At 59.4% G+C, this 137,658-nt stretch overlaps 5 protein-coding genes across 12 annotated transcripts in view; 3 read left to right on the top strand and 2 right to left on the bottom strand.

Moving 5' to 3' along the window:
- Window positions 1–32,812, top strand: part of SLC6A3 (solute carrier family 6 member 3) — a 37,546-nt gene extending 4,734 nt beyond the window's left edge. Inside the window, exons 4-15 of the mRNA XM_072752673.1 lie at window positions 3,309–3,534; window positions 11,818–11,956; window positions 12,680–12,814; window positions 16,619–16,722; window positions 17,945–18,069; window positions 20,778–20,890; window positions 21,906–22,034; window positions 22,803–22,902; window positions 25,744–25,844; window positions 26,825–26,992; window positions 28,114–28,185; window positions 31,499–32,812. Coding sequence (XP_072608774.1) covers window positions 3,309–3,534; window positions 11,818–11,956; window positions 12,680–12,814; window positions 16,619–16,722; window positions 17,945–18,069; window positions 20,778–20,890; window positions 21,906–22,034; window positions 22,803–22,902; window positions 25,744–25,844; window positions 26,825–26,992; window positions 28,114–28,185; window positions 31,499–31,522 — 1,436 coding nt within the window. The 3' untranslated portion in view covers window positions 31,523–32,812. The remainder of the gene's footprint in view (window positions 1–3,308; window positions 3,535–11,817; window positions 11,957–12,679; window positions 12,815–16,618; window positions 16,723–17,944; window positions 18,070–20,777; window positions 20,891–21,905; window positions 22,035–22,802; window positions 22,903–25,743; window positions 25,845–26,824; window positions 26,993–28,113; window positions 28,186–31,498) is intronic.
- Window positions 32,813–49,527: 16,715 nt separating this feature from the next.
- On the top strand, window positions 49,528–63,938 carry CLPTM1L (CLPTM1 like). The gene is made up of 17 exons (XM_026019153.2): window positions 49,528–49,808; window positions 50,033–50,133; window positions 51,213–51,402; window positions 52,738–52,886; window positions 53,890–53,968; window positions 56,086–56,203; window positions 56,438–56,532; window positions 57,295–57,379; window positions 58,492–58,595; window positions 59,492–59,557; window positions 60,435–60,485; window positions 61,045–61,127; window positions 61,633–61,667; window positions 62,107–62,162; window positions 62,246–62,290; window positions 62,973–63,088; window positions 63,460–63,938. Exons 1-17 carry the CDS (start codon window positions 49,647–49,649, stop codon window positions 63,542–63,544), a joined length of 1,620 nt encoding a protein of 539 aa, XP_025874938.1. The 5' UTR covers window positions 49,528–49,646; the 3' UTR covers window positions 63,545–63,938.
- Window positions 63,939–74,718: 10,780 nt separating this feature from the next.
- On the top strand, window positions 74,719–93,937 carry TERT (telomerase reverse transcriptase). 7 transcript variants are annotated; one of them, XM_072752665.1, is made up of 16 exons: window positions 74,719–74,946; window positions 75,029–76,349; window positions 79,018–79,213; window positions 80,092–80,272; window positions 81,228–81,407; window positions 81,831–81,989; window positions 84,498–84,593; window positions 85,188–85,273; window positions 86,110–86,223; window positions 86,513–86,584; window positions 88,045–88,233; window positions 89,198–89,324; window positions 89,711–89,772; window positions 91,740–91,864; window positions 92,410–92,547; window positions 93,282–93,937. In XM_072752665.1, exons 1-16 carry the CDS (start codon window positions 74,728–74,730, stop codon window positions 93,308–93,310), a joined length of 3,294 nt encoding a protein of 1,097 aa, XP_072608766.1. In that variant the 5' UTR covers window positions 74,719–74,727; the 3' UTR covers window positions 93,311–93,937. The 7 variants fall into 7 exon arrangements, with proteins under 7 accessions (XP_072608766.1, XP_025874965.2, XP_072608768.1 ...); XM_026019180.2 differs by having other exon boundaries at window positions 93,031–93,937; XM_072752667.1 differs by lacking the exon at window positions 81,228–81,407 and having other exon boundaries at window positions 93,031–93,937.
- SLC6A18 (solute carrier family 6 member 18) lies at window positions 93,881–113,969 on the bottom strand. 2 transcript variants are annotated; one of them, XM_026019160.2, is made up of 12 exons: window positions 113,694–113,969; window positions 109,105–109,245; window positions 108,220–108,357; window positions 107,495–107,676; window positions 105,826–105,936; window positions 104,973–105,085; window positions 103,853–103,981; window positions 102,199–102,355; window positions 101,494–101,698; window positions 100,980–101,139; window positions 99,482–99,644; window positions 93,881–98,415 (listed from the first exon to the last, which is right to left on the bottom strand). In XM_026019160.2, the coding sequence occupies exons 1-12, from the start codon at window positions 113,851–113,853 to the stop codon at window positions 98,224–98,226; spliced, it is 1,851 nt and encodes a 616-aa protein (XP_025874945.1). In that variant the 5' UTR covers window positions 113,854–113,969; the 3' UTR covers window positions 93,881–98,223. The 2 variants fall into 2 exon arrangements, with proteins under 2 accessions (XP_025874945.1, XP_072608772.1); XM_072752671.1 differs by having other exon boundaries at window positions 105,688–105,936; window positions 113,694–113,926.
- Window positions 113,970–115,583: 1,614 nt separating this feature from the next.
- Window positions 115,584–130,835, bottom strand: SLC6A19 (solute carrier family 6 member 19). Its single transcript, XM_026019165.2, has 12 exons — window positions 130,470–130,835; window positions 125,159–125,299; window positions 124,576–124,713; window positions 123,299–123,480; window positions 123,088–123,198; window positions 122,735–122,847; window positions 121,264–121,392; window positions 121,023–121,179; window positions 119,249–119,453; window positions 118,993–119,152; window positions 117,589–117,751; window positions 115,584–117,412 (listed from the first exon to the last, which is right to left on the bottom strand). Exons 1-12 carry the CDS (start codon window positions 130,669–130,671, stop codon window positions 117,209–117,211), a joined length of 1,905 nt encoding a protein of 634 aa, XP_025874950.1. The 5' UTR covers window positions 130,672–130,835; the 3' UTR covers window positions 115,584–117,208.
- Window positions 130,836–137,658: the final 6,823 nt, after the last annotated feature.

Below are 137,658 nucleotides of genomic sequence, written 5' to 3'. Positions count from 1 at the left end.
TCACCTGTCTATACCTCTCCACTCACCTTTCTGTATACAGATCTACTCTGCTCCCGAGCTAGTGGCCAGCCATCGCTCCAGCTACCCTACTATGCACAGGCCCTCCCACCTGTCACTGCAGAACCACAGTGCCATCATGTTGAGCTGAGGGGCCTGCCAGGGGGCCAGCCCCTCCATGTCACCTTGCTGCACACTCCGTGGGTCCTCCTTCTGGAGATTCAAGCACCCAGAACTAGAAGCCCTGAGGAATGCACCCGGGCCTCATCAGGGACACGGTGGCACTGGTTCTAGACCCACATCCCACCCCACATCCAGCCTCCAGCACACAGCTGACCCCCAGCCCACCTGAGTCTCAGGAGCCCGGGCTCAGGGAGGACTCATGGGGGTCACCTGGGGGTGCCACCTGGTCACACTCTGGTTTCAGTTGGAAAATAGTCCCTAGAAGGTCAGTCCACAGGGTTCTTGCAAGTCCTTGAGAAGTCAGCCTGTTTGGAGGATAGAATCCTCGTCATCTCCAGGGACAAGCAAGGATGGGTCAGTGTTTGTGGTCAGAGGTGGCAGGTGATCCGGCTGAGGAGCAAGGACAGTCACAGCTGCTTCGGCTGGAGCTCTGGTGGAGGGAGGGCAGTGGCATCACAGCAGCAGGTGCTCTGGGGGGCAGAGGTGCCCCAGCAGCCGAAATGCTGAGACTGGCCAGGCGTGAGGCTGCTGCAATGCCAGCGCCATGCGCTTTCCCCTCTAAACGGACTGCCTGCTGAATCCTAGGATGTCAGCAGCTCGTCCCAACGTCCATGATTCATGGCCCACCCAAAATGGAACCACGGAGAGATGGCCCCCCCCCCCATTCAGATGCATCTTCGGAGCAAGGCCCCACTGTGTCCCCGTGCCAGGCCGGGGTATCCCCTTCACGGGGTCACTCGAAGAAGTCAAAGCTTAAGTGAGTTGTCTGACGCTCGCCTCTTTCTCCACAACCCCCCGATGGAGGGATGCAGCGGGGAGCAGCAGGCCTCGGGCACGGAGACACGGGCTGCCTTGGCAGGGGCCCCACCACCACAGGGCTCCACGTGAAGCGTGCTCTGCAGGCCCCGCCATCCCAGGCCGTCCCTGCCCTGAGCTTGCAGGGTGGCCAGTGCCTTCCCCACGGAGGCGAGACTGCGCCACACTGAAGATGGAGTGTGGAGTCCCCAGGTGACCCCTGAGGGGAGCTTCCGTGCTGCTGGGAGTGAACTGGCTCTCACAGGTGGGGGAGCCCTTCCTCCCTGGATGACCTGTTTCAGGGGTTCCAGCCACAGGCAAATGCAGACCGTGCTCACCTGTATGCGGAAATGCTGGTTTATTTTGTAGTCAACGATGATTTTAGTGTGATGTATCAAACTCCTCCTCTTCCTAAAACCAATTTAAAGGGGTTTAATAAGACATAATACAGTTTAATGTCAAGGTTAAAAGTTATAAAGTTAGTATGAAGAAATACTAAGGAAAACGGAAACATAAGGAAATGGACATTCAGATGTGGGGCTGGCTGGAGCTGGCACGTGGCTGCGGGCTTCCCGGAGTCCGACAGGAGTGTGCCAAGTTCCCTGTGTTTTTTTGGGGGGGCAGAGTGCAGGACAGGGCTAAGCCTGCAGCCTGCCACCCAGGGATCCGCAGTCAGCCCACTGCCGGGGACAACCTTCCACAATGCTCTCCCAGTCACACAGCTCCCGGGCCACACAGCTCCCCAGGCCAGGTCACCTGCGAATCACAACCCAGTCCCCGTCCTGAGGAGCTTAGCGAGCAGAATTGCAGTATAACATTATTTCACGTTGACCAAGTCCACCCCAGGAAGGCCTTCCGAAGAAAACCGTCATGTTTTTGTCATCGCAGCCCCTGCACATGTTTTCCAAGAAGGTTTGCACGCCAGGGCCTATTTTATTTTCAGTGCTCTCCTGCTACTGGTCTGTTCAGTAGATTTGCACAAATTCTGGTGCCTCTCTGTGCTGTCAGGGCAGGAAGAGAGTTTTAGTGAGGTGCTCTGAGCATGAAAATTGCTTCTCCTCAGGGTTACGTCCATAAAGGACACCACAAGCCACTTCCTGGAAACATCACCTGAAGGCCTGCTCCACCTGCAGCCAGGCCCAGCTGCGAGTGGGCACACGAGATGCAGCACCAACCAGGTTTAACTGAGAGAATCAAAGCTTGAGTCCAAACAAATCCCATTTGCAAAACTCAGAAGGAAAGTTGAAGTGAAGAGTTCTGTGTGGAGCCTGATGGAGGAGCCATGTGGCAGGAACGGGACGCTTACCCGAAGGCCCCTTGGCCAGCGGAAGGAGGCCGGACGCACCTGCCACCATCAGGATGGCACAGCTCCAAAGACTGCTCGCCACTCAGTTTGCTGAGAGCCCCTCAGTGACTGATCCCACATTTTGTGACCCTGGAAAGGTCACCACAAAAGGCCTTGGTTTGCTTTAGGAGACCCTGGACGGTCAGGGATGGCCCTGGCTGACCGTGGATGGTCAGGGATGGTCCCAGGTAACTCTGGACTGTCATGTGTGGCCCCAGGTGATCCTGGACAGTCAGAGATGGCCCCAGATGGCCCTGGACGGTCATGCATGGTTCTAGCTGACCTTGAATGGTCAGGGATGGCCCTGGGGGACCCTGAACAGTCATGCAGAGCCTTGACTGATGCTGAATGGTCCTACGTGGCCCTGTGTGACTTCAAGTGGCTCTAGGAAGCTGTGAGTGACCCAGACGACTCTGTTTACCCTGGGTAGTCTTGAAGGGTACGAGCAGCGCTGAGTGGCCATAAATGGCTCTGAACGGCTCTGGGTAGCTCTGGCCATGGAGGACCCTAGCTTCTAAGCACCATTGGTGTCTCTGGATGTCCCTGAGTGACCCCAGATGACTGCTGCATATCTCTGGGTATCCCTAGATGGCCCTGAGCTGTGACGGGTGCTAGTAGATGATTCTGATAGTTGTGCCTAGTGGCACAATGGCCTGGTGGCCCTTGAGGTTGATGCTGAGTGGCCACAAGTGGTAGTGGATAGCCACAGATAGGCCTCGGTCACCCCGTATGTGTGTGGGTGACCTGGTTCTACCAGGGTGGCCCTAGGTGACCATGCATGTCTCTGAGGGCACACAACCCTGGATGCTTGGGGGGTTGGGTGCAGCCGCCAGTGATCATGGCATGAATTTTGCCACCTGAGCCTTCACTAGTTGGCTCTGGGTGTGCAGCATTGTGGCCAGGTGTCCCATGTCAGTGGTCAGCCAGTTGACGTAAGGGAAGGAGGGCGGGTGCCTTGCAGACGGCGCTCTGTGCTCTCCCGCCCTAGGCGTGGGCTTCACGGTCATCCTCATCTCGCTGTACGTCGGCTTCTTCTACAACGTCATCATCGCCTGGGCACTGCACTACTTCTTCTCCTCCTTCACCGTGGAGCTGCCGTGGGTCCACTGCAACAACACGTGGAACAGCCCCAACTGCTCAGATGCCCACTCCAGCAACTCCAGCTCCAGTCCCAACGACACCTTCAGGACCACACCCGCCACCGAGTACTTTGAGTAAGTGGGGGTGTGGTGGCATGTCATGGGCCGTGTCGGCCACAGGGAGGGAAGGACACAGTGTCCAGTGCCCTGCGGCAGCCCCGGGGGTCGGCTACCCTGCCCATGCTACCCTGCGAGGGTGGGGTGAGGACCCTTGTCTGGTGCCCGCGTGCCATTCCTCTGGGTTCCCCATAGGGTGCGTCTCTGAATCCCGCGTCTACTGGCTCAGCGACGCTCCTGTGGAGTGAGTCCTGGGTGGGAGGCAGAGCAGGCCCACGGCCGTGCTGTCCCACGGCGAGCACGACATGGCCAAGGGCAGCCTGCAGAAGGACGTGTGGGCCCTGGGCAGGGGCTGCAGGGCCACCCCCAGAGCGGACCTGGCTCTGCCTTCTCCGTCCCCCCCCGCCCTTCCCTGCACACAGAATCGATGCCCCTCCGACCTCCTAAGCAGGCCAGACGTGCCAGGTGCAGCCACTGTTGCTTCTCCTGAGATGTTCTCTTCCTCCTACAAACACAATGTTAGTTCTTGCCCAAGTCACTCCTGGGTCCCCACATCTAGGGGGCTGCCCAGTACCCTCCTCTCCCCTGCACCTGCACCACCTGGCATCCACCACATCCCCGAATCAGTTCTTCTCTGGGTCTTCTGGGCCCAGCTCCTGCCCCCTTTGCCCTCATCTACATGGCCTGACTCCACCTAGAAGAGCCACCCATTGAGTCATCAGACCTGTCCTCCTGGGAAGAGCCAGGACTTGGGCAGGTGGACAGAGATGCCCACTGCCTCCCCTAGTATTCCCCAAGAACCCAGGAAAGGAGGGCTTTCCTGGGAGGAGGGGACTGTCCAAGTCCTGGGGCCCCAGAGACCCGTCCTGTGGCCGCAAGCTAGGTGCTGCTAGGAGGGTGGTAGGTGTGGGGCAGGTGTTCCTAGGAGCTGAGACCCATAGTCACACTATGTCTCAGACACCAAGAACCTGAAATGCTATGGTTTGGGGTTCTGTGCCCCGTGTGGGCACCATATCTCCATAGGGGGAAGTAGCATTGAGGGGCAGGTTTGGAATGTCTGGGGGCACAGCCAGGATGATGCGTGGTTTTCTTGAGTCATGGTCAGGAGGAGTGTGGCTGGGGTGCGGAAACAGTCGTACACCATGGGACGTGCTTGTCTTTAGGAGGATGCTGTTGGTGTGGGACTAGAAGAGAGTGAGCATGGTGAGGAGGACGGGGAAGGAAGGACAGGGCTCATGGTCTGCAGCTGGACATGTGGGTGGGAGATGGAGATGCGGGGGGGCTCCAAGCATGTGGATGCGAATCCTAACGTGATGAGAGCAAGCTAGAATCGTCTAGATAAAGAGAAGTCGACTTTGCTGTTCTCAGGGGTGATAATCACCCACACCGCTTGCTGCTGAGCTGTTCCCCCGATGCATTTCCTGAATTAAGTGTCTCAGTGACAGGTTGTGTCCAGGCTGCATGGGCACTCACCCCTGTGGCCCCACGCCCAGCTTGGCCATGAGCAGAGGGAAGGGGTCTGTGGGGATGCTCTGCAGCAGACAGCGGGGATGCAGATGTGCTGGGAGGGGATGCAGATGTGCTGGGGGATGAGCACCTGGGGGCCAAGGTCAGGGCCCTGCACGGAGGGGCGCTCAGAGGTGCTCAGTGCTGCCTTGGGTTGGGTCTGTCAGCACGCCAACCACATGAGTACTCAGATTTCAAGCTGGGGTGGCTCTTACAGTTCCAAGGTGGATTATCTGTACAATGTGGAAAGCCAGCAGAGAGGTTGGAAGGTGCCAGGTCACACTGGGGGTGGGGGGGGGAACTACCTGTCTTGTGCGTGGGGCCACAGAAGGATTCACGGTGGGAAGGACTCCACCAGGCACATGGCTGCACCTGAGACAGCAGAGGGGAACATGATGTGGCTGTAACTTCCGTTAGGTCTTACCGGGGAGCGTGGAGGCTTGGGTGCTTGCCCTAGGAGCGCTGTCCTCGTCAACCCAGGCCCCCACCCAGACTCCCACATTGGGTCCCTGGGGGGTGTGCAAGAGGAGACACTGCGGGCTCAGAGCAGGGACCAGAGGCTCGTGGCTGTCGCTCCCAGGGCTGAGACACGGTGCCGAGAACTCACTTCTGGACATGGAGCTGAGCTGGGGCAGCGCCCGTGGGCTTGGAAACCCCCGCACAGGCTGTGTCACATGTCCCACGGCCCACAGACACCACCACCACCATCACCTGCTTTCCACTATCAACTAGAAAGCTATGCATTTGCCTCTGAGAGAAAGCTTTAGCTGCTTCCATGCAGCTCCACACCTGTGTTTTCACTTTTGTTCAGTTCAATGTGCTCCCTGGTTGGCCTCGTGATTTCCTCTTTGGCTCATGGAGATTCGGGGTGGGGGAGGTTCCCATTTAGTTCTGAAGTATTTGGAGGTCTGCTAGATAGGCTTCTACTGCTGATTTACTTCTGATTTAGTGACGTACTATACTTACAAAGCTTCATTATTTCAGACCATCCTGAGGCCCCTACATCGGTATTCAGCTTGTCCTGGTGGGCACGGCAGGTGTGTTGTACTCGCACCGGGAAAGGAGTTGCATCCATGTCCGTGGGCTCTGGGAGCTCCAGTGCACCTTGCTGTCCTTCACATCCTTACTGTCCACTGTCCTCCTAGCTGTGGAGAATCTCAGCCATGACTGTGCATCTGCCTCTTTGTCATCATGACTCTGTCAGTGTTGGCCTCGCTTGCACATCTGGGGGCCATGTTATAAAGTGTGTGTGCGTTTACAACTATTGGGTCTTTGAATGGACCGCTTCCCAGGACTAAATGTCCCTCTTGGTCGCATTCCCCATCATGAAGTAGCTGCGTCCAGCAGCACGGTGACCAGCCTCACCTTGCGGTGGGCAGTCTTTGCATTGGTACCTTTTCCATCCTGGTATCTATGACCCTTACGTGTCACATTGAGAGTATGTTTCTTGTAGGCAGCATAGATCTGGTCCTCGCTTTTTTATTCAGTGTAACAATCTCCATCTTGTCATTGGGGTTTCCGTTCAATGATTATCCCTGTGGTTGGGCTTAAGTCTTTCTTCTTGATCTTTTCCATGGTCTTGTCTCTTTCTTGTTCCCTCTACTAATCCCGTCTTTTGAGCTGACTGATCTTCAGGCTTCCGTTTTAGCTATGCTGTTGGCTAATAAGCTCTGTTTTCATTTTTGTGGATATTTATAGGGTTTCCATCATTAATTCCTTGTCTACCATCAGATGACATTGTAGACTTCGCACATGGCTTAGGAGCCTGTCAGCCACACGCTCCCATCTCCCCTCCTGTCCCCGTCGTCCTGGGTTTTGCTTCTCCTGTGTGTTATAAACTCCACGGTATGTTGTTCCCATCCTTGCTTGAAACAGGCAATTACATTTTAAATAAATGTGAAATGGAAAAACTAACTTCTGTATTTACCTGCGTATTTGCTGTTTCTGGTGCCCTTCCTTCTGTGGATCCAGATTTCTCTGGATCCAGATTTCCATTTTGGCTTCATTTCCTTCCATCTGGAGAATTTCCTTTAACATGTCTTACAGCGTAGACTTGCTGGCAATGAGTTTTCTCTGCTTTAGCTTTCCTGAAACATATTTTGCCTCCTTTTAGGGGGATTTCTTTAAATGGTGGTAAACTATACATAAAATACATCATTTCGACCATTTTTAAGTCTGTGTTCAGTGGCATTAAGCATATGTGCCACGCTGTGCAGCCATCACCATCCTCCATCTCCAGGACTTTCCTATCCTCCCAAACTGAAACTCTGTCCCCATGAAACACTGACTCCCTCTCTGCCTCCCCCAGCCCCTGGCGCTCACTGTCCTACTCCCATCTCTGTGACTTTGACAACTCTGGGGACCGTATATAAGAGGAACCATCCAGCATGGCTCATCTCACTCTGCACGACATCCTCAAGGTCCAACCGCTCCGGAGAGGGGTCAGTCTCCTTCCTCGTAAGGCTGAACAATATCCCACCATATGCAGGGCCCATATTTGGTTCATCCATCAGTGGACACTTGGGTTGTTTTGGTTTTTAAATTTTTTTTTTATTATTTAATTATGATAGTCACAGAGAGAGAGAGAGAGGCAGAGACATAGGCAGAGGGAGAAGCAGGCTCCGTGCACCGGGAGCCTGATGTGGGATTCGATCCTGGGTCTCCAGGATCGCACCCTGGGCCAAAGGCAGGCGCCAAACCGCTGCGCCACTCAGGGATCCCCTGTTTTGTTTTGTTTTTTTGTTTTTACTTGGGTTGTTTTGATGTCTTGGCTATTGTAAATAATGCTGTGATGAACATAGAGGTGCAGATGTATTTTTGCGTTAGTGTTTTCATTCTCTTCAAATAAATACCTAGAAGTGAGATTGGTGGGTCATAGGGTAGCTCTATTTTTTAATTTTTTAAGGAGCTCCCACACTGTTTCCCATGGAGGCTGCACCAGCTTGAATTCCCCCCAGCAATACATGAGGGCTCTTGTCTCTGCCTTGTTGCCAGCACCTGATATTTCTTGACTTATTTATAACAGCCGTCCTGACCACCATTCATCATGGTTTCAATGGGTGATGGTGAACATCTTCCCGTGTCTGTTGCCATCTGTGTGTCTTCTTTGGAGACATGTCTGTTCAGACCTACCTTTTTTTTTTAACATATGGTTTGTGGTTTGCTCTTCAGTTGTATGTGTTCTGTATACATTTTGGGTATTAACCTCTTGTAAAATATATGATTTGCAAATATTTTGTCCCACTCCAGGTTGACTTTTCATTTTGTGGGTGGCTTCCTTCACCGTGAGAAACTTCCTAGTTTGATCTACCTCCACGTTGACCGTCTTTAAATTGAGTTGTTTGGATTTTTTTTCTTGTGGAGTTTTAAATCTTTATGTATTCTGGATAGTAATCTCGTACCTGATACATGATTTGTGAATGTTTTCTCTCATTCTGTGAGTTACCCGTTTACTCTGTTGTCATGTCCTTTGATGCACGAAAGGTTTTTTATTTTGATGAAGTCAGTTTACCTGTGTGGCTTGTCATATTGGAAAACCCATTACCAAACCCAGGGTCACAAGGCTCAACCCCTACTGTTTCTTCCGTGAATCTATAACTTTGGCTCTTACGGTTAAGTCCTTGACCCACTTTGAGTTAATGTTTGTATGGTGTGGGAGGGATCCATTGGCAGGATCTCTCCTGGTTATGCGCCACGGTTTCTTGTTGTGTCTAGTAATTTTCTTATTACACACGAGGCTTCATGAGTTTCACATTCATGCGTATTAGATTTTGTTGTCTTCCTTTAAGGAACGTGACCTTTGTCCTGGTGGGGAGCTGAAGCGCATTATTAAGCTGTGTTGATGTGATCCCGGGGGGTCTTTGCTTCAGGAACAGTTCACCCCTCTTCCAGACCCCCCGAGCTCCCCGTGTGGCCTGCACGTCCCCTGCTCTGGCCAGCAGGAGCTCAGCGACCCCAGCCCCAGCTGAGCTCTGGGCACCTCTCAGCCACTAACCCCTAGGGCTGCCCTGCACGTCAGTGGGCACCTGGGCAGGTCCTTCCCCATACCCCAGCTGGCCTGAGCACCCCCACGGTACGTTCGCTTGAGCCTGCCCTCGGGGGTGCCGCCGGGCAGGGTGCTGGGGCATTGATGGGCACATCTCACCCCTTCCCTTCTCTCAGGGGGCCAGGCCCGCATCGCCTCCATCCTGTCTGGAAACAGCCGTGTGGGATCCTTTGTCCCCTCTGGCTGTGACGTTGTTCCCTCTGGGCCAGCGCGCAGACCCCTCAGCTCCTTTCTCTAGACACCAGCGCCCCAGACAGAGGATGGGTTGAGCGGGGCTGTCTGGGTCCCACGTGATGGGACCCGGTAAGGGGCTGCCGTGGGGATGGGGGAGGCAGGGTTCATGGAGCCTGCGCGTGCCTGGCACACCTCAGTGCTCTGCTGGTGTCCACATCCGTGACCCACCACAAATTCAACCTGAGGAAGGAATCCAGCTAAATGTGGACACGTTGTACCTTCCCCACAGCTGCTGGCCGCGCAGGCTTTCATGGCCTGGTCCTCCTGGCTGCTTCCGGCTCCAGACCTTTCTGCGTGTCAGCCCCACACGGCCTACCCAGACGCCCTTCATCGGCCCCCCAGGCCGCGCACCCGCCCCTGGGCCATGTCCTTCCCGCCCTGACCCTGAGGCTGCCTGTGCTGCTGGCTCCTGGCCCCAGGCCCATGGCACCCTGCAGGTCCGGTCCCCTAATTGTCTGAGAGATTTCAAATGACTTCAGAACAAGAAGAGTTTTTAATCTCGGGGAAGGGAATTGAACCAGTACCGATGTGCTAATTCCATAAGCGATTTACAAGCGGAAACAGTGTGTGGTGTGGAGGAGCCATGTGCTCTCTTCTAAGCCGCCCCCTCCGTGTGGGAGGCTCCACAGGCCTGTGGGCCCCGGGGCTCCTTCCGGGCAAGGGAGTGAGTGGTTACAGGGCCATCAGCCAGCAGGCCGAGGTGTGCAGCCCTGCACATGTAGGAGGACTTGCAAGGAGGCCAAGGTGTGACTGGGCCTCTGGCTGTGTGGTCGCACTCACGCGTCACCCCACATATCCTGTTAGTGCACAGAAGTTCTGGGTTTAAGACTTAGGGACTAGGACATGGGGGGGTGAGGGGCAGCCAACACAGACCCAGGCTGGGAGGCGCTGGGAAATTGTACTTCCAGAGGAGGTGCAAGGGAGGACAGGCCCAGGAAGCTCAAGCCCTGGGGAGGACAGGCCCCAGGGAGGACAGGCCCCAGGGTGGACAGGCCCAGGGAGGACAGACCCAGTGAGAACATGCTATGGGGGGACAGGCCTGGGGAGGACAGGCCCAGAGAAGACAGGCCTGGGGGAAGACCAGCCCCAGGGAGAACAGATCCAGTGAGAACAGGCCATGGGAGGACAGGCCTGAGGGAAGACCGGGCCCAGGGAGGACAGGTCCAGTGAGAACACACCATGGGAGGACAGGTCCAGGGGTGGACAAGCCCAGGGAGGACAGGCAGGGCACAGCCACTGTCCCAGAAGCACTGTCCCAGAAGTGGCCTCCTCCTCTCCTGCCACAGGGGTTCCATCTCCCATACCTCACACTGTGGGTGCAGCAGACCACGTGTGTGTGTTGAGTGTGGGGGGCTCCCATCACTTTAAGGGGTGGCCTGTGCTCCAGAAAGGAGAAAAGTTGATGTGAGTTTGGACGGTGCTGTGCGAGCTGGGAGTGCTGAGCTGGGCTCTGGTGGTGCCCATCACCACCTCCCCTGCTACGAGACTGTGATTCTGGAGTCTGACAACCTGAATCCCTCCAACATGGTCCTGTGATGCCTGGAGCTGGTGGGAAGCCCCAGCGTCTGCAGCTTTCTGCTGTGGGTGTCAGGATTATTTTCTTGGGACCTCAGCAGATCTGGGCAGTGATGGCTCCTTTCACAATGGGCCCCTCCACCTCGTGAAGCAGCAGCATAACATGGCGTCAGCTGTGATTCCAAATCCCAACCATGAAGGTGAGGCAGCAGGTGTACAGCAAACATGATGGTGCTGCCACCTTTCCTGTAGGAGGTCAGGGGATCTAGGGGGTACCATGCAGGGAGGCACCCGGGACCCCGCAGGAGGTCAGAGGATCTATGGGGTAAGGTGCAGGGAGGTGCCCGAGACCCTGCAGGAGGTCAGGGGATCTAGGGGGTACCGTGCAGGGAGGTGCCCGGGACTCCACAGGAGGTCAGGGGATCTAGGGAATGTGGTGCCCAGGGAGAGCTCCAGGGGCCATAAGTCCCGTCCTCTCTTCACGGCGTCGTGTTCTGCCCTTCTGACGGATTCCCTCCACAAGACTGGGTCTGGCAGGAGCGCAGAGCAGAGTCTTCCTGTGTCTGTTACCTGCAGATCCTCTTCGAGGCTCTGGAGCTGCGTGAGCAGATGCCGTGGGCCGCTCCCCTCGGAGAACAGCGCGGCCGTCTGCCTGTCCTGTTCTAGTGCTCTGAGTCTGCTCAGCCTCACCCCTGCAGAGGGCCCCAGCCCACCCCTTGGGGGCACCATGTCACTAGTGCCTTCCCCCTGGTTTCCAAAGTGCCTGTTCCTCTCCCCGGCTCCAGAAATCAGAGGTGCCAAGGGACAGAGGTCAGGGCCGGGCTGCCCTGCGTTTTAGCTAGGCTGCGGGGCCTGACCCTTCTCACCGGGGCTCTCTGGTCCCACCAGGCCAGGTGCTTTCGGCCAGGCCGAGGTGGGGGACGGAGGGTCTCTTTCTGGTTGCAGTTCTGGGGGGAGGAGGGCAGCACCGCTGAAGGACGCACCTCTCCCGCCCTCTCCAGGCGCGGCGTGCTGCACCTCCATGAGAGCCGCGGCATCGATGACTTGGGTCCCCCCCGGTGGCAGCTCACCTCCTGCCTGGTGCTGGTCATCATCCTGCTCTACTTTAGCTTGTGGAAGGGAGTGAAGACTTCTGGGAAGGTGAGGCTGCAGCCACTGCCAGCTGGAGAGTGGACACATGGTTATGCTTGGGGAGCAGACGGGCACTGCGGTGGGTAGGGGAGCGGACGGAGGGCTGCAGTGGGTAGGGGAGCGGACGGGGGCTGCGGGGGGTGGCGGGGAGCAGATGGGGGGCTGCGGCATGTCAGGGAGCAGACGGGGGTGCTGTGGTTAACAAATAGTGCCAAGGGGAGGACACTCATAGCAGGGTATTTCCAGCATGAACACAAGCACAACATAAATTGTTTTTTCCTTATGAAAATACTGTTATTATCTGGGCGCCCAAAGCAATTTGACCAAAACGTGCCTGTCATATGCTGTGTGTGTAGTGAAGTGCCACCACCCCAGAGCCTCTCAGGAAGGATAGGTTCCCGCCCCCCACCTCCCAGCCCAGAATCCACCTTTTACACACCCCCTAGGTGTGCCTCTGCACAACCAGTGCAAATTCACTGCATCTCATGCATCAGAAACTCAGCCACCCCTGCCCACTGCAGAACACCCCTTCTTTGCCAAGTTGTCTGTCCATTTTAATCCCTGGGGAAGTCACAGGGTAGAGGGCATTAACCGCCCACTGCAGGGAGCCTTGGCTGAGCTGGCATCCCATGAATGTTTGGGATTATGGGCTTCCCAGCCACAGCCACCGACCAGGGTGACCCCGCGGCCACCCTGCCAGTGGTGATGCCTGGTGACGCCGTCCTCTCCCAGGTTGTGTGGATCACAGCCACCATGCCGTACGTGGTCCTCTTTGCCCTGCTTCTGCGAGGAATCACTCTCCCTGGGGCCGTCGATGGCATCAGAGCATACCTGAGTGTAGACTTCCATCGGCTCTGCGAGTCTTCTGTGAGTATGCTCTTCACTCGAGGCCCTGATGCCCACCTGCTCTGGCAGGCTGCGTGCTGTGGGCCTCCTGTGTTCTGGGGCTGGGGACCCCAAAGGCAGCAGCTGGGCTGGAATTTCTTACCTTACTCTGTAAACCCGGCAGGTTTGGGTTGCTCTGCTGCATGCAGGGCTCCGCAAGGCCAGCGGCACACCTGACCACACCCAGCAGCATGCACCCCCTGATTGACCAGGGAGATATATGCACACAGAAGGCAGCTGAGTGGACCAAATAAGAAAGTCAGGGGAGCAGACCACGGGCTCAACCTCTGCAGAAATAGAAGGCTGCTTCCACTTGGCATCTTCCCCCCCGGCCCATCCCACTTCCTGAAGGAATGTTCTCAGGTTCCTCAGATAAGCACCAACGGGCTGCCCAGTCTGTGCCAGGAAGTGTGGCCACTCACTTGGGATGCAGCCCTGGGCTCTGGCTCCGTGTTCATCATGGTTGCATGAACCAAGGCCCGCTCCTCAGGGAGCCGAACCTTGTTGGGAAAACACTCACAGTGCCCACGGCACAAGGGACAAATCTAAATCACATCACATTGAAACGAAGTCTGCAGCTGGGCTGCACATTTCTTCAACAAAGAGAGCAATCATTCTGAAGAGAGGGAGCTCGGTGAGGCCATGGGACAGACAGGCCTCCCAAGAGGGGGAGAGAGAAGGGGCAGCAGCATTTTAGGGAAATGAGCCCAGATATGGGAGTGGCCATTGGCCAGATGAGCCCAGAAATGGGAGTGGCCATTGGCCTGGCCATTGGCCAGGTGGTGAGGATGAAGGAAAAGGGAGCATTCTCAGGAGATCATTGAGAATTCATGTGCACTAGATTTTGGCAGATGGTGGGGACCCCAGTGGCCACACTGTGGCAGAGCCAAGAGGCATAGCGGGAAGGATAGCTGGGGTGTGGGGGCGTGAAGCTGGGGACAGGGGGCTGTTTGGAGGATTGCTACCCAATGCTGCTAGGTATTAGTAGTGAGAGTCAGGTGTGGTGCTCACCAGGGATGCAGAAAGGCACAGCCCTGAGGTGGGAATGGAAAGAACAGGTAGGAGGGGAGGCAGGTGTGCCTCCTAGCCCCCAGGAAGCCCCCAGGAAGTGGAGGAGCAGCAGAGCGAGGGTGTGAAGCTGCAGCAGCAGCGGGAGGCACCGGTCAGAGAGGGCAGGGAGCATGGCGCGGGGCAGGCTGCTGGGGAGCCCACACAAGCACAGGCAGTAAGGCCATGAGAGCAGCAGACGCATGCTCTGCACAAGTGAGGGAAGATGGAGAGTGTCCATGTGGTGGAAAGCCAATAGGGAGCCACGGGTGTGCTTCCAGGAGCAGATGCTGTGGGTATCTGAGGCCAGGAAGCCACGATGAAGAAATCGAAGAAAATAACATGAGGACAACGGAAGGAAGCTAGTGCGTTGGGCAGGAAAACCAGGTAGTGCACAGGAGGAAGCCAGACATGTGTTGTTGTGTGTAGAAAGATGCTCATGTGTGAAGCAGAGAATAAATGACAGAAACGAGAGGTTGTCAGAAATTAGATGATAGAAGGTGGAAGATGATAGGTACATAGATAGATGATAAGTGGATGGGTAGATGCTAGATGGATGGATAGATAGAAAATGGATGGATGATGGATGGGTGGGTGGATGGATAGATGATGGATAGATAGGTGTTTGATGGACACATAGTCAATGGGTGATAGATAGATGATGAATATCTTGGACAAATCAATGTGTTCTGGCCTCTCCAACTACCCTCTCCACTCAGGACTAAGAGGGGACATAGACCAGGACAGAGTAGGCCTATAACCCCCGAGCTCTGGTGTACCTGAGGTCCTAAAGGGACAGGTCCATGTGGTCCCCAGTTCAGAGGGTGAAGCCATTCCTGGTTCTGCTGTGGGGTCCTGGCTGACCTTTGCATCAGCTCCTCCAGGCCTCCTCTGGATAGGGCAGGGACAGAGCCTCCCTGGCTTGGTGATCATCCTGGGATGTCCGCCCAGGGCTCCTCCTGGCCCAAGTGCTGCCCATACTCCTGCCCGCCCCCCCCAAGCTCTTGTGGCCACACTCAGAGATCAAATGACCCTGGGCCTCCTTCTCTGGGGCTTGGCAATCGGAGCCGGTCCCCCAGATCCCCACAGGACCTGGCCCTGATCAAGTCACAGGCTCCCTAGCACTAGCCCAGGCTTGACCCTGACCCATCCCCTGGGGCTTAATCCAGAGCCACCTGGCAGGAGGCCTGGCCAGAATCCTCATGGGTCCAGGGCAGGTCAGGATCAGAGGTTCTACACAGGGGCCTGCTCAGCAAGCAGACTGAAAAAAGGGGATCATCCCTTCCTGTGTCCCTGATACTCTGAACCCAGCATGGCTCAGACACAAAGCCAGCCCTGCATCCTGGAGATCCATTTCCGGATCCCCCTCTGCACAAAGGGCTCCTCCTTAGGGATCAGCATCCTTAGATGGCATCCAGACCCTTGTTCTTTCATCTGCAGCTCTTGGGGTGGCTCAGTGGGGTGGCCAGCTGCAAGCCGGGGCAGACAGAGTCCCATCCTGGGGGAGCCCCCGTTCCAGCAGGAGAGGAGAGGTCAGGTGGTGAAGGAAAGGCAGGCAGTTCCACGTTAGCCCACCTGGGTCCCTGGCCCACCCCTGAGCCACTGCCCCACCCTCTAGGATGGACTGAGCAGGAGGCGAGAACTCTCCCTGTGGCAAGGGCTCCTGCCTGCAGCGGCCTGGCCAAGCACACTAACTGATGACCAGCACTAGGGGACAGGAGACAGCAGAGTGGGGCCCCTTGGCCCACGGGCCTCTCAGCTACTCCAGGCCTCATGCCACACCCTGGCAGCAGCCTGCACACACCACCGCGAACACCAGGGTGATCCCCAGGCTCTGGGCCTGCTGCCCCACCAACAGAGGCCCTGCAGGTCCTAGAGCGCGTCCTGGAGCAGGTCCTGGAGCGTGGGCGGGTGGCTGAGGCTCCAGCCTTCTCTGCTTATGCTGTCCAGCTCCTTTGGGGGCCACCCTGTGTTCCCAGCTGAGCTCTATATCACTGCCTGAGGGTCCTCACCCACAGGCCCACATTAGGGGCCGCCTGGACACTCAGGGACAGCCCCCATACCCCTCAGATAGCAGACGAGGGCCTCCTGGGTGACTCCCCCAGGGTGGGGTCAGCTGCCTTTCACCTGCCCGCACCCAAGGCCGTGGAGGGCAATGTGGTGCCCACATCCCCACGTGGTCTCCACGCCACCCTGACATGAACAGTTGTGTTGGACTTTCAGATACCTTATTGGTCCAATTACCAGCCACAGGCTTTCGCTTGGCCCTTGTGTGTGCCACCCAGCGCCACCTGTGCTGCGTCAGGTGAGCACACTCCATGTCCAGGCTCCACGGCCTGTCCACCGGGGTGGGTGGTGGTGTGTGCACCCTGTGCCCCTGGCTTCAAATGCCACGGGCAAGACGTAAAGCAAACATCAGTGGGCATGTCTGACCGTGGTGTCCACGTCACAGCATCTTAATACATTAACTACATGTCTGGCTGTGTGCAGAGCGGTACGGACATTCCAAGGGAAATTCCAAATAAAGCAGCTCTTCCCAGTGGCGAGCTCTCAGGCCGGTGACATGGTGGGTTTATCCCCCGAGACAGCCTTTGCCACTGATCACATTGTCGATGCCACTGGCTCGTTGATGACGATGTTGATGACTGGTTCCGTGGAGCCCTCCGTGGCCCTGGGCCGCCAGGTCTCCTGGGCTCAGTGCACATCCCACAACCACCTCTCTTCTCTGGCTCCACGCAGGTGTGGATAGATGCTGCCACCCAGGTGTGCTTCTCTCTGGGCGTTGGGTTTGGGGTGCTAATTGCCTTCTCCAGCTACAATAAATTCACCAACAACTGCTACAGGTAAGTCCCGTGCGCCTGTCCCCATCACGGGGCTGCTCAATCACTGACTTCTGAAAATAACGTGTTCCCAGACACCCAGTAGGGGAATACGCTGTGCTCGCAGGGCCTCGGGGCCAGAGAAGCTACAGGCCATGTTGGTTCTTGCTTTAGGGAAAGTACTGGAACACGTGAAGGTGTTTGGTACCCCCCAGAGTCCCCTTGGAGACCTGGCCTCTGCCCCTCCTCCATCCCCTGCCAGGTTCCAACTGGCTCCTCACCCCCGTGCCCAGGGCCTGGCCGCCTCCACCTTCCCCCTACACCAAGGAAGCCAGAGGCCAGGACCTGGTGCAGAGCTGCTCAGGGGACCTGGCTCCAGCGCAGCAGCAAAGTGGCAGCACCATGTGCCTACAGCCCTGAGGGGGGATGCACTACTGCCACCAGCCTGGAGAGGACCTCAGTGACCTGCAGCTCCATGCTAGACCTCAGATCTACCAAATTCACCTGGGACCTGCTTTCCCTGACCCTTCTGGGTTTCTGTTTCCTTTCTTCACATCAGGAAGACAGAAAATGCAGTAAAAATACAAGGACAGTGTGCACAGCAAAGTGGCCGTACCTGAGGGTGTACAGCCCCTGCCCCCTCTGCCCCTGCTGCCCCCGGGGCCCCAGGTCTGGGTGCTCTGCAAACGCCCTCCCACACTGGCACCCGGATGGGCTGACCTGACCCCTGCTCCCCCACTCCCCTTTCCCACGGCCCTCTGAATGCCTAGCTTCTGAGTGGGGTCCCCAGAGCAGGAGTTCTGACTCTCCCATACTGGGAACAAACAGAAGCAGAGCATTGGGGCCCCAGCAGATCTGCCCCTCAGAACTACATTTCAGGCAGCTCCTCCAGAGGCATCTAGAGGCCCCGCCAACACAGGTGCGACCCCGCAGGCTTCCGTTTGCCCCCCCTCCCAGAGCCCCAACATTGCAGGTAGGGACTGTCCCACCTTCTCACTGAGCCGTGAGGGCAGAAGCCTCTCGGTTCCCAGACACACGCGCGCGGTCGGTCAATGTGGACACTCCCAGAGCCACTCAGCTGAGTGGTACCTGCCACCCTGGGTACCAGCCCACCGGAGGGGCTGGCGGTGGCCTTCTGGGAACGTGTCCTCCAAAACGCGCCTGCCCCCAGACACGGTGCCTTACAACAAAGGCAAGAAATTGCTACCGCTCCAGGCATAGCTGGGACGTGTGTCTTGTTCCCCAGAGACGCGGTTATCACCACCTCCGTCAACTCCCTGACAAGCTTCTCCTCCGGCTTTGTGGTCTTCTCCTTCCTGGGGTACATGGCACAGAAGCACAGTGTGCCCATTGGGGACGTGGCCAAGGACGGTGAGTCCCCCTAGGGCAGGCGGCATCCCCACAGCTCCGCCTGCTCCACAGCCCTGGCCGCCCGCTCCTCTAGTGGTTTACCCCAAATGGTGGGAGGGAGATGCTCGGGCCCTGGGTCCAGGTCACCAAGGTTGCAGGTGTTCCAGGGCAGAGAACCCATGGAAGGACAGTCCTCGTGGCAGCAACACGCCCAGCACACTTAGCTCCTGTGCCACTGGCCACCAGCAGAGGCCCCGGGGCTGCAGGACCTAGGTCTGGTCCCTGTCCCTGGGCATGCCTTGTCTTCGATCACACTGGGGTGGGGGCCATGCAGCCCGGGGGTGGGAGCCCTGAGCTGTTCTCAGTGACACAGACGGCAGGGCGGGAGAGCAAGGCTGAGGAGAAGCTCAGGAGTTTGGGACATGAGCAGTTGGTCAGTCCCAAAGCTTCTTCCTCCAAAACGTGGTGGTCAGACATATCAAGGTGGGATTTGGGTACTAATCAGAGAAATCACGAAGTCTTGGGCACACAGGAACCATGGAGATCCTTGTTCCCAACCCACTTGCCCAGGCAGCAGTGAACACCGGGTGTCTGCGCACCAGGATGCAGGTGGTGGGAGTAGGCACCCGTGACCCAGGAGCAGGCTGGGCCCCAGCAGGTGCAGGGGTGAGGGCAGAAGGGGCCCTTTGGGTGGCTTCAGGCCCCTGGCCATTTGCAGGGGTGCTCCGTCCTAGTGACTGGGTGGGAAGCCATGCCTTGGGGTCCCCCCAGGACACCAGGGTCTCCTGAGACCTCTGCAACTCCTCACCTACTGTCAGATTGTTCTGGGCTGAGTAGGGAGGACTCTTCCCCTGCAGGCCAGACACCCCCATTCACTTCTCCTGGGGCTGCCCCTCAGGCCCAGGAAAGCCGGAGTGGGTGTCACTAACATACCTCCTCCTAAGTCTTTTGACTCTTGAGTGGGGCAGGGATAGGCATTCAGGGAGGGGAACAGAGGCCACCCCAACTGTGCCCGCAACCCTGAGCTGCCATCTCATCTGATTCTTGTGGCATTGAGCCCTGGGACCCCACCTTGACAGGAAGCAGAGGTCCAGCCCCCAGGACAGGTGGGGAAAGCAGGGGCTGGGCGGGTGTGCTTCCGAAGTCCAGGAAAAAATCCAATAAAGGCAGAACAGGAGCATAAAGCAAATAAATACAGAACAGTGAAATTTACTCACTGCTGCATTTATGCATTTCTCATGCTTTTGCCCTTTTTTTATGATAAATAGCAATAGCTTACAAAAACCTCTATTAACCCCTGGAAGTAGAGAGGGTGTGTTCTATGCATTTCCGTGACTAGCAAAGTAAATGTCATTTATAGCTCTAATTCTCAAGAAAACAGGGTGAAATGTTAACTCAGGTACGGAACTGAAAGGCAAAGGTACTGACGTCATGTCCAACCAAGCTGACCCCCCTCCTCCTGGGCCTATGTCTCGTGTCATTTAGGCTTTGGAGCACCTCACATGGGGTGCCCCTCACTCCTGATGGGGGACTGAACCCCTTGCATGGGGCAGGAATTGCAGAGAGCCCAGAGCACGGGCCCCGAGAGGACCCTGGGGCACCCTGGCTATGGCCTCCCTGCCACAGCCCCCTGAGGACTGAGAGACTTGGGAAGCTGCATCTGTGGAAGGCTCGGGAAGCCGTGGTTCAGCAGGCCCAGCTTTTTTATAAGTGACCATGAAAATAATTAGTTTCCTGTGGGAATACTTTGACTTTGGGATCATCAAGAGCAAACTGCAGCGAGTCTGCTTGAGTCCTGCACCATTCCCACCGTGCTTCCCTGCCTGTCCGAGCCCGCAGCCCCCACAGTGGTGAGGGAGTAGGACTTTCCCCCAGCATGTGTGTCCCGCATACGGCAGCCCCACCCCTGGGATGTCCCAAAAGGGAATGATCCCCGGGGAGCTCCTGTGTGACAAACCTGCCCCTTTCAAGCATTGGCTGAGCTGTAGTATTTCCATGTTCCTTACGTGGTTTTCAAAGATCGTACACGGGGTAATTCATCGGCACGGGAAAATATTCACATGTTCCTCAATACACCACAGGATGAGAGTGTGTGTGTGTGTGCATGAGCATGCGTGCATGTGTGAGCGTGTGTGAGCATGCATGTGCAAGTGTGAGTGTGCACAAGCATGTGTGTATGAGCATGTATGTGAGTGTGCATGCCCTGTGATGAGTGTGATGTTCTCGAGCATGCATGTGAGCATGTGTGCATGTGAGCATGAATGTGTGCGTGTGCATATGAGCATGTGTGAGCGTGATGCACTGTGAGCATGATGCACTCGAGCATGCATATGTGGGTGTGTGAGCGTGTGTGTGTGTGTGAGCATGTGTGCGTGTGTCTGTGACGTGCACAGGAAAGCTGAGCAGGAGGCCTGACCGAGGTCGTTGGGGCCAGAGGACAGGCTGCAAGAGTCCCTCCCACCTTGCCTAGGTGGCTTCCACCCCCACGTCCCCTCGTAGCCCCCGCAGCCCAGGGGGACCTGGAAGAGTAAGGGGCGGGTCTCTGGATTTCAGGGTTCCCCTTCCTGGAGTCCTGGGCCAGGTGGCCACTGAGTTCCCAGGAGAGAGGCCTCTTTGGGGGTGACGGGGAAGAAGGTGATGGGGTCTTGTCACCTGCCCGCCATGTCAGCCTGCGTGGGCAGGGAGGCAGGAGGCTGCAAGTCTGTGGCGACAGGAGGGTCTGCTTCCAGGGCCCGGGCTGATCTTCATCATCTACCCCGAGGCGCTGGCCACGCTCCCGCTGTCCTCGGCCTGGGCCGTGATTTTCTTCATCATGCTGCTCACCCTGGGGATCGACAGCGCCGTGAGTGACCTCAGTGCCCCGCGCACCGGGAGGGGCCCTGCCCACCACAGGCGGGCTCCCTCACTGCCCTCCTAGGGCGCGCAAGCCCCAAGGCCCCTGCAGGGTCCCCAGACTTCCCGTGCCTGCAGCGAGCCCCATATGGTGGGAGGGAGGGGTCCCATGGCTGCATGAGACCCTGCGTGGGTGGAGTGTGGGGCCAAGTCACCCTTCTCTCACTTTGCCCTCCGCCCGAGTCACCAGAGACCCTGGCGCACACAGGCCAGCAATAGGAGGGCGGTACAGGGAATGGGCCAAGGGCCACCCAGAGCCAGGGCCGGTCCCTTCCTTGACCCCGTCGCCCCCAGGAGGGATGGACACAGCTGCAGGCCAAGCCAGCAAAAGCTCCAGCTGCAGCCCACATCTGGCCTGCTGAATATCTTGTGTGTGGCACTGTGCGTGGGCATGTGGGCATGTGGGTGAGTGCGTACACACGTGTGTGCTGGGGAGGCCGATGGGCCTGCTGACCTTCCCCAGGCTTCTGTGTCCCTACTGTCTTCTCAGGACCAGCAGCTTAGACCTCAGGGCCCCCATGATGGTGGCCACCCTGTCCAGACCTCAGGGCCCCCATGCATGGTGGCCACCCTGTCCAGACCTCAGGGCCCCCATGCATAGTGGCCACCCTGTCCCCTGGAGCTTCCTGGAAAGTGCAGAGAACCACGAATCCCTCATGCTGTGGCTGTGGGTCACAGGCCGTCACCTCCCAGCCAGTGTGGCCAGCGCCCTCTGGGTGACTGCGGCCCTGGCCCGCACATCCAGCGGGCATGAATCTCGTGAACAGCACGTCCCGGGGGAGGTGGTTTCGACAGAGCAGGGCAGGCAGGGTCTCCAAGGAGACCCGGGTGTTTGGATGACAACCCATCATGACGACTGCACCCCAGAGCTGGCGGCCCCCACTCGTGTCCACACCCCAGGGGTAGGCCGGTTGAAGTCACGTAAGAGGCGCCTGCCCCACAGCACCCCTGTCTGTTGGCTGCAGATGGGTGGGATGGAGTCGGTGATCACTGGGCTCATCGACGAGTTCCAGCTGCTGCATAGGCACCGGGAGCTCTTCACCCTCTTCATCGTCCTGGCCACCTTCCTCCTCTCGCTCTTCTGTGTCACCAACGTATGTACCCCTGCTCGCTTTGCCTGCGAGGTCTCGCTAGTGTTTGGTGTCGGGCAGCGTGCTTGATGGCGGCGGGCCAGGCCCATAGCCACGAGCCTGAGAGCCACGTGCCCACATGTAAGCATGACCAGCGGCGCTGCATGGGGAGGTGCAACGGCCGCGGTCACGGGACCGTGTGCTCGCAGGTGCTGCAGCCATGGTCACGCGGGAGCTGTGGTGCGTGCAAGCCGGTCTCAGGTTCCTGTACTCCTGGACGGCCCCTCTGGAAGTGTTCAGGGCTCAGCTCCCGCCTGTTGGGTCTGTGGGGCGGGGGCCCGGGTCAGTTCCCCTCCCGCAGGGCCACTCCCAGGTTTGGCATTTGCTAGCTTTCATGTCTGACTGCACCTGGGAGAATTGAGATGAGGAGAGGAGGGGAGGGGAGAAGAGGGGAGTGAGGAGAGGAGAAGAGAGGCAAGGAGATTGAGGTGAGGTGACAAGAGTAGAGTGAGATGAGGTGAGGAGACTGAGGTGAGGTGAGGAGAGGAGAGGTGAGTGAGGTGGGCAGTTGTAAGGAGAGGAGGGGTGAGGCGAGGCTTCCCATTCCTGCCCAGAAGGCCCGTCCCTGAGAAGCCTGAGAAGCCGTGTGGCTTGGATTTCAGTGACTCAGTGGGACTCCACAGGAGGAAGGTGGCCCCAGGCCCCGAGTGTTTTGGGAAAGTGCCCTGCGGGCTTCTGTGGGCGTGGAGGCCACAGTGGGCACCCCACGCTCAGCGGGCTCTCCTCCTCCAGGGCGGCATCTATGTCTTCACGCTGCTGGACCACTTTGCGGCCGGCACATCCATCCTCTTTGGGGTGCTCATCGAGGCCATTGGGGTGGCCTGGTTCTACGGTAAGGATGGAGTGCTGTCCGCGGCCGGAGAGCCTCAGCAGGTGGAGGACCCGGCCGCGGTGCCCGCATGGTGAGCGGCCGGGCTGGTGGCCTCGCACTTTGTCCCCAGACTGCGTCCTTCCTGACAAAGCCACCATGGGAACAGGCACGTTAGCCCCAGGATGCTTAAACCAACAGCACGAGGGAGGACAGGTGCTTGGCCCCCAGGTGCTCAGCCGGACCTGCCAGGAAGGTGGCCTGGATGGCCCCCCAGCATCCTTGCTGGGGTCACAGGTGTTCTGTGTGGCCCCCTGACTGCCCCGGGCGGACATCCTAGTTGGTTACAGAGAGAAAGGCTTGCAGGGACTTGGGGGCGCTAACCCCGGGTGGAGGTGAGGTCTCTGCCATCACCCAAGGGGAAGCTGAGTCACAGGGACACCAGCCTGTCCCTGTCGGGGACCACGGGCGGACACGCACTGCCCTGAGGTGGGGGGGGCCCGGTCAGCTGCTGGCTGCTGTTGGCTCTGTGAGCCCCTGAGGCCGGGAGCGCCGCCCTGGCTGTGGGCCCCTGAGCTGTGTCCTGGGGCATCATGACCATGACAGACACCCGAGCAGGAGAGGCCCTGTCCTTTCCCAGCGCGCTGGCCTGGGCAAGCCACCCCTCGGCTGCTCCGTAAGGGGGGCTGTGGTGCTGGAGGCCCTATGGGGGGCTTCCCAGAGGCGGGAGCGAGCCAGAGGTCTGCCCGGGCCCAGTGTCACACAGGGGCATGGCCCCTGCCGCAGAGCGGGGGACAGCGTGGCCCGATGGAGCCCGTGGGCTGGGAGAGGCTGCACCCAAGAAGTGGTCCGTGTTCCCGGAGCGGCTCTCTGTCATCATTTCTGTTCTACAGAGAAGGGGACTATCAACCTCCATGATTACATTGGCGCTTAGAATCAAGACTTTATCATTCAGAATGGAGCTCTGTCCCCCAGCCTCAAATGAGACCCTGCAGGGAAAGAGAGGAATGCCCCAAATGTGTCCCTTGGTCGCAGGCTCCATGCCGGCCACCGCATGCTTCCCAGGGCCTCAGGAGACCATGTCCCCGTCACTTCCCCAAACGCAATTCGCTTGCCCTCATCTAAGGGACACGCACCCTGCGTCTCTCATAAGGCGCATCAGAGCGTGCCAGGCTCTCTATGTCCAGGGTCCCTGTCGGTCTGCGAGCCAATAGCCTAGTGCCATTGGGGGACCATGGGTGCCCTGGCTGCTTGTGGGGCCGAGTCCAGAGGGGCCGTGGGGCCAGCCTCGGGCTCAGCCTTCTTCATCCCACTGTCCCTGCACCATCTCCGCATCCAGGGTCCCGGTGACAGGGTTGGCATGTGCAGAGGGGTCTTCCGGCCACGTCCCTAACCTGATGCCCAAGATTTGCCCAAGGCTCAGCAGACCAGCTGAGTCGAACGAGCAGAGGCCAGGCCACACTCAGGGTGGAGAAGTCACTGTTGAGATCTCCTAGGGAAAGTGTCCGTTCTATCAGCTTCTAGAAATAGCTTTCCTTAAAAAAGATTGTAAATATGTACTAGAATGTTGTCAGCCCTGAGAGGAAGGACATGTGACACCTGCCGCAGCGCGGGTGAACCTTGCGAACATCGTGCTGAGAGACAGGACAGATCCCATAGGATCCCCCTGTGTGAGGCCCCTGCTTGAGTCCATGGGGTCAGAGAGTGACAGTGGCCAGGGGTTGGGGGCAGAGCTGCAGTCTGGGGAGATGGGAAGGTGTGGCCCCTGCCGTAGGTGGTGGTGGTGCTGCCCAGTGATGCGAACTCATGTCGAACTCAACACTTAAACAGGGTTAAAGTGGTAAAGTTTATGTTATGGGTATTTTACCACAATTTTTTTAAAGATTTTATGTATTTGTTCATGAGAGAGAGAGGGAGGCAGAGACACAGGCAGAGGGAGAAGCAGGCTCCATGCAGGGAGCCCGACGCAGGACTCGATCCCGGGACTCCAGGATCATGCCCTGGGCTGAAGGCAGCGCTAAACCGCTGAGCCACCCGGGCTGCCCACCACCACAATTTTTTTAAAGGAAAATGTAGTTCTGGCCGAGGTGGGCGGGAGAGCCTAGGACAGGGAGGAAGCCCTGAGGGAGGAAGAGGCCAGGGGGAGGGCAAGGGGAACAGCGGGCGCCCAACACGTGTCCCTCGCTGACCATGATGGTTGAGGAGCAAAAGTCACTTGTGGGCACCACAGTGAATATGCACGGGGACCCAAGGCTGAGGCTGCCGGGAGGTTAGGAGTGGGGGCGCCCCTGCAGGAGGTGGGGGACCCGGGGCCAAGGCTGCCAGGAGACCAGGAGTGGGGACGCTCCCGCAGGACATGGGGGACCCAGGGCCGAGGCTGCTGGGAGGTCAGGAGTGGGGGTGCCCCCACAGGATGTGGAGGACCCAGGGTCGAGACTGCTGGGAGGTCAGGAGTGGGGATGCCCCCGCAGGATGTGGGGGACCCAGGGCCAAGGCTGCTGGGAGGTCAGGAGTAGGGGCAGCCTCACAGGATGTGGGGGACCCAGGGTTGAGACTTCTGGGACGTCAGGAGTGAGGGTGCCTCTGTAAGATGTGGGGGACCCGAGGCTGAGGCTGCCAGGTCAGGACTGAGGGCACCCCTGCAGGACATGGGGGACCCGGGGCCAAGGCTGCTGGGAGGTCAGGAGTGGGGGTGCCCCTGCAGGATGTGGGGGACCCGGGGCCGAGGCTGCTGGGAGGTCAGGAGTGGGGGTGCCCCCGCAGGATGTGGGGGACCCGGGGCCGAGGCTGCTGGGAGGTCAGGAATGGCACAGGCCGAGGCTCGGGGTGCCATCCCGACCGGCCGCTCCACTCCTTGCACCTCAGGCGTGAGGCAGTTCAGCGATGACATCAAGCAGATGACCGGGCAGCGGCCCAGCCTCTACTGGAGGGTGTGCTGGAAGTTCGTCAGCCCCTGCTTCCTCCTGGTATGGGCCCTGCGGCCGCCCACACTGCTAAGGCTGGGGAGGGGGCTCCTGCGATCCCTGAAAATCCTCTGTGGTCTCCTGAAGGCAGCCCCCACCCTCTGGACCCAGGCTCCAGGGCACGGTCACGTGGTGGGTGGCGGCTCCCATGTCAGCATCTGCAGGTGAGGGAGGCCGGAGCCCTGGCACCTCAAGGAAGGTCCTAGAACCTGACTCCAGCGGGGAGGGGACACAGGGACCAAACCCCAGGGCAGGAGTGACTCAGATTCCATAGCAGCCCTGCCCTTGGCCTCTCCCATCACCACACAGTCTGGTGGCCCCAGCTTTTATCACCGGGGTGGGGTCGGGGGCCCCCCTCATCAGGATGGCACCCCAGTTCCCAAGCTCCACGGCCAGTGGAGACCCATGCAGCCTGGCTGGTCTGCTCGTGGCCCTGGGCCCCACAGGGTGTCCAGGTCTGAGCACACACCCTACGGGTGTCACCCCGGCCCTGGCGTGTCTGGACCTGCAGAGTTGAGGCGTACGCCATTCTGGGCCAACGCAAGGCTAGTGAGAGATGGAGACACAGAGGGAGACAGAGAGAGACAGAGACAGAGAGAGACAGAGGCAGAGGCTGGCACAGAGGGAGGAGCAGGGGCCTGGTTCTGACGTGATCAGCAGTTCCTGCCCGGGCTGAGCTGCACCCAGCGGAAGCTGCCGACCGCCCACCAGGCACCTGAGGCCTGCTTCCAGCATGTTCCCCGCTGTGCTCAGGGTGCTGAGGCGGTCAGGTGTGCTTGCTGGACAGCGGGCACCCTGCCCTCCTCCATATGTTGGGGCCTCCCAGACCCGGTAATGTGAGGCTTTCAAAGACCGGCTGTGAGGTCCTGCGCACCCCCGTGTGGGGAGCCTGGGCCCCAGCGCCATGTGGCTGCGGCTGGGAGACCCTCCAGGGGAAACCCCCAGCCTCACCCAGAGCCGCTCACCTCTGCCCTCCATTTCAGTTTGTGGTTGTGGTGAGCATCGTGACCTTCAGGCCCCCTCACTACGGGGCCTACATCTTCCCAGAGTGGGCCAACGCGCTGGGCTGGGCCATCGCCACATCATCCATGTCCATGGTGCCCATCTATGCAGCCTACAAGTTCTGCAGCCTGCCCGGCTCCCTGAGGGAGGTGCGTGCTCACACGGGCCCCTCACCCTGCCCTGGCCCAGCCGTGAGATCCCAGCAAGATCCGGGGGTGGGTGTCCAATCCCAGGCCTGTCGCTGCCCCTTTGTTTCTGACCTCCAGAGAGGGTTGACGCAGTGGCGGCCACGCTGGAGCACTGGCCAGGGCAAATGTGGGGGGAGACGGCTGTGTGTCTGCCTGCGTGCGTGTCCTCACACATGCACGTGTGCTCATGCTTGACAGAGCAGGGTGACGGTGGGAAGGCAGCGGTGGGGGGCTGAGGTGTAAGCGGGGCCAGCAAGCCATTAGGCGGCTAAACGGGTGGTGGAGCCATGTGCAGAACCTTTGTGTGGTGGGGCTTGCCCTGCAGCCCCTCCATCAGGCTCCTGCCACCTGTAAGGAATTGGGTGGGGGAACTGGTCATGGGGGGGCTCCCCTTCACCTCCTGGCACTGGGATTCCCAGAAGAAACAAAGGACCCAGGCCTGCCCAGAAGGAACGCTGCTCACGCTCGCTCAGAGCCGCCCCTGGGAGTTCTCCAGCGCGCCGTGTGCCTGCATACCACAGCGATTCCTGGGAACAGTGGGCAGCCTGGTCCTGCTGCCACACCCGGCCTGGCTCAAGGAGCCCTCCTGGGACCACTTGGCCCCCCCGGCACACAGTGGTCCTCAGCCGTAGGGTTAGGCCTGGGGCAGCCAGGGTCCCAGGGCCTCTTGGGAGAGAAGGACAGAGGCTGGCATCGCACAGTGGGGACCCTCGCCCTCCCGCACACCCCTCACTGCCTGCAGGGCCCAGCTTAGGCCCCTCTGGGAGATGGGGGGAGACAGAGCCTGCAGCCCCAAGGGTCAGACTGAACACAAACCACACAACACCTCAATAGCCGACACAGGTGGACTTTGGCCCTCATTGTAGGGTCTGCTGGCCTCAGGACTCAGGGGGCGCACGCTGTCCACCCTTACTCAGAGCCCACACGCGCAGACACAGAAATGTGTCCTTTCACGTGGGCTGGACTCTGCTCCAGGGCCTGGGAGGCCCGGCTGTCAGCCCCAGCATCTGACGGGATGTCAGGAGGGGCCCAAGCACCTCCCTGAATGCGTGCTGGCACCCACGGCTTCTCCTGTCTTCCAGAAACTGGCCTATGCCATCACACCCGAGCAGGAGCGCGAGCTGGTGGACAGCGGGGAGGTACGCCAGTTCAGGGTGAGTGCCGCTTCCCCGCCTCCCTCGGTGAGAACAGTGAGAATGCAGAAGCCCTATGCCTGCCCCCGGCCCCGGCCCTCTTGGCCCCCTCTGCGCTCTGCTCTGCAAGCCACGAGGCTGCCTTCATTCCCTGAGCAAACGCTGAGGCATGCCTGCATGCCCTCTGAGGACCCCTGTACCGACGGGGGGCGGGCAGTGGGCAGAATGAGAAACCTCTGGAGAAAGAGGAAGCAGAGGGGTACAGGGTGGGGTGGGGCCCTCGAGGTGGACTCTGAGCAGACCCTGCATGAGGGAGGGAGAGAAGAAGGAGGCGTGACACAGCTCAGAGCCTTGCCCTCACGGGTGGGGGGGGGGGTGCAGGAGGTGCTCTGATGGCCCCCGACCTGAGGGAGGCACAGCCTGCTGCAGACAGTTGGGGTGGGGGCTCCCGTGGCAGAGGCGGGGCCACATCAGGCCTGTGGCAGGATTGGGGCCATCCCTCCCTTGCATTTCTGGTTCCATGTGTGCCTACTTCTTAAATGAGACCTGAGGTCCCTAATTCTCCAGCTCCCTTCTTTCCTAATAGAACCCCTCCAGGCTGTGCACAGGGCACATCTGCCACACTTAGCACTGCCACTTTCTTGTCACTGGCATGAAGGGATTTGAATTTTCGTTGTGATCTCGTCGGCCCATGAGTTGTTACAAGTTTGCTTTCAAATCCTCACGTCTATGGGGATGTCCTGTTGGCGTCTTTGTGATCGTGTCTGCATTGATGGCACCGCGCCACCTGCTTTTGGGGGTGTGTGAAGACTTCCGTGTGGCTGAGCCGCCGACCTGCCTTGGCAGACGTGACATGCATCTTTGGGTGCGTGTGTGTCCTCTCATCCTGGCATGTACTTCTCCTTCCATCTGTCACATCACGCTGTGACCAGGCCATTCAGACTTTGTGCCATGTCGCTGACTTCAGCTCTGCTTGAGCAGGGTAACTGGGAACATTTGCAGACCATCCCACCCTGGCAGTGTGTTTGTCCACTTCCAGCCCACTGCCATAGGTCCACCAGTTTTTTGCTTTATACATCCCAAGGCTGCTCTCTGCGGTGAATGCACGTTCAGAATTGCCACGTCTCCCCCGGGACTTCACACGTCCTCCCTCCCTTGTGGTTGTTCTGCTCCCAAAGCACTCCAGGTCCAGGGCATAGGTTTCTCCTGAGTCTGCCAGAAATATCTTCAGCAATCTTTTACCTTTCAGTTTTGCGATGACCTCAAAGCATTGGTGTCTCTTGCAAACCTGGTATATACCTGGAGTCTTTTACTCTGATGGAGAGATTAATCCATTTACATTTGTTGTGATTATTGATAGTCGAGGCTTGATTCTATGATCTTTTTAACTGTTTGCCCCATTCTATTTTTTTATTCTATTTTTCTCTTTTATTACCTTTTTGGGGGATTTGCTTTTTTCCCCCTTTTCTATTGTTTTCTCTCTGTTTGGAACTTACAGATTCATATCCTTTACTTATACACCCTATACTTTTTTCCTTTAGTAGCTGTCTTTGAAATTGTAACGTACACATCTCACTTTAAGTACACAAATTGACACGATATTGCACCCGCCGTCCTGAATATTACAAGGACTTACAACTTCTCCTCCTGAGAATTATGTTCCTAGTGCCCGATACTCCATTTCTGCCTTTTTTTAGCCCACAGATCAGACATTATTATAACTATTGCTATTTTGTATAGAAACACTGTCCTGGGTTAATGTGCATGTTGAGTATTTATTTTCCCACCCTACTTTCTGGCATATGCATCTTTTGTTGGAGGATCATTTTCTTGCTTAAAAAAAGGAAAATCCTCGGCCTGTCTTTTAAGGAGGCCCCTTGACAAACTTCCCCACTCTTGTGTGTCCGTATATGTCTTCCTTTTTCCCTGATTGATGAGCGGGTTTCTGTGTGCACGCAGTTCTTGATGGACAGCCGCCGTCTTCCGGCACCTTGAGGCCATGAGTTCTCGGCACTCCCTTTGCTGCCGCACTGAGACATCGTATGTGTCCAGGGTCTGCAGGTCCGTGGTTTTTGTCTGTTCTGGGAACATTGCAGCCACACCCTCCACCGTAGCCTCTTCCCTGCTCCTCTTGGGGCTCTGGTGTGTGACACTTGCCCCGTCCTCTGGTTCTCACTCTGAGAAGCTCTGTAAACCGTGTGACTTGGGCACAGTTGTACAGCACCTCTTATCAGTCCACACAGCTACTTTGGGTTATCTGTCTAAATAACCAAACTCCATGAACTTCCACACAGGAATTTCACATTGATAGTAACTTACGTGCACCTGCCAGTGCCTCTTGGTACCCAACCCTGAAGCAAACACGATGCTGGTCTAGTTTGGATCTTTCACTGGCCCTCTGCACCATGTAGTTTCCTTGCCTCTTTAGATACTTCTGTATTCCTGAAAAGTAGATCGGTCTGAAGGGGGGCGTGCCTGTGGAGCTCAGGGCTCTGGCCCCCTAGCACCCTCCCACCGTGCGCCCTACACGGCTGTGCGGGGTTGGAGCTACCTGTCCTGCTCCGGCCCAAGGGAACCTGCCTGGCAGCCTGTGTCGTGGCCAGGGCTGGAGACCTGGCAGGGAGCCCTGTCCCTCCAGTGGTCGATGCCGCATCTCCCCACCCCTGGTGTGGCTGTGTCACAAGCAAGCCCTGCATGCACTCATTTTGAAGCGTTTAAAGACATGGTTCCTGCCACTTAGCGTGATCGAATGGCTTGTGCTCAAAAACAGGCTGAAATAACAGCTGCATAATAACAGGCAGTGACATTTGCTGGAGAACTAAATACCCACTCTTGTCGATCTTGGCCTCCCCGAGTGGTGAACGAGGCCTGCCCTGAGCTCCTTGGGGGTCATGCGAGGCAGGATGGGAGTGCAGGGTACAGCATTTCACTGGGACAGGACCCAGAGGCCCCAGGGTGGTGGCACAAGGGCCCCAGGGCATCGCCAGCCCACCTGGCCAGGGTCTGTCTGCCCAGCTACTGATGTGACACGTGCCCCAGCGGCCACTGGGGCTACTGATTCCCATAGCGGCCCTCACTGCAACTGCGCTCCCTGCACTTGGCCAGCAGGTTTATCCATATATATTTACATATGGCTTATCATATATTATTATTCGCAAAGGCTGTTTATTTCTAATATTCTGTATAAGCCTGTATGCACGGGGCGTATTTGTGGAAGGCTAACACGGGCCCTGGTGCCCCAGAGTGGCCAGAACCTGGCGGGTTGGAGCCAAGAGCCGCCTGTAACCAAGTGGCCCCCCCCTTCACTTCTGAATAAACCCTGTTTCCTCTGTAGCTTCGTCACTGGCTCATGGTGTAGAGGGCGGAGGAGGCCCAGGATGGCCGCCCCACCGTGGGAGACACGCCGGCGGGCAAGGGAACCCAAGCTTCAAGGAAAAGGCAAGGGGCTCCGACGGCCTGACTCCTGCTCCCCCAGAACCACGCGGAAGCTCTGCCTCCTGGCTTCTCACGCCCCTCCGCCAGTGGAGAGGACTGGCCGTCTGTGCTGTGTCGCCGTGACCACTTCCCGTAGATCGGTGCCCGTTCCTGTCGGTAGAAACCGTCTGTCTGTGTTCCGTTTGTGCCGAGCCAGCTCCCTCCTGCCCCCGCCTCCCAGCCCCGCTGTCATCCCTGAGTTGAGGACAAGAGCAGTAATTGTCGATGCTGAGCCCAGTGCTCCTGGCTTCCCGGGTATTTTATTTTGCTCGAACTAAAAAAGCCAAGCATCATATTTTGCTTAATCGTACAGAAGGTGCACTGGGGAAGCCACAAAAGGCAATAAAGTGGAGGCCACCATGTGTCCCCACGCCCCACACCCCGTGTGCTCAGAGCCTGCCCGGGTTCCTGGGCTGTGTGAGAGGACGCTCTGTACTTCCTCCTAGCTGACAGAAATACAACCTGGGGACACAGGTGAGCTGCTGCCCACAGTGGTCAGGCATGGCCACCTCACCACGGACGCCCCGCTACGGGAGGAAGGGCCGCGTGCCCACCAGGTGGGCCCTGGTGTGCAGAGCGCCCCAGCACGCAGCCCGGAGACCCGGGACCTGGGGAGGAAGACCCCACCGGGACTAGTTCCCTCGGGCACGCGTCCCGTCTGTATCAGTGCTGTTCATGTAGGAAAGGCTTTCAAAATCATACTTACCTGTGAATCAAAACTAATTCTCAGAACACAGGGTTGGCTCCTGAAGATCTGTTTGCTGATGTTTCCGTTTCTGTTTATGAGAATATTCGCAGGACCAAGTGAGGACGGAGGCCACGCCACTCCCCCCGTGCTGGCGCCACCCTGACGGGAAGGGGCTGCCAGCAGTCGGAAGGCACTCGGGCTCCGGGCCCTGGGCACTGAGCGGTCACAGCGTGAGCACCGCTGTGAGGCCGTCCCCTGCAAGGGCACCGTGGTTCGAGGGGCTGACGACCTTACCACTGGGGACACGAGTTTGTGGGCTGCAGGCTGTTGGCAGCTGTGGCCACAAGGCATCGGGTTTACCCTCTCCTTCCGAGGCGCCTTGAGTACTCTGCGTAGATAACGGTGTCGTCAACGTCTGTCTGTCTTGTCCGTAGTCGGCACCTCATGTGCGTCATCACCAACAATAAATCCGTGTGGGAAAAAGGACCATAGCTGCGTGGCCACCTTCTTTTGCTCAAGCCGTGGCCCAGCCCACCCACTGCCCTGAGGACGGCAGCTCCCTCACTCCTAACCCAGCACCTCTCCCACCCAGGGGAGCACGACTGGGCTCCCGAGGGGGTACTGGGCCTAACCTCGACCCCAGAGCCCATGCCTCCAAGTTCCCCTTGTACCTGCCAGCCCTGCGCCACCTGGCTGGCCTCTCCTGAGCCCTCATCTGCCCATCGGCTCCCCTGCAGGCTCCTCACGTGTCCAGACTCCAGCTCTGCTCTCAGACCAGTGACACCACCCAACCCAGGCCCCTCTTCCAGGGACAGGACACCAGAGTCTGAGTGACTCCCTGCCCTTAGTCCCTGGAGGATCTCTTGTCTGCTCCATGGACAACAGGGTCCTTCTAGACACCAATCAGCTCTGGCTATGACCCACAGGAGACCTCTATGGCATATCATTAAGCTGGAGGTAAACACCAATGCTCCTACAGTAATCCAAGCATTCGGGCAGCGGGTCCCTCTCACCAGGCCATGACCTGCCTCATAGGACACTGGTCACTCCCACCAGACCCCCCGGCCCTGCCCCCAGCCGGAGGATCCTGAAGGCACCCCACATCTGGGCCTCCAGGTCCCCACCCATGTAATCGTTCTTCCTCCGGATCCCCAAGGAACACCTTGCTTCCTTCGGGTGTCCCTTTATCAGGGGCCACAGGGCACACACAAAGTCCTCGTGTCAGCTCACATGCTGGTGAGCCACGCCTCAACCATCCAGAGCTTCCCTGGGGCCATGTCCTCCCAGGTGTCTCCACCTCTGCCAGCCTCTGAATGTGACGGTGAAGATGAGCCATCACAACAGACCCTCAGGTGGGACAAAAAACCTGCCCCACGGGGATGAACCAAGTGGACACAGCATCGTTATGTCCCCCTGCTCCCCAGTCACCAAGGTGCCTCAGGATCAGGCACAGTCCACTGGGACTCACTGCTGGTGGCCTCCTGGAGTGTGGGCAGGACCCTGGCCTGTTCTGTTCCAGCTGTGCCATCACCCTGGGTGCAGTGTGGGCACCTGCAGGTCCCTGGAATCTCAAAGCAAAGATTTGATTGTGGCCACAACTGCAACAGGGAGACCTCCAAGTGTGACATACCTGAGTGAGAAAGACACTCCAGAACTCCTGGGGGCCAGGTTGTCCTACCCCCATATCTCCAGACACACAGGGACACGCATGTGCACACAGCATGCATACTGCCACATATATGAACATGCAGATACATAGGCTGCACTCCCTACACGCCCCTCCCACACACACGGCTTGTGCATGTGGACACATGCACACATACAGCATGTGCACATGGACATGCATCCACGCATGGCATGTGCATGTGAACACACACATAGCACATGCACATGGACACACATGTCATGCACATATGGACACACCATGTGCACGTGGACATACACAGCCCACACATGCACACATACAGCATGTGTACGTGGACACACGTGGCACATGCACATGGGCACACACACCTTGCGTACTGCACACATCACACATGAGCAGCCTGTGCACATGCACACACACTCTCACATTGGGTCTGCAGCATTCAGCAGAGGTCCTCATGGAAAGCCAAGCACAGCCTGCATGTCCAGCACCTCTCTGGACAGTCCCAGGGAGCTGCTTCCATGGAGCCAAGCTACCCCAGAACTGCTGAGGGTTCTTGTCTCCACTGCCCTTGGGTTACGACAGGAGTTTCATTGGTGTCCTGGCCCCAGGGGTCTGGGCTGGGGTCCTGTTAGGCAGTCCATAGACAGATGCCATATGTTGCCATGATGTGGAAGTGACAAAGGGCTTATATGTTGAATATATAAAGAGCGCCTACAAATCAATAAAATCTGAGGGACGTTGTTGGTCCGTGGTCAGTGTTGATCCTGAATCCAGTTCTGACATAAGAGTTTTCCCTACACCAAGCAATTCTGTGCAGCCCCAGCTGGGCGTCCTGCAGTTTGACTCAATCCTGACACCATCTACCTGGACCTGGCGTCAGACCCCACAGGCTGAGGGCTTGGTCCCTTGCGACCACCCTGCTTGCACTTCAGATACCAGTCACGAGTCTGGGCCATCACCCACGCTTTGGGCCGAATGGCCATAAATCAGAGGTTCCCACAACCCCCTCCTTGGGTTCGATTACTTTGCTAGAATGGCTCACAGAACTCAGGGAAACCAGTTAACTCACTAGATTATAGGTTTATTACCAAGAATGTTCAAGGATACAAATCAACCACTGGAGGAACAGATACACAGGGCGAGGTCAGTAGCGAGAGAATTTCTGTCCTCCTGGAGTTGGGGGCCCAGCACACTGGCACATGGAAGCCATCTCTGGTTCACAAACCTGGACGCTCTCTGATCCCTGTCCTCTTCAGTTTTATGAGGTTTCACTACACAGGTGTGGTTGGTTGACTCATGGGCCACTGGTGATTGATTCCACCTCCCTCAGGAACCCCCTGGAAATCAGGGGGCAGGGCTGAATGTCCACCCTCATTCAGGGCCAGCTCCCTTGGCAACCAGCCCTTCTCCTTCTGCCATATATCAGAGTCACCTCATTCACTAAACCCAGTCATGGTGTGAGGGGCTCGTGAGTGAAAAGAGACACATCTGATCCTGGTGGCTGGAGGTGGTTTCAGGAACCCAGGACCAAAGACCAAATATAGTAACAAAAGATGCTCCCATGGCTCTTCTTTCAAGAAATTCCAAGAGTTTTGGAAGATGGGACACAAACAAACATACATGTACAATGAGTTGCAAAACCACAGCAACCCAGGGGGAAAGCGGGAAGGCATCTCGGGCAGGCCCACGGCAAAGGAGGGGAGTCCCAAGGGTTGGTGCACCTGTGAGAAGACAGTGCAACTGAGAATGCGATGCGCAAAGCAGACCAGATGTTGATGCCACCTGCCACCCACCATCGCAGCTGATCTGAGCAGTCCGACGCCCACATCAATGAGCAGATGGGTGCTGGGAACCCAGATATATTTCGGGTAGAAAAGTAAATCAACACAGCCACTTGGGAAAGTGCGTTATCTGTGAAGTTGAACATACAGTAGCAGACCCAGTTCTGGGTGCCCCTGGCACCCCACTCTGTACACACTAGTTCTCCCACCACCAGCTGTAACTATTCTCCACCTGCTTGGGGTGCAGCTCTAACAGCTCGCCCCAGGAGCACCCCAGGGGCTGCCTTACCTGGAGATGCCGGGGATTCAAGCCCAGCCCGGGCAGGGAAGGCGGGGGGGAGGCTGCAGCCAGCTGCTGACTGACTCGAGTGTGCAGATGCTGGGCACCCCTGTGCTCTGGAGCTCCCTGTGGGTCAGGCTGGGCTCGGCTTCACCTGAAGCCAAATCTGCTCTCCGGCCGTCCTCCACCTCCTCCTCACTTTCTCCTGAAAGTGACCCAATGCTGGATCGGGGACACCCCCACTTCAGGCTCTGCTGCTCAGGAGTTCCAGCCCGGGATGCAGTACATCCCCAAACGCCCCAATACCACCCACAGCTCTGTGCCCAATGGTGCATGCGCACAATCTGTCACACACACGTGAGTGTTCACGAACCCCAGATGAGAACCGACAGAAATGCCGGCCGCATCAGATCAGCAAGAAGGACCTGCTGGCAGGTGGCATGGACACCTGGGGACAGCACCTTAGGTAAACTCACGTCCCCCCCAGGAGCTGTTGAAGTCCTTACCCACAGCACCTCAGAACGTGGCCTCACTTGGAGGCGTATAATTGTTACCATGCCGGTGTCATGGTGGAAGATCTCTGAGATATGAGCACCTGTGTGCCCCCCAAACGCCCCAACACCAGCAGCTGTCACTGTGCGATGCTCGCCACGCTGGCACACGGGAAGTGGCGCTCCCACGCAGGAAACACATTTACCAGGATGTAACATGAGGCCGTTCGGAGGTAGGGGGGCTAATCCAGTGTGACTGGCGGGCATATATGGGGAAGAGAGAGACAGACACACAGACTCATGGGGAGCGAGAGTGCAGCAATGTGCCTGGAGGTACGGGCACCACCAGAAGCCAGGAGAGCAGCATGGCACACACTCTCGGGGGCAGGTGGGGGCGCCACAGAAGGCAGCAGCCCTCCCCACGCCTCCACATCAGGCTTGGACTCCAGACGGGCAGAGAATATGCTGCTGTTGTTTTAGGCCACCCGGTCTGGGGTGCATTGTCACAGCACAACAAACAGAGGTGGGTTCCAGTGCGGGAATTCAGGTTCCCTGAGGCTACATACTGGTCCTGCCTGGTCAAACACGTCTCCAGTCTCCTCTGCCTGTCCCCCTGTCTGGAGCAATCTCCTGTCCACTGCCATCCCTTTCTTTACAACTGCTGACTTCTCACACCATCCTGCTTCTCTTGGACATCACCTCTGGAAGCTTGCTGTAACCCCCACTTCTGGGATCAGCCCTGTTCAGTGCTCCTTGAACCCCCACCCTCCCAGCCCTTCCCTGCAGGTGTCCCGTGGAAGTGGATACACCTTGTCCCTCTTTTCAGTAGGCTGGGAGCCCCCTCACGAGCAAGGACTGAGCTGTCATTCATTCCTGCCAGTGTCTTGAATAGGCCTGCTACGTGCTTGACAGTGGCACTTGATATCTATTACAGATAAATGAGTTAATGGCTGGGCATTTACATGAACACTGGTGTGGGGTTGGTGAATGGGTAGATGGGTGAACAGATGGACAGGTGGAGGAAGAAAGGGAAGGAGGGGTACAAGAATGAACGGGAGAGTGTGTGGGTGGATGATGGATGATGATAGATGGTAGAGGGATGGATGGATGGATAGATGAATGTGTGGATGGATGGTTGATGGGCAGGTGCTTGGGTTGATGGATAGTGGATGAATGGATGGGTGGATGATGGATGGATGGATGATGGATGGATGGGTGGAAAGGGATGGATGGATGGATGGGTGGATGATGGATAAATGGATGGACGGGTGGGTGGATGGATGGATGGATGGATGATGGATGGATGGGTGGAAAGGGATGGATGGATGAATATGTGGATGGATGGTTGATGGGCAGGTCCTTGGGTTGACGGATAGTGGATGGATGGATGATGGATGAGTGGGTGGGTGGAGGAGTACGTGGATGGATGAGTATAGACGGTGGATGGGTGCATGAATGAGTGGAAGGTCCTATGTCACATCTAAAGTCTCTCATTCTGGTAAATCCACCCTGTAGGGCTTGACACATGAGTGCTACATTTATTCTCCAAGGAGATGGCAGGCTCTTTGATATAAGTGGAACTAATTTCAAAACACCTGGAGCCTTGTTTTCCCCCCACACCAACCTGCTGCAGAAAGCAGCTCCCTGGGAGGGAGGAGCCTGCCTCTGCCTTTTTTCTGTCAGTGGCACATCTCAGGCTCCCTGTCCACACTGCACTTTACCATTGGATTTACACTCTTCGCCAAATGACCTTTAGACACCAAGTCTGGTTGTTAAAGCCCAGGAAAGCCGTGAGATTTTTCCTTTGAGACAAGCATTTTAATAAAGGCTCTGCATCAGGGAAATAGGTGATTTATAGGGTAAGTGGATTCTCCGTGTTTGGATATTCTTATTTTTCTTACACAATCCCCTTTAATCTCTGCAGACTCATCTGAGTAGCCAAAGTTCATGGCCTTTACCTGCCACCTGATTACTGATGGCAGAGAAACGGATTGTCTCGTTTGAGATTCAGTTCAGGAGTGAAGTCCCATGCTCTGCTATCCCCCCCCCCCCCCCCAAGGAGATCAGAGTCCTCAAACCCTATCCACCTGGCTGGCCAGGGAAGGATCCCCAGAGCTGAAAACAAAACAAAAACCAGCCACATGCAGCCCCCTCCGCCTGTCGGGCGGTCCTGGGGACCCCTTCTGCCGCTGCCCTGTTAGATGTTCTCTCACAGAACAGAAATGTCAGAAGACTTCCATTTAGGGAGGCTGGCTTCATTTTCTTTTTAATTTAACAAAATAGAAAATGTCCAAGTCAGGTGCACCTGAGAAGGACGAGATCCACCTTGAAGAACATGTGCTTCAGGGGTATGCATGTGGGAGTGAGCGAGATGGAGGTCTGGAGACAGAGAGCAAGGACGGGAGGAGAAGACCAGGAAGGAAGTGGGGAGGCAGGGGCTGGAAGTCAGGCTGCGCCAGGTCGTGGACACAGGGCCCAGCCCTTCGTAGGCTGCTCAGGATGGCTGGTCAGCCCCGCCCCACAGCTGCCCCTCTGCCTGAGCTGGCAGGTGGAAGGAGGCAGGTCTGAGAAGGGGCCATATCCCGAGGGGGCTGTCATCTGGGCACACAGCAGAAGGGCAACTGTAGTGGTGTCTCTGGGCAGGACACCTCACCACCTCTAGTGCTTCAACGTGTACCACACGGTACAGCCAAGGCCACAGGTCACAGACACCAGTGCACGCCAGCCAGCTGTGCACAGAACTGTTCAATCACATGGAAATGCAAGTCCAACACTGGACAGGACACCTGCGTTTCAGGGGAGGGAAAGCCAGAAATGCAGACTCATCCTCCAGTGCAGGCTGCTGAGCCAGTCAAGATTCCTAGTCACCTTCACCGAACTCAAGGGCCTGGGGTCGCTTGCAGGGGCCCCTGGGAACAGCAGGAGGCTGTTCAGGGATCACAGGGAGCTGGCCTGGAGGCAGACGTCCCCACCTCCTCTGCCTATTGCTGGAGCCAAGGCCCCAGGGGAGGCTGGTGGCCACAGTGCAAGTCCCAGGCACCCTACAGGAGGCCCTCATGGCCACCCACCCCAAGCTAGCTGCAGCGTAGCCCCGTCTCCGGCATGGTCCCATGTGGGGCCCTTTCTCACACCTTCTCTTGGTCGGCTCGCCCTGGACATGGTCGGTCGGTTACACAGTTGGAGACCCACGGGAGCTGAGACCCTGAGTGCCCCAGCTACAGACACCCACCCATGTCTCAGAGACCAAAGACACTCTTCTCTTTCCCTGTCTGCTCCCCCTCACTGTCCCAGGGGGCTTAGACAAACAGGGGACCCTCATGAACCCCCGGGGTAGCAGCCCCCGTCCTGAGGAGGAAGTTTGCCTAGAGGAGGGTCCTCTGGGCACAGTGTGCAAATAGGAGGCACGGTTGGCTTGGAAATCTTGCTCCTCCAAACTGAATGCAAATACCTCTGGTTTCCGTAACTGAATTACTGAATTTTACTGAATTTACTGAATTTTAAAAATCAAGCCTGTGTTGACTTATGCACCAAATGTATTTATCTGGAATGTAAATACTTTTACTTATTACAGGAGCTAAGCTCCTCTTCCTTAAAGTTATTTGTTGTGTGGATGAAGGGTCCCTCAGACTGGGTAGGAGCCGAGGGCTGCAGGAGCCGCCAGGGGAGCTCAGGCTCAGCCGCAGGAGCAGGAGCAGGAGCCAAGCCGCCTGCAAACCCCGCGGGCCTTGCCCCCGTCTGGACCTAGGGCTAATATTTGTAGTGGCTTCTCAGCAAACACACTCCTAGGAGGGTTATCACCCATCTGCTGTTAGACGTTCGGATATCTGCTAAGCCATACAGAGAAAGTGAATCTAAAATTCTAAAAAGTTCTATTACACCACAAAATGATCATTTAAAAACTGAGAAGGTGCAGGGGACCGTCATCCTGTGAGGCAGCGAGCAGAACGTCCTCCCGTCACGAGCCATCTGGGGGTCTGGGGGCAAGTCCGCACGGCCGGCTCCTTGCGAGGGGGAGCGCCAGGTGGAGGCTGAGCTGGGCTTCCAGAGGCGCCTCCTCCCCTGCTTCACCCCTCAGACCCGGGTCAGGGCTTGCCCGAAGCGTCAGGGGAGCTGAAACCTGGCGAGGGTGCAGAGAGAACCCCACGAGCTGGTTCCACGAGCAGCCATCTGTCCGTCAGCAACGGAGCCCTTGCCGCCACACTTACTGGTTACTGCTGGCACACAGAAAAGCTTTCAATCCAATCCAGTTAGCTTGTTTAGGGCTCTATGGGACTCTCTAACTAGGAATGCAAATTTTCTGAAACACACGGACCCACAGTGCTGACCACAGCCAGTGGGTGCTGCTCCCCCTCGTATCCCAGGGACGGCAGCCACAGTAGGTGAGGAGGGTCTGCAGGAAGCTGCCCCTGGGGCTGGCGGCTGCCTCTGACCAGGCTGCTCCACCGTGCAGTGCCAGGGGAGCCTGAGGTCACCCTGCTCCCACTGCCTTCCCTGTGGGTTCCTCCCGGGGACGATGCTCCACCACTGCCTGTTTGGTGAGGTTGGTTTAGTTAAAACTGGATGACCTGAGCGAGCGGGTGCAGTGCAGGGCACACACGCTTGGCCGGGCCACGGCCTGGGGCCAGTTCCTCTGCGTGCAGCCTGGGGCAGCACCCCACCTCCTGGGCACTGGGGCCCCTCCCAACCCCCCGCCCCTCAGCCCTGCCTCACCCCTCCCATCTCAGCCCCTCCCTGCCCCAGCTGGTCACTCTGAGGCCAGCAGGGATGTCCACAGGGTAGGGGTGGAGGCTGCACAGCCCACGGGAGGCAGAGGGATGCCTGACCCTCCGCCCCCCGCCTGGCCTAGGTCTTTGGGGGTCAGTATTTTGACTGCATACTGCAAGACACGGAGAGCTGGGCATGGACGCTGTGCCCTAGTTAGGAAATCTGTTTTGCTCAGAGATGAGTTTGCAAACCTGAAATTACCTTGTGTATATTCCAGAATTGAGTGAGCAGCAAACATGCTGCAGATAATCAGAACCTGCTGCGTAATTGGCAGGCCTAGCACAACACGAGAATCCAGGGCCCTTCTCGAGACTCATCAACACTCAGGATGGCGGCTGTGGAGGTCCACATGAGCCCCCCACCCCGAGCACGAGGCCCCAGGGGCAGCAGGTGTCACCTCAAGGGAAGCGAGCAGCAGAGACAGGAAGGGGCTGCAGGGGACAGTGGGCCGGGCCCAAGGGGGGTGTGGAGGCCACAGGGGGCCATGACCCAGACGCGTGCTGGCTGGAGGGCCGGTGTAGCCTGACACCGGTGCATGTGCGGCACATGTCCTTCCTCTCCCCGGAGTGTGTGCATGGTGCGCCCCGGCAGCCGGTCCACTTCATCTGTGTCCACGCTGGTGTTTGCCTGCTTCTCTCTCTGGCGTGACCGTGTTATTGTGCTCACGCGCAGACCTGGACACCCTGAAGCCACGCAGCCGCGGATGTCTAGCCACCAGCCCCCCCCACCACCACCACGCCAACACCTGCTGGTTTGCCCCTGACCCCTTCGGCCCCGCGGCTCCGGAACAGGAGGATGCCGCGCACCTGCTCCTTTTCCACACCGCAGGACGTGGCTGCCCGGCCTCGGGTCCCGGTCATCCGGGACTCTCTTGCACTGGGATCCAGCCACCTCGGATCTTCGCTACCACAAAGAATGCCACCGCGAGTCTGCTGGCGCCTACATCTTGCATGTAGCTCCTCAGTGTTGACAGACTGCCAGTGTGGCCGGCCTTGGGTTGGTGTGGACACGGCCTCGTGGCTGCAGCTGAGATCCTGCCCAGGGTGGCAACACGTCCGTGACCTGTTCCTTCACTAGGTGCCTGAGGGCGCGGTGCTGAAGTCTGGACCCTGTCCCCCCGGAGGTGGGCACCTCCTGCTAGAAGTGAGGCCCAGTGTCCAATGGCTGGGACACTGCTAGGATAGGGCCACGTCCACGCATCCACCCCGGGAGGCTTCCCGAGCTGTCCTGCTTGCAGGCGGAGACCCAGGAGCCTCCAAGTCCAGCCCGGCAGCCCAAGGGTGGAACTCGGTGCAGGCGTTACAATTGTTCACCCGGAGAGTGTCCAGCTTGAAAGGAAAACCCTGCAATGCGGGCAGCACATCAGTACAAAGTGCCCACTGCCCGTGGCCGTCAAGGCCAGCCTGAGACCGGTCAGTCCTCAGAGGGGCCAGTGGGGACCTCGCATGGGACTGGCCGGCTATGAGGGAAGCACCCCCCCCACCCGTCCCCGCCCAGCTGCACCCATCAGAGGGTGGCCCCTCCTACCTGTCCTCACCTCGGGGCTCGGACAGTGTCTGGGACTAGCGTCTGATGTCCCACCAGAGAGGGCCACTGAGTTTCCACCCTGTCACAGCCGTGCTGTCACCTTGCCAGCAACCATGGTTTCATCCTCTCTGTGGGGCCCACCCTGTTGTGTGTGCCCGGCCTCCCATGGCTCCCCAAGGGCACAACTGGGACTCGCTTCTAGCTGACCAGACCCTAGGCCCAGATGCTTCTTGCCTCAGTTTCCTTATCTACAAATGGCTCCAACATGGGGTAGGTTGTGGGCACTGAACAGAATTGGTGAGTGTTCTGTTCTCAGGACACATTGATCGCACAGCCTTTGTCCTTTCAGATCTCCGGACAGGACTATCGGGTGCCGTGGGGCTGACCCTGTCAGAGCCGCACCTCCATGGGTCCCACGCCTGCATGCACCTGGCGGGTGCGTGAGGAGCCTGCTGACTGAGCTCTGGGCCCAGGCGTGTCCGGGCTCCCAGAGGGCCTGGCACTCGGCCTCCCACTGGCAGGTGTGGAGCTATCCTGACCACACATGGTCAACGGGGTGATTGCACCAACAGGCAGAGCCAGGGCTGGGCATGCGGGGACAGGTCAGCATGGATGACGAGGAAGCTGGATCCGGCGAGCATTAGCCGTGGCCTCCCTGAGCTGACTTCTTCCTGCCACAAGAGCTGTCTCCACTCGCTTGTTGGCTTTCAGAACTTGCTTGGCTGCCCCTGCGTTCTTCCAGAGAACAGAATCTATTATTTGTACAAAATAGCTTTCCTGAGGTAACTGCGAACCCGCGTCGACACTACGTCCTATGAAAAGCTCTGTGGGAAGGCCAGCCTGGTTTTTTGTAAGATAATAATAGGGCTCATGGGTTCTAAGGCTGAAACCTGTAATCTCATCGATTTTCCTCCTGGGAAACGGGGCTGTCGATGAGGGCATCACCCTGGAGGACCATCAGCACCTACCCGAGGGCCGTGGAATCCAAGGGCCCTGCTCCCAATGCCCGAAAAGGCCAAATGTCCCCATTCATGGGCACACACCTCCTCGGCTCCTCCCGACATGACCCAGCCACGTCTGACACCAGCCCCCTCAGAAAAGGACAGCATGAGGTGCCTGCCTCCTCCCTCCACAGCAGGTGGGAGCATCTCCAGGGACCTGGGTGGCAGCAGGTGTCAGGGACACACAGAGGGGCTGGGTCTGCATCTCTCCCCTTCCCATGGCCTCATGCTCCCCTGGCATTCCCTTGGACCCTCAAAACAGGATCACAGTGACACGTTGGGAGGATTTGCGGTGGAAATGGGGGGGCCATACTGGCATGAATCGTCTTTTGCAAATTCGTCCATTGATGTTCCGACCCCCATAACCTCAGTATGCGACAGGGTTTGGACACGAGGTCTTTACAGACATGAGGTCACTGAGCTAAGGAGGTTGTTCAGGCACACTCTGACCCAATACCACTACTGTCCTCATCAGAAAAGGGGAGCAGGACACAGACACGCAGAGGGACGGCCATGGAAGGACACAGAGAGAGGTTGGCATCTACAGCCCACCAGAGAGGGGTCAGGAGAAGCCAGCCTGCCCAGGCCTGATCTCAGACTTCCAGCCCCCAGAGTGAGAGGACAGAAATGCAGGAGGGCTAAGCCCCCTGCCTGTGGGGCCCCGTTCTACAGCCACGAGGACCCATATGGAGCCCAGCGCCCCGCCCTCCCTCACTCCTTGCCCCCCCAGCCAGCTGACACCTCACACACAGCAGCCTTCTAGCTGCCACGACGACAAGAACAGAGGCTCAGGCTGGTGGCCACTCCTCTGTACCAAGTCGGGCTCCAAGTCCTGACTTCCTGAGCACGCTGCCCGTTGGTATGTTCCCAAGTTCACGAAGGGTAACGCTAGGGAGGGTATGGGCTTCATCTGGTGCCTTCTATCTCCCGGGACACAGCAGGTGCGGCGCCCTTCACTTTCGGAGACAACATCTGGAAACGTGGAGTCAGCTTGCTCCCAGAGAAGATGCAGAGTTGGGTGCTCACCCCAACAACCTCTGGTAACTGTCTTATTTCTAATATTTGTACATAGATGGCAACTCAACTGCATTTTTGAGTTTCCCAAACCCATAAATTCACTTAATGGGATCTTATTTTTCCTGAACGAATCCTGCAGAGCCCGTCCCACATCAGCACTGAGAGGAATGGACCGTGCTGGCGATTATTCGTTGAGCTCATAAAACACTCCAGCCCAGCACTGAATGGGACCCGGGAGGACCACAGCTCCTGCTCTACCCGAGAAGCCAGTTATTTTTCATCATCAGAAAAACAAAAACGACTCTAACTTAACAACATCTCACGGAGCAAACTGGCATAACCCCAGAGGTCTGACACTGCCCTCTGACGGCAGAGCTCAGGAGAAACAGACCTCCTCCTACTTTGGGGCTTCAATGCAAGCAGGACACCACCTGGGGGTAGGCATCTGGCATGGCTGGAAACATATACATACATTTATCATTTCAATCAACCCCACTGCTGAGGATCTGTCCCAAAGATACGATGGCAGGAGGGAAGGAAGGAAGGGAAGGATGATGAATGTTCAAGGTTTAGGCTTTAACAACTAAAGGCTGGAAACAACTCACAGGACTGCCTGGATGAAGGTAGCTGAACACACTGAGGCAGCCACAAAGTGGAGAAATGTGCACCTGTACAAACACCAAAGGAATATCTCTATTTACCATATGATGTTTCCTCCAGGATGTACAAAAATTTCTAAAACTCAGTGGAACTTCTAGAAACAAAAAATATAACATCTGAAGTAAAAAGTCACAGGATGAGCTTAACAGCAGTTTGCAAACTACAGGGAAAAACAAGGAAACCAGTGCCCCTGGATAAGTAACCTTAGAGAGCGTCTGAGCCTAAGCATGGAGGGGGGAAGCTGAAGAAATGCACAGACCCTCAGGTACACCACAACAGCAGCAAGCCATCTCAGGTATGTACTGCCAGGGCCACAGAAGAGGAGGCAAGCATGATATTAAAGACATCTTGGCTACAACATCTTCAAACTTGATGAAATTTTTTAAAAAGTAAAAGAAAAAGAAAATTAAAAAAATTGATGAAATTCACACATTAAAACCAATGGCTTCTTAGGAAAAAAACCAAAAACAGATGGAGGAAATGGACACACTATATACCGAGGAGCAGGAATAGGGATGTGCTTATTTCTCATCAGAAACAACCCAAGCTAGAAGACAAGAGAACCGTGTGCTTTGACATACTGAAGAAAACATGCCCATCCACCTGGGACTCCGTAATTAGTGAAAATATATTTAAAAAAAAAAAAAAAAAAAAAAGGAGGGATCCCTGGGTGGCGCAGCGGTTTAGCACCTGCCTTTGGCCCAGGGCGTGATCCTGGAGACCCGGGATCGAATCCCATGTTGGGCTTCCGGCATGGAACTTGCTTCTCCCTCTGCCTATGTCTCTGCCTCTCTCTCTCTCTCTCTGTGTGTGACTATCATAAATTCAAAAATATATATATATATACATATATATTTAAAAAAAAGGAAAGCAAATTAAAAGCTTTTTCCTACAAATAATGGTTGACAGAACCAAACAGCAATGGGTCTGCATGAGAAGTGCTAACGGAAGCCAAGGAGGCCAAAGGAACAAACGGCAGCTAGAGCCAGGGGATGCACAAAGGAGCCCAGACAGCATAAACACATGTACATCTGCCCTCGCGTCTACTTTATTCAAAATTGGCTCTAGAAATTTCTCTGTAGTTAAGGGAAACAAAAGCAAAAATAAACTATTGGGACTTCATCAAGATAAAAAGCTTCTGCACAGTGAAGGAAACAGTCAACAAAACTAAAAGGCATCCTACAGCATGGGAGAAGGTATTTACAAATGACATATCCAATAAAAGGTTAGTATCCAAAATATATAAAGAACTTAGCAAACTCAACACCCAAGAAACAAATAGCCCAATTAAAAAATGAGAAGACATGAACAGACATGTCTCCAAAGAAGATGTCCAGATGAGTAAGACACATGAGAAGATGTTCCACATCCCTCGGCATCAGGGAAACGCAGACCAGAACCTCGGTGATCACACCTGCCACGAGAGCTGAGACCAAGAACACAAGAAACAAGTGTTGGTGAAGATGTGAGAAAGGGGAGCCCTTGTCCACTGTGGGTGGGAATGCAAACTGGTGCATTTTGTGAAACATTGTGGGGGTCCTCAAAAAGTTAAAAATAGAGCTACCCTAGCACCCAGCAATTGCATTACTGGGTATTTACCTGAAGGGCACAAACATACAAACTCCACTGGGCACATGCACCCAATGTGTACAGCAGCATTATCTACAGCAGCCAAGACATGGAAGCAGCCCAGAAGCCAGGTCAGTTCCAAGTCCCTGCACAGCATGGAGTTTGTATCTGACCTTCCAGAAAGCTTCGCAAGATCTTTTTAGAGCTTTGAGATAGCAAAACTGAAGGACTCCATGCAAATCTGTTTTTCGCTCCTCTTCTGGCTTCTTTTCTTGCTAGGACCTGCCCTGGCACTTTACACAAGCCCCAGGCTGCAAACAGGGCACATCCTCCCTGTAAGGGATAAAGGAAGCAGCAGGAGACAATGACCAGATGAAAACATCATGTGTACCCCAGACCCCCAGCACCAGACATCTCCATGCCAAGACCCCCAGCTCCAGGGACTCATTGACTTGGGAAGGACATCTGGATGCCTGTGAGGACGCACACAGCACACCACCATCCACAATAAAAACCCTGGACCTTAGACAAAGATGGGACTCCCTCCTTTCCTCTCCAAGAGTCCCAGACTCTGCATACCTGCACTCTCTCTATTCCTTCAATAAACTCTGCATTCACCTCCTGCTGGCTTGCGTTCCACTTCTGGCCCAAACGCTGGCCCATAGGCTTGCCCATATGGGGCCAGGGATGGTCCTGGTTGCTCCTTCAGGAAGCCCCGGGGAACCCTGGGCCTGACCTGCCTGCATCAGCTTCTACATACAGGAGCAGCAGAATGCCCAGTTTTGTGGTATCGCATCATCCCTGCTTGCAATGAGTGTGCACCTGGGATAGAGTTCAAGGTGAGGGAGAAGAAAGGGGACAGGAACCTCAGGGCTCTGGGGCTCTGCAGCTCCTTCCTGAGGCCTGGCTGCGTCCTGGCCCCCTGGATTCCAGGAGAACCCTCATCCCGTGGAGCCAGCCATCCCCTCGTGTGTGTGGGGTTGGAATCCACCTGTGTTCCCTGAAGATGAGGAGGCCTGGGGCCTTCCTTCCTGCCCTGCACCGACCAGAGCCCTGACAGCAGCGGGGCAGGAGGAGAGGCAGCCTGGCTCCGCCGGGCCCCGCAGGGGTGGCGGGGGCAGGTGACAGCTCAGGGGTGACACGCAGGCAACTAGCCTGGCCACCGGGCAGAGGGCTGGTAAGGAGGGTGGATCTCACACGGGCTTGCTACACAGAGAGCAGGAGGGAGAGGGAAGGGCGGGGGGGGGGGGCGGGCCGAGCCAACAGGCCCCGACGGGCTCCAGGGGAGAACAACTAGGCGTGGGGGCGTCAGCCCCCTGCACCCAGCCGAGCCCCTGGCTCCCGGGACGCCTGCCCCGCCCCCGCAGCGCCACCTGCCTCAAGTCCCCGTCCCGACCCCACCTGAAGCAATGCGCCCCCTCCCCGAGAACACGAACGCACCCCCGTTCCCATTACAGCCCAACGGGTTCTGGATCGCAGCCGACACAGAAAAGAACAGCGTTGGCAGCGCGGCCACGGTATGGGGGGGTCCGCTGAGCTCAGGGTTCGAGGTCCCCGAGCCTGGAGGGACGCAGGCGGAGCACCGGCGTGTGCCGGCCAACCCGGCTGCTCTCGCTGGGGGACGGGGGCACGACCGGGTCCGCCGGGCAGAGGGCCCCGCCGCGCGGAGGGGGGGGTCTGCGGGGAACCGCCCCCCGCACCCGCTGCTCTGCACCGAGACCCAGGGGTTCCAGGAGCCTCGCGGTTCCTTCGGATGCCCCCGGGGTGCATATGCAAACGGCACGAAATCGGGCCTTCGAGCTTCGCGAGTCTACGGACTCTCCAACTTTTTATTTTGCCGCAACTCCAAAGAGGAAGGGCCTCAAGAGCAGCGCGTCGCCCCGCCCCGCCGCCACCCCGCCCCCGCGTGCTAACACCCCGCCCCCCGCGGGAGCCGGCGGCCTGCGAGCGCGCTCGTCCCGCGCCGACCCTCCAGCCCTCCGCGACCCCCTCGCAGCCCCGCCCCGTCCCCTCCTCGTAGCCCCGCCCCGCCGCCCCCTCGCGCCCCCCCAGCCCCGCCCCGCGCCCCCGTCCCGTCCCGTCCCGTCCCGTCGCGTCCCGTCCCCCTTAGGACTCCCCCGGTCCTCGACAAGCCCAGGGCCCAGCGCCCGCACCCCGCGAGGCACGCCAGGAGGCGTCCAGGAGGACGGCGCGGGCAGGAGACGTCACCAGCGTGCGACGCGTCCCGGACGCGAGCGTGCGTGCGTGCGTGTGCGACGTTTGGAGGACTGCGTTTCCCAGGGGGCCGCGCGGCCCGCCCACTTCCGGCGGGCGGCAGGGGACCCGGAAGCGGCCGGCGGCCGGCGAATCCCGCGGCGACAGGTCTGCCGGAGGGCGGCAGGAGCATGCAGGGCGGCCGGCGGCCCGCGGCGCGCGGCGCGTTCGTTCCCCCGCGGCGGTGGCGGCGGCGCGCGGCGGCTCTCGCGTGAGCGGAGGCCCGAGCGGCCGGCAGCGCGCCGGGCGGGCGGCGGGGCCCGCGGCTGCGAGGCGGGCCGGGCGGGGCCGGGGAGGGCGCCGCGCTCGGCCCGGGGGGCGGCGGCGCCATGTGGAGCGGCCGCAGCTCCTTCACCAGCCTGGTGGTGGGCGTGTTCGTGGTGTACGTGGTGCACACCTGCTGGGTGATGTACGGCATCGTCTACACGCGGCCGTGCGCCCGCGACGGCAACTGCATCCAGCCCTACCTGGCGCGGAGGCCGAAGCTGCAGGTGAGCGCGGGGCGCGGCGGCGGCAGGGCCCGGGGCGGGGGCGGGGGCCCCTGCGCTGTGTCGCTAGGCCACGCGGCTCTGTGAGCCCAGTCGGGGCTTTCTGCTGCCTGGAGCGGAGGTGGGACCTTCCCCTGTTGAGCGGGCAGCCAGGTGGCCCTCCTTTCGGTGGGGAGCCCCTGGGCGGTGTTCCCTACCCGCTGACCCTCCCCCCATGGCCCTTCCAGCTCAGTGTCTACACCACCACGCGGTCCAACCTCGGTGCTGAGAACAACGTGGATCTGGTCCTGAACGTGGAAGACTTTGACGTGGAGTCAAAATTTGAGAAGTAAGAGGCTGGGCCTGGGGCCAGCCACCGGGTGAGGCGGAGGGAAGGGTAGCGCCGCTACCTCACGGGCGTGCCGCGGAGAAGGGCCGTCAGTACTGGGCTGCCAGTGGTGGGACGCTTTCCCCGCGGCCCAGGGGGAACCGCCAGCCGCCGAGGAGGACTCTCCCACTCAGGAGGTAGCTTCACCAGGCGCTGGCCACGGGATGCAGTTTCCAGCGATGAGCCAGGGGTGAGCGTGGCTGCAGAAGGGTTGGCAGTTTCCCACAGCAGACAGCTTGTTTCTTCATAGCTGACGTAGCTCTTAGGTCTCCGTATGAAGAAGAAATAGGGCAGAGGAGAAGGTTTTGTAGGAGACGGTAGTTAAGGGAAATGTAAGTATAGAGGCATAAATGCTAGAATACACAGTGACTTTTAGAAGTTGTGTTTGTTATATGGTTCCAGTTACAAGACTTTGCACGGATATGATTTAAAAAGCAACTTGCGGGGCACCTGGGTGGCTCAGCAGTTGAGCATCTGCCTTTGACTCAGGGCATGATCAAGCCCCACATCAGGGTCCTTGCCGGGAGCCTGCTTCTCCCTCTGCCTGTGTGTCTGCCTTTCCCTCTCTCCTTCTCTCTGTTTCTCATGAATAAATAAAATCTTAAAAAGAAAAAAAAACAATTTGCTTGTCAACAAGGAGTCTGTATTTCCTCTAAGTGGGCAGGGAGGTGTCAGAAGTGACGGGATTGTAGAAGGCAGGTCCTCTGGCCAGCCCGCCCCATGCAAGAGCTGCGGGAGGCAGTGCAGTGCAGTGCTCAGGGACCCGGTGAACTCAGGTCGGCTTCTGCCTGCCTGGCCACCGCAGCCCCGACATCGCTGAGCACCAAGAAACAGAGGCAGCAGTGCAGATGTATGCGGTGCTCGGGTGTGTGAAAGCCTGTGCCAAGGATTTCATAAGTCCTGGCAGGGGGGTTTCAGTGGTAGTCTTTCTAATCTAAATTAGTTAGTTTGAAACCCCATAATTTACGAAGATATTTGAATAGTCTGCCCTGTGTGTACAGGTGCTTGCAGTTAGAAAACGGTCATTTCTTTTGTTTTAGGACAGTTAATGTTTCTGTACCAAAGAAAACTAGAAACAACGGGACGTTGTATGCCTACATCTTCCTCCATCATGCTGGCATTCTCCCGTGGCATGACGGGAAGCAGGTGCACCTGGTGAGCCCACTGACAACCTACATGGTTCCCAAGCCAGAAGAGGTCAATCTGCTCACTGGGGAATCCGCTACGCAGGTGAGTGCATGAGGTCACTGACTGGATGAAGCCTGCGCTCTCCCCCGTGGAATTCACACACACGTGTTTCTCCATGTGCAGTGTGTCTGGAACTGGACCAACCCCTAGGAAGTGAAGCAGTTTGACGTAACAGGCGTGCATCCCTGTTCTTCATCTAAATCACTTCCCCTGGGTTTGCAGATAAGTTTTGTGCCAAGTTAGTCATATACAGTTTAATCCAGTGATAGATTACTTCTCAGGCTTTGGGCCCCCTCCACCTGCAGGGAGCACGTGTGCGCCCCAGTGGGGTATGGGGCGTCCCTTCTGCAAGGCTCAGGCACCGACCTTGGGTGGAGCCGGGAGAGCCCTGCACCATGGAGATAGCAGGCCGACTCTCCAGTGCTGACATTGTCCTTCACGATCATGAAAGAGGGACTTGAGTGGGACACATTTTGTATCTCCATAGAACACTGCGTGTACAGGGAAACTAGAGTTGTCTTGGGTGATTATTAACAAAGCTGTGCATAAAGCAGAGGAATTCTGGTGCTCAGGTCTGTGTGCAACAAGGTGAGGTCCTTTAGAAATGAGGAATGTGGCAGCTCTCCAGGGAGTGTCCGTGAGGCGCTCCATGCCGTGGCTACTTGCAAAGAGTCCCTCAGCTCCTTTTCATGGGGACAGTATGGCCCTGCCTCTCAGTGCCTTCCTGGGGCCTCAGGGTGGTGGACGTTAGGGGTGTGAAGGGCTCTCTGGAACATACAAACGCCAAGTAAACGTTTGCTGTTAGTGTTACTTGGAAAACCGTTTCTAATGTAAGCTACTTTAGCTGAACCGCGGGTGTCTTTTTAGGTGGGACACACAGTAAATGACCCGATAGCACACGATGTGTCCATTAGATCTGGACGATGGCCCTGGCAGTCATAGCTGCCTTGCTGACTAGCTCTGTGGAGGACGGAGGCTCAGCCCTGACCCCTGTCCTCCAGACGGCTTGCCAGACTTGGTCTGGGTGTGATCTCCTGAGTCTCGTTGCCAGCCACAGGGCTTAGTCCCAACTCCCCATGCCTCCTGCAAATGTCCCAGGACGCCCCCTACCTACTCAGGATTCCTGAGACGCAGGTCAGCCCAAAGACCTGAAGCGGGGTCAACGTTGCAACGTAGCAGCCCTGTGGCTCGTGTTGAAGGAAGTGAGGGGTGTCCCTCTAGGGGAGCTGGCAGCTGCGGGTCCCTCCACACTGTGCAAGGCACTGCTTCCTGGTTGTGCCGTGTCAGTATGCGGTGGTGGCTCCCCAGACCGGGCCCAGGGACAGTGCCCCTCCTCCCAGCACCAGGCTCTTCTGCTGAGTCACTCCTTCCATTCAGCATCAGATAGAAGCAGAGAAGAAGCCACCGAGTGCCCTGGATGAGCCTGTTTCTCACTGGAGACCAAGACTAACACTGAATGTGATGGTGGACGACTTCGTCTTTGACGGGGCCTCCCTACCTGCTGACGTCCATCGGTACATGAAGATGTAAGTGCTGCTGGTCCCATCGGGGAGGCAGGGGTGGTGTTGACCTGCCCAGCCTCGAGTGTTGCTCCTTCATTCCTTGAGCTGGCAGCAAAGAGGTGATCCCAGTGGTGTGGAGGGTGGAGGAAGCCTGTGGGAGCCCAGCCTACCAGAATCCAGAAGCATGGGCCATGCCTACATCTCCGAGCCTCCCTGGGATAAGAGGCCCACAGGGCCTGCAGTGCTGCCTGGGGCACCCCCGAACCTTGTCCCTCTTCTTGAAGTAGTGCTGCACCCATTTGAGATTTGTGTTTTTTGCATATTGATTACTTCTGTCAGGATTCTGCATTTTGCTTTAACTTGTTTTGCTTACGTTAACTTAAAAATCAGCATTGAGATCATTTTATGTCATTGGCACTACTTAAACATGAGTATTAAGGTTGCGTGACCAATTTAGACGGTCCTGCATCTCCATTCTTTGGGGAGCCTGCTATTACATTTACATGTGGTAGTGGTTGTGCCGCTCCTAGAAATGGCTGTGGAGACTTGTTTTCCTTTTTCACATGTCAGGGGTGACTGTGGGATTGTCACAAGAGTTTTTTCCTTTTTAAATTTTAAAGATCATTCTTGAATGTGCAACACAGTTTCACGATTAGATGCCTGAAGGGTACAAAAGGGTTAGGAGAAGTCCTCCACTCTTAATCTCTGGCCCTGGACTCCTCCCAAGTACAGAAGGCGGGTGGGTTTTTATTTCCGTTGTCCCTCTGCATCCCTGGACCATCCGTGTCCCGGCCTAGGTGGGCTCGTCCCTCATGGACACCCTGAATGGTATTCTCTTGGCCACTGGGGTTTCACTCCCATGGCTGTGACTTCAGGCAGGAGCGGCTGCTTAGAGCCCTCTGCTTCCCTGGGGAAGGTGTGTCCTGAGACTCTTTGACCTGAGGCACATCCGGCATCTCGGCTACATCTGGTTTCTCTAATGGTGAAAGCATCCGTGGTGACCTTGAGAACTGCTTTGCTCCCCCAGGATCCAGCTAGGGAAGACCGTGCACTACCTCCCCATCCTATTCATTGACCAGCTCAGCAATCGGGTGAAGGACCTCATGGTAAGTGTTGCTCCCTCTTGCCTGCCATGGCCCTGAGCCTGTGGCCACCCCCTTGGCCTGCAAGGCCTCATCCGCGGCGTTTCTGACTTGGCAGGGGTGCGCTCTGGGTTAGCCTCTGACTCCCTCCCCCAGCCCTGGTGCTCACTCTGCTGAAAGGATCTGGAAAGGTTCTGTATGTGGTGTATGGATGGCGGGTATGAAGAGCTCACGGGAGAGCCAAGTGTTGAAAACAGCTCACGAACATTGTTCCGTTGAACCCTGGTTGTTGGGCTTGGAAGTGCAGAGCAGCTCAGAGAGGGCCCTGGGCAAACTGCCCCCTTTAGGGGTGGCCCCACATGGTATCGCCATCCACCTTGGATCCCTTGGGCCTTCCCCCCACCCCCTCGGGGTGGCCCTGGTCAGGGCTGAGCGCAGGAGTAGAAGGGAGCTCGTACCCTGCCCCCCAGGGCGGATCGGAGGGTCAGCGAAATAGCTGACTTCCAGGCCGTAATAAGGTGACTGTTCATGCAGAAGGTGGCTTCTGCACCAGGCCCTGTGCCACACGTTTCACAGACGGTCTGGTGCCCTGTCCCCGGTCCTGTGGCAGGGTCACTATTGTCTGTGTCCTGGGAGTCATTAAGGTTCACAGCTGAGCTCTCTGGCCTCATTGGGCAGAGCTGGACTGGGTGCCCTGCTCTGTGGCTCCTGGTCACGTCAGAGTCGTTTGTGGACATTTGCCAGGATGGGAGCCGTGCGCTCAGCCAGTCTGGAGTAGATGAGACGCTCGAGCCACCCAGTGGTGAGCAGGAAAGGGGGCACCTGACCTGGGCTTGGCTCTTGGGCCCCGCCCCAGCTCTGCTGCCTCCTGCTGGCTGAGGAGCTCAGAAATGACCATCACTCTGCACCTTTGCTGACGGGCCTGTGCAGTCCCTAACTTGTGGGCTCCTGCACTGCCCTGGCCGGCTCCTATACCTACAGGGCCCATAGGCCAGAGTGGGCATTCACTGTCCCCTGCTGTTTTCTGGGGTGTTCTCTGGTGCTCTGTGCAGACCTGGGGCCACGCTGGTTCTCCCGAAGCGCCGGTCAGTGCTCTCTGGTCCCTGCTGCTGAGGCCCTGGTGCTGTCCTTCCAGGGGTGCGGGCAGTCAGGACAGGCTGGAGGCTGCGGGTGGACTCAGTGGTCTCCTGTGATGTGGCGCTGCCACTCAGACACGAAAGCAAGCACACAGGCAGTCAGTGGTCCTGCGTTGTCTTTTGGTGACATTAACACTTTGCGGCAGTGGGAGCTGTTTTCTGGAATGAACACCAGCTCTGGGGGACAGCCAGCTCTGGGGCTTAGGCAGTGGCATCCCTGGGCTTGGGCCTGGGGTGCGCTGCCCCGGGTGGGGTGGCTCTGCACCTGGGCCTGGTGTCTGGTCTGTCCTGCTCCTGCATGCTCGGGTTGCTGGGCTGGTAACATCTGTGTTCACTGCCAGGGGTCTGCTGAGCAAGCAACAGGCAGTGAATCAACACTGGGTTACGTGGTGTTTGGGACGTGGTGCTCCTTGGGGGAGGGGGTCAGTGTGCCGGGGTGCCTCCCCCCACAGCATCTGGGACCCGGCCGCCACAGCCCACATATGCCCCCAGAGCCTGTGATTTCCCTGAGGTGGCCCCCACCCACTCCCAGCAGCTCCTTGTGTCCACATGCACTAGGTCAAGGGTCCCATCTTCCTGAGGCTCTCTGTTGGCCCCATCCCCAGATGGGCTTGCCCAGCCCCACACCCTGCACTCGAGAGTCTCCGGAAGCCCTGGGCCCACGCTGGGTTTCCCCTTGTCTCTGGAGAGGTGTGGAGGCTCTAGTCGGCCCGTGCCTGGCTCATCTGCAAGAGCAGGTTCCTGGTGCGTCCTGGTGCCACTCACGTCAAGGAGACAGGGACAGAGGGACACACAGGCTTGGGGTGACTCAGAGAAGCTTTGAGCGCTTCATGAGGAGGTGGCCCAGGCAGGGCGGAGGGTGAAGGGGAGGCAGGAACCACAGGTCAGGGGGCAGACGGTCGCTGCGAGGGGCCCAGGTGTGAAGTGTGAGGTTCTGTTGGGAAGGGACGGGTGGGCGGCCCCAGCCCTGGAGAGGGTGCCGTGTCACTGCTATCTTCCCTCCAGGTCATAAACCGCTCTACCACGGAGCTGCCGCTCACCGTGTCCTATGACAAGATCTCGCTGGGGAGGCTGCGCTTCTGGATACACATGCAGGATGCCGTGTACTCCCTGCAGCAGTTCGGTGAGGCCGCTGGTCAACCGGGCCCTGGGGGCGGGTGTGACCTTGAGTTCCAAGGGCGGGAAGATTGAGCCTGTGCACTTCCTGCTGTGCTGGTTTAACCTAGGTCTCTTCGGAGTGTGAACTCCAGCCTTCCCTGCTGAGTGTGGAGCTGTCAGCTGCGCGTGAGTGTGTGGTGTCTGTGGCGACAGGTGTGGCTGACCTTACTTCTCTGGTGTGTCTCTCTTCCCTTCTCAGGATTTTCAGAGAAAGACGCTGATGAAGTCAAAGGCATTTTTGTCGACACCAACTTGTATTTCTTAGCGTTGACCTTCTTTGTCGCAGCATTTCACGTGAGTGGTCACTGGGCTGGTGCCTCCATGGGCGCCTGCGGTCATCAGCCAGGGGTCTGCGTGGTACGGCCTGGCCGCCCCACTTGGGGCCTCTCTCCCAGGTCAGGAGAGGGTGTCTGCACCTGGGGCCCTGACCGCCTGAACGACTTGGGGTTTTGTCTACTGGTCTTGGTGGCCATTTTGGAAAGAAATCTAAATTTCATGAGGTCGTTGAAGGACTTTGCATTGTAGGCATTTTATTATATAATCTTATGTGATAATTTTAATATTAGAAATCTAGTCTTTCCTTGGAATTTTTCTTGTAACTAGTGAAAGAAAGCTGCCCCCCCCCGTCATAGCATTGGTGCTGGATTTGGGGTCAGGCTGGGAAAGGGTGGGCGAGGTGGGCCACAGGGCAGGCGTGGAAGCCCTACTGGAGCCCTCCCCAGTGCCTGCTGGGAAATGGTGGTGTTTATTAGAAGGCCAGTGTCTGCGACCGAGGCCGTGTGTTTCTAAGGCAGATGCTCCAGGTAATAGCCAACCAACCGCACCTGGCAAGGGAAGTATCTGGACGTCCCTGTGGGTGTATGGCTGCAACTGCACTCAGAAGCTTTGCAGTTCCTGCATGGTAGACGGGGCGTGAAGCCACGGGTTTCTGGGCACCCGGTGTCCATCTGGAGTGTCCTTGGGATCCGAGTCCAGTGCACACCTGCGGTGTCACTTGATGAAAAACAGCCGTAGGAGCGACATAAGATGCAAATTGCTGTGCGCTTTTTTTTCCAGCTTCTGTTTGATTTCCTGGCCTTTAAAAATGACATCAGTTTCTGGAAAAAGAAGAAGAGCATGATTGGAATGTCCACCAAAGCAGGTAGGTGCTCTCTGGAGTTTTGGCCATTCTCAGGGCATATCTGCTCTAGATAAAGACGCATTTAAGGTTTCTTCTGAAACGTGAAGATTATGGTTATCCTGACAGCCGCCAGCCAGGGGTCCTGCTCTTGTGGGAGGGGCGCCCATGTGTCTTGCACGCTTACAAGCTGGGGAGGGACTGTCTAGGTCACAGAGAACATCGTGTAGGCCCATGACCGCAGACAGAGGATGGGGTGATGGAGGCCGGATGCCATGCCCTCCCTGGCGATGGCACAGATGCTGGATCTTCATGCCCATGTGTGTGTGGCTGGCAAGTATGCGTCTCAACAAAAGAGGCCGTTGTCTTTCTCCCATGGCAACAACGCATACTGGGGTGGTGTAGACTGCTTGGGCAGCCCTTTGTCATCTGTGTCTCAGATTCTGATGTCCTCAGAGTGGACGAGGGCCCCCACTGAGTTCTCCTGGCCCTTCTAGGGAGCAGGGGTAGGGGGATGCAGCAGATGGCTCTGGCTGTGTGTGGGCTGTAGGTCCCAGAAAATGTGCCATGGATGGCTGCTGGCATCCCTGCCCTCTGTAGGCACCCTGGTAGGCTTGGCTCTCTGCTTCTGTGAGAATCCCTGAGGAAGCGGTAGGGCCGGTCAGTGAGCCATAGCATCTCGTAAACTGTGGTCTTAGAAGGAGGTAATTAATTTATCACAGAATTGGTGTGAAAGCAGGAAGAGGTGACATAAGAGTGCTGCGAAGCCAGTCCTAATTCCTGCCAGAACACGTACTATCCAAGTGCTTTCCACGTGCTTGTGTTTGCGAGTGCAGCACATACACATTTCTGTAGCTGAGGGGACTTTGTGTTCAGTGTCGCAGGACATTTGCACAGCCACGCCGGCTCCACTCCAGTTTAGTGGACAGAGGGGCTGAATTACCTGAGGCCTTGTGTATGTGGTTGTGGGGGGTGTGCGTGAGGGGTGGTGTGGGGCATACCTGTGATGGTGGGACATGAGTGTGCTGGGGGTGGTAGGTGGGGTTGGGGGGTGCAGGCAGGGGGTGCATGGGGGTTCCGGGATGTGAATGGGGCACAGCCAGCCCTGCAGCACACACCCTGCTCTCTGTCCCCAGTGCTCTGGCGCTGCTTCAGCACAGTGGTCATCTTCCTGTTCCTGCTGGACGAGCAGACGAGCCTTCTGGTGCTTGTCCCTGCGGGTATTGGCGCCGCCATCGAGGTAAGCTGTTTGGTGTCCCCGGGCCTGTGCTTGGCACTGTGCCCAGCCCTGACACACAGGAGTGATACAGCCCCTGCATGCGCAGGGGCGGGGGCGGAGTGGTTCTTTAGTTTCTTGGGCGCCAGAGCCTGGCAGCTGGTGGTGCTGCCGCTGCTGTTAGAAAAACTCTCCGCCCCCACAGCCATCTGCGGCATGTACCGTAATGTGTTAGATGCAGAGCCGCCAGCTGGCGCTGTGCTGGCTGCTGTAGGAAGTGTGGACATGGTGCCCAGGAGTGTGTCGCCCTGTGACAGCCTGGCTGTGTGGGGCTCAGAAGAGGGGTCCTGTGGGGCAGGCAGCTTGGGGCCAGGCCTGAGGACGGCAGAGGGGGCGGTGGGTCAGGATGTGCTCCTCTGGGCTCTGGCACTGCCCTGTTCCAGCCTGGGCCACAGCTGTGGTCCTGCGACCCTGCCTGTGGGTGCTGGCACACGTGGTGGTCGGGTCAGAGATAGCACTTGGTCTGCCCGTCGAGCACATACCCACTTGTCACGGTGCAGAAAGCCACCTGAGAGGTGGCTGTGCTGTTAGTCCCACCTTGGTGAGGTGATGAGAAGGGGTGGGTCCTCTGGACGTGGGAGACGGCAGGACTTGGGGTGAGGCATGGGCCTCGCAGTGCCCACCAGGAAGAAGATTCTGGTGAACAGGAGGGAGGCAGGTGGGCTGGGAAGGGAGCCTAGGCCTGGGGGAGGACCGCTGGGCTGAGTGCCGGCTCCCATGGTACAGAGAAGAGGCGGGTGGAGGCTGCGAAGAGTGCTGGAGCTGGGCCAGTGGGGCTGTGGCCCGGCTCCTCCTGGTGGTGGGTTCTGGGCACTTCTTGGTCTGAGGCTGAACATCTGTTTCTCATTCTTTGTCATCAGCTCTGGAAGGTGAAAAAGGCCTTGAAGATGACCATTGTCTGGAGGGGCCTGAGACCTGAGTTCCAGGTGGGGGTTTCTGCTGTTAGGACTCTGCCCCCCCTCACAGCCCACCTCCTCCCGCCGCCTAATAGCCGGTGTGCTCATCCCAGAGCATCTGCTTCCATCTCCCTGCTGCGCTACAGTTAGATGCCACACTCAGGACTGGTGACCCTTGGCCACCTGGCTGACCTCTGGCTCACAGCAGCTCCCCAGCAGATGAGTCGGTGGGAGCTCGCAGGTGGAGGCCCCTGGCAGGGCCTGTGTCCACTAGTGCTGCAGCCTGCATAGGCTCCCCCATCAGGCCGGGATGCGGGGGTGCCGGCTCCAGGCACTCCACCCCCCACACGCAGGCCATCTTGATGCTGCCAAGTACACTGTCCAAGCCGTGGTCCCGACCGACAGCCACTGCCTTGGGCTGACCCTTGTACCCCGTAGCAAGCCTTTGCTGTGCCTTCTGGGTAGACAAGGGCTGGGGTTGGCGTGAATTTGAGGTCTGTTCATGTGCTGTGCTTTCGGCTGTGGGGGACCCTATCCAGGAGAAGTTCAGGGATCACGGCACCCCAGTTTTCCAGGTTCTAAATCATCAAGGACAGGACGTTGGTCCTGTTGTAAAGTAGCTTGGTGACTGTACAGTCACTGATGTGAAAACAACACGGTGTGCAGAGGAAGCACGTTTGCTATGGAAGCTAAAGGAATAGAGGTGGGGGGGGCAGCCTGGGGAGGGGACATGCGGAGGAACATGCTTCTGCTCCACACAGCACACGCTGTGGCCCGTGGGTGGTTCTGATGGCGTGGGGAAGGATATGACTGAGGGTCGCCACCTGGGGTGAGCTTCACGCAGTTGGGCTGGGTGCGCCTGCCTGGAGTCCGGTCACTAACAGGATCGTGTTAAATTCTGCGACAGTTTGGCACTTACAGCGAATCTGAGAGGAAGACGGAGGAGTATGACACTCAGGTAGGCGGCAGGGGTGGATTGGGGTAGGTTGGTGGCTGAGGGTGACACGCCCTCAGCAGAGGTTCCCAACATGGGAAAGACTCCAGGGCGTCTCCACATCACAGTTGCTGTGATCTCACATTGTGTCCCTGGGACTCTGGTGACCTCTGGTGACCTGAGGCTTCCCCCACCCACACTGCCGTGGGCATGGCTGCAGCTACCCATTTGCTGGGGTACGCTTCCTGCCTGTTTGCATTCGGGCTCTACTGGATCCCCATGGAGCTCCAGAGAAGCGGGTCCCCAAAGGTGCTGGCACTTGGCCCAGGAGGGCTGTGCAGCTTCGTCCTCCTTGGCCCCTTTGCTGGTCTGCCGTAGGCAGCGGGGCTTTCCCCAGCCAGAGGGATGCTGTTGAGAACGTCCACATGCATCTGGCTGCCCCGCTGGCCCTGTGTGTTCTCTGGGCGTGCGCCGGCCCAGCACCACGCACATCCACTTCCCTGGAGTTGGGCCCGGGTGCCCTTTGGGCTTGTTTCTCCCATTGCAAGTCGGTTCCTCACGGAGATTACCTGTTCCCTGGCAGGCCATGAAGTACTTGTCTTACCTGCTCTACCCCCTGTGCATTGGGGGCGCCGTCTACTCCTTGCTGAACATCAAGTATAAGAGGTAGGACGTCGCCCAGCCTCACGCCATGGCACCTATACCCAGGACGCCTCTCGGCCTCCGTCCTGGGCCTGCCCACCTCTGCCTCCTGTTACTTGGTATGTGGACCGTGGCAGGGCCTCCCCTGGGGGGACCTCAAGACCAAGAACACAGCCTGCAGTGAGGGCACTGAGCCCCCGGGTGGGCCCCTGGTGTCCTGGACAAAGGCAGATGCATCCAACAAGGGGGAGCTGGCTGAGGCCACATGGCCGCTGCATTCGGGGCATGGGGACCCCGTGCAGACGCGACCTCAAGGGCTGGACCCCAGGTCTTTGAGTTGTCAGAGTTCTGACGGAAACCGCCTGGCAGCGCAGGTCTCTGGCCACCACCTGGTGCTTGTGGTCCGGGGGACGGGCTGTCCGTGCAGGTGCTCGGGTGCTTCCACGACCGTGCAACTGGCCAAGGGGACAGGCACCGAAGGACAGGGGCTGCGGGACCTGGCGCGCTGACAGTGCTCTTTCTCTTGCAGCTGGTACTCTTGGCTGATCAACAGCTTCGTCAATGGTGAGTGGTGGGCTTCAGTCTCACCAACAGCATCTCAGCAGGTTCCTTGTGGCTCCTTCACATGACCCCGTGTGGTTTGAGGTTGTGCAGGCAGGACCTCTCCTGCAGCTCATGCTCTGGGGGCCCCCAGACGCCTGGTTTGTCTGCAGGAGCCCCACTCGGGCTGCCTGGGCTACAGAGTCCTGGGCTGTGTGTTTTCTCATTGAAATGGTTCAGGGCCAGGACACGACCCTGTGTACACACACTCCCTGAGGCCATGCCATGGGCTCTGCGCACGGGCGTCTGGCCGCCCTGACCGGCCTGGGTTCTCTGGGTGGCTGAGGGCCTGGTGCAGGCTGCAGAGGAGGGTGTCCTGGAGGTGGGAGTGGCTCTGAGTTGCAGGGCAGCAGCTCTCCTGCCTAGATGCCGCAGTTGCCCCAGCCTGCTGTCTGTCCTCCAGGGGTGTACGCGTTCGGCTTCCTGTTCATGCTGCCTCAGCTCTTCGTGAACTACAAGGTAAGACTGTGGTCTGTCCACGCGCTCGCCTTTGTCTCCTGCGCGGCCATTCTCTGATCTGCTGCGTCTCTCCTGTCCCACAGATGAAGTCGGTGGCTCACCTGCCCTGGAAGGCCTTCACCTACAAGGTCAGTGCCAGCCTGGGGCCCCCTCAGTGCTTACACGGCCATCGAGTGGCACATGGCGGTGGTGGTGGTGGGGTCTCCTCTTGAGTCATGTGCACCGTGGTGACAACTTAAGGACGGTGGTTCTCTGATGTCTCAGCAGTCGAAGACGTTTTCCTGAATTAAAAACCATGTTCTTTTTGGTGATATGTTATCAGTGCGCAGACCAGCCCCTGCCCCCAGGGGCTGTGTCCACACAGATGCCCCAGCTGTCCTGCCCTGGGGGTTGTCCTGGTGCATCCACACACATGGAGCTTGGGCCCATGTGGCCTCTCATGCTCGTTGAGCAGTTTTCATGGGAGGTTGGGTTAAGATGTGTTGTTCCATTTTGTGAAATAAAATGACCGGTTCTGAGGAGCAGGGACGCTTGCGCGTTCCTGGCCCACGTTTGCAGGGCAGCCCTCCCTGGGCATCACAGGCTGAGCAGACCCAGGGCGTGCACTGCGAGGCAGGCGTCTGCATTGCTGCACTTGCGCCTGCCTGTCTGGTGTTGCTGGGACACTCGAGGCCACACGTTGGTGTGTACCGAGCAGCCATTTGCAGTCAGTAACGAGGGTGACTGGGACACAGGTGCCGGGGCAGGTGTCTTCCAAAGAGCCCAACGGCCCGTGATCCCACCTTCCCCCTATCCCATCCCGCCTGGCAGGCATTCAACACCTTCATTGATGACGTCTTTGCCTTCATCATCACCATGCCCACCTCCCACCGGCTGGCATGCTTCAGGGACGACGTGGTGTTCCTCGTATACCTTTACCAGCGATGGTGAGTGTGGCAGGCGCCTGTGCTGCTCATCCCACGGGGAGGGAGTCAGTATGTTGATGGGAGAGACTGCCCCCATCTCCTGGTTGAGAAGAGCTGGTCTCCGTGGCTGCGTGAGCCGGCCCCAGGCGCATCCCCGCATTCCTCACCAGCTCTGTCTGGGCCAGTGCAGAGGGAGACGGTGCAGAGCTGTGTGCCCAGCAGGCAGGGACAGGGGACCTATCTAGACCAGCTTCGAGCACAGAGCTCTGTCCTGATGGTACAAACACACGAAAAACAATAGGTGGGCACGAGGGGACCCCAGAGCCCCTGTCCCATGGCGGCTGGGGTCATTGGGTCCTCATCGCTGAGCCCATGGGCCCCCATCCTTGCAGGCTTTATCCCGTGGATAAGAGCAGGGTGAACGAGTTCGGGGAGTCATATGAGGAGAAGCCCCAGCGGAGGCCCCACGCAGACTAAGGCCCACCTAGGCTATGTGGCGTCAGCCCCTTGGCAGCGGAGCTGGGCTGTCAGCTGAGTGTTTTCGGAGGCCTCTGACGGGGTTCCCTGGACATTACATCTTCTGCGTTGCCAAAACCTGAACGTTTCCCGTTACCTCCTGAGTCCCTTGGCACTGTGTTTGAAAGGGGCCCCCGCGGGCAGACACCCACCCCTGCACCACGCAGGAGGGCCCAGGCCCGGCCAGTGCGCGGTGTCTGCGAGCGCTCCCCACGCACTCAAGAGGCTCTTTAAATCTATTCCTTAGAGACTGGGATCAAATGGCTTTTTCCCTTTTTGTTTAAAATTTGAGTATTTTAAAAGCTTAATGTACGTATGTTTCTATTTTAAAATAAATTTCTCTGGCTGTAACGTTTTCCTGGCCTGGTATCACGCAGAGGGCGTCTCTGCTGCTTCACTTTTCCCATTCTCGAAAATGCATGTGTGAGGCGGGTTCATTCACATGCTTGTGAATGATCCACAGCCCTCAGATCACAAACGTGCTGGTACCTGGTATTGGATTCGTGGCACAGCCACCGGCGGTCAGGCAGGTGGTGTGTTTCCAGAAGTGCCCCGCGTCAGGGCACAGAGGAGCAGAGTGGGCTCCTCCCAGCTAGGAGGTGGGGCCAACCCCGATCTGTGTCTGCAGGAGGCCTGCACTCAGGAGCACGCGTCCCTCCTGCCTGTCCCCACTCATCTGCCACACACGCTGTCGCTGGGTTCCATTCACAGTGGAAATCACACGTGTGTGCCTCTCAGCCTGCAGCCCAGGTTTGTGCGCCACACACAGTGAGCCCAACGGGAAACACTTTGGTCAAAGTTTACCCTCACTTGGTTTCAGAAAGGTGAGCACACGATGTCCTCTGGACCTCTCACCTGCGTGCCGTACCTGCAGATCCAGCCACTGAGGAGGGTGCAGACGTTTCAGCCTGGGGCAGGGGGCACAGCACGGGGGGCGCTGGCTGCATCTTCAGTGAGGACGTCAGGGCGTCCAGCTCCACGTGTGCATTACAGGGGAGGGTCAGAAGGGGGAAAGGGCAGGGGTGGGGGCCCTGCACGTCCCAGACAGCACCTCCGAGTGCGTGACGCCAATACAGATGCGTGTCCTCCTCTGGTCTCCAGCTTAGGTGTGGGCAGGTGGGTCCTGGGCCCCTCCCTGCGCACCTGCCTCTCCAGCCTTCTCCTCCCACCCGCCCCTCACCCTGCACCTGGCCTTCTGCCTCCCACAGAAGGGCCCTGGGGAGGGGGGGCGTCAGGCCCGGGCTCTGTGGTGCCCCCGTCAGCCTGCATTCTTTGTGAGGATCCCAGCAGAGTGACAGTGGAGCGGGCAGCTCTCAGTGACTTGCACAGTCCACACTCAGGACCCACCACCAGGTCAGGTTCCCCTCATCCCTCCTGGCTGGTCGTCTGCAGAAGCCATGTGGTGACCTTCATGCCCGTGGCCCCCAGGCCTGTTCTCACACCACCCAGAGCCCCCTTGGACCGTCGGTCCCTGGCTTCTGGGGCTCAGAATCTCCCTGCCTGCAGCACCCCTGTCCCATGTGGCATTCCAGTGCACGGAGAAGCCACACTTCAGTGACTGGACGGACATCAGGGCTCCATCCACCTTGGTGTTAGGTGTCTGTGTGTGTGTGTGTGTGTGTGTGTGTGTCTTCATGGGAGTCAGCGGTAGGTTCCATGGGGCCACACTCCGATGGAGCACAAGCTACTGGCATTAGTGGAGCTGGCACCCCCGTGCAGGATCCAGCACCGCCCAGGCCCCCCACCCCATGCCACCTCCACCCCCAGGGCTTCCCACCCTGCCCCACCCCCAGCCAGGGTACCCCCACCCCACACCACACCCACCCCCAGGGTTCCCCACACCCCCCCAGCACCACCCCAGGACCCCCCACACTCATGTTCCCATCTGGTGTGCATGCAGGGAGACCCTACAGAGGCCTGGATTTGCATTTCACTGACAACTAATGGTGCTGAGTATCTTCATATTCTTTCTGACCATTTTGACACCGTTTTTGGATGAAGGACCTGTTTTCTTCTATTTCCCTGGTCATGCTGCGTTTCTGATCGCACTCGTGTCGGGCTTGCTGGCCAACGTGACTTAGCCACGTAAGGCAGGAGGACTGCGCACCCCATTTTCTGTTCTTGAAAACATTCCTGATGTGGCCTCTGGAGCAGCTGGGCCTGCAGTTTCTTCGTTTCCTCGCTGGGACTTTTGCTTCTGCTGCTGCTGCTGGAATTTCTGTAGCTTTTATGGTGAAAATACTTGAAGACTTGCAGTTTTGCTTATTTGAAGAATTTGTCCATTTCACATAAAGTTGCTCCTCATAGCTCCTCATAGCCTCAGGCCCTGGAGGTCGGGATGTGAATTTTGCGGGGAGGTGGTTTTAGTTCCTAACTACTCCTTACGTGGTTGTCTTTTCTTCTGAGTCTATCTGCGTTGGTCAGTTTTATCGTTATTGATTGTTTCAGAAAGAGTAAAAGTTTAGCTGTGCTCATTGTTTATATTTTATTTTCTCCACTGATTTCTGCACAGGTCTTTTATTCCTTATTTCTTTTTACATATATTGTATCTGTTTTGAGGTCCTCTTTCCTACTTTTTGGAGATGGTTAATTGGCTCATTAATTTTCAGCCTCTTTGTTTTTCAAACAAGACTTTAACGTTGTGTTTTAGGAGCTTCTACTTCTAGATGAGGAGAAGCATCGGGTGGGGTTTACGCTCCCGTCCAATGTGAAATGACCATCCTGAAGCCTCCAGGCATCAGACGTGGACAGAGGCCAGGACAGGGGCGCCATGCACTGTGCCCTAGCGTGCCCTAGGATGAGGCATGGCTGGGCATCTGGGGGCGCACAGTGACCAGAGTCCTGAGGGCTGGGGCAGGAGGAAGCTTGGAGACCAGCACGGGCCCCTGAGTGTACAGCAGGTTACTAATTGGTGCGTGTGCATCAGGAAATGGTACACATTCAAGTGGGAGCCACCGGGAAGGATGTGAAGGAATGACCCCTGGAGCTCACACACGAACAGGAGGCTCTGGCCACAGCATGCACAGGGGAAAAACTTTACCACAGAACAAGCCCTGCTTTGGTCCCACCAACAAAGCTTAAAGACAAGATCCAAAAGGATTAAGTTCTTTCTAAAGACTTCATGTTTCTGGAAGAAGCTAAAAGATGCTCTTCACCCAACAAGGTGAAATTCATAATGTCTGCACCCAAATTACAGACCTACAGAGAAGCAAGGAGATGCAATCAGTGCTGAGAAACACTAGTCACCTAGAACCTACCCCATTAGAAATGAGGACAGGATATGGAAGCAGGTGTTACACTGCACATCCATGCAGCCAGGGGGACAGGGCGGGGCGGGGGGGAGACTGGAAGATTAGATCCTGCAGAAGAAGAGACTAACAAGCTTAAGACAGCAAGCGTGTGAACAAAACACAGTGAGGAGAAACAAGGAAACTCTAAGCCGCAGGGACTCAGGGGGCATGTGTGTGTTGGGGGGTGCTGGGGAGGCCTTTGAAGAAACGTCTGATGACTGGTCGGGTTTGATTAAAATGTATATAAACCACAGATTCAAGAAGTGTGACAAAAACCACGCCCAAGACACAGAAGGAAAACTAAAAGGTAAGCCCCAAATTACTGATTTGTGGGCATCTGGGGGGCTCAGTGGGTGTACATCTGCCTTCAGCTCAGGTCGTGATCCCAGGGTCCTGGGGTCGAGCCCCGAGTCAGGCTCCCTGCTCAGGGGAAGTCCACTCCTTCCTCTCCTTCTGCCCCACTCCCCCTGTTCTCTGTCTCTCCCTCTCTCAAATAAATAAATAAAATATTTTTTAAAAAATCAAATTCCTGACATAACAAAGAGAAAAGTCTGTAAAGTAGCCAGAGTAAAAACACATATGACATCCAAAAGAACGGCTACAACAAATGATACAGGAGATTTCTCATAAGAAACCATTCTAGTCAAGGATCTCTTCAAAATACTGAAAGGAAAAGAGAACAACCTTACCAAATCCTTAACCCGATGGAAATATATTTCAAAATATGTTTACAAACTAAGGACTTTCGCAGACCTACAAAAGCTGAACGACTCGCAGCACACCTGCTGTACAAGAAGTGTTCAGAGGAATCCTCCAGCAGCAGACGGAAATCCAACCCACACAGGAATGAGACCAGCAATGGTCACTGTGGGTAAGTACGGGGACTGGTTTTCTTATCACTTAAATCACTTAAAAGACAGCACACCACTTAACGCTGGAATAATGACGATGTTTTTGCAAGGTCCCTGACATGTGGACAGTGCAGGAGTGAGGGGGAGCTGCGCAAGGCTGCTGTCGCAGGTTCTCAGGCAGGGGTGGGAACAGGTGGCCAGAGACAGGATCAGGATAGACACATGTGCTGTAAGCCCTGCGGCGACCTCCAAAACAGACTGCCACTGCTCTTAGGCCAACGAAGGAGATACCATTGACTAAAAATACTTGATGCAAGAGAAGGCAGGAAAATGGGAGCAGAGAACAAGGGCGGTGGGATGAGCAGAGAGCCAGCAGTGACTGGATCTACAGCTGTCCCAGCAGTAAGTGTGTTAAATGTAAATGATGCAAACAACCCAACTAAATGGCAGAGACCGCCAGACCGAATGCAGAGCCAGGCTGGCTGTGTGCCGCATGGAAGCAGCCCTGGAAATACGAGGGCAGAGGGGGCATGCACCAGGCTAACACTCACTAAGATGACCGGGACCCATGATATCAGGAAAGTAGATTCTGGAGAAAGGCTATTACCTGAAATAAAACCTCTTCCTCCACATAAAGGTAAAACAAGTCCATGAAAAGGACATAACAACCCTGAACATGTATGCGCTCGGCATCAGAGCTTCAACATACATCGGGCCAGAGTCGTTAGGACTAGTCCTGGAAGGAACCCGTGTCCTTTGGGACTGAGGGGCAAGAACACAGAGCGGTCTGCAGGAGACCCGCGGACCCTGCACCCGGAAGCAGAGCACGTGCCTTCTCAGGAATGAGGAGGGCTTCACAAGGAAGGCCGAATTCAGAGCCACCGACACAGGCCCAAAGGAACGTGGGGGGGTCAGGGCAGACACTGTCTTCAGCCTCCACGGAGCTAAGTTAGAGGCCGAAACACAAAGACCCCGGGAAAGTGTCCAGAACAAGACGGAAATTAGCAAGTATTTTGAACTGAACGAAGATGGAGTTTGTGATATTTTGACAGTGAGATGGAAGCATGGCTGAAGCTGCATGTGTAAGGATGGTCCCGGAGCTAAAACCTAGAACACACGGGTCTCCATGTCCTCAACCTCCACTGCAAGAAACCAAGAGCAAACGAAACCCCAAGAAGGTAGGACAATATGATAAATACCAATGCAGCAAAGGTAATTCAGAGAAGTAACGAACCCAAGCCTTGTCCTTCGAGGGGACGGGTCCCCTGAGGTACCCGGTAGCCAGGTCACGATGGGGTAAGGAGACCGCGCCCGAAGACCCACACACGCTTACAGAATGACCGCAGTCTGCGCGGTGCTGGGCCCATATCATCACCCATCGGGACGAAGGCGCAAACCGCCAGTCCACGCAGGAAGAGCCAGTCCCCCGGAGAGCCTTCCACTTCTGGAAAACACTGAACCATAGTTAAAACCTTCCCCAAGGAAGGAGCAGAGCAGGAGGCCTGCTGGGTGGATTGCAGCTGACCCCGTGGAAAGACGAACAACAGCACCACACGGAGCGTCCAGAAACCCATGGATTCTGGCCTGGCCATGGCCCCTGCCCCCGGCCCCACATGGGCACCCACCATCCTGGGACACCAGCTCCCCTCCCGCACCTGCTGTTCACCCATGGGTCTTTCCTGTGTCACAGACCTTCCCTCCCTGAGTCCTTCAAGGTTTGTCTAGATGACGATGTCCCAGTGCCCCTCATCCTTAGGGGACAGCTGTTTCCCAGGGGCCCAGCCCCAGACGGTCTGGGTGTCCTCACCGGGTTGCAGCCATGCCGCGTGGCTGGTCCCTATGTCCACTCCGCTGGGATGTCTATGTCGTCCCCCAGCAACAGGGAAGGGAAGGCCAGGCGCTCTGTCCCCAAGCATGTCTCCCCGTCTCCCACGCTTGCCCTGTCCCCCCTGCCGGGCCGTGGTCTGTCCGGAGCCCAGAACCTCTGCCTGTCCTCAGGCCCTGCTCTCGGGCCGCTCTGTGCTCTGCTTCCCTCCGTTTGTCCCTCTGCTACTTCCTTCTTGCTGAACCTGTCCTCAAGGCGCCTATGGCTCCACATGTCGTACGTGAGCCCCGTGAGCCCCGCGGGCACCATCCCTCTTGCCACCCCCCCCCCCCCGCCGGTGCAGGAAACAGCGTGCGCTAGGTTACCCAATGCGCAGATGTGCCTGTGCGGTTGGTTGTTGGACAGCTCCCGCGTGCCCTCACTACGGAGTGCCTGGAGGTGTTTGGGGCATGGCGGGAATCCTGAAGCCCAGGATGTTGGTGGCCCCTTCCTGGGGGAACTGGCGGTTGTGCCATTTGCGTCTGCAGGAGCCAGTGTCTCCACGGACATGAGGCGGGTCTTCCCAGGGCCCCATAGTCACACAGACGACCAGATGCAGGGCCCAGAGACACCAGATACGGTAACTGGTGAAAGCCAGAGCGAAGGGTCTGGATTCGAGTCCAGAAGCCGCCAGCAGCCTCAGCAAGTGCTCGCGGGATGTGCCTCGATCGCACCTGTTCTGAAAGTCATTGTGGCTGCTGCCGGGAGAAGGTGGCTGGCAGGACAGGAAGCCACAGCCAGGAGAAGACACAAGGACACCTGGACCCACGCCCCCCGTCTTTCTCCTGCAGAGAGGTGTCCGCACAGGGCGGGAATCCAAGTGCCTCCTTGTAAAGTGCAGACGCCCTGGCTCTGCCCTCCTCACCTCCTGCCCCACCTGTGCCCGGGAACCAGCGGGGCCAGGTCCCTGAGCACCCGTGTCCTCGGAGAGGCCCTCACCACCAGGACCCAGGACATGGCTGGGCACGTGCTGTTCACAAAAGTAGAGATTAAGGACTTAATTCTATAAGTAAATTCCACCTTTCAGCCTCCAAGTGGGTCAATTTATCTTACGATTTTCTTAAATTTCATCAAATAAGTTGCAAGAATGCAGAAATCCAGAGGCGCACAGGCAACCGGAGCTGAGCTGTGTTTGCCGAGATGCGAGGACCAAATACCCTCACTTGGAGGGATTTAAGCCGTAAGCACCTTTTATTGGTTTTCATTAGGTGGTTGAGGGCAAGAGAAAGGACACAGCGAGGCGGATGCAGTCGGGATGGATTAATGTGGTGGCACCACCAAGGGAGGAGGTGAAAGGCCTCGCCCACCAGGGAGGGGGACGCACACCTGTTCTCCCCGGCGCTGCCAGTCTTCCTGACCTGAGGGCCATTTCCTGAGGCCCCTGCCCCAGCCCACTGCCCTCTCTCCTGATCTCACCCAGCACCCACGCCAGCCGTGCACACGGGGGACCCTGGCCTGGCACCAGAGAACCTGGGTTTGTGTCCTGGCTCTGCCCCAGGGGATTGGGCTTTCCAGGAAGCTCCCACCCTGAACCTGACAGGATGATAATACTCGTCCACCTACTTCCTGAGGGGCTCAGAGGTCATGCCCTCAGGTGGGAAATCCCGCCAACCAGGACCGTTCCTCCCACTGCTGTCTGTCCCCAGCATGAGGGCACAGAGCAGCCACTGTTTTCTCTGCTCATAGACACCCACCTGGTAGAATGAGGCTCAGGAAATAAAGAGGGGGCTGCTTTCAGCCCCAGGTTGGGGTGACAGGAGCAGCTGGAACCAGGGGCCAGGAAGATGCAGCCCGGCCTCACAACCCCACAGACGTGGGGCTTCACCCCGCCATGGCCAGTGCATGCCCTCCGCGGGACACTGTGCAGTGTCCAGAGGGGTCGCCTCCCCATGACAGGGCGCCGTCCTTCCCCTGCAGGGGGCTGGGCCGTAGGGCACTGGGGTACGTGTCTGCGCTGAGCTGACCCGTAGACAGGGCTCCCACCTGAGCCACATGCTGTTCCCTCTGCCTCCGTCTGCCTGGAGGGGTGGTCTGGCCCAGACGGCCTCGTTTCACACCACTGGTTTGTGAGGTGCTACAGATTTCAGTTCCCATGGTGACCCTGTGATAAAGTATTGGCAAGGACCTTGTCAATCTCTGAGGATAATTTTCCTCACACACAACAATCCCCCTCCCAGAGGGGATCTGTGGAGGCTTTGGGGTCCCGGGGTGTCACCCATGTTGCTTCCAGAAACCCTGTAAGACCTAGGTCCCTAAACCTGCCCTCCACGCCCCCTCCCTTCAATCGTGCATGGTCTGAAGGACAGGGCTCCTCCCATGACTCGTTGTCTACGCTCCCTGAGCCTGAACCTGCCACAGGATCCTCTCCTGGCCCCGGCGTCACAGCCTCCCGGGCACCCCATCCTGGCCGTATCCCTGGCAGCATGCGGACAGGACTGAAGCCAGTCCCATGCACACCCCACCAGAGGCTACAGTAAGAGCCAGCGAGGCCGGCACTTCTGGGAGGGCCCAGGGCAGCAGGAGCCCTCGCGGTGTCCACGGGAACAGAAGTCAGCGCCACTCTCCTTACAGTGTGACCTGGCCGTGGCACTCTTGCTGGACCTTCATCCAGGAACAGGACAACTGACATAATGAGGCACAGAATCCTGTGTACAAACATCCACAGCAGCTTTACGTGTCACAGCCCCACAGTGCAAACATCCCCAATGTCCCCTGCCGGGCGTGTGGTCCTGTCCACCATGCAGCCGCAGCACCGACTGGGTACAGCTTCCAGATGGGAAGCAGCAGACTGCTGGCCCCACAGGAGGATGCCGAGCAGAAGGCCAGTGTCTGTGGGTCCTATGTGCTGTGACTCCATTTATCTCCCCACAATGACAATTTCCCTAGTCAGGGGCTCAGGTTCTGGGCTGGGGGGGGGGGGGGGCATAAGCATCCTGAGGCCAGGGGCACCACCCACGGCCAGAGCCGTCCTGGTCATGCCGATCCACATAGGCAGGGAGAGGACATGAGTCCCGCACACACACTGGGCCAGGCTTGGTGTGCTGGTTCTGGCCAAGGGTCCCCGTGCTCCAGGAGGTCACCCGCTGGGGACACCAGGAGAGGGTCCTGCAGGCAGAGCCAATTAGCAGCTGTATTCCTATCACACTGAGGTTGAGGGGCGAGGGCCACCCAAGGATGCCACGTCCTAGCCCTGGAACCTGGGGATGTGGCCTCGCCTGGCAAGAGTAACTTTTTGGTTGGGATTTCTTGAGGGTCAAAGTTAGGGGGATGTAGACTGACACAGAGGCTGGCTTCAGAGCAGCTGGGAGGGTGCAGCGCGAAGGCCTTTCCAAGGGGCCAGGGGCCAGTGGGGGACCCCTGTTGGCAAGGCCACGCTGTGCGCCCCACTTCTCTCTCATGCTGTTTGTGAACAGCTGTCACAGACAGTGGCTCGCAGGTCACTGACCGCTCACATTGGGCTGTTCACGTGGGCAGTGGCCTGGCTGCGGACCACTGTTTGGAGTCGACCTGTGTGTTTGCTGGGGGTTGGGGAGGGTGCCCAGCCAGTTCTTGTATTCAAGCTCAAGCCAACAACATCAATTTTTTCCTGGAACACTTTTCACATTCACGACGCCGTGATTTCAGACTATCACCCACTTCCTGAAACAGGTGATGGAAGAGATGAAGGGCTTCGTTCAGGCTGGGGAACCACCCCCTGCCCCCGCCATCAGCACGGTATCAGTCCCACGTGTCCTTCTCTGCCTTGGTTTCTCCTGTTCCTCTTTTTCTAAAAACTGATGTTTTCTGACCAGGTTTCTCCAGGTGAATCTGAGTAACTTTGTTGGAAAAGAACACACTTCCCCAGACAGTCGCAAAACCTCCAGTGGCCGAAGTGAGTGGTTCTCCATCCCGGCCCTGGAGACCACGGTGCGCCTCAGTGGAACTCTGTCTAGAAGGGCGACACATAATCCGAGTGTTACAGGAAGGGGCAGACCGCCAGCGCCATGAATATGGAAGCCCGGCCACCAAGAGGGTGCAAGGGGCCTGTCGAAATGCCAGGGCCATGAATAAAAGCAATTTCCTGACCACGTACGTTGCTAAAGGTTAACATTTGTGCAGCCGTCCAGTGTTTGCTGAGCTCAGGAGCATTGTCCCTGGGAGCCTCCTGAGACCCACAAGAGCCTGTTTCTCAGCAGTTCAAACTTGAACGCATCTGCGTTTGCATGAAGTCTCATTAGGGTGGCTCCTCTGGGTGTCCTATTCAAGTGTCACGACAAACACTGTCACAACTGTCTCCCTGGGGCTGGGGTGGGGGGTCTGCATTGTAGTGCAGAGTCTCTACACTGGGCGGGAAGGGTCTGTGAGGTCCCCTGATCCGTCCAGTCCCACCACCAGCCTGCCCTGGGGCCTGAGCACGAGGGCAGCTGGGAGGGGCTGAGAGGAGCCTGCACAGGGTGCCACCAAGCCCTGTGGCTCCCATTTCTGCCCTCCCTTTGTGGACTGTGGTTAGGAGGGAGCTGAGTGGGGTTTTTTGCCTGTGGTGGGGACAACAGGAGCTTGAGGACCTGAAAGAGAAGCCACAGCCTGGGGTCGAGGAGGTCAGGTCTGGGGGCAGTACTGCCGCTGCCTGCTGGCTGCTCACTGGCCGGGCCTGTCCTCTGGGGCTGCTTGTGCCCGCACCCTCAGTGGCTCAGTGGGGCAGCCCTGCTGGCCCTTCACCCTGTGTATCGTGCACATTTTCCACCCTGCTCCCTGCACCCCCTCCCGGGCTGAGCCCCCCTCCCCCCCTCGCCCAGCCCTCCAGGGAGCAGCCCTCAGTGTCTGGGTCACTCCGCCCCTGTGACAGTGACAAACCCAAGGACCCCCTGCCCAGGGGCGCAGAGCGCAGCAGGTGCCCCATGTCGGGCGGGGGCTGCCCTGGGTACCCCGGAGCCTCGGCCGACGGCATCGCTCCCCGCCCGCGACCCTCGCCGCGACCGCCAGGCCGGAGAGCAGGGGATGCGGCCGCGGCCCACGCGCTCCTGGGGCTCCGCACACCTTGGCGCGCACGCCCCCGGGCGCCCCGCCCCTTCCCGCCCCTTCCTCCAGGAGCCCCGCCCCCGGCGCGGACCCCCTCCCCCGGCCCGCCCCTTCCTCCCGCGGACCCCGCCCTCCCCGGCCATGCCGCGAGCGCCCCGGTGCCGCGCCGTGCGCGCCCTGCTGCGGGGCCGCTACCGGGAGGTGCTGCCCCTGGCCACCTTCCTGCGGCGCCTGGGGCCCCAGGGCCGGCTGCTCGTGCGGCGCGGGGACCCGGCGGCCTTCCGCGCGCTGGTGGCGCAGTGCCTGGTGTGCGTGCCCTGGGGCGCGCGGCCGCCCCCCGCCGCCCCGTCCTTCCGCCAGGTGGGCCGCGGGGGCACCCTGCTGGGGCTGGGGCTGGGGCTGGGGGGGACAGCCGCGCTTCAAGACCCCGCCGCCCCCGCAGGTGTCCTGCCTGAAGGAGCTGGTGGCCAGGGTGGTGCAGCGGCTGTGCGAGCGCGGCGCCAGGAACGTGCTGGCTTTCGGCTTCGGCCTGCTGGACGGAGCGCGCGGCGGGCCCCCCGTGGCCTTCACGACCAGCGTGCGCAGCTACCTGCCCAACACGGTAACCGAGACCCTGCGCGGCAGCCGCGCCTGGGGGCTGCTGCTGCGCCGCGTGGGCGACGACGTGCTCACCCACCTGCTGGCGCGCTGCGCGCTCTACCTGCTGGTGGCCCCGAGCTGCGCCTACCAGGTGTGCGGGCCGCCGCTCTACGACCTCTGCGCCCCCGCCGCCTCTCTGCCGCTCCCGGCGCCCGGGCTCCCCGGGCTCCCCGGGCTCCCCGGGCTCCCCGGGCTCGGGGCCTCGGCGGACCTCAGACCCACACGCCAGGCCCAGAACTCGGGCGCGAGGCGGCGCCGGGACAGCCCCGGGACCAGTGTGCCTCTGGCCAAGCGGCCCAGGCGCAGCGTGGCCTCGGAGCCAGAGCGGGGCGCCCACAGGTCCTTTCCCAGGGCCCAGCAGCCTCGTGTCAGCGAAGCTCCCGCTGTGACACCTGCCGAGGCGGCTTCCCCAGCGGCCTCCTGGGAGGGAGGGCCCCCCGGGACTCGTCCAACCACCCCAGCCTGGCATCCATCTCCGGGGCCCCAGGGAGCACCCCATGACCCAGCACACCCCGAGACCAAACACTTCCTCTACTGCTCGGGTGGCCGGGAGCGGCTGCGCTCCTCCTTCCTGCTCAGTGCCCTGCCGCCTACCCTGAGCGGGGCCCGCAAACTCGTGGAGACCATCTTTCTGAGCTCTGCGCCCCAGAAGCCAGGGGCCGCCCGCAGGATGCGCCGCCTGCCTGCCCGCTACTGGCGAATGAGGCCCCTGTTCCAGGAGCTGCTTGGGAACCACGCCCGGTGCCCCTACCGTGCGCTCCTCAGGACCCACTGCCCGCTTCGGGCCATGGCCGCTAAGGAGGGGTCTGGCAACCAGGCACACAGGGGAGTGGGCATCTGTCCCCTGGAGAGGCCAGTAGCAGCCCCCCAGGAGCAGACGGACTCCAGACGCCTGGTACAGCTCCTCCGACAGCACAGCAGCCCCTGGCAGGTGTATGCCTTCCTGAGGGCCTGCCTGTGCTGGCTGGTGCCCACTGGACTCTGGGGCTCCAGGCACAACCAGCGCCGCTTCTTGAGGAACGTGAAGAAGTTCATCTCCCTGGGAAAGCACGCTAAGCTCTCCCTGCAGGAACTGACGTGGAAGATGAAGGTGCAGGACTGCACCTGGCTGCACGGGAACCCAGGTGAGGAGTGCAGGTGAGCAGGTGCCTGGTTGGCCTACAGGAAGGACCAGGCCCACAGCCCGAGTGTGGTAGGCCCCTCCCTCCCAACCATCCGTCTCTACCTCCTTCCCCCTCCCGTTTACATGAACGTTGGAGATGCTTGTGGGTGCAGGCACGCCCTGGGCCCAAGCAGTGAGCACGTGTGATGTGCATGGGCACACCCACGGCAACAGGTGACGCGTCCAGAAGCTCTCACGAGCACACCTGCACCTTGTTCATCATCCCTTTTTGACTTTAGGGTTTACCACCATGAAATGGTGCTCCACTCATAGACGTGGGTGCCAGGACAGGAACCCACTTTTGTGGAGTGGAAGATAAGCCTCCTGGGCTTCCAGGCACATCTGGTCAGCCAACATACAGATGTGAATGCCGCGGCAGGACATTCAAAGGAGGGGAGATGGTCTCCTGACCAAGCCCCCCCCCCCCCCATCTTTAAGGACAGAAGTATCACCGGGAAACGGAGGAGAGCAGAGGGCTCCGCGATGGGTGTTCTGTGGGATGTTTACTAGGAACCTGCGCTGTGGCGTCCCTCCCACCTTGTTCATCTGGATTTCGTGTGGAGTTTCCTCTGCTCACCGGGTGCCCACCCTGCCCCCCCCGGGACCCCCTGCCCGCAGGGCAGTAACCAGGACAGATCTTGCCAACTTGCCATTTGACCTCCCCTAAACTCCCAAGATGCCTGAGGCTTCTAGATGAAAGGAGGAGGCAGAGGTGTCCGTTAGAGCCACAGTGACCTTCTGGGGCGGGGGTTACCACGTGCCCTGCCCATCCCTACAGATCATGGTCATGATAGCCTCTGATGGGGGCGGGGGGCACACACTTCAGCTCCCCAGGTGATGGCAGACAGCACACCTTCCAGTAACTGGGGCTTGTAAGGTTTTGTGGGTTTTTTTGTGGGAAAACAACACAGCCTGAGCTCTGCTCTCCTAGCAAATAGTTAAGTGTACGGGAAACACGAAAAACTAAGTGCCATGCTGTACAGCATTTTTCCAGAACTTTCAGCTGGCATGCCTGTGCACCCGTCACCCGTGGCCCCCTGCCCTGTGCGACAACGTGGGTGCGCCATGACGGTGTCTGGCAGTGGGGGATGTACTGTCGCAGGCCTTGCGCTCTCAGGCTGCCGCTCACTTTTCGGAAAGAGCTGAGTTCTGTGACCATCCCCAGCTTCACACCGGCTCTGCCCATGGGAAAGAGCTGGTGCATTCCAGGGTGAGGAGGGCCCAGCCCCTGGATCTCTCCGAGTCATTGCACACTCAAGCTGTGCCCTGGCCAGCTGTTCCTTCCTACGACCATAGCCTTGCCCAACGCGTACTGGGCTGAATAAATGGTGCCTCACACCAAAGCTCTGTACGCGTGGCCCTCGGGTCGCCTTCTCTGCCCTCCCTGCTGGAACACCCCTTCCTTTGTTGGGCCGACAGCGACTGTCCTGCCTGCCTCTCAGCCCCCCGACTCCCGTCAAAAACTAGTCCGCATCCCCAGAGGCCAGACTGCCGGGCTGTCCACATCTGCTGCCAGGAGTCATGAGACATCATGAAATGGGCTCTTGGTGGCGGCCCTCATCCCCTTACCCCGGGCACACATAGCTCCTCATAGGCTGTGCGCCGCGCCGGTCATCTGTCCCATCGACATGTGCGCCCCTCCCGCCATGGCCCCTGGTCCTCGGAGTGGAGTCCTCTGTCTCTGTAGGGGCCTCAGTGGGGCTTCCCAGAGCCTCACAGTTTGAATCTGGCCATCGTTGCTGCCAACCTGGAGCATCTGATTTCTTTCCTCTGATGATAGACGCATCCTCTCCGGGTGTGCCTGCCTTTGCCGGGCCCTGTGTCCCTGTTTCTGGGGGACTGTGCGCCTCTCCCCCCTCCACCCTCCTTCCCTGTCCGCCCAGGTGTTAAGACCTGTGAGCTCTGCCATCTAATCAGGGTCTTTGTCTCCTGCCCTTTTCTTGTCTCAACTTCCCGTCCTCTACCCCAGACCGGTCTTTGGGTCCCCTTTCTACTCTTTTATGGTCTCTCCCATGTCACTTATTAATGGGGAAGCCACCAATTCCATGGGCGCCATGGCCTCTGTGGCAGCGTGGTGACACTTTCTCTGAGTGCACAGAATAAAATATAGAGGAACACAGGGAGGACTGTTTGGGCCTTTGGTGCACGTTCCAGCTGCGGGACATGTGGCTGCCTCTCTTGCCTGTGGAACCCCAGGCATTCAGGACGGGATCCAGTGATGCTGCTTAAGGACTGCCTGTGACCATAGGGAGAGCCTGTCTCTGGTCTCCATCCTACTCATAGATAAGAACTGATGACGCAGCCCTGTCATCTCCATCCGGCAGAAACAACGTGACTGCATGTGTAACTTAAACTTTCTGGAAGCCACATTACAAAGTAAAAAACAAAATGGGAAACAAATCTAATAACGTCTTTTGTTGAAGCCCAGCATACGCAGGACATCTTCATTTCACGTAATCAGTAGAAGTGTCGTTAGTGACATGCATCCCTGTAGCTGAGGATCGAGTACACAGTGCCTCAGTCCCGACATGCCCATGCCGAGCGGCCGGTGTGGCCGCGATGGGCAGTGCAGGTGGGGTCGCGCTCACCAGGGGCTGGGCTGAGACTATTCTGTGTCTTTCCCGTTTCAGGAGCTTGCTGTGTCCCGGCTGCTGAGCACCGTCGGAGAGAGGAGATCCTGGCCAGGTTCCTGTGCTGGTTGATGGGCACGTATGTGGTTGAGCTGCTCAGGTCATTTTTTTATGTCACGGAAACCACGTTTCAAAAGAACCGACTCTTCTTCTACCGGAAGAGCGTCTGGAGCCAGTTACAGAGCATAGGAATCAGGTGTGTTAGTCGGTGCCGTGTGTTCTCCTGTGTAGGTGACAGCCCTGAGTCCTGCTCACCTTGCTGGCTCCAGGATCCCTGGGCACCCCTTGCTGGGGGTCCCACGGGGGCGTGGATTCCAGAGACCCCCCCTTTGTTTACCTGGGAAGTCAGAGTTTGGGCTGAGGTCTTGGCTCTTGGAAGTGGGAGAACTTTATACCGAATGGAAACCACCACCTGAGCCATGCTGCGCAGGGGCTGTCTTCCTGCATCTGGGAGAGGGTCTGGAGGCCTTTGTCGTGGGTTTGAGGTGACAGACGGTGCAGGCTGTTTAATAATTTAAATATTTTTAATTAAATATTTATTTAAATATTTCGTGGCACCTGATCCACAGTGGCTCTTGAGATTCCTTGTGGGGACCGTAGGACCTGTGGCCCTGCCTGGGGGGCGTGTGAGTCCCGGGTGGGTTGGGCTTGTGCACTGCCCTTCCCTACTGAGGATGCCAGTCCAGGGAGCATACTCAGCCCCAGCAGCCAGGCGACACCCTGACCCGGGCTGTGGGTGGTTTTGGGGGAAAGGCTGCAGGTCATGGGTCCGTGGAGAGGTGGCTCAGTCTCCTGTGGGGGCTGTAGCGGTCTCCACCTCCCCCCGCCCTTGCCCGAAGTTCCTGTCTGGCTCCAGCCTGTGCTTCCCAGGCTCTGTGCTGGAGGGAACCAGGTGGTTGGGCACCTGCTGGGGAAGGGCACGCCTACAGGTGCCTGGCCACAGCTGCAGCGTCTTAGGTTTCTGGGTGCTTGGCCCTGCCAACTTGAGGAGCACCACTCTCCACTGCCAGGCCCACCCACCCTGGGCTTCCTGCACAGCTGCCGAGCTGCATCCCATGAGGTTCTCTGTTTCAGACAACACTTCAATAGTGTGCATCTCCGAGAACTGTCAGAAGCAGAGGTCAGGAGACACCGGGAAGCCAGACCTGCTCTGCTGACCTCCAGACTCCGCTTCCTCCCCAAGCCTAGTGGGCTGCGGCCGATTGTGAATATGGACTACATCATGGGAGCCAGAACATTCCACAGAGACAAGAAGGTCGACTTGTTTCCTTTCTAAGTAAAGTGCACTTAACCCCCAGACTAGGTGTGGACGTAGATGGGGCCAGATGAGGGCCTGCAGCCCGTCAGGCCCATGGGGCACAGAGCACCGTTGACGGGGCCGGGTGCCCGAGTGCAGAGGAGCTGGTAGGAAGGCTGGTCCTAGGAGATGCTGGGGCTTCCATGAACCCACAGGTTCTCATGGCATAGAGCTATCCACTGCTGCAGGGGATGGTGACCCATCCATGAGCCAAGGACAGAAAGACCAGGTTATTCCCCTGTCACCAGCCTGTTGGGCTTCCAACAACCCACATGGGACCTCACCCCCATGGTCAGCAACCCCTCCTGCAGGCCCTCACCCTCATGGTCACACCCCCTGCCCCCTCCCTGCAGGACCTCACCCCTGTGGTCAGCACCCCCTCCCTGCTTCTGTGGGACCTCACCCCCATGGTCAGCATCCCTGCCTCCTTCTGCAGGACCTCACCTTCGTGGTCAGCACCCCTCCCCACTCCTGTAGGACCTCACCCCCATGGTCAGCACCCCTGTCCCCTCCCTGTAGGGCCCCCCCGCTGTGGTCAGCACCTCCTTCTGCAGGACTTTATTCCCATGGTTAGCGTCCTGTGTGTTTCCTCCCCCCATCACAGCATCTGTCACCAGAGATCTGACTCTTCAGTGGCTCCATTGAGTGTTTGGGGTGATTTCGTCACTGTGATGCTCCCACTTAAGGAAGCAGGGCTGTGGACAGATGCTTGGGGAGACCCTGGGTCTGGGGTGGGTGTGGGGGGAATCCTCCAGCGACCCTTCCGGAGTCTGAGGGGTGCTGAGCAGACTAGGAGGCACAGAGGCAGGGGTTGTTCTGGGGATCCCGCAGGTGGAGGTAGCAAGTCTGACCCAGGCCCCCTTGGGGTGGGCGCCCTCTGACCCAGCTGCCCTGGCCGGGGCTGGCTCTGCAGGTCCAGCATCTCACCTCACAACTGAAGACACTGTTCAGTGTCCTGAACTATGAGCGGGCCCGGCGCCCCAGCCTCCTAGGGGCCTCCATGCTGGGCATGGACGACATCCACAGGGCCTGGCGCACCTTTGTGCTACGCATACGGGCCCAGAATCCGGCACCCCAGCTGTACTTTGTCAAGGTGGGTACCCGGTTCTGGTCCCCGCCCCACACCCAGGCGAGCCAGCTGGGCATGTCAGGCCTATGAGAGCAGCCCCTCCGCCAGCTAGCCTGCAGCCTGGGTCCCGGCAGGGGTAGTGGACGGAGGAGGAGCAGCTGGCTGGCAGCCCTTGGGTTTGCCCGAAGGGGCGTCCCGTGGTGGAGCCACGTCACGTGTCTGTATAGAGGGGGATACGGGCCTGCCCTGGGGTGCTGAGTCTGGGGCCATGGGACAGGTGTGTGCAGCGGAGACAGGGCAGTCACTGGGTGGTCAGGGTGTCCCGGGTCCTCCAGTGTCGGATTCACCCGAGTTTGGTAGTGGCAGGTGAAGACCAGCAGTACCTGGGAGCCTGGGGCCAGGTGAGCACAGGAGCAGCCTGTGAACAGGCACATCGCTCCCACACAGGTGGACGTGACGGGGGCATATGACGCCCTCCCTCAGGACAGGCTGGTAGAGGTGATTGCCAATGTGATCAGGCCTCAGGAAAGCACATACTGCGTGCGCCACTATGCCGTGGTCCAGAGGACTGCCCGGGGACACGTCCGCAAGACCTTCAAAAGACACGTAAGACCCAGAGGGGCGTGCATCCCACGATGAGGGTGTCTGGTCTGGAGGTGTCCATGACAGGGTGCATCTGTGGCACTGGTGTGTGTGCCCCTGGAGGCCCTTGCCCACCTCCGTGGGTGCTGAGCTGCACGTCTTCTGCCCCCAGTCCTGGAAGGTACCCCACACTGTCGTCAGTGTTCTGGTCAATTCTCATCGTCCTGCAGGCTGCTGCCTCCTGTCCCCTGTGCACTGGTGTGTGTGCATGGGAGGTGTGCCGGCAGCAGCAGCCACGTATTCTGGTGATGCCCCCCCCCCGCTGTCCCTTGGGAGCCCGCGCCTGGCCCTTGCCCTTGCAGAGGGTCTGGGTGTGCTGCATGGCCAGGGCTAAGGGAGAAGAGAGTAGAGCAGCCGTAGGGGACAGAGCCCACCCAGGAGCTCCCAGGACAACCTCATGTGAGCGCCTCGGGCAAGGCTCCCGAGTGTGGTTTGTGAATCTTGAGTTTGCCTCGAAATGAGACAGTGTGCCTGTGGACACAGATGGTCGCCAACACCTGGGTTGATGTGGGAAATCACGCGTGCCCCCGAGACCCCTGCCCACTCCCTCAGGGCAACGTCTACTACCTGGACTCACCTGTCTCTAATTCAAGCAGCATGCGCCCTTCCTGTCTGCTTTCTTCTGTTCCGGGTGGGCCTGAGATGTGGCTTTTCCCTCTCCTTGTCACGGTCGGGGTCCTGTGGCACCAGTGCTGCTGGTGGGGCGCACGTCTCGGGGAGTCCTTGTTTGGGCGGGGCAAACAGGCCACCACGGGCATTCCCCTGACTGCCCCCATGCACAAGAGCCTTCGCTTCTGTTGGGAGTGTTGCCCGGGAGGGGGAGTGGGGAGTGGTCAGTGTTGGGGGGTGACCACCCTGGCATCCCGGGGGCAGTGTCCTCTAGGGCCTGAGAGTGCCCAGGGCTCATGGGGCGTCCTCCTGAGGAGCTGCAGGCCGAGAGCCCTTCAGACGTTGGCCACTTGGAGGCCTCCTCCGGTGAGATGTCAGTCGAGTCATCTCCCCACGTGTGATGAGCGGGGTGCCGGGTGCTCCTGATTCCCAGGGTGTCATAGCGCCCAGTGTGGTCCTTGGTCAGGCGGATGCACCACAAGCACACGAACACATTCTAGACTGTCTTTGCCTTTTTGGTCCCCAAAGTGACGTCCTGCACTTCTGTTAGAATGGGCGCTGCTTTCGCCCCCATGTTCAGCTCTCAGCTGCTGGACTTGACTTCTGGGGCGTAGATTCGAGCTTCTTCAGGTCTTGGCCTCCATCCACGTGTTTTCTGCCTCTGACCACCCATTAAGCCTATTTCCTGAATTCTTGGGTCAGCAGTCCCATTCTCCCATCTTGGAAATCCCACGTGGGTTTTCTCACAGGCTCCAGGTCTCTGGTTCGCTTTTTCTTCTGTTTCTTTTGTTTTATTTTGTTATTTGTTGTTTTTTTTTTTATTTACTTCTAATTTTTTTGTTTGTTTTTAAGTCCCGGCAACTCAGGAGCCGCCTCGTCCAGAGGCAGGTTCCTGTCACAGCTGCTCTGCTGTTTCTGTTGTTTTATCTTGTGGTTTGGTCACACAGGCCTGCCTCCTCTCATTTGTTTTTCATGAGATACCGGCCTGTACAAAATTAAAAGCATAGGTTTTGCATAAAACTTTTCTTCTGTAGGGGTTCATCGCTCCCCTGACAGTGGGACTGATGGATCCCATGGGTCTGACAGGGTTTGGTGTAAGACCATGTAGGGCTGGCCCCTGCCCCCCACCCCCAGCCCCTTGCACTCACCTGAGGGCCCCTGACAACCCCTGCGGCCACCAGTGCTCACGAGAGGGCCCCCCCTGCTCACCTGAGAGCTTCCCACCCCCCCTCTGCTCACCTGAGAGCCCCCTGACACCTTGCTGCAGCCCCCTGCACTCACCTGAGGGCCCCCGACACCCCCCCGTGGCCCCTGTGCTCACCTGAGGGCCCCTGATACCACCTCAGCCCCTTCCACTCACCTGGGAGCCCCCACCTCCCCTTTACTCATCTGAGAGTCCCTTTACCCCCCACCCCCACTGCAGCCCCCCCCCACTCACCTGAGGACTCCCCTACCCCTCACCCCCATTGCACACCCCCATGCTTACCCAAGAGCCCCCCCCCCAGGTGACAGCCCCTCTTCCCCCTGGGGTGCCCAGTGCTCAGAGCTGAGAAGTAGTTGCAGGTTTGGACATTTCTCCACCTACTCCTCAGACCAGTCCCTCCTCCTGGCTGCTGGGGTGGCCCTGACTCCTACTGCCTTCTGCTCACACTCCCCCTCCTGAGAGCCCCGCTGAACGGACAGGCCTGAGAGGTCTTGGGAAGGTGGGACTTCTCCCAAGACTGGGACCCCAGTGGCTCTCCTCGGCCTGTCACCAGCTGCCGGGGAGTGACCTGGACAGGACCTGTGGCCTGTGGCACGACCATTGTCCTCTTGGTCCTGGCTGGGTGTCTGCCTGCCTCAGCCCCTTGTCTTTGCCAGCAGGTGTCCACCTTTGCAGACCTGCAGCCTTACATGAGACAGTTTGTGGAGCGTCTGCAAGAGACAAGCTCGTTGAGGGACGCCGTGGTCATCGAGCAGGTGGGGGGGGCGCAGCTCACCGCGGGAGGAACGTGGACATGGGTGGAGGGGCCCCGTGCAGCCTCCGCGGACTGCACCGTGCTGCCTTTGGCCTCGTTTCTGCCTTCCCACCAAGCCGCGTCCTCTGCCGCTGCCCAGCCTTCCTGTGGTTCGCTAGAGATGTCCTCTGCCTCGGGTTGGACCATGAGGCCGGAAGAATCTGTGCCCTGTCCTGTGGGAGGATAAGTTGGCTTTGCTGTGTCACCTCACCTGGGGTTGACCATCTAGCAGGAAACCTGTTCTTCTTGCATGTAAGCAGGGACTGCTCATGAGCGCGGGGCCCTTGGTGATGGCTTAGCCCACATGGCTGTGGAACCACTTACAGGGACAAGCTCGGCCACCCGCTGAGGCTCGGACATGCAGACCCGTCTTCTCTGGCCACCGGAGCCCCGCTGGGGGCCACAGGCCACATGCTTACTGGCACGTGCCATCTGGGCAGCGTCCACAGGCTCGAGCCCAGCTGGAGCCACAGACCACCTGGTGTGGCTTCCAGCGCGGCGCCCCTGCCCGTGTGCTTGCCGCCCTGCCTGCCCACACGTCTGTGCCTTCTTCCAGAGCTCCTCTCTGAACGAAGCTGGCAGCAGCCTTTTCCATCTCTTCCTGCGTCTGGTACACAATCACGTCGTAAGGATCGGGGGCAAGTGAGTTGGGGTCCTCAGCACCTTTCCGTCATCATCCTGAGACCCCCCTGCCTGCGTTGGGGGGCATCACATTCCACATAGGCATGCCGGCCCCTCGGCTCCCAGGGTTTGGGAGGTCCTCTGGCATCTAAATGCCGGCAGATGATTTTTTTTTTTATTCGTGCCAACAAAACCAGACACCCCTGGGTGAGCAAGTGCGTGAGGACCCCAGTGTGGCTGATGAGAGCGGGGCTCCCGATGGTTCAGGTCATGGCTGAGGTCGTTAGGGGTCAGCTTGGATGTGGCGCCTCTCTGGGGTCATTCCCTGGGCTCCGGAAATCAGAAGTTTCATAGTTCAAGGAGGTGCTGTTACTACGGTTAGGAGGAGTGAGAGCATTCACAATAGTGAGGTTATATTCATAATATAGGCTGATACCTGCATTCTGAAAGGCTCCCCCACAGTGCACAGTGGCGGGGGGAGGGGGGGTTTTCACATGGATAGCTTGCCTGGACGCCCATCAGCGGTACCCGCGTCATAAGAGAACTGTTTCAAAAAAAAAAAAAAAAAAAAAAAAACCCACAAGAGAATTGTTTCCATGGGAAAAGCCAAACCCATGGCCCCCAGGCCTCCCTGAGAAGCGCCACTCACTTCGCTGCCACTGTGACCTTGATAAAAACGAGTCGTGCCTTGTGCAGACGGTTGTGTGTGTGAACAGACCCCCAGCAGGACTCTGTAGGAGCCTGTGCCCAACCTAGATTCATACCCCCAGATCTGTGTGTCGGTGGGAGGGGGGTCTGCAAGCATGGGGGTCTGTGACACGAGCGCCAGGCCCGCCGTGGCCTGCTCCTGCCCGCAGGTCCTACATCCAGTGTCAGGGGGTCCCTCAGGGCTCTATCCTGTCCACTCTACTGTGCAGTCTGTGCTACGGGGACATGGAGCGCAGGTTGTTTCCTGGAATCGAGCAGGACGGGTACGGATCCCTCATGGCACCCGTCTTCCTGGCCCTCGAGGTGTGGACGGGGCCATGCGTGTCTTTGTGTGAGGCCACGTGGGAGGTTGTGGGAGGTCAGCCAGGGCTTCTGAGTGGCAGCCACGCCCCTGCCCCTGTGTCCCTGGCCACCACTGCATCCATGAGACCCGTCAGCCATTGTCCAGATCCTTTGGAGAGGATTACATGATTTTGTCTACATGAACGGGGATGCTGGCGTTTGTCCAACGTCGGGCCCCTGGCTGCAGCACTCGGTGCCTCTCTGCTGCAGGGTCCTCCTGCGCCTGGTGGACGACTTCCTGCTGGTCACCCCTCACCTGACGCAAGCGCAAGCCTTTCTCAGGTAAGGGTCCCTGCACGTCTCTGTGGCGCTCCTGCGGCCCATGAGCCCCGACCTGACTCGCCGAGTCACGGTGCCCACCTCGCATCTGTGCTCCCCGAGGTGTCTTGCCTCTGGCGAGCGGTGTGCCATGCCTTCTGGGGGTTCTGAGAGCCAGGGCTGTGGCCGTGGGAGCGGAGCCCGAGCCTGGGGTGGGGGGTGGGTGGGCATGGGTGGTGCCCTGGGGGGCGGGCTGCGTCCCTGGAGGCTGTGCTGCACACACAGGAACAAAGTGTGGCCCGAGTGCTGGTTCAGCTCCCCAGGGGCGCCTCTCTGTAGGCCACGTGGGAGGGAGAGTCTGTCTGTCGACGTGCTCACTGGTGGTGCTCAGGGCCCAGCGACCACTTGGGAGCTTGGTGCATTTTGCCAGAATTCAGTTGGCACAAGGGCTCCTTTCCTTTGCGCCGTGGTCCTCAGTGCCGTCCCTCTCAGGCCCCACCCTCTCAGGCCCCAGGTGGCCAGTGGCTTATTTTCCAGTGGCTTTTCCAAGGAAAGAGAAGGTTGTAAACCAAGGGGTGTTTGTTCTGGACAAACCCATCTAGACAGTGTCTCCAACCCTGAGCCTGCCAACAGGGTCCCACGGGGTTCCCAGGGCTCAGAGTGAGCTAGTGTTCAGCAGGTGTGTCCTAGGGCCACCGTCCACACAGCAGCCCGGTACAGGCCTCCCTACAAATGTGAGTTCATCGCAGTGCAGTCCAATGACAGATTCTGATCCTCGGGCAGGGCCATGTCCTGAGAGCTCCGTACCCACGCATGGCCAGTAGCTGCCAGGGGCACAGCGCCGCTGCTGCTGTGAGAGTCCTGGGGGTCAGGCCGCAGGCAGGTGGCTCAGAGTGTGTGTGGCAGGGTTCCACCTAGGAAGCGAACCACTGGGTGGGGACATCCTACATCCCGTATCCAGCCTGGATTCCGCCCGCATGGGCAGCCCAGCAGGTCTGAGATCCGTGGGGAGACGCTCCCCAACTTGGGACACATGGGTCCTGTGCTTCAGGCCCTTCCCCGGCGGGGCTTCTGCCCCACTGTGGACAGTCCCCTCCTTTACAACTGTCAACTGTGTCAGCAGGACACCCTGGTGACACCCTGACTCATGGTGGCACATGGGACACACAGGCTGCTGTCACGGAGAGGATCTCGTCCCTTGGGCTCTGCCGTCCAGACCCTGCATTCTCCTCGCAGCCGGATCGCGAGCTGATGGCTCACCTGCTGTTCCCATGAGTAGGGTCAGCTCGGTGGGAGCTGGGCTCTCGGGTGCTGGCACTTGGTCTCCAGGAGCCTCTGGGAAGGAGCACTCGGCGCCTGGTCGGGGCTCTGTCCAGCCATCCTTGGGGGCCTCTCTGGGGTTCTCCACGTAGCACAGAATGAGCGCCCCCAGAGCCCCAGGCGGCGTCCCCTCCCCTGGCAGCTGATAGGTCCCTGTGCTGTAGGACCCTGGTCAAAGGTGTTCCTGAGTACGGCTGCAGGGCCAACTTGCAGAAGACGGCGGTGAACTTTCCCGTGGAGGACAGCTCCCTGGGCAGCGCGGCCCCCCTCCAGCTGCCAGCACACTGTCTGTTCCCCTGGTGCGGCCTGCTGCTGGACACCCGGACCCTGGAGGTGTCCTGTGACTACTCCAGGTGAGCACGCCCACTGGGGATGCCACTTAGCACGCTCTCACTCCTGTCTCCACAAGGCTGCGATCCCGAGAGGTCAGGGTTCAGGGTGCCCAGCCCCCCATCCAGACGGGGGCAGAACACATCCTCCTTGGGATCGAGAGCACTGGCCAGGCGAGCGGCCCCCTGGGCTGTCTGTGGTACAAGGAATCTGGGCAAGAGACGGCATCACTGGTGTGCTCTGCAGGGAGGTTTGGGGACGGCTGCACACAAGTCTCAGGACAAGGGCACACTCCTGATGCCCTCTGTGGCCTCACTGGGTGCCTCTCATCCGTCCGGGGAGCAGGGCTTGAGCACATGGGGCATGCTGTGTGCAGGATGGGGGACCCCGTCCTGGCGAGCTCAGGCTGCCGCGAACAATGCCCCCGAACGGGCCGCTGCACCAGACTCTGTGTCCTCACACCGTGGAGGCTGTGAACCCCGGGTCGGAGTCCTCTTCAGGCTGCTCCTTGCCACATAGACGCGGGGTCTATGTCCTCACGTCCCTCTGCGTTCCAGCATCATCTCTGGCGTCTCTCCCTGCAAGGACACGAGTCCTGTGGGGTCAGGGCCCACCTCTGACCCCACACACAGTCACGTGGCTCAGGGCTGTCACGGGGCCTCCCAGCCCAGCCCTGGCTTGGCAGAGACAGCTCACGGTGGACGTGGGTGCTGGAATCTGCTCCCTGATGAGTGAACAGTACAGATTGCACCGCTGTGGTGGGGGCGGGGCTTCCCTGGCTGACCTTGGTCCCTCAGGCCTCCCGGCTTGGGCGCTCCCTGTCTGCACTTGGACCTGTCTCCACGGGGCTCTTTCCACCCTTGCAGCCACTGTGCTGCCCCTGCCCACCCCCACCCCCTCACTGGGGACCCATCTGTGCATTTGGCAGCCTGGGCAGGTGGGCTGCATGGGGACACCATGTCTCAGGGCCCCCACTCTGTACGACAGCTATGCCCACACGTCCATCCGCGCGAGCCTCACCTTCAGCCAGGGTGCCAAGCCAGGGAGGAACATGCGGCGCAAGCTGTTGGCCGTCTTGCGGCTGAAGTGCTGCTCGTTGTTTCTAGATCTGCAGGTGAGCACAGCCCGCAGGCTGAGCCATGCCTGTGAGGCTTGTGTGCCTTACGGCACATGTGTGCCACGTGTATGGGTGTGAGTGCACATGTGTGTGTGCCATGTGTATGGGTGTGCATGCATGTGCAAGTACACACGCGTGTACACGTGGAGGCAAATGCCCTCAACCTCACCTGCACCCATCTTCCTGGACACCGGGGTCCCTCCCCACAGTGGGGGTCCAGAGCCACTTGGCGCTCACATCCTGGTTGCTCCCTGCCTGTCCTTCCCTCCAGCGGGTCAGGGCCCACCTGGAGCTGTCCCCGCCTCCCTGTGACCTGGTGATAAAGCAAGAGATGGAGGACATTCTAGAGGCACTTGAATCATTTGTCTTTCTTTGTGACTCAGGTGAATGGCATCCACACGGTCTATATGAATGTTTACAAGATCTTCTTACTGCAGGCTTACAGGTGGGTTCACGGGCCACACGGCCACAGGCCACAGGGCCGTCTGACCCTGGCTGTCCCTCAGCCCAGGAGAGCATCCTGCGCTCCGGTGTCCTGGGTCATTTGCCAGGTTTCCAGGGGCTGGCACAGCAGCCTTGTGCGTGCACATGTATACCTTGCTTCATTGGAGGTGTCCGTCCTATCACCAGGAGGTGATGGGTGGCCAGCTTGGCCCGGGGTGTCCCCGTTCCTATGTACTGACCGAGGACCTCGCCGGGGCCTGGAGCACAAGGCATGTGCAGACACCACAGGGCTCAGGTCCCAGGCAACGGGGGATCAGGTGGGTCAGGTGTTGGTCCGCGGCCCCCTGATGTCCCCCAGGAAGGGGTGGTGGGATGTGGCCCCCAAACAGCCCAGGGGCCATTCCTGCCCTACTGATGTGAACGTCGGAGGCCCATTCTGCTCCTGGAATATTCTCTGTCCTGGACAGTGTCTGGACAGCTGTGGGGCCCTTTGGCGGTGGAGCCTTCCTAACAGCTCTCGGGATGGGGGGTTGGGGAGACATTTCTTCCTTTGGGCCGTTGACCCCACTGATCACATTGGCCGCCCTAGCCATAGGGACCCAAAGCCGGGCTTTGCTGGTTTCTGAGGGCCACCTGCCCCTTGGCAGCTCTGGGGGCAGCTAACTTCCAGCTGTAGTCAGGACAGAGGGACGTGTGAGCCATGGGGCTGGTCAAGGGGCCAGGCTTCCGTGTGGAGCTGTGGTGAGTCTGTAACCTGGAGCTGTGCATTTGTTGTGCAGTGAGCTTCCTGTCTCATGGGGACGGGGCAGGCTGCATAGGACGCTCCCCTGTGGCCCCAGAGGGCCTGTGCCCCTGAGTCTGCCTGTTGCATGTCCACTGTCGTGTCGAGAGGTGCAGAGCTCACCCGTTCAGCCGGGGCTCCCACGGGGCTCAGGGCTCTGCCTCTGTCCTTGAAACCTGTCGCCTCCAACCACGCACCTCTGCAGCACGAATGTGCCCACACACCACACACGGCGAGATTGGAGGTGGTGGATGCTCACCTGCTTCTCTGGTCCCCAGGGGGTAGGAAAACAGTCTGGTGGTGCTTCCAAGGCCAGGGGCAGGCCAATCCCCCAGCCAGCTGTAGGTCCCACCCTGGTGCCCAGGCCAGCTTCGTCCCTGTCCCTACACCGGGACCTGTCTTCCAGGGCCCAGCTCTGGACACCTGCCCCCACCTGGGGACCCATCCCTCATGGGGCCCAGCTCCAGATACCTGCCCACCAGGAAATGTTTGAGTCCTGGGTTCAGGGAAGTGCCCTCGGGTGGCTCTGTAAGCTTCTCAGTTCAAGCACGTGCAGCCCTATGACGGCAGGTGCTCCATGCTACGGGCTTCTCCACCCACGGGCATGCGTGTCAGTAGTTTCCATGTGGATGTCGAGGCACATGGGAGGCTGTGAGGACCCCATTCCCTCCGGGGCAGGAGTGTGGTATGTGAAGCTGGCCTGTGAGCAGCAGCTAAGGCGGGGAGGCCACGTGTGTCCCACTTTGGGTGGGACACTAGCTCATGCACTTGTGTCTGCCTGGAACCCGCCAGGCTCGGCAAGTCTCGTAGCCCTGGGCACGCTTCAGGCTGGCAGTGTTGTAGGTGAGTCCAGGAGTGGAGGCCTTTCCAGAGAGGGTCCTCCACCCATAGAGCAAGCTCCTCCCCCAGACCACAGCCACAGACTGACCCCGGGACCGCAGACATGACGTCTGTGCATTACCAACCCCGGCTCCAGTCTCCCACAGGTGGGAAAGTACTTCCCTTGGGTTATCACATGAGGTCAGAGTGACACGAGTGCACATGATTCCAGGTGGTCAGCGAGACCAGGAGCATGGGGTACCTGGTGAGAGGCTTGCCGGGCAGTCGTGCACACGTACACAGGGACGTGCACACAGGGACGTGTCCCAGCTGGGGGACATTCCTCCCACGAAGAGTCCTTCCCGCAGGTTCCATGCGTGTGTGCTCCAGCTTCCATTCAACCAGCCAGTGAGGAAGAATCCCTCCTTCTTCCTCCGTATTATCGCGGACACCGCGTCGTGCTGCTACTCCCTTCTCAAAGCCAGGAACGCAGGTGTGCGTGGGTGCTAAGCAGGTGCCGCTGGCGGGTTTGTGAAGTCACATGGGTGCTCACCTCATGTGTCCACGGAGGTGCTGTGCACCCTGGGAGCTCCCCACCAGGCCCTGCCCTGCCAACCCCTGCAACCTCAGCCATGTGTGTGAATCCAAACCAGCAGGGGTGGGGGAGGCTGGGTCCCAGGAACCTGGGGGGCCTGTGTGGCTGCTCGTCCATCTCTGCCCCCCCTCATCCCCCCAAAGACACTCTCAGCCCCCCTCAGCCTCATCACAGGGCATCTGGTTGGCCTGCAGTTCAGGCTATGCTGTGTGTCCCATGGGTCCTTGGTCTTTCCCTTTTGTGGATGGTTCTTCAGAAAAGTGGAGAAAGCGCCCCCACCAGGGCTCCCTGGTGCTGGGGTGGGGACTGCCCTGGAAACGAAATTGCCCATTTGCCCCTGGCCTGTGCACCTTCTTCTGCATCAGGGCGGGCAGGGACCCCAGGTCTCTCCGGGAGGGGACCAGGGCTGGGTGGGGCCTTAGCCTGTTCACGTGTCCCTGCAGGGCTGTCCCTGGGGGCCAAGGGCGCCTCTGGCCTGTTTCCTTCTGAAGCCGCACGGTGGCTCTGCCTCCACGCCTTCCTGCTCAAGCTGGCGCGTCACAGTGGCACCTACAGGTGTCTCCTGGGGGTACTCCAGGCAGGTAAGTAGGGTGGGGAGCCCTTGGCCCCAGAGGTGCCCCTTGTGTGATGACAGGGCCCTATCCCTGTGTGGGGGTGTGTCTGACAGGCAGTGGGGGGTCCAGGAGCCCCAGGTGATGATGGGGTGCAGGCACCCTAGGGTCACAGGCTGTCACCCGAGGGGTGGGCACACCCACCTGGTCACTCCACACCTCACCTCCTGCCTGTGGGGAGAGGCCAGGCCCCGCTTCCCTCCAGCCCTGCTGGTAGGTGTCCTCTATGCCCTGACCCGCATCCCCGAGTCCCTTCCCCGGCTGCCCCGACACCAGCAGAGGGATCCTCAGCAGCAGATCTTTGCAGACCTCTCTCCCACCCATACCAGCTGGCACCTGGAGCCTGGCCTGTACCCGGGGCCCAGACCATGCCCACCTGGCCTTCTACGGGGTCCCGAGGCCATTCTGGAGGCCACTTTCCAGGGCATTCATGTATCACTCGTTCCCCTACAGCCAAGGCACACCTGGGCCGGCAGCTCCCGAGGGGGACACTGGCTGCCCTGGAGGCAGCAGCTGATCCCAGCCTGACCGCAGACTTCAAGACCATTTTGGACTGATACCCCGTGCTGCCCTCAGCCCAGAGGTGCCCTGGCCCATGTGCCTCCACGTGGAGGGAGGGGCCGGCTCACTGTAAGGTCTGAGGCCCTGAGAGTTGAGCTGCTGGCCAGGCTGCCCCAGGAGAGCTTGGCCCACGTGTCTTCCAGGGGGAGAGCAACACAGCACCCTCCTGTGATTGGGGTTTGGACCGCCAGGAGGGGGCAGAAGAGAAGCCTGTGTGGACCTTGTTCACCCCCGCCCCCTATCCCACCTCTGCGGGACTGCCCCAGGCTGTAAGGACTGCAACGTGTCCCCGAGGGCGCATGGGGGCACGTGGGGTGCTCCGTGCTGGGTGTGGGCTCCTTCCCGCCAACCTGCACAGCGCCCAGGCCTGGACCGTCCACACCCACCTGGGAGCCGTGCCTGCCCCCGGTCAGCCCCGAGCTGCGTCCAAAGTCTGTGCCCCATAGAGCTTTCCCCAGAGGCTGAGGGCCCAGTCAGCTGTTCCAGACCCAGCCCCGCCCATCCTGATGACCTCACCCTGCCCCTTACACCCCCCGCCAACCTCCTGGAGCCTTGGTGTCTGGCTCACCCCACCCCATCTCCACCCCCACTTCCAGCTCTTCCCCCCACCCCAGTCCTTGCACAGCACACAGGGTTCCCAGGCCATCCTGGTGGCGCCCCTCCCGGACCACCCCCTGCCCCTGGACTTACTGCCCCGGTGAATCCTGGAAAGCCACGGAAACAATACACCAAGCCTTTGCTCTTAGAGGTTTCCACTTTTCCATGTTTATATTAAAATACATCATGTGTGAGGCATCCATATCATTTCCCATAATTACAGAGATCTAGGCTGCTGTCCGCACATCATGTATAGGGTCCTGGGGCTGATGGGGATTCCACAGGGCTTCCTGGGGCAGGGGTGAGGAGGTTGGGGGGGTGGTAGTAAAGGGCACCCCTGGGGCAGGTGCAGTATGGCATCCACCCGACCTACAGCTGACTCCTACTGTGCTGTGGACCTCGGAAGAGCCTGTGGCCTGGGACACACGGTTCCCTGCTAAGTGCATTTCCCCTCTCCACGTGATCTCCTGGATGGCTCCTTGGAGCGGATGGTGGCGTAATGATACAGGGTGGTAGCCCGCCGCCCCATGTCTAGCCCTGGCCCTCCCCTCTGGGCTGTTAGGCTCCTGCTCCTGTACTCTGGACCTGGGCAGATGGAAGTGCATGTCCATCTGTCCGCTTTGACTCCTGGGGATGGCCCTGTCCCTCTGCCATCCACATCCTGACCGTTGTAGGATTCATTCATTCATTCACGTACTGTCATGTCTGTTTAGCTGAGCTCCGAGGCCCTGCTCACGCAGTGCAGACACGTTGGCCAGCAGCGCCTCAGCCTGGGAGCAGGGGTTGTGGGGATGGACTCTAGGCAGAGCTGTTTGAGCAGGTCCCCAGGGGCGAGCTCTGCGAAGGATCCTGCTTGTGCACCTGGGAGCCTTCCAGGTGGGGGGACAGTAGGAGGGGCCACAGGAAGGACCATGTTGGGGTGTGGTACTCTGCTCAGGATCATGTGTCAGCACCTTGGGGGGGGGCAACGAATGACCCCACAAGTTGTGGCAAGAAGGGGGTCAGCCCACAGCAGCAGGGTAGCTCAGATGGAACTTTTGGGAGAGGTGGGGTTCTCAGGGGCACTGGGGGAGGAGGTGCTGGTTGTCAGCCTGAACTGTCCCTGGGGGCTTGAGCCACGCAGGTGTTCCCCCACATCTCTGGTTTGGCAAATCTGGGGAGGGTCCTGGGTTTGCCCTTGTAGGGAGTTCCAATATGATGCTGGGGGGCAGGGGCACCCATGCTGAGAACCGCCGCAGGGAAGATGGGCAGCTTCAGTGGCGGCTTCACAGTCAGGGTTAGGAGTTTGGAGGTGGGTAGACGACATCATTGTGGGGTCATGTCTGAAGCCACCAGGGAAGTGGCCTGAGCTCATGGAGGGACCTGTTTGAAAGTGAAGGGTCAGGAGCCCCGCCAGGGCCTCACCTAACTGGCCACTTCAGCCACACAGCCCCTGTGAGGTGCCCCGAGACAGAATGTGCTTTCTCAGGACAAGTGAGCTATTCCCTGGCTCCATCTCGGTTGAGGATGAACCCACGTGTGGGAGACGCTCATGTGTCCTTCCAGACCACCGGGGGGAGGGGGGGCTGCAGTGTGCCAGGGAAGGGGTGCTATGCAGGGTGCTGGACTGACGTCCTTGAACAGATGGAAAGAGCTGCAAGGATTGCCCAGAGAGCAGAAGGGAGCAGCCCAAACAGGGTGTATGTAGCCTGTGAAGAAAGGGGCTGCCAGAGAGCCGCCTCTCAGCCCTGTCCCCTGTTACAGCGGGAAGGCCCATAGCCAAGCAGTTGCCAAGGCTTCCTTCCAGGACGTCCCTGATGGGGCCACATGACACATGGTAGGATGCCATCAAGTGTACCTTGGATGGGGTTGGTGCTAACGTAGCCCAAATTTTCCAGGCATAAATGCATCTGCTGTCGGGGTTTATGGATATTGCCCTGTTTACTGCTGCTTCTGTGCAGAGCGTCCCAGTGACTGAACTGACGATCGCTTTATGGCAGACCCAAGTCCACGGTCATAAATGCACCGGAGATGAGCAGTGCAGATTGGGGCCCCACCCAACCCGCACGCTGAGCTGGCCATGCTAGTGGCCACAGCATCATAAACGGAGGGAGGGCTGACCTGCCCTGGTGGGGAAGACAATGCATGGGGACACCACCAGGACCCCACACCAGGCACCTGAGCTGACCCACCGCCGGCCTGCCCCTGCTCACACGCCCCAGGGGCCTGATTCTGGCATTTCTATCACAGACCAGACCCTAGAGCTTCTCCACAAGCTCCAGAGTCCTGATTCTCTGACAGAGGCATTCTGTTGGCATTTTACTCTGGATCACCTGTTCTTACACCTATTAAAGCCTTGAGGAGACCTATTGGTTAGGCTCAACTCACTAACAACTCTTCCTGGTTTATCTCTTTCTAAAACCAGTGTGTGTACTGCCAAACTCCGGGTGAATTTGAAAATAAGATGTTTAAAGCAAAAGATAAAACCTAGTTTCCTGGTCTTCCCTAGATCCAAGCTGCATGTTACAAAGGCTCATATCCTGGACTGTGTAGGCGGCAGAGTTCAAGATTAGTGTTCAAGATGGAGTTCAAGTTCAAGAGGAGGCATAGCTGGTGCCCCCAGGACCTCCCAGAGTGCTGAGCAGTTACTCCCTGCCACCCCCCGCCCCCAGCCCCAGGTCCTCACCTGCCACATCTCCAGGCTGGTGCTTGGCACCTGGACACTGTAAATGGCTTCCCAAACTCGGGTGGGCTCAGAACCACCCAGGCTCTTGGGAAGTGGAATAAGGACCCCCCCCAAAGACACGCACATTCTAATCCCAGAACCTGTATTACCTGACATGGTAGAAGGGAATTATGGGTGCAGGTGGCTCATCAGTTGACCCCAAGATGGGGAGAACATCCTGAGTTATCCAGGTATACCCAGGGTGATCACAGGGTGAAGAGGGGGTGGCAGAGAGGCATGGGGGAGAAAGACTCACTGGTCTTGCTGGTTTTTCGATGGAGGAAGGGGCCACAAGCCGTGGGTCACAGCACAGGGGACAAAGTACAGGACTCACTACCCATGGGGCCCAGGGCACACTTTGGAGGGCACTCGGCTGACTCCGCTTCTCTTAGGGGGACAGCAGTGCAGGTGCATCTGTGTACTTGGCTCAGGGCTGCCTGTGACGAGGGCAGCCCAACATGCTCACCTGGACCGGGATATTTGGTCACTGGGGTCCTTCAGCACCCTGGACAGTGCTCGCCCCGCTCGGGATGGTTCCCTGTCCCGGGTCTTCCTGAGGTTTGATCCACGGTCTCGGGGTGGGTGGGACAAGTCAGAAGCACACCGTGTATCAGGGCCCAGCCAGCGACTCAGCGTTCCTGAGTCACAGTGTTGTCAGATGAGGGAGAGAGGATGGAGGAGAGCTGGGAGGAGAGGAAGGGAGGGAAGTAGGGGGAGAGGAGATGGTTGGGTACATGGACGGATGGATGGATGGATGGACAGATGATGGATGGATAGAGGGGAGAGGGAGGAGGAGATGGATGGATACATGGATGAATGGACATAAGGATGGATGGATGGATGGATGAGGAGGGAGGGAGGGCTGCACAGGAGGGCAGGTGGAGGGGTGAGTGCGCTGGAGCTGGATGAGGAAGCACCTCCCACTGAGGCTGCAGCGGGGCATAGTATGGAGTGAGGTCAATGCTCCTTTGGAGACCTTAGGAGCCTGAATGATAATCAGCCTTTTTGTAACTTCTAGACCCACATTTGAGGCTCTGAGAGAATGTCTGAAGAACAAAGGGCTGTGTTGCTCAGAAATAAGGTCAGGAGAGTGGCCGGCGCCCTGACACGGGCTGCGGCTCCAGCCAGACCTTGTGCTCATGTAGGGAAGACCTGTCCTGGGCTAGGAGTGGCCAGGCCACGGGCTTGGTCAGGACGCCCCACACACTGGGTTGCCTGGGCCTGGGCATGGACGCAGACCCGTGTCCCTGCTACCCGAGAGGTCCTGTCAGTATGGGTCACTACAGACCCTGCCCATGACCTGAGCACTCCAGGCGCAGAAAGGGACTTCCCTTCCAGCTCATCGAGGGGATAGCTTCCACTTTTCCTTGGAGATCGCCCTTCAGATCCCCTCAACCCTTGTGTGCCAGGCCCCCAGCTGCAAAGGGCATAGATGGGAGCCTCCTCGGAGGCCACTCTGCTGGCCTGCTTGACCACTGGGCCTGCTTGCCCTCTGCCCTTAGATGGGTTCACTGAGTGCAGCATCTGGCCACCCAGACAGCATCATGTAGCACCCCAGGCTGCGGGGCACCAGGAGCTGAACACCAGGCTCTCCCGCTCTGGAGAGACCGCGCAAACTGTGGTGATGGAGCTGGGCTGTGCTATGAGCCAGGTCTGGGGGGTGCAGGGATGTGGGGAAGCAGCAACCACGGTCCTTGGGGTCTGGGCAAGTGTGTAATGGGGTCTGGCTGTTGGCGGGCAAGCGGCACACAGGCTGGCCCTCCCTGCCACCCCCAGCCCAGCCCTCAGGAGGCCCCTCCATCCTGCAGCTTTGGGCGCCTGTCCTGCCAGGTGTCCTTCTGCTTCCGTCTGTGCTTGGCGAGCAGCTGGACAAGGGCAACACCTGGAACCCACAGCGCAGGCAAGAAGCACAGGAGGACGCAGGTGGCCTGCACCCAGCCTGGGTAGGACTTCTCCTGCAGCGAGGGGAACCGTGCCTGTAGGGACACGAGGCCTCAGGTGAGCATCTGGGGAAGGACATGGTGAGGCTGAGCCTCGGTCACGGTGACTGAGTGGTGTGGGCCTGCCTCCCCCTGCCTCTGCCTGAAGCAAAGCAGCAGGGCTCGTTCACTGCAGGGCGGGCAGTGGAAGAGGCTTGTCCCGGGGCAGCGAGGACACCTCACCCTGAAGTTTCAGGTTCGGGGCTGAGCCTCTCTAGGATTGGGGCTGTGAGGTTTGGCCCAAGGCCCGGGGTATGGTGTTCTGCCAAGAGCCTCCCAGCAGCTGGAGGGGCTGCTCGAACTTGGGGGTGGCCTTGTCCTGACCTGCTGGATGTGGTTGGGCCCTGTGCCCGGCTCCCTTTTCTCTGAGAGAGGGTCACACCACCTACCCGACTTCAGGTACTTCTTTTAAGACCAATGTGAGGAACTAGCGTGTGAATCGATAGGACAATATTCATGAAAACTCTTGAGAAATATGGCACGTTCATCCTTTGCCTGCCCCTGGCGATGGGAGCCAGTCCCTTTGCTCAGCAGAACTTGGAACAGGATTCCCTCCATGCTCCCGAGGAGGGGTAGTGGCACGTATGAGGTTCTGAGGGGCCAGGTGGGGTGGCAGGTGGGCTGGGCCCACGCAGCTTAGAGCACGGCCAGTGGACAAAGGCTGGCACCATAGAGCGGCCTCTGCTCCCTTTCTTCCAACCAGGCTCAGTGGTGGGTCAGCAACATGCACCCTACACACCTTCCTTCAACTCAGACCAGGAGTGGGCACTTGCAAGTCAGCCCCACAGGCCATGGGAAGTCTGGCTCAAGGCCATGTCCCTGTATGAGCTGCTCCAGGGACCTGAAAACTGCTGTGGTCCTCCTGCCACTGACTGAGGCCTTGCCCCAGGTCCCGGCCAGAGTTGGCTTTGGTGCCCCCAGGGGACACTGGGGGTCTGGCAGCCTTGGGTCTCACAGCAAAGGCAGCCTGCAAGGTCACTTGGGACATCATCTGGACCCTGGGCAGCACAGGAAAGGGCCAGGTCAGGCCCAAGGTGGCCCCCCACTCCCCCAGAGGACCTACGTATTGGGTGTTCCAGGCCCTGTAGCTCAGCGGCGTCCAGACCAGAACAGCAATGTAGGCCACGAAAATGGTCAGCAACAGCAGTGGGCTGACAACCTTCCACGTCACCCGCCAGTAGAGGCTAGGTCGCCTCCCGGTCATGCACACTATGTCGTCACTGAACCTGCCACAGAAACACAGGGCTCAGGCTCTCCCACCTGCCCACTTAGCCAGCGGCCTTCATCCAGTGTCACCAAGAGAGGGCCCCCAGGGCTGGCCCTCACCGCCACTCTGGCCTTTGCTCCCACCCCTTTCTGAGTGGCTGCCGTTGGGGAGAGTGCTCCCGGGTCCCCTGGTTGGTATGTGGGAAAGGCCCCAGCGAGCGGGTCATCCAGCTGGGGAAGAGGGCTGGGCAGGAGGGGCTCCCAGGGGCTCCCAGCCTCTGCAGACCCCAGCAGGGAGGCCAGCCCTATCCTGTACAAGATGCCCCAGGAAGGCCCTATGGGTTTCCCTGAGGGAGGCTCCAGCTGCTGTGTGAGAGTGGGGAAAGGGGAGCCCCCAAGGCCCTACTTGTGGGAGAGAAGGAGATGTCAGGCCCAGCACCAGACAGGGTCCTGGGACAGGGATGAAGATGATCCAGGACATGCAGTGGCCATGGCTGACACCCTGGGAGTGGGCAGGAGGACAGGACCCCCCTCACAGCCCCTCCCTCAGCTCCTCATGTGTCTTCTCCTGATGCCCTGTGGCTGGTTGTGCCCAGGGCTGTTTCTCTGCACGTTGCTGGGCTGGTCCGCACCATCTGGCTGCCCCTGTGCTGCCTCTCCAGGTGAGCAGCGTCCCACCTTGGGACAAGCCCTCTGGCCCCAGGCCCACAGCACAGCAGTTAATGCCTGGCATTCGGAGCCTCCCAGGGCCCCCAGGGAATACGGGCAGAGGTCACAACTTCTAGGACCATCTGAGCAGGGCTGTGGTCAGGAGTAGCAGGTGTTTGACAGGTGAGACTGATAGGTGTGAGTGCAAGGGTGACAAGTAGGGGTGACAGGTGTGAGCACAAGTGTTACAAATATGAGTGTCAGGTGTGAGTGTCAGGTGAAGGCAAGTGTGAGTGACAGGTGAGAGCAGGTGTGACAGGTGTGACTGCAGATGTGAGTGACAGGTGTGACAAGTGGGGTGCAGAGTCCAGGTGTGCAGTGGGTCAGTCAGGCGGGGACGGGCAGGGCCAGTGTTGGGCCTTTTCAGAGGCTGCTGGGACAGGGTCAAGGTGGGTGAGCCCCCCGATGCCCCAGTGTCCACTTCTCCTGGGACTTGGGGAGTCCACCCTGCGAACTGGAGATGGGCCATCGTGCTGCCCATCCCCACAGGCAGGGGGCCCGGGCAGCTGCCCTGAGTCTGGGGAGGGGCTCTGATGGCCACGTGCCATCTCGTGCTGCCAGGAGAGTGGCTGCCTGACACATGTGCACCACAGTCTTGGGGGTGCTGGGAGCAGAGGGCTGGGGACCTGGGGGCGGTGCACACTCACCGTTGCAGCCCGTAAACATAAGCGACCCCGACCACCTCAAGGAAGGCAAAGATGATGAGGTTGAGAGGGGCGGCGTAGTTGTCAAACACCTCGAGCCAGTAGTTTCCCGACTGCAGCGTGAAGCAGATCGCCGAGAGGAAGCATAGCAGGCAGGCCAGCCCTGGAGGAACAGTGCCGCCCCGTTGCCGAGCTGGTCCCCCTGCTTCTCAGGCCCTCCCTGCCTGGTGCACCTGTCTCCCGGTCTGCTCTCCCCACCATGGCCCAGCCCTGTGTCCAGAAGCAGGAAGACGCGCAGGAGGGGACTTGGCGTCAGGGAGCAGTGCTGGCAGTGACCCCTGCTCTGCCCCTGCGTGGCCCCTGGGTCTCCCAGGATGGCCCTCGAGGGATGTTGAGTGGTTGCAGAGCCCCTGGGACCAGCCCCGAGGGGTGGTCAGACCCAGCCCTCCTCAGGGGCTCCCGTGGACAGGGGCGGCCAGGAGGCAGTGGGACAGGGAGTGGCCTGGGGTCCACTCACCCGTCAGGACCTCCTTGGGGATGGATCTGTGCGTAAGCCCCATGTCCAGGAGCGGCGTAATGATGCTCTCCATGTTCCCAAACATTGAGGACAGGCCCAAGGTGAACAGCATCCCGAAGAACAACACGGCCCACCCGGGGGCCCCCGGCATGTGGAGGATGGCCTCCGTGAAGATGATGAAGGCCAGGCCCGTGCCTGAGGCGCTCTGCAACACACATGTGCCAGCGTGCCCCATGCTATGACATAGTGACCGGCTCACCCCAGGGCCGGGTGGCAGCCCTGCCTGTTTTGGCTACACAGCAAGCCACAGCGGCACCTCCAAGCAGGAGGAACCTCTTCCCTTTTGCTGCCACGTGGCCAGCAGGTGACCATATGCCTGGGGGGTGGGGCTCAGGTGCATCAGCCCATATCCTTGGGGCCACCACCTGGTCTGGCCACAGCTCAGCTCCATGACCCATACACTGCCCCCAACCCCAGTCCCGTGCACAGGTGACACCTGGTCTCCCGGGCCAGGCCGCCCCCCAGCCTCCTGGGCAGGGCACTGTGGGATACATTGCATTTGAGGCCACAGGTTTTCTAGAAGCTCAGCCAAGCTGAGGCTAACGGTGGGCCTAGAGGCATCGTTCACGGCTCCCAGGCCAGCCTGGGCCAGGTCCGTGGAGGAGATTCGCAGCTGCCGGGAGCAGGGCCAGGCCCCCCGGGTACCTTATCCAGAAAGTCTTCCAGGTGGCAAGCCTCCAGATGGAGCCTGGCCACCCTCTCGGGCTGGGAGGTATTCAGGTGCGTGAGGACGGCTGCGTAGTCGTCCCTGGAGATGCTCTGGTCGGGGAAATCGAACGCATTGATGAGGTGGAGGATGTTTCTGCAGAGACAGGCCAGTGTCCACTAGGCTGGGCGCCCCGCACCCCAGAGACTCCCAGCAGGACAGCAGGGCCCTCAGGAGGGATGGGCAGCTGCGGGGACAGAAGGGACCCCGCCTGGAGGGGCGGCCCCTGAGGCCCACAGTGGGCAGTGGGCCCCGGCCTCCTCAACTGCGCACCGGCAGTGCCCTGGGAGGGTTTTGGGCAGATCAGCGGCACCAGGTCCCCATCTGCCTGCCACCGCCCTCAGATGCTCACTGGTTCGAGTGCGGCCCAAACACACGCCCAGGGGCGTTCCCGAGCTTGTTACTTTGCCTACTTGCTGAAAGAGATTTGTAACCTCGAAATCAATACTTGTGGTGCTTCTGGCGTGGTCAGCGGCCTGCCCCGGGTTGGTGGGCAACACTCAGCCCTCCGGATTCACCTCCTCCTGTCACAGGGACCCTCACAGTCTGTTCAGGCCACGGTGTTTGCAGATCTGTGCTGTTTGCAGGTGATTTGCTGCTTAAATGTGCCTCGAGTACTGCGCTGACGTGCCCTGGGTCCTGCGCGTGAGGCGGCCGGGCCGAAACTCCCGGGGACGACGCAGCAGAAGCACTTCACGTAGGCCTGGGTTGTTGCTGTCGCCGTGAGCCACACTTGCTCACAAGGCTCAGTGGCCACAGCTGGGCGCTGCCCCTGCTGCTCCCTAGCGGGCATCTCACAGTTCACCATGTGGGTGCTGCAGCCTCTCGGGAACATTCCAGCGGGTGCACTTGCCCCAGGGCCCAAGCTCAGGCTGTTCTGTGCAGCCGCTCCACTGCCCCTCCACCCTCTGCACGACTCAAACATGCTCACAGAAGGTGTCACTGGGGCTGTTAGACACCAACATGACAGGGGGCCGGTCGTTCTACGGGGGCTGCCCTGGGCCCAGGCCCTCCAGCAGCATCATAGGGGGTGAGCCTGTGCATGTCTGTGGGGCCGCCTGGCAAACCACCTCGGACAGGCTATTTGCAGGCCAGAATGGACAGCCTTAGCAGCGCCGCACCACTGACACCATCCCCATGGCCTCCGAGCCCCAGGCTGTCGTGGCAGGTGACTATGGCTGAAAACCTTAGAGCAAACGGACACTCATCCTCCTGGCTCTGGGGCCAGAGGTCCACGGTGCAGTGTGGGCAGGGCCACGCTCCCATGAGCTCAGGGGATGGTGCTTCCCGCCACTGGGCTCCTGGCCGCATCCTTCCAACCTCTGCCTCATCCAGGGCCTCCCTCATGGGTCTCCCGCAAGGACACGAGCCACTGGATTGGGCCACTCATCAATAGGACCTCCTCTTAACCAGCAGCGACCAGAGACATCCCCACCCCCAGCCGACACCAGGTCACATTTGGGCTGCGGGTGGACATGAACTTCTGGACACTCCACCGCATGCCCCTCAGGAAATAAAAGGTGATTTGTGGGCATCATCTGGAGGCCATGCTCTGTGGACAGCTCGCCCTCAGGCCCCAGGCACCGTGCTCACCTGTCCAGGCAACGCCCATGGTCGTTGGCTGCCTTGAATCCCAAGACAGAGAACACGGCGATGGAGGCATAGAGGGAGGTCATGCTGTTGACCAGGGCGATGGTCACTGCGTCCTTCTCACAGTTGTTCCTGGAAAACACATGCATAGCGCCTCTGTGCTTAGGTCTGCCTCCATGCCCCCTTCCGGGACACCCTGCCCCACACACGAGCCCCACACCCAAGACCCCCAGCACCAGCGCTGCTCCCAGTAGTCTCAAGATGGCCTTGGATCCCCTTCCACAGTCCCCTCCCCACTGACCCCTCCCTGACCACCTCTCCCTGACCATCCCTCCCCGTTGATCTCTCCCTGACCATCCCTCCCTGCTGACCTCTCCCTGACCACCCCTCCCCACTGACACCCTCCTTGCCCTGCCCGCTGGAGACTGCGGGTGGTCAGCCTCCACCCCTGCCTGGACACAGGCAGCAAAGGCGTAGGGCATCATGGAGCCTACAGTAAGCTTTGCTGAGATGATCTGCAAGCTACTTGGAGTGGGCTGAGGTGGTCACTTGGTTGCAGTCGTGTGGAGCATCCCGGGCCCACCCCCCACACCCCACCCCTGCATGTCTGAGGGGGATAAGTTCTGACCACTGCATAGGGTCACGTTTGTTCAGATGGTCCCAGAGCTCGCAGCTGCCTGGTTGGTAACAGGTGGTGCTTTATGCCTGAGACTCCTGGGGCTCCCACAGCAGGTGTGAGCTCCATGTCCATCTTAAGTGACCAGGGAGCCTGAAACACCCTGTATTTCTGCTTTTATGACCCCGTGCATGACACACATGGCCTGCTGGTCGGTGTCAGCCTCCGGTGATGGCATTATCTGGGCTCTCCCACTCCAGAACAGGCTGGGAGCTGTCTTGGGGTCCCTCCCCACAGCCTTGGGGAGATGACGGAGTCATTGGTAGGATCCCCACAATCTGTTCCTGTCACAAGTTCACAGCTGGTCACTCTCCTGCACACAGGACATGACGGTGCAAGTGCTTTGGGCTTCTCCCAGGAGCATCTCCCAGGAGTGTCTCCTAGGAGCTTCAGGGCGGGAGGCTCAGCACCTCAGTTGGAAGGAACTACCCCAAGCCTTGTCCCTACCTGGGTGGGTTATAACTTGCAAAAGCAATGTGTCCTCCGAAGGCCAGGGACAGTGAGAAGAAGATCTGCGTGGCTGCGTCCAGCCACACTCGGGGGTTCTGGAGAATCTGCACCTGGAAGGACGCATAATCCTGTTGTGCAGCAGATGACCACATGCACCGTGGAGCCCACAGCTCCAGAACATTCCCAAAGCTTCCTTCGGGACGATGCTCAGGAGGGGGTATGAACAGCTTGGAAGCACCGTCGGAAGAGCAGATCACACGGCAAGTGTGATCTTGCTGTTCTGTGATGCATCAAACCCACGGCTCCCATCCACGCGGGACACTCAGGGTGACTGACCCCTCGGGGCTGAGAAATGGGTCTGAGCAGCTTGACTTGGGTGTGTTTATTCTGCTTCATTCAGATCCACTGGCTCTGAGTGACCTGAAAGGTCTCCTGTGGTGGGACACGGTGCCTGGTGTCTGTGGCTGGGGATGGCCCCAGGCAGACCCTCCTGGACACCCAGTGCTCCCTTCCTCCTGCCGGGTGCCCTGGAAGCTCCCAGGGGGTGGTAGGGTCCTAGAGAGAGTGGTAGGGTCCAGGAAGGGTGTGAGCTCCAGTGGGTGGGCCCTGGGTCTTATGGCTCCTCTCCTGGTGGGCTGCATGTTACAAACCAAGTCCCCCTCTGACCCTGGCCTCCTGCCTGAGACCCATGCCACCTCCTCCCTGCCCTTACCCACACACGGCCTCTGGTGGGGCCTGGCCTCTGTCTCACGGCCATTCCCATGGCTGGGGATGGAGCAAGCTGGCCTGGGCTGTGGCTCTGACTCATGTTTTCCCTGGAGCCTGGAGCCTGGACTTCAAACCAACTTACATCTGGCGTGAACAAGTAGATTAACCCTTCGACCGCCCCGGGCAGGGTGAGTCCTCTGATAAGGAAAATTGTCAGGACCAGGTACGGGAACAGGGCTGTGAAATAAATTGCCTTTAAAAAAGACCAAATTGTTAGACTTTTCACTGGTATATGCTCCGTATAAAACCTTAAAGAGGCAGGTGTGTCTGAACGCCTCAGCGGCCAGCGACCTGTCACCCATGTGGGATTCCAGCTGAGCAGGGGTGCAGGGCACCAAGAACTGAGGGGGCTCCAGTCAGGCTCTGAGGGTCTGGGGCTCGGGGGACGATCGCAAGCAGATTCATGTATGCCTTTGTGTCTGTGTGGTGGGTGCTGACCATCCCAGGCCAGTGGGCTTCCCTCGTACCCACACCCATGCTCCCCCAGCACCACCCTTCCTCCTCCCCACATCTGGCCACTTCATGGGGGCCTTGGGGCCACACACCTGCCCACACCTGTCTCCCCAGCATAGGACCAGTGTCCCCTCAGTCAGATGTGGCCAGGGGTCTGCACACATGGTGTCTGCATAGAATCAATCCGTAGATAATGCTTTTCCCTCATGGCCACCCTGCAAGCCCCCAAGTACAGATTGACTGGGAGTTGCAGATGCCTATTTAGGGACTTCCATCACAGGTCATTTGGAATTTTTGGCTGACCTGTTGGGCCTAATGGTTGCTTTGGTCTAATTCAGTGATTCCGGTCTTCCCAAGTATAAAGACCCTCATGTAACTATAACCTTCACACACCAACTGAGTAAATGTGCAGGCACATGTACACGCCTGGATCTGTGCAAAAGGACTGCAAACGTGTGTCGGAGCCATGGTCTGGAAACGCATGGAGCCATGTCACACACGCTGGAAGGGAGGATGTGTGTGGCACGGGGCCTGTCTTTGCCTGGAGATGAGAGGGTGCAGGGTGAAGGCAGGCTTTCAAGTCAGAAGCCCAGGCCTCCCCTGGTCCTCCCTGCACAGAAGCCACATGAGTAACTGTGGACACATTGCTCCTCATCATTGGAGCCTCTTCAAAAGATAGGGAACTGTTTAAAGCAAACACTCCAGGAGCATGTCTGCCACTTACAGCCCGTTACAGGAAAATGTATGCTGGGGGCAGGAAAACACAGAAAGCCAGTGTTGCATGAGGGACAGTCTCCTGCCTCATCCTGTGGGCAGCATTGCGCCCAGAGGGACCGATGGCCACACCCCTAGCCCAACCCCGAGGACAGGACAGCCATGGCTGACAAGCCAGCAGAGAATGTAGAGCATGGTCACAAGAAACACTCAGGAACTGGGAGAATAGGAACAGAGGGGACCCATATGAAACAGAGACAGGATGGCAGACTGAGCCTGGATTAGTAGTCACACTAAACGTAAATGGTCTAAACAGCTACACAAGAGCAGGGACTGCCAGCATGGATAGAAAAGTTCCTTGTAGAAGGAACACAGTTTACACAAAGAGACCCAAACACGTTAAAAGAAAAAGAACAGAGAAAACCTCCCCATTGGCATCTGAGCAGAGCGTAGTCAGGCAGAGGTACCCATCTCTGCAGAGTGCATGATCTTCATGCCTGTGCCCGCCCAGTAGAGCCTCTGACCCTGGTCACCAACACTGAGCTGGAGGGAGCTGGGCAGTGGGGTCTGCCCAAGGGTCTCACCTTCCCCGTGGATTCAATGCCTCTGATGACACACAGGTACACAACTGCCCAGGATGCGGCTAAGCAGGCCAGCAGCCGCCCCTGGATGAAGCCGCTGTCGCTAATGTCAGCTGTGATGTTCAGTGTCTGCCGGTACCAGAAGTAGCTCACGGTACTGCTGGCCTGGCACTCGGACTCAAACCCTAGAACCAGGAGGGTCCCATCAGGGGCTTCACGGGGCTCAGTCCTGGGTGTGGACTCTGTGGACCTCCACCAGGAGTGCAGCCTGTGGCTGACCTGGCCCAGGGATGCCGCCCGAGTGCCAGGCACAGCAGGTGGGACCCATGCCTGCCGCCGTCCAGGGTGTGCAGCTGGGGCAGGAGGGCCAATGAGGAGAGCGTCCAGGCCCAGACCTGCCCCTGGGTGGTCTCCTTCAGAATGTGCCCAGCTCAACTTAGTTGAGCTGGGAGGTGGGAGGGGAAGGAGGGGAAGGAGGCTTAACACAGTTGTACAAGCCAGTGCCAAATATAGCTATTTCATGTGCTGTGAGGACCTCCTTGGCTGAAGCCTGTGGCAGGGGCACATGTGCACACAGCTGGGCTGGGGGCACACATGGTGTCAGGGCCCATGCCCATCAGTGCTCAGAAATGGTGGGGTAAGGAGGACAGGGTTTCAGGGGTGATGTGTGGGGGAGCCCATCAGGGCCCACAGGGGGCAGGATACCCAGCCTCCCGCCCGAGCACTACCTGTGCGGTTGACATCCAGTGGACAGGAGCTCCAGGGGAGCGGGGACTGGAAAGAGTTGAGGAAATACCACAGCACCCACGTCAGGACAGTGTTGTAGTACAAGCTGACCAGGAAGGACACGGTGACACAGCCCAGCCCTATGGAGAGGCACGGCCGGTGCACAGAGCTCCAGACACTCAGCAGCCTGCCCCCTACTCGCCCTCACCCCCGAGACCTCCTGTTCTCCCTCCCCATCACCCCCAGGCCCCCCGCCCCCCTCCCCCTCACTCCCAGGCCTCCCCCTCCCGCCCCACCACAGGCCTGCATCAGGCCACAATCACCGAAGGAGACGCATTGTTTTCACTGCCACATGGCACTGTCCTCAGCTGGGCTAGGTCTGCCGCTCCACTGGCTTCCTGGACGGCCTTGTACTCACCACCTTGCAGCTCACTGCTCGGACCCCCTCCCTGCAGCACCACCTCACGGCACTGCAGCCATCAGGCCGCCCTGATTCTCAAGCTCCCAGGACATGTGGGCTCAGTGCCCGGGGGACAAACACCCAGGTGACCTGGGACAACTTGCCGCTCCATGGAGTGGGCTTGCTGCCTCCTCCTGCACCCTGAGCCCACCCCACGCAGCACCCGGCACCCAGGTCCCTCCTGGGGCTTTGGGGGAACTGCACAGGGCCTCCTAGGGGATGTGTGCTCAGAGCTCGGCCACAGTTAGCTCCCACAGGGGTGCTGCCACGCGTATCTCCCTGCACTGATACGTCCCGGCCCCGCTTCAGCAGATCCGAAGCCACCACAGGTGCGCTGGTGTAATGAGCTAACAGGCAGCACACACGTGACCTGCAGACCTCTACCCTCCCCACAGCTCTGGGCAGGGGTCAGAGGGAGGCAGCCTACCCACTCCACCCAGGTAGGGCGAGATGGCCGTCCACACCCCGATGCTGCCTCTCCGCAGGCGCTGGCCGATGGCCAGCTCGACGTAGAAGAGCGGGATTCCCTCGAAGACCAGGGCGATGAGGTAGGGAATGAGGAAGGCCCCTGCAGAGACACAGTGGTCAGCAGATGGTCACTGACTGCCTGGTAAGGCCTTGGCTGGGGGAGTGGTGCCCTCGGCTGCCCTGAGAGGGGGACACGAGCCTGCACATCCAGTGTCTGGTTTGCTGCTGTTCAAATCCCACCTTGTGATGCTTCGGTGGCAGGTTTCATGCAACAAAGAACAGCCTTGTTCTGACAGGAGCAGCCAAACCCCGGTTACGGGCCCTCCTGTGACATGGGGCTGGTCTCTGCTCCCAGAGGGATGTTGGAGACAGTGACGTTTGAAGTGGTCTCTCGAGTTGTGTGCCTGAGTGGGGGCCGGGACCCATCTCTGTGCCTTAGCGTGAGTGTCCCCTCTGCACCACCGTCTGGGTGCTGGGAGGAGGGCATCCGTAGCCACAGTGCGGTGGGGGGCTCCATGGTCCCTCAAGGGAGCACACATTGACCAGCCTCATGGGCCTGATGGGAGAGCTCAGCCTTCAGCTCAGTGAGCCAGCGGTGGAGGGAGCAGGAGATGAGGCCACAGGTGTGAAGACTGAGGGGCCCAGCCTCTCTTGGAGCCCACATCCCTGAGGGGTCCCACGTGGATGCCCACGTCCCACGGGACTTGTGGGTGTTTCTCATACTGTGAGGGAAGGGCATCCTGACCGGCCTCACCCTCCCAGGCCCCATACAATCAGGAGCTGCATTTTTGTCTGGGTAACTGCAGTCCATGGGCCCGCTGGCCTTTAGGTGCTCCAGGACTGATCCCTGCAGCTGCACGGCATGGCCGGCCAGGCCAGGGAACCGCACTGACCAACATGGGTGTGGGCCCCTGATGGTGCTCCCAGCGTCTCCCAGTGTCTCCCAGCTTGGCTGGCACAGCACAGGCCCAGCCTCTGGGAGCCAAGCTGCCAGCCTATCTCTGAGTTTTGCATCACCATCTGAGGTTTTGATGCTGAGTTGAGGTAGCCACTCAGCCCACACTAGCTTCTGCAAGGAACTCCAGGGTTTGGGGCAAAACAGTGCCCGTTGGTGTCTTCTAGGCAGTGGCAAAACCACAAAATGAGAGAACAACGTGGAATTTTGGGGGACTCGGCCTCAGTGGGCGCACCTGACACCCCCGGGACAACCAGGGGCCTGTGAACAGGGGCTTGGACCTGGGGGGCGGATATAGCCTGGACCACTTCAGGGCACTCCTGGGAGGGAGATGGGTCATTCACAGGCCAGGGGTCCAGGGCCCAAGTGTAGGAGGCCTCCTAGCCTGCCCTTCCCACACCCTTCCCACACTGTGTCATCGGTCCTCTGCAGGTGCGTGGACTCCCAGCCTCCCTTGGACCTCGGGCACACACCTGTGGCAGGGTGAGGACCGGCCTGGGTGTGGGTGCCTGCCTGTCAGGCAGGGGTTCTGGGTCCTGGGTACTTGACCCACTGTCTGGAACAGGCATGCAGGCTCCAAGTCGGACCCACGGATCCCCTGCACTGTGGGGAGGGTCACAGCCTGCAGGACGGGGCAGGAGCCCAGGCGGGGCCCCAGGGGCTGGCTGAGGTCAGCGTGGCAGGGAGCACCCAGAGGGGCAGTCCAGAGGAGCAGATGGGGGTTTCTCTGTCACTGAGCTGGTGTGGCCGAGCCTGCCACTCCTCGAGGCCAAGAGAAGGGGAAGCAGCCCTGCGGTTTAAACAGAAGCCACATGGTCTAGAGCATCGGCCGCTGCGTGTTAGGTGCATTTTAGCCCTAGCCCCAAAGTGTGTGGACCATGACCTGGGTAAAAACCAAGCCAGTTTGGAGGAGGGCCACTGGTTGCGGGAGGACCCAGGCACGTGATTAGAGAGGTGGAACTGCGAGCCCCACGCGGCCCCTGGGCTGGGGAGAGGCCCGGAGGCTGCATTTCTCCCAGGCTGGTGATGCCACGAGCCGTGCATCCAGGACGGAAGCTCCGCAGGAGCCATGAGCACGCAGGAGGGCAGAGTGGCTCCCACGGCCACCCCTGGCTGCCCTGGAGCTGTATATTCTTTATGACGCCAGGTCCCGGTACCTACGTAGGCTCCTCGCTGTGAGCCGTGCTAAGAAGTGTCTGAGCCTGAGGAGTGGAGTGGGGATCCGGGGAAACATTTCTCGACACTGGATCCTGCCGTGGGGGCAGCAAGAGGGCCAGCCTTCACCTGCAGGGTTGGCAAGGTCAGATGGAACATGCGCTGGGCTTGGGGGGATGGCTCAGGGTGGGCAAAACCCTCCCACATGCAGCGTCAGACGCCGAGAGGTGTTGCTTCTGGCCCTGCCCTCAGCCCGACTATGGAGCAGGGGTGCAGATCGCGGCGCGCATGCCCACGCGGTGGATCTGTGAGTACCCTGCGCTCTGCCGGCCCCAGGCTGTGGGAGGCCGTGTTCGGGGTCCTGACCACTGAGAAGATGCCAAGGACAAGAAGCCCGGTCTGACGGGGTCTGCTGCACACCTGGTGCTGCTGAGAATCAGCGAGATGGTCCCGAAGCCCAAAAGAGGACAGAGAGCAACCAGCCGTCTCTGCGGGTGGGGCGACCCGGAGTTGCCAGGGTGGCTGCGCCTCCCAGATGATCTAGACACCCGACACGAAGCCTGCAAAGCCCCGGGAGTCTCCCGTGGAGATCAACAGCCTGGCTGTGACGTCCGTGTGGCAGCCGCGGCCAATGCAGAACGACACAGCCCACGAGTGAGAGGCCCCACCCCGCCGGACGTCTGGATTTGCGGTCAGACCACAGTAACGGCGTCCACGTGCCTTTCCCTGCACAAATCCGCTGCGTCCGTGGGGCCCACGGACACTGAGGTCAGAACATGGCAGTGCAGGCGTCGGGGGCCACTTACGGGTGCCCCGCCTGCCCTGCCGTGGACGCGGGCAGGAACCTCGACCCCGCAGGTGCTGGAGGCCCTGGGGTCCACGGCCCCGACCGCAGGCGCTGACGGCTCACCCGAAGCCGCAGCAGACCCCCCTGAAGGGCCGCCTGAGTGTTTCCCGGCTCTGACACGGGGGTGCCTTTTAAGTCTCATTCCTTAAGAGTCGAATAATCACTAGGGAGGCAGGAAGTAGTCACCCTCAGGGGTCCCGAGTTGGTGCAGAATAAAGATGCGGTGGGTTATCTGCTTGTTGCTTGCATCCTCTTATCAAAACGGTCGGTCATGGGCAGTGAGACCAAAAGTCATTTTCACGCGTGAGGAGGTGCTTGTCTAGGACAAGTGTGAGTTCTGAAACTTGAGTATTTATGATGTTGCACTAAGGCTCTCACACCCGGAAATAGGGCCTACAAGAAGAGTTTAAACAGCAGGGCCCGCAAAGCCCTGAGCGCAGGCGTGACGGGTTGACCCTGGCCCCCAGGGCCCTCGGGCAGGCAGTGCCCACACACGGCCCACGGCGACGAGGGTTCCGGAATGGTCGGTCCCAGGAAGGTCCCAGCAAGTCGCAGTGCTGAGCAGTGGCCACCCGGTTCTGGTCAATGCGGCATTTACTGACCTGGAGTGACCACTGGCATGGGGGTCACTGCTTCGCCCCCAGACGTGCCTCTCCTGATGCCGGGGGCAGCACGGGGAGTGATCTGGGTCTTCTGTCTGGTGCCTGGGGTGTGGTGTGCCTCGGAGATTCGCATTCTCAGGTGACCACAGCCCATGGTGCCCGCCCAGCCCCTGGCCCCAGAGTGGCTCTGATGCCTCTAGGGCAGCAGTTCCAAGACACATTTCTCCAACTTCTCAAGATCGGGAAAACAACAGTAAACTTTCAAGAAGCAGTGTTGTTGCAAACAGGGAAGCTGCACCTTCCAGTGCTCTCGCCTGGTCTGCTCCACGGTGGTCGGGCTACATGCCCCCGAAGTCCCCAGCCTGTGTTCCCCCAACACAGCCTGACCACTGCCCACATGCCACTACCAGGAGGGCCACTGCATGCCCTGGAAGGGGGAGGATGGCTCCCCTTCAGAGAAGGTGGCGGGCAGCTCACACACGTACAGGCTTCCATTTCTGACCAGTGCCCGGTGGGGCCGCACCACCCCCCCCCCCCAAAGGAAACCGTATGCACATTCCGGCCAGAGGCCTGGTGGATGCAGGAAGACTGCCCCTGGGACTTTCAGGGGGCCCTCAAGTCTCATGGCTACAGAGAGGCTAGAAGGCAAGTTGACCTGACAGGGAGACCCCATGGGACCCACCGATCAACCCCAGAAAAGGACCAATCCAGCCCAGGGGACGTACCGTGGGGCAGCGGGTGTTGGGCGGGCAGGCTTGCTGGCACCACCATGGACTCTTGTGAAGGGACACTGGGGAGCAGGTGGCCCGGCCTGTGTGCCCTGCAAACCTAAAGTGAGCTGAGTCCAAGTGCAGTTTGGAAAGTCCCCTGAGCCCCAGAAGGCCGGGATGCCCCCCGCCTGGACTTCAAGTGGACAGGTGCCTGGGCCACGGAGAATCGGTGTGTCCCCCAGACGCCAACCCGTGCCCCAGCCCGTGGTGACGGCTCACCTCCCCCGTAGGTCTGGCAGAGGTACGGGAACCTCCAGATGTTGCCCAGGCCCACGGCAAACCCAATGCAGCTCAGAAGGTACTGCAGCTTGTTGTCCCACTTGGGCCTCTTGGACCCGCCACCGTCGCCCAGGGGCTCCGGCCCCACAGTGCACGCCATGCCTGTGACTCGCTCCTGCCTGGGCTCCAGGGACCCTCCGGGACCTTCGCTGAGGTTTGGGAGCCCCGAGTGGTCCCCCTTCCGTGTACGTTGTCGTTATTTAAAGGAAAACCAGTGGAGCCAGTTAATTGGTAACCCAGACCAGGCTCTTGCTGGAACGCGGGCGGTCGCTTCCTGACCCCACACCCCCCCGGGCCTGCACCTCCTTTCATGCCCGAGGCAGACGGCCACCCCCTTGAGAGCCGCGTGCAGTGAGGACTTCCTGTTCCCTGTCGGGGATGCACCAGGACACCCCAGACTGGGGCGCATTGAGTTGTTTTATCAAAAGCATTGACTTTCTCATCAACCTTTTGATTCTGAGACAGTTGTAGACTCACTCATGGCCATGAGGAACATCCTGAGCCTGAACCCACGTATCCTCTCCCCATGTCCCCCGGTGGTGGCCTTTCACACACATCTTGTCCATGTCACAGCTGCGGTGTTGATGTGGACAGGTCAGTTTGACACATGTCCATCACGGGGAGGATCCCCCGTCCCCTTATGGCCACACCCACGCCTCCTGCACCTCTGCCCACCTGCCATCAGTTTCTGTTGCTGCCATTTCGTCATGTCTGGAATGTCAGAGAAGCAGAGTCCCCAGTGTGTGACCTTGGGTGGGCCTGCTTCTCTTGGTGTCCTCCAGGGACCTGTCCGGGGTGCCGAGCCCCAGCTGTGCAGGTGCGCTGTGTGTCACCACGCACAGAAGAGCGGCAAGGCCGTGTCCTCGTGCTCACGTGGGATGAGCGTCCAGGGAGGGGTCTGTGTGGTGTGATGCGCTGTGTTCATTTCTAAGCGACATTTGTTTCTCAGACGTTGAGTGTAAACCTTCTGGCTGGTGGCATATGTCCCTCTTCTGGGGATGTCCATGCACACTGCAGGAGCTCCACTCAGTCCTGCATCCCCAGGCTCCTGTGGTGGCCACACCCGGCCCAGGCCCCCGCCAACACCCATTACCTGCAGGGACACAGCTTAGGGGGAAGGGTGGGGGGGCCTGTGTTCCAGAGGGGCTCCTGGTGGGGCAGGAGGCAGGGGCAGGGGCAGGGGTGGGAGAGGCTTCTTCTTTTCCTCCCAGTACCCACTGGCACCCTCTGGCAGCAGGTGGACAGCAAGAGACCCTTGGCCACAGGGAGGGTTGGACTCAGCCAGGCCAGGGGATGTGTGCATGTCCCCTTCGCGTGGGGTCCTCCTTCGGTGGGTTGGAGCATGATGGACTGATGAGTGGACTCAGCCTGGGCCACCCAGGGGGCCTCCTGTACCTGTTGACGCCCAGGGGATGCTTCTAGGACAGCCTGGGGGCCTGGATGTGAAATTCCGACTTCCCAGGATGCTGGTCTTACACAGGCCCAAACACATGGGTCCCAGACGCGGGGGCCCTGGTGGACACAACTCCAGTGATTCTTTCTTGGGTGAGACAGGAATGTGACAAATGGAGGGCAGAGTTGCAGCCCCCAGACCAGACGACCTGACCTCACCAGAGCACACAGCCCAAGCCCAAGGCCCACCCACCGCCTGCTTGTTGTGGGGCCTCAGGCCACACCCAGGGCTCCTTGGACATAGCAACCTCATGTCACGACTTCTGCAGAGGGAACCCCCCTTCCCCCGACCAGAGCAACAGTCCCACACTGCCCTGAGCGACCAGGGCCCTGCTGTTCACGCGTCCCTCTGCATTTAGACAACATTTAGGCCAAGCCTATGAAACAGTGATTTATTTAGACAAGTACACATTACACCCACAAATACAGCAGGCTTGTGAAACAGGTGCTCATGGGGGGACAGAGGGACTGACTGAGCCCCCGGGTCACACACCTCAGGCTCCTCTACACGTGACTGGGAGGGCAACGTGTCCACAGGGTGCCAGTCCTGTTCTGTCTGTGGGGGTGCTTTGGGGAGAGGAGGGCAGAGGCTGTAGTGATGCAGATAGGGGCTCCCGGGCAGGCACACGCCATCATGGCCCTGTGGGGTGCTGGGAGCTCCCTGAGGTCTCTGCAGATCACATCACCACAGGATGGAAGGCAGTGGGATGGGGACAGGGCACTGCGGCATCCAAGTAGGGGGGACATTGCTCCAAGACCCACCCTCCACTCAGGTCCTCACCCTTGCCGAGGGGATTCTCAGAAAGTCCAGCTTAACTTAAACTTCCAGATTTTTCCATGGAGAGTGAAGGTGAGGTCATTAAAAAAACCACCCCATGTGCCAAGTGACTTTGGCCGAGATCAGCTGTCAAATCCCAGAAAACAGGCCTTCCCATGATGGGGAGGGAAGAGCCGGTGCCAGCCTTCACTGAGGGGCGCCGAGCTGATGGGCTTCCCTGGCCCTGCTGCGCTGGGGACACGTGGCCTGTCCTCCGTGGTGGCTGTGGCCGAGTTACCCTATAACCCATCTTTTCCAGCACCTGGCTAAAAATTCATGCAGTGAATGCCCTGGTGAGAAAACCTGGGTCTGAGTGCTCCCCTACGTGCGCAGCTGGGTGCAATGATTAACTGGCCGGCCTCACTGAGCCAGCGTCCTGCCAAGGCCCGGAGCCCTTCCCCGACGGGCAGGCGGGCGGACCCCGGAGGGACCCCGCCAACTGTTCCGGAGCTCACAGCCCTGGGGCTTGAGAAGGGCAGTCCTCATGGTGGGGCGCCCGTGCCCCGCTTTCCCGTGAGCTACCTGGTCAAGGGTCCATAGCAAGGGGGAGGGGAAGCAGCAAAGAGCCTGGTTCTGAGGGGCCAATGGAGCATCAGGCTCCCGTCTCCTATGGGGCGAGCACCTAGGGCGCGGCCTCCCCAGGCACTGCAGCCTCGAGCGCATGCTTGGAGCGTGTGTGGGTGCGCAGGACCCAAGCAGGGTTGGCCCTGGATGGCAGCACCTGCCCCACCACATTCGTGACCAGGGCCAGTGAGCGGGCACCAGGCCCTGTGTGGCAGGCATGTGTGCACATGTACAGGTGTGCACACATGGACGCATGGCTGTGTATGCACATATACACACATGTATGCACGCACATGCCCAGCACATGTATACAACACACACACATATCATAGCCATGCCCACCATGTACTCGTGCACATATATACACATACTGAGACATGACACACACACTTGTGCACATGCACACACACATATATGCTCACATGTTCACACACATACACCCACGCACATATGTATGCACACATGTACACACACGTGCACATAACACATGCATACGCACCCACACATGTATAGACACACATGTATGCATGCACTTACACAATATATACACCCGTGTGCACATGTGCACACACCCTCACAGACCCTCCCCGACACCAACAGCTGCATCTGCTGGGCCTGCTGCTCAGTACTTCAGGTCCCCGTTGATGGAGGCCGTGGACGGCCCGCTGACCAGCCCCTGGTGGTCCCCTGACCCCTGGCAGCGGTTCCTGATGAGCTTGTAGATGGCAAAGCCGGGGATGACCAGGCAGGGCACCCCAGCCACGATGACCACCACGGCGTATACCCAGCCCGGGTACGGGACCTTCTGGGATTTGGGAAATTCCTCCTGGGGAGAGGGCAGTGGTGGGAGGCCGTGTGTCCAGCCAGCAGGGTCTCGCTGGGGCAGACGCCCCTCCCCCATGGGTCACCTCTTGGCCCCCCAGGGCACAGGACCCCCGCTGCCCCTTCTCTGCAGCTCCTCCCCCACAGCCCATCACCCCAGCCCACAGCCCCACAACTCACATAGGAGGGGTCCCAGATGCTGTATATCAGCTCCTCTTTGACCTTGACCACGAAGAAGAACAGGAAGATGACCAGCATGAGCAGCGGGCTGACCACTCTCCACATGACTTGCCAGAAGATGTTGGGCTTGTGGCCAATCATAAACTCGATGTCTCTGTTGAACCTGGACACAGTGGGAAGGAAGCCATCACCGGGGGACAGCGACAGGCCTGTGGTCCCGTCGAGGCAGGGTGTCCGGCCTGTCCAGCCCAGACACACCATCTGCAGTGCCACAGCCTCTACAAGAACCCCGTTGGTGCACCAGCAGCCACCTCTGGGGGTCTGCGGGCCCTCTGCTGCCCCGAGGGGCCACTGCCCAGGGCTCCAGCCCATAAACTTGCCACATGGGGTTCTGGGCGGGCATCACGCAGAGCTGGGGTCAGTGCTCCTGGGGACGGAGGGCCCTGACCCTGGACAGCTCCATCATCTCCTGCCCGTTCGGGCTGGACTGTCTCCTGCACCACAGTCCACTGTCTGTAGAAGTTGGCATGGAGCATGCAGACCATGGCCATGAGCTGCCCAGGACCACAGAGAACCCAGAGGACACTTGTGGGAAGGTACTGACACCCAGGCCTTGTCCGCAGGCTGGACCCAGCAGGGCCAGAGAGGGCCATGTTGTGCCCTATGCCCAGGACTTGTCCTCCTTGTAGCACGTGGCATGATATCCCCACCAGCATCTGGCTTCAAACTGTCCCGGGGTGGTCACAGATGGCCGAGCCCTCACTGGGACAGTCACAAGCCCGTGTCAGAACTGGTGGCTTGGTGCACAGCAACCGTCTTTCTCCATGTTGCTGGCGTGGTGACAGCTGGTCTGCAAGGGCTCCTTGCTCCCACCGCCCCCAGCTTGCAGTGTGCTGCAGAGACCTGCACTCATGCAGGGAGCTCTTGCGGGTCCGGAGGAGGCATCCCAAGTCAGCGCTCCTCCAAGGGCTGGTGCGTGTTTCACGGTGACAGACGCAGGCAGGCGGTGTCTGAGGCCCTGGGAGCCCAGCTCCTAGCAAGAGCCCAGGGGCCAGGTTTCACGCCCACATGGTGCAGCTTTGCTTCTGACACTTGGGTTATGAATGTTCTAAATCACCTGGTCAGACCCAAGGGTCTGTGTTTTCCTTTGTGGTTGCTGTTTCCTCTCCTCCCACCCCCAGATTGCATAGCCTGCAAGTGCTCATCTCTGCAGGGTCTGGAAGCTTCTGGAAGCTGGGGGGAGCACCGTGTGGATTGCTCTGGCATCTGGTGGGCATCTGTCCGTGGCACGTCTGCTCCGCCCTCAGCCACGTTCAGCCCTGCACCACGGACCACGGTGCACCTGCCTCGCCCTGCCCCACTCACCCTGGCGGGAACCTCCTGTCACCATGGCCTCCCTCCTACCTGTCAATGCCGTACACGTAGACGACTGCAAACATCTCGCAGAAGGCGATGATGAGCAGGGGGATGGAGCCGGCGTAGCTGTCCAGCAGGGACAGCCAGTACTGGCCAGAGTTCAGCGTGAAGATGAAGGCGATTAGGTAGGTCCCCAGGCAGATGAGGCCTGCGGGTCAGAGAACACGGCCGCTGCCCAGCCAGGCCCTGCGTCCCCACCGTAGCCACACCCGGAGGCGGTCCTCGCGGCCCTGGCCCCACACACCTGTGAGCAGCTCTTTGGGCCACTTTTTAGGGATGATCTTGAGGTCCTGCAGGGGCACGACCACGCCCTCCATGTTCCCAAACATGGATGACAGGCCGAGGCAGAAGAGCATGATGAAGAAGAGAACGGACCACAGCGGGGACACGGGCATCCTGGTGATGGCCTCTGTGAAGACGATGAAGGCCAGCCCCGTGCCCTCCACACCCTGCAGGGTTGGAGGCAGGTGCGTCACAAGGGCACACGTCCCCGAGGGCCTGCTCCTTCCCCACCCCTCACTGGCGCCACCCCCTCCCCCTGCCGAACCCCCACCCTGCAAGGACAGCGCCGAGCTGAGCCATTTGAGGAAATAACCAGAATTCTCTGTTAGGCTCGACTGTAGTTTTAAAAGCTGAACTGGTTTGACAGCCAGGAAGTGGATCTCACTGTTCGGGGACAGTCGGAGCCCCAAGCTGCCCAGACAGACATGCAACAGACAGGGACATCGTCTGCTCGCTGACGGCTGGGCTCGGAGCTCAGGGTGACCCCAGTGAGACCTGAGCCAGGGCCCAGAGTGGATGCCCTGGTCCTGAGCCCAGTGGGCCCGCCGGAGCGGCCGCGGGGGGATGTGTGCTCCCACGGGCTGGCAGCTACAGAGGCACCAGGTCAGCAGGGTCGGCGAGGCCTCTGCTGTAGCCCCTCCCTTCCACTGTTCCCGCCACTGGGCTGAGGGGCTAAGTCAGGGCCCCCAGGCCCAGCGCTCCCTGTGGGGCATCAACCCCAGTCCCGGGGACCCGCTCAGAAGTCAGGGATCCCAAAGCAACGTCACAGCATTTACAGGAGTTTGCGGGGAGATGGGCTCTGCCTTCTGCACACAAACGCTTCCCGGGGGGGCAGTGAGAGAGCAAGGAACTTAAGAGGAGGCTGTCGTGAACGGCATCAGTGCATCGGCGCATCCACACAGAGGAGCTGCACACGCCCATGTGGACGGAGGAGGAGCGAGAGGGGCACCTTGTGGTGACCAGGCGGGGCCGGCCAACCCAGGGACACAAACTCTCCATTTGCTGGTGCCAGAAGCACCTGCCTGGTGGCCTGGGACATGCCCTGCGTGCCTGACCCTCCGTTAGCTCGCTTCCAGAAGAGCAGGAATTCAGAGTCTGTGTTACCCTGGGGCCACCCTGCCCCTTGTCCTGCGCTGCACCATGGGGGACAGACTGGGCAAGGGGACCCTCTGGTGCCCCTGCTCTGCTGGTGGGGCTCACTCTCTGCACACCTCACTCCTGCGGGGCCAGGTACCACGTGTCCCTGGGCCACCGTGCCAGGCCCTGAAAATGTGCAACTTGTCCTCCCCAAATATTGTATGGCTCCAAATAAGAAAAGTGCAAGATGAACATTAGTAGATGTTGGCCGTAAATCTTAACAGTAGGCAACATCTCTGATCGTGACACTTGGCATTCAGAAATGTTCGTGCATCAGAGGACGATTTGCAGCTACAAGGTGACCTGCGCCATGGCAGCTGAGAAATGTCTGCCAGCCTGACATAATGCGTGCCAGCATGGCGACACGAGGTTGAGGGCATGGCTCTGATGACTTGGGGGAGTCACAGCAAACATGGACGTGGGGGTGTTTGCATGCGTTTGACACGAGGCTCTGCAGCGCCTGGAACCCCCAGTGGGCACAGAGGGGCCAGGCCCATCAGAACTCAGCTTGCAGGGAAGCTTGGCGCCCACCCAGTGGAGTCCTTCACCCCTCCCCCCGCCTACTCCTGAATCACAAGAGCGCCACCCAAAGGACCGACCTCTGAGAGGAACGTGTTAATGTCGCAGGTCTGGAAGCTCAGCTTTGCAAAGGCCTCGGGGTAGGTGTTGTTGTACCAACGCTGCACCTCTGCGAAGTTCTCCTGTGTCACGTTGCCCTCAGGCAGGTCAAACCCATTGATGAGCGTCAGGATGTTCCTGGGGAGACAGGGGGGCTGGCTGCAGGCCTGGTGGACTCGCCGGAGGTGACATGCAAGCTCCCAAGGCAGGCAGGCTACCTACGTGCTGAAACAGTCGTCGAAGCGCTCGGTGGCACGGAAGCCGATGATGGAGTAGACCACGGTGGCCGCGTACACTGACGTGAAGCCGTTGATGATGGACACGATCAACGAGTCCATCTCACAGTTATTGCTGCCGCGAGAGTGGCATCCAGTCACCGCTGGCCAGGGCCGCCCACCGGGCCCAAGTCAGCACCCCGCGAGGCCAGGCACGGGGCACCCCCGCGAGGCCGGGCACGGGGCTCCAGCGGCTCAGCCAGGAGGTCACAGCCATGGGGGATGCAGCAGGCCCAAGGCCCGCCCTGCTCTGCCCTTCCCGTCACTTCCCCAGGCCCCTGCTGTGCTGGCCCTGGAGACCCTGAGTCCAGCCCCTGCTCCCCCTGGCATGAGGCTTCGAGGAGGCAGGCCAAGTCAGGACCCCCCATCTCCACCTGGACCTCCACCTCCACACACCCAGCCACCCTGCCTGCTGAGGCCAATATCCCCTTTCCCGATGCTTCCGGTGGCTGGCATGAGAAAGTGGGAGGACAACAGGTGTTGGCAGGGGTGTGGAGGGAATGGGCCTGCTGCAGGGCTGGGGGGACATGAAATGGGGTGCTTCTGTGGAAAGTGCCTCCTCAAGCCCCTAATCCCATAGCAGCCCCGCCCCGTGCACCCGGGCGCAGGGAAGGCAGGTCCACACCAGAGCTCGGACACTAATGTTCATGGCGGCGTGTGCGCAGAATGTGGAAACAGCTCACATGTCTGTCATGGAAGGACGCAGTGCGGCCCGTCCACACCCAGATATTGCTCGGCCCGACACAAGCTGTGGCAGGGTGGGGGCGAGGGCTCCCGTGGGACGGCCGTGCGGTCTGGGCCCAGAGCTGGCGCCGGTCCCCCGGGCAGGCAGCAGCAGCACCAGCTGGCGTGCACTCAGCAGGCGAGTGGCCACAGGTGGAAGCACCTGCCTCCAGGTCCATCCTCGGCTGCCTCCCGTCCCCCCACCCCCGGCACCACGGCCAGAGGATGAGCCCCCACCTGGCCCTGCACCCTCCATGTCTGCTCACACGGCTCATTTGTCTCTCTGCTGGACCACGGGTCCCAGCAAGACAGTCCTGGTGCATTGGGTGGGAAACGAGGAGGCACCCCCTTAACGCTTGTGGAGATGAAATGCCGCCAACTCTATGCGCGGAGGCCCTGGCCCCTTCCATGTGGGTGTCGGTTGGGGGGTGCCGACAGGGCCGGTACTTCTGGGGTCCTGGGTGCCGGGGTGCCATGGGGGGTGGGTGGGGTGGGGGGTGAGTAGCAGGGCTCACTCTCGCTGGGGTGGAGGTGCCCGGGACAGGCCAGGTTGTAAATGGGTCTCCCTGGGGGTGGGAGGCTCGTGAAAGCCCCCCCGAAGCATCACCCCGCCTCTTTGCGCCCATCAGCAGGGCCACCCATCATCCATCCACCCCTCGCGGTAGGGAGGCTGAGGCACGTGGCCCCACACTCACTGCACGGAGTTGTAGCTGGAGAAGGAGATGAGGCCCCCGAAGGCCAGTGAGAAGGAGTAGAAGACCTGGGCCCCCGCGTCCAGCCAGGTGACCGGGTTGGCCAGCTCTGTGACCTGCAGCCAGACAGAGACCTCAGCAGCGCTCTCTAGGACGGGGGTAGGGTGGGGTGGGGTGGGGACACACAGCCCGGTGACGGCCGCTGACGCATGTCCTGGTGATGGCCACCCTCTGTGCACATGGCCATAGTCCAGCCAGCAGGTCGGGTGCACAGACTCCCAGGGGCCCAGGGTTGGCCGTCCCCTACCTGGCCTCTCCTGTGCCCTCCCACCCCGGGGCAACCTCGGGAGACTCACGTTGGGCGTGAAGAGGAACACGATGCCATTGGTGGCTCCCTTCAGCGTCAGGCCCCGGATGAGGAAGATGGTTAGGACGATGTAGGGCAGCGTTGAGGTGATGTACACGGCCTGTGGACACAGCAGGTGTGGGACCAAGGGCAGGCGGGGTCGTGCCCCTCACAGCTGGCTGAGGGCCCGGCGGCCCAGGTACTGCCACCCCCGCCAGCACCTTCCCAGTGGTCTCAATGCCGCGAATGGTGCACACGTAGAGGACGCTCCAGGCACAGGTGAGACAGAGCAGGATCCACCACTGTATAGAGCCGGAGTCGCTGATGGAGGTGGAGATGTTGAGGGTCTCCCGGTACCAGAAGTAGTCCACGGAGGAGCTGCGGGCACACTCGTCCACATAGCCTGCAGGTGGGCATCCGCACACGTCAGATTGGGTCGCACAGTGTGAGCAAGGTGGGGGAACGAGAGCCCGGGGCCCAAGCCACAGGACACACGGGCTGTGCTTTTGACACGTCGACAACAGGGATGTGGTGCATGTACATGGGTGTGCACACACATGCTCGTGCACAGCTGCACCGGTGCACACACACATGCACATAAGCATGCCCACGCATGGTGCACATGCACATGGATATGAGTGTACCTGCACACAAACATGACTCAAGTGCACGTGTGCACTCACGTGCACATGCATACCCACACACCTGTGTACAGGTGGGGCATGCACCGCAGGCCTCGACTGCCTGCCTTCTTCCTCTTGCCCCTGCCACAGTTCTCACAAGGGACCCCAGACTTAGCAGGGGCCCACTCCCACCCCCAGGAATGGTGTTCAACCTCCCGTGTCCTCCTCATGTGGGCCCCGGGGCCCTGGGGGCCCTTCCAGGCAGCCTGACACCCTGCCAAGGGGAAGCAATCTAGTCCTGACAGGCCCCCATGCCGTCCTCAGAGAGGGGGTGGTGCCCGGAATGGTCCCCAAGGGCAGAGGGTTCTGTCCCCTGCTGACCCCGAGGGGCCCATGTGGCCGGCCCTGACCCGGCATGTCTGGGGGGATCCTGCAGCAAACCACACTGGCCACTCTGCTGTTGGACCGTCACCACGTCCACACCCTGATGCCCAGCCAAGCAGAGGGTGAGGAAGGCAAGGGGTGGGCGGGGAGCAAGATGCTGCCCCAGAGGGTCAGGAGCAGCTCCCCAGAAGCCCTGCACAGGACCTGGAGGCCCAGCGGGTGGGGCCCCCTCCCCTTCCCCTCCCTCTCCGTCCGTCAGTAGCACCGGGCGGCCACCGTCCTGGGAGGGAAGCCAGCATCTCTAAGGGCTTTCCGCCCTCACTGTGACTGCTTTTAATGCCCTGTTGTCTTATCTGTGCTGTTTTCTCCAAACCCGAGCTACCATCATCCGGAATTTGGAAAATCAGAGGGCAGCTATTTGTGGACAGTCAGCCTGCACAGCCCGTGTGGATCCCTAGCCCCCCCGGCCCCCGGCCACGCCAAGGCCTCACCTGTCCGGTTGGCATTGAGCGGGCACTCACTCCAGGGCAGAGGGTCCTCAAAGGAGTTGAAGAAATACCACATGACCCAGGCGATGATGGTGTTGTAGTAGAGGCCCACCATGAAGGACACAAACATGGAGGCGATGCCTGGGGGAGCCAGACCGTCACTGCTCAGGAGTGGGGGACACTGCTGAGGCGAGGGGTCAGCTCTGGGGTGAGGGGGTCAGTGCTGGGGAGGGGTCAACACTGGGAAGGAACCTCAGTGGTCAGTGCCCCTCCCGGTCTGTCTGGAGCAGGGGTCCTGCTCTCCCGGTGTGTCTATGCCCTCCCATCCACCGGGCACCTGGGACTCAGGACCGCCTCTGCTGCCCTGCAGGTCCCTGGTGGCTGGCAGTGACCGGGCCCGGACCAGCGGCCGATGGTCCCTGAGATCCTAAGAAAGGGCTCGCACAGGCCTGGGGGGTAGAGCCCTGGGCCCCACCCCTGGCTGAACTCAGGGGGTTCAGAGAGAACAGAGAAGGAAGAAGGGGGCACTTGTGGGCTGCTCTGGCAACCCTGGCAACCCAGGCTCCCGCCAGGTTAGGACACGCACCTACACCCTTCAGGGCCGGGTGGATGGAGCTCCAGACGCCCACGCTCCCCTTCCGCAGCCTCTGCCCGATGGCGAACTCCAGGTGCAGCAGGGGGATGCCCTCCACGACCAGCAGGATGAGGAATGGAATCATAAAGGCCCCTGGGTGGGAAGACGGCAGTTGTGTGGACAGGGGACAGCACCCGGGAGGGCAAAGGCCACCTCTGGGGACACAGGTGTTTGTCGAAACACTCGCAGAATGGTGACACCAGCTGTGCTGACCTCACCACAGAGGAGGCCAGCGCCCTGATGGCTACAGGCACCATTTCACATGGAGCTACCTTGCACCGCGCCCCGACGGTGGCATCCGTGTGTCGTGCACAGCAGCTCTTGGGAATTAGCGGAGGTGTCCCTGTGCTGGGCGGAGTACAGGGGGCAGGACCGCCTCCATTCGGAGGTCTGGAAGGGTCATAGGGGAGGGGTCACGGGAGCCCGGGGTCCAGAGGCCGTCCAGCTCGTGCACCAGGGGCTGTCCACCTGAGCCTTGGGAAGCCAGCCAGGACGCACTGAGAAGGACCTCTCATGGCCCTGGCCAGGGGCCGTGAGCACACGACAGGATGCGGGGACCACTCCCGGGGGCCGTGGGACAGGCTTCACCATCAGCGCGGGGTCACCAGGACCCTGGTGGTATCACGGGCCCTCCTGGCTTCAGGGCCACCAAGAAACCAATGAGGCTCTCCGGGCGTGGCCGTGCACCACAGTGCCGAGCGTGACCCCGCAGAGGTTCCAGGAGGCTGGGAGCGCGGGGCCAGGATGCAGCCCTGCTGCTGAGACCTGACATGCTTACTGCCTCGGGACAGACCGGTGGATCTGGGTGCTCATGTGCTGGCCGTGGGCGCTGGCTCCCTGGACCCCCGTGGGCCGAGACCACTGACCTGGGATGCTTTCTCGCCGGGCGCCCCTCGGGCCCTGCTGATGGGGGTGAGGGCCAGCGGTGAGCCTGCGGGGTGCCGGTCCCTGCCCTTCTGCCCACTGCTCCTCACCCTGCTGGGCCAGGGGTCTGCCCACGAGGGCCACACAGGGCAGCCCAGCCTACTCTGAACCCCATCCCCTGCCCCTGGGCCCTTTCTCCCCCTGTTCTCCCAGCCCCTGGCCCGGAGCCACACCGTCTCCTCCTCCTTCACTTCCACCCCGTCCCTCCCACGCCCACACCTCCACGAGCGACCATCATGTCCGTGTGTGCCGCTCTCCGGATCAGGGGGGCTCAGACCCTGGTCTAGAGGTCGGGGTGGGGATCAGGAGGGGGCATTGCAGGTGCAGGTGTGTGCGTGTGTCCAGGCACAGGGGTCTGAGCGTCTGTGTGTACCTGTGCATGGGTGCGTGTGCCTGTACGGGTATGTCTGTGCGAGCATCCCTGGGTGTGTGACTATGTGTGTGTGTGTATGAGCGTGAGAACAAAAGCCCTCTCTTTTCCGTCCCTCCATGTGTCCGCCTGCCTTTCTGTCTGTGGGGTTTTCCAGGGATAGGCTCTGGAGGCTGGGGTCAGTGTTCAGGAATGCACAGGGTGTGGTGTGAGGGGGTGTGAAGCTGGAGTGACCGTGACAGGAGAGCAAGCTCGGGTACCAGGGAAGGAAGAGCCACCAGCCAGAGTCCCTGGGGGTGGGGGTGCAGCCCGGGCCCCTCCATCCCACCAGCACCTGCTCACTGAGTCGCCGTGTCAGCGAGGAATGTGGAAGTGAGAAAAGACTTGCCTCCCTAATCTCCTTCAGGGCTGGATTTGAAAACTTTTGAGCAAAACCACCAAGAAAACAAGTCCATTCTGGCACAGAGTTTGCAAACATCCTTCAATTGCATCCCCTTTCCTCATGATACCAGGCTCCGTCTCCAGCAGGAGACTCCTATTCAAGCTCTGAAACCCCACCTGGGCAGCCCCTCTTCGGGGAAGCGTCTGCACTGCCTGTGCTCCTGGCACCCTGGCTCACATGAGCTCCTCCGCGCCACCAGGCCAGCGGGTCCCTGTGCGTCAGGCTCAGCCTCAGGGAGCAGGGGAGCCATGAGGGCCACACAGGAACCAGGACAACCCCCAGAGTGAGTCCCAGCCGTGGGGGCGGGTGGGTCCACCCAAGCCAACGGGACCTCGGCCCCTTGTCCTTCCCAGGGAGGAGCGTGTTCTCAAGCAACACCAAGTGCTCTTTGCAGATCAAGGCCCAGGAAGGCCCGGCTTTCTTTCTAAAACCCAGAGACTCCCTCCCACGGGTAGAGGTGCAGGAAGCGGGGAAGGAGGAAGGAGCGTGGCCAGCAGGTACCGTGGTGCCTGGATGTGGTTCCAAAGGTCCCAGGAGACGGGCCTCCCGCGACTGCCCAGGCGCCGGCACCGGTGCACACATATGCGGAGGCAGAAGGGGGGCGGGAGGGGAGGACGGCGCCCGCGGGAGACAGGCCCAGAGGCACGCGGCGGTCCTGTTCTCTCTGAGGAGCTGGGAAGCAGGGCAGGGGTGCGCAGGCCTTCTGCCCGCAAAGCGGGTTCCCGGCCAGACAAGTATCCGCGAGGCTCCGCAGACTCCCGGGAGCCCTAACTGTGTTAATAGGGGGTGGGCGTATCACAAAGCCTCGGTGGGCTGCGAGGGCAGGTTGGGTTTTGGGTTGCTGGATCCGGAACTGGTCCCTGGGCTTGCATGCGGGACAAGGAGCACACGTGCTGTGGGGCCGGCCTCCAGGGGCACATGCCACCTTCCCCAGATGCCCGCTGCTGGGCCTGGTCCCTCCACAGCCCCTTTCCTCAGTTCCCTAAAAGCAGGTGAGGACGACTGCCCACCCCCCACCCCAGGGCCTTCCCACCTCCTGCCTGCCGTCCAGACCAGACAGGACAGTGGTGAGACACCCAAGCCAAGGAGAAGTCACCCAGATGCTGCAGAGCCATCTTGTATATGGACAAACTGCCCCCGCTGGGCCTGGGCCACCCACTGTCCTCCCTTCAAGTTGCTTCTCTGGTCTGAGGGGTCCCAGTCCGCACACGGAGGGCCCCCACTGTACCGGCAGGGGTGGCCAGAGGAGACGCCCAGGGGCAGGGACGGCTTGTCCGGGGTCTGGAGGTCATGACCCCAGGAGTGGAGCCACCTGGGACCCATGCTCCTGAGGGCCCTCCTTGTCAGGGGCCTGCACCCTCGACCCACACCCAGGCCCCTTTGAGGCCTGGAAGGCTCTGCCCACATGACCCTTGCCACCTCTTCCCCAACCCTGGGGAATACCCAGCCCATAGGCACACCCCTGTCAGCAGGGGAGACAGGGATCCCACACACAGGCCTGTGCAGTAGCAAGGATGGGGCCTTGGGGGCGGGGGTGGGGTGGGGTGCCTGGAGCTCATTGCCCATTGGCTGTTGTACTTAAGGCTGCAAGTGTGTAGATCTGTGGCAGGCCAGCCACCCGGAGCCTGCCCTCTGCAAGGGGGTGGGGAACCAGACATGGCCCCAGGGAGCCAGTGCGGAGCCACCATGGCCAAGGCATGGAAGGACAGAGTTATCTGAGCTCACAGGGAAGAACCTCCCAAAGCGAAGTGGCCGGGAGATGCGCCCAGAAAGCCTGTGGCCAGGTGGTGGGAGTTTGGGAGAGGGATGGGGCAAATCCTAATGCCAGCTTGGGGTCCTCTGGTTCACCTGTCCCCGCCCATCATCCCCTGCCTAGGACCACACCCTAGGTTTCCTCCCAAATCAGAAGGACCTCCTGCAGTCCCTTCCCTATTCCCACCCTATTCCCACTGCCATCCCCTCCCCTCCCCTCCCATTCCTCCCAGGAACTCTCAGGCTCTGCTGACAGGGTGGAGCCTCCCAGCAGAGACGCAGCTCCCGGGGGCACTCGAGGACAGTCCCATCAGTCCACAGTGTCTGGGGGCAAGGTTCCCCCACTGCCCCTTGGATTCGTAGCGAGTGTGGCTGCACCTGAAAGCCCCCATTCCTCACGGTGAGTTCTGTGAGGGGCCCCATGGCCTCTGGTCTAGGGTTTACCTGGCCAACTGCCCTGGTCAGTAGCACTGAAGACTTTAAAGTCCCTCTCAGCATGGTCCTGAGCAATCCTGGGGGCTCCACTGGTGCCTCCTGCCCTCCGCTCAGGGGACCAGCATCTGCTCTCCACCCACCAAGTGGGTCCATCCCTAGTGGCCCCTGGGGCCATGCAGAGCATCAGGATGCCAGCACAGGGGTGCAGCTGGCCCCTAGCCCAGCCAGCAGGCTTTGCCCACCCCTGGGGTGGGGAGCAGGTCTTCCCTGGGCGGAGCTCCCATTTGGAACTGAGCAGGGGTAGAGGGGGCAGGGAGAGGCTGGGACCCCTGGGGCTACAGAAGGAAGGGGCGGCTGAGGGCAGACTCATGGACATCAGGGGCTCCAGTGCTGGGGACCCTCCTCCACCCCACGCCCCCCAGCTTCCAGGAACGCAGGTGGGACCAGGGGCTTGCAAGGCCCTGCTTCCCAGACTGGGGAGATCAAGCCCTGGGAAATTCAGGACTGGCGAGGTTGACCCAGAAACAAGCATTTCTGCTTTTCCTGAGGACACTTTTATACCACGAAGCCCAGGTGAGGCTGTAGGTCCCTCGGACTCAGGAGAATGAGCCCTTGTCACTCACATCCCTGGAGTGCCTGCCCCTCTGCAGAGCCCACCCTGCTCCAGGCAGCCGCACCCCTCCCTCCCGGGGACACGTGGGGGCTCTATCCCCGTAGCCCATGGGCACTGGGAGGGTGAGTGGAGGGACAAGGCCACTGGGCAGAGACCCAGCAGCACTGGGGGACCTGCAGACGGGGACGGGGGCTCGACCTGTGGAAGAGGGGAGACCCTTGGGTTGGGGGTGAGGCCCTTGGAGGCCTCTGGAGGGGGCAGGGTGGGCTGAGGCCAGGGCGCCCTTCTGTGGGTCACCCGCTGCTACGCAGCCCCTTCCTCTGACCACCCAGGAATGCGGTGCCCGCCTCTGGGCTTAGGACCTGGCTGAAGCACAGGAAGGGCCTCGTGGTGGACCTGAGGAGGGCTGGGCTCATGGTCTCTGCCACGGCTCCATCCAGAGGAGTGGCCGGCTCTTCTCGGACCCCCACCCCCGAGCGGGGCTCCCCAACGCTTGGACACTTGGATGCGGGTGTCAGGGCAGCACACATCTGTCCCCACATGCCACAAGCAGGAGCAGCACCGTGTAGGGGCCTGAACCACATCCAGCCCTGCCCCCAGTGCAGACATGGAGGCTTGGGGTGCTCCAAGGGAAGGCACCAACACGTGCACCAGCGGTGATGGGACCCTGGGGGGGGGGGGGTCTTGCGCACCCAAGCCCCAGCCTGCCTTCCACGCCGCGGCCTACCTCCACCATGGCTCTGGCACAGGTAGGGGAAGCGCCACACGTTGCCCAGGCCCACGCAGAAGCCCACGCAGGTGAGCATGTACTGAGCCTTGTTGTCCCACTTGGGCCGGGAGCTGGCCTCTTCCTTCTCAATGTTTTCTAGCTGGTCCAGGGATGGGATCCGGTCCTCCAGGCCGGGATTGGGCAGCACGAGCCTCACCATGGTGGTCGCCAGGCAGGTCCCTCACAGCAGAGGCAGGCCAGGAACCAGAGGGTGAGTGGCCACGGGCCCAGAGCCCCAGCACTTTATAGGGAACCTTTGGCACCTTGCCCCAGGCACCTGGCGTCAGCAGATCTGGAGGCGAGTCCGCCCCAACTGTTAATGCCTTATCTGCAGAGGCGCCGCAGACCCTCAGAGGCTGCTCCGCAGGCGCTGGCCAGCCCCTCCCGCTGAGCAAACGCCATGTCGGCCAGCTCCCACCCCCGAGGGTGCTCCCAGGCCAGACCCCCGACCCCTGCTCTGATAGCCCTGCCCTGCTCTGCAGGACACTGCTCCTCCCTAGACCCTTGGATGCTCAGCTCACTGTCCCCCCTCCCAGCACATGGGGCCCAGGAGCAGCCCCGACCCCAGTCCCAGGTGGGGGCTGATAGCCCACTGCCCCCCTCACGCCAGCCCTGGAGCTGCCTGGATCCCGCCTGGCCCATGCTATAGGCTCTAAATAGCCCCCCAGAGCGGCTTGAGTCTCGTCAGAGCTCCTTCAGGTGTAGGGCCTCTAGGCTGGGCCCATGAGGCCCAGAATGGCCTCCAGGGCACCTGAGCCCATGGCTGTCCCCTGTTCCCAGAGGCATCGTCCGAGCTGGGTGGTGGGTCAGCAATGGGAATCAGGGTCCCTGCCCCCCAGGATGGAATGGTCAGGCAGGGGACACAGGGAAACCAACAGCACATGCAGAGAGCAAGGTTGCCCCACTTGCTGCCTTTGGGGCTGAGGAGGGTAGAGGGGCAGGACGGGACGGCAGTGGGGAGACTGGAAGAGAACCCCACCCGGGGTTCATGTCTGAGCAGACGGAAGGCAGAGCAGGGACTTTGGGGCAGTGTGTATGCAGGGAGGGGTCTATGTCTGTCCCTGCTCTGCACCCCTGCCCCGCAGTCCTGAGCCTGTCGGTCCTGTCCCCGCTGGCTGCCTTTCCTCTGGTCAGTGGCTGAGCCTCTGAGTCCCCGCCTGGGGACTTTCCCTGGGTGACGCCATTCGCCGCCTTCCTCTGGCCTTCAGGGTCAGCTGTGCACAGAGCCCTCCCCGATGGGCTGCTCGCTGATCTCCCTGCCCACCTGCCCTGCCCCCGGGACGGGCTCTGTCATTGTGACTGCTTATCTGTCTTCCTGGGGACCTGCGCTCTGGACAATAATGTCCCCAAGGCCGGCACGGTCTGTCCTGACCCCGACCCCACCCCATGAGATGAGAATGGTTCACACTGACATTCGCAGAACAATCCAGGGAGGGCGGGGAGGGTCACTCAGGAGCCGACCTTTGCTCCTAAGACAGGGGAGCTGGGGAAGGGTGGGGGCCGGAAGGGATAGATCCGGTTAGAATTTAGGGGTGTCTAGTTCCTGAGGTGAGGGCAGGGCAGGCCGGCAGCAGTCATGGCACAGAGATGGAGGGAGAGACAGGGAGAGATAGAGATAGAGACAGAGACCAAAGGAGAGACAGAGATGGAGGGAGAGACAGAGGGACACAGGGATGGAGGAGGGACACAGGGATGGAGGAAGAGATGGAGACAGAGACGGAGGAGAGATGGGGGAGAGACAGAGATGGAGGAAGAGAGGGATGCAGAGAGAGAAGAGATAGGAGAGAAGTGGCCCAGGCTGGCCCAGGCCAAGGGCTGGGGAACCAGGGAAAATCTGGAGATGGGGACCATGAGGGCCTGTGGGGTGAGGAGTCTGGAGCCTGGGGCGAGCTGGGGCACAGCCCGGACCGGACCCATCCTGGGTGTGAGCAGAGTGGGAGCCCCTCCCCACAGGACACAGAGGCAGGAATCCTGGTGTGGGGAGGATCCCTGGCCCACTGCAGGCCCTTCCCTGGGGTATAGCTGGGCCGTCCTCTGGGTGGCTCTCTCTGGAAGCTTCCGCAGGAGTCCTGACCTGGCCCGCCCTCCCTGCAGCAGCCAAGCCCCCGCCCTGGCCAAGCCTCCCAGGCTCTGAGGCCCAGCTCCCACGTGGGTAGGACACGGATCGTAGGATGCAGCTCCCAACTGCTTCCCAGGAATGTTATCCGGAAAGGGTACCTGAACAGACCAGGGTCTTGGAGACAGGCAGGGGCAGCCGCCAGGGTCCTTTGGGTTCCATCGAGACCCACAGCAAGGAAGCTGTGCTTCCTCACGAGCCCATGGGGGTCCCAGTGGAGTGCCAACAAGGCTGATGCCCCGTGACGCTGCCACGGTGTCTGGGGGTGACCCCCATGACCTGCATTCCTAGGCAGGGGCCGACCACAGGTGCAGGAGGCAGGGCAGAGGGCCCCCACAGTCCCATTGCACTCCCCTGCTCCCTCCTGCGTCGTGTCTAAGGGCAATGGCCTCAGCGGTCAGAACATCCCACCTGACCTGCCTTGACCTCACCTTGTCTCCCCCGCTCTGGCCCGAGGTCCCCTTGGTCACCCCTGTGCAGCAGGCCACATGTGCCCCAGGGCCTTTGCCCTGCCTGTTCCTCCTGCGCCCACCAGACCGCCATCCCCCCTGCATCCCACTCGTGACCTCAGCCCTCCCAGCACAGGTGCCTGCTGCCCCGTCCCCCCCGCCACCTCTGTTCCCCTTCTCTTTTCCTTTCCCTATTTCATAGCATCACTTCTTTCTAACGTGTGTGCGTTTTATTGGGTTACATGTTGAACTTGTCTCTTCCCACTGGAGGTGAGATCCACATGCAGAATCTGCTCCTGCTCGCTGACCAGGCCCAGGGCCCTACGAGGGTGCCTGATGCCTCCAACACTCTCAGCATCGACCCAGTGAGGGTTCCCCACCCCTGGGGCCCATGGTGCTGCCCCTAGATGGGCATGTCCTGGGAGGCAGTGAGATAGACGCCCGGGCCACCCCTCCCAGCTCTACATGCCAGGGCAGCTGCCCGGGGACCATGGGAGCCCCCACACCGCACACCAGGGCGGCTCCCTTCGGAAATGCCAGGTAGCTCAGGTGAATGATGAATGGACTCAACGAGACTTTGCTTTTACTACGACTGTGATTACAGATGGAAAGACTGAGGCTACCTCCCCACCCTGTCCTGGATCCTGGGGTCTGAGAAATGACAGCCCCACATGGGGTGGCACAGGGCCTGGAGGGCCTCCATCCAAGCCAGACAGGTGATGGGGGCACATTGTCAACAGTGGCAGTCGCTCACGACGGACATGTGTCCCAGGCCGGCGAGGACCCTGGAGTGGAGTCCTCGTCGGTGACAGTGATGGCACTTAGGCCCCGTCCTCGACCCCTGCCTTCACCCACCATTGCCATAGCAATACTTTTCACACAACAAATACATGTTCAGTAAGCAGTTTACGAGTTTTCAGGCACAGACTACAGAGATGGGCTCACAGCTGTCACACAGTCCTGCAGCTGTAGTGTGGACACCGAGTGGGAGGCCCTGGCCTGCATGGATCCACCAGTGTGGAGTGTTGGACACGCATGTGACACAACATGGACGCACTTTCTCTTCTTTGTGATGTTCTTGGCATCGTCTTGCTAACTGACTTTCTCGTGCAAATACGAACAGAATACAGGTACCACGCAGAAGATGCACCAATCAACTGTGTCGTCGGTAAGGCTTCCAGTCAGCGGTAGGTGACTGGTAGGATTTTAGGAAGTCAGGTTATACGTGGGATTTCTTTCTTTTTTAAAAAGATTTTATTTTATTTATTCACAAGAGACACAGAGAGAGAGGCAAAGACACAGGCAGAGAGAGAAGCAGGTTCCTTGCGGGGATCCCGATGTGGGACTCGATCCCAGGACCCCGGAATCAGGCCCTGAGCTCGAGATGCTTAACTGCTGAGCCACCCAGGCATCCCTACACGTGGGATTTCTACGGTGCAGGGACTGTGCCCCCAACCCTCACGTTCCAGCCTCACCTATATGAGTGCATGTGTGTGTGCAAGTGACACATGCACACTCACTGCTTGAAATTATACTGTCTGTGCATGATTTTAACTTGATTTTATATTTCGAGACTTCTCCTTTTGTTAGATTTAAGATTTTAAACTAAATTTATAATCTTATCTATTTTATTTTTTATTAGTTTTTACTAAACTTTTCTTTCAAATGCCAATTTTGATGTGAAACATGGAAAGTATTCAGTGCGTTGGGCATACCGTAATTTATTGTAGAAAATTTCCCTAATGTGGCTCATCTCTGCTGTTTTCCCTTGTTCCCATGATCAATGCGTCTGTATGCACATCTGTTACCATTTTATTGGTTAATGTACATCCACTAAGTGGACACACAGAACATTCTAGAACCCCCTCGTCCCCAGCACCCTCCCCCAGAGAAACCACACTGCAGTTCTGAAATGACACCGTGCCAACCACACAGTGTGTCCCTCCCGCTTGCGGAGCTGGCCCCGACCCTCCCGAGGCACCGTGCGGGATCCCAGGGGTGAAGCTACCCTCCTGCGAGACTGTGTGCGGTTATCACGATAGCCGCCGCCGGGAAGTCAGTTCCGGCCTCCTGGTGGCTCACGTGGTGGTCGCAAGGAGAGGACTCAGCCCTCCCTCCCTGCACCTGGCCTGGCGTCCTTGGCCTCCACGTGTGGCCACTGTCCCAGCGCCCGAGGAGCAGCCTTGGTTTTCACTTGCCTTTCCCTGCTGGCCGGACACGGAGCTCCATCCTGGGTGGACGGCCCTGGCTAGCCTCCCTCGGCCCACCCCTTCCATGGCCTCTCCACCAGGAGGCTAACCCTTCTTGTCAGTCTTCAGGGCGACTTGGAACGTTCTGGAACACAGGCCTCCTGCGCGCTTTGCCCCTCGCCGCCGCTGACCTTCCCAGGCTGTCGCTGGCATCTGCCACCACCAGCAGCTCTCTACTGCCCGCCCTGACACAGTCTGCCTGCCTCCAGGTCGCGCAGATGCCCTCGCATTTTCTTCTAGAAGCATTAGGGTTTTGCCTCAGACGATGAAGCCAACCACCCACTTGGAGCTGCTCGTGCACAGTGTGAGGCAGTGGACTCTCCAGATGACGCAGGACCGTTGGCCCCAAAGGTGGCCTGCCCCGAGGTCCGCGAACCTGCTGGTCATCGCGTTCCTTTCTGTGCGGGGCACTCAGCTTCTCGCTCATTCTGTGGTGGGTGCATGTCTCACTCCTGGGGCTTCGAGGAAAGTGTCCCGATTCTGTTCCTCGGGTGGTGTACTCCTCACAGGGGCAAGAACACCCCGCTAGCCCCTCTGCACTGAGGGGTCCTGCTCCTGTTCCGTCGCCGCTCCCCGACCTAGAGCAATCCCAACACCTGACTCCCTGTTTCCAGCACGCTCTGCTGGGCTTCAGAATGTTGTCACAGCTCTGCTCCCTTCAGCTGCGGACCCCGCCCCACCTTGAGGTTACTTTTCTTATTACGAATGGGTGTAAACCTTCTGAAATGCTTTCCTACATTTTTTAGGTGATTATGAACTGTTCTTCATTGTCTTACTGCGGTAATTACATAGCTTGATTTTTAAACATGAAACAATCTTGGGTCCTTGGAATGATCCAAACCGTCCGCTATGTGCCCGTTTGTATCATTAGATTTGGGTGGGCACAGAGTAATTTGGAGTTTTTACATCTGTTCCTTGACCATGTGAGTTAATCCACAGTCCAACTCTGCATCTAAGGCAGATGGCCATGTGGGAATGAGGGGGCCGGAGCCTGTGTCTCCAATGCAGACAGACCCTGAATTGCTCCGTGGAAATGCTGAGTGTCACGCCCACGGGCAGAGCCAAGAGGAGCCCTCACTGTACTAACAATAGAAGTTTTCATTTAAAAATCTTTGCTAATTTCATGCTTTTCACAACATGTACTTAACAGACCAGAGGGCTTATTGAAGCCTTTATGGAGTGGATTTGATCCTTAATCAATTTTGTGGTTTTGTCTCTCTGGTTTTATTTCAACAGATCACACATTCCACATTAAATATTGTTTTCACTTTAGTCTTAGAAGAGGATGCCTCGCCTTTTAGATCAATGGAGAGTGGGTGAGGTCCCTTCACGTGCAGGGCAAGGAGCCAAGGTGAGGGGCCCTGCTCTTGGTACGTCCCCTGGGGCATAGGACAGCACCCCAAAGCACCGGGGGCAAAAGGCATCGCATGGGGATTGGTTATTAGTGACACACACCCAGCTCTTAAAGTTCTCTGAACTGAGGACGGGCACAGCAGGTGTGCAGGTGACAGTCGACACAGCAGGTAAGTGGGTGAGGGTGGGCACCGTAGGTGATGGGGGGCCCAGCAGGTAAAGGTGAGCACAGTAGATGATGGTGGGCCCAGCAGGTGAGCAGTGAGGGTGAGCCCAGCAGGTGAGGGCGGGCCCTGGGTTGTCCCGTGATCTCCAGAGTCATTAACCTTTGTCTTAATGGGGGCGGTTTGTTTTCATGAAGGAGCCAAGTTACTGAGTAGTCAGAAGTCACGGGAAGGGATGTTTGGTGCCACTCCACCCCGCCCCCAAGCCTGCATTCATGGACTTCTGGGCCCTGACTTAAGTTCCAAGGGTTATCTTCACCCCGTGGGAGTCCACTCTGGTCTTCTACCTGTATTTCCTCTGCCCCTGTCTTCCCAGGGAGGAGGGGGAGCAGAGCACTCCCTGCAGGGGCAGGAGGCCACGGAGCGACACAGAACAGAGGGCTGGTGCCCAGCTGTCTCGTGCTCATTGGTAGAAGGCTCCATGCTCCAAACGCCAGGCTCACAGGGAGTAGGGACGCCCAGGCCCCCACCTCCGGTGTCGCTCACCAGGGAGCTGGCTGGCGCGGTCACTCGCACTGGCCCGGCGGGAGGCCAGAGTCACCTGGAGACCCATCCCAGCCTGTTTGTTGACTGCTGGGTTATCAAGACAGCCAGCTGTTACTGACCTGGGTCTTTGAGGAAATCACCTGGGGCCTGGGGATCGGCTGGGAGGGTGTGATTCTGGGCCTGTTGTGATAAGAGCTGTTCTGGAGCCCCTGGGGGCAGTGGGTGGAGCACAGACTGGCCTGTCTGGTGCACAGACCCCCGGGGGATGCC

The sequence above is a fragment of the Vulpes vulpes genome, chromosome 3, assembly GCF_048418805.1.
Source record: "Vulpes vulpes isolate BD-2025 chromosome 3, VulVul3, whole genome shotgun sequence".
Taxonomy (NCBI): domain Eukaryota; kingdom Metazoa; phylum Chordata; class Mammalia; order Carnivora; family Canidae; genus Vulpes; species Vulpes vulpes.
This window is presented reverse-complemented; position numbering and strand designations above follow the sequence as displayed.

Excerpts from the sequence above, each read along its gene's own strand:
- SLC6A19 (XM_026019165.2), bottom strand. The coding sequence starts at position 130,671 with ATGGTGAGGCTCGTGCTGCCCAATCCCGGCCTGGAGGACCGGATCCCA. Across the intron at positions 125,300-130,469 it reads GTGCCAGAGCCATGGTGGAG|GGGCCTTTATGATTCCATTC; the intron begins GTAGGCCGCGGC and ends CTTCCCACCCAG. Across the intron at positions 121,393-122,734 it reads TCCAGCTACAACTCCGTGCA|CAATAACTGTGAGATGGACT; the intron begins GTGAGTGTGGGG and ends CTCTCGCGGCAG.
- CLPTM1L (XM_026019153.2), top strand. The coding sequence starts at position 49,647 with ATGTGGAGCGGCCGCAGCTCCTTCACCAGCCTGGTGGTGGGCGTGTTC. Across the intron at positions 56,204-56,437 it reads GTACTCCCTGCAGCAGTTCG|GATTTTCAGAGAAAGACGCT; the intron begins GTGAGGCCGCTG and ends TTCCCTTCTCAG. Across the intron at positions 60,486-61,044 it reads CGGAGGAGTATGACACTCAG|GCCATGAAGTACTTGTCTTA; the intron begins GTAGGCGGCAGG and ends GTTCCCTGGCAG.
- TERT (XM_026019180.2), top strand. The coding sequence starts at position 74,728 with ATGCCGCGAGCGCCCCGGTGCCGCGCCGTGCGCGCCCTGCTGCGGGGC. Across the intron at positions 80,273-81,227 it reads CATTCCACAGAGACAAGAAG|GTCCAGCATCTCACCTCACA; the intron begins GTCGACTTGTTT and ends CTGGCTCTGCAG. Across the intron at positions 84,594-85,187 it reads ACGCCGTGGTCATCGAGCAG|AGCTCCTCTCTGAACGAAGC; the intron begins GTGGGGGGGGCG and ends GCCTTCTTCCAG.
- SLC6A18 (XM_072752671.1), bottom strand. The coding sequence starts at position 113,853 with ATGGCGTGCACTGTGGGGCCGGAGCCCCTGGGCGACGGTGGCGGGTCC. Across the intron at positions 108,358-109,104 it reads GCCCTACCTGGGTGGAGTGG|GGCTGGGCTGTGTCACCGTG; the intron begins GTAGGCTGCCTC and ends GCCTCTCCATAG. Across the intron at positions 102,356-103,852 it reads CATGGGCGTTGCCTGGACAG|AAACATCCTCCACCTCATCA; the intron begins GTGAGCACGGTG and ends CTGTCTCTGCAG.